The sequence below is a fragment of the Vitis riparia genome, chromosome 7 (assembly GCF_004353265.1).
Source record: "Vitis riparia cultivar Riparia Gloire de Montpellier isolate 1030 chromosome 7, EGFV_Vit.rip_1.0, whole genome shotgun sequence".
NCBI lineage: Eukaryota > Viridiplantae > Streptophyta > Magnoliopsida > Vitales > Vitaceae > Vitis > Vitis riparia.
In genome coordinates, this window is record NC_048437.1 from 9,192,847 (window position 1) to 9,319,362 (window position 126,516).

The following is a 126,516-nucleotide window of genomic DNA, read 5'->3' on the forward strand; positions in this document are numbered from 1 at the left end:
TGGTAAAATAACCTCAACAATTCACATGCAACATTCCAAAATTGGGTAAATTAAAAAAAAATTGCCCAACAACAATAGTGCATATTAGCGATATATATGCATATGATCAATTATAGTTGCAAGAATTTGAACAACAATTTTTTTTTATTACACTTTAAATTAATTATTTAACTAGTTTATGTGATTTAGACCAAGTAGGAGAGTATGCATGAAAAAGTTTCAATCTAGAGAGAGTGAGTACTACACTCCTATTCCATATATATTATCATAATTTCTGGTAAATTCTCAACATAAAATTATACCAAAAAATAATTTTAAGCTAATTAAATCACATAAATAAGTAATAATTATTTAATAAATATTTTTGACCCCCCAAAAATAAAATAATATATCTAGAAAAATAGATTACAAAAAAACGAGCGCACAGGAAAAAACGGGGCTCAAAACGGACACTGGATGAGGTTATACGCGCCTCACACGCTTGACCTGCGAGTGGGAAATGTGTGGCATATGTGACACGTGTGACATGTGCTGGAGGTCATCTTCAACCTCCAGCATTGGGTCTAAAATTCTGCAATACGGGTCAAATGACCCGGTTGCAACTCGGATTACAAACAATTGAAAAAAAAGTTTTTTTTTTTTTGATCGAGATCTTGAGGGCTTTAAAACTTTAGGTTGTTTCTAACAATTTTAGGACATTTAATCATAAAAAAAACAACTTAAAGATCTCCATAATTGATCAACAAAATTCGATTTTTCATACCTCCATAGCCAAGATTGAAAAACTCTATTTTAACACCTATTTCGGCCTCATTTTACATGTATTTTTACATTAGCAATATAAGAAGTCTCTTTACAACAATTAATTAAACAAAAAAAAAAAAAAAAAAACATCTCAATCTTGCTCAATTTTTTTTTTTAAATAAAATGAATTTTCTATAGTTCATACCCATATTTTCAAATTTTCAATTTTCACCAAATTGAGCCAAAAAAAATTGAAATTGATGCTACATATCAACTATAATATATGTAAACAACAAAATTTAAGAGTTTAATTTGAGTAAAACACAATAATTTGAACAAATAAAATTTTTCTTGAATCTTTAAACAAGAAAATTTTGAAAATTTAAAAATTTAATTACTCCCTATTTAAACAACGAAATTGCACATATGATATATCAATTTGAAGCTTGTGACAAGAGGAACAAAAAGCCTAAAGTTTCACAATCAAAAGAAACTATAAAAAAAACATGCACTTTCATGGATCACAAATTTGGCTCCGAAAAGAAAATAAAATAAGAAACTAAAAATTTTATTTTCGATTTCCAAATGTAGATCCTAAATCATGTAAGTTAGGCTCTAATACCGCATGTAAAAATATTTACATAATCACATGGATTAATCATACATGATTAAAGGATACTAACAATAAGAAATCACTATAAAGAACATACATGTTTGAGCCATGATAAAAAAACGTGATTGATTGTTGTAGTCAAGTCTTCCTCTCTATGATCTTGATAATAGCTATGGTGGCTCTATGGGAAAACAGAAAACCTTTTTTTATCTAGATTAGAGAGGGGACTTAGCATAACTCAAATTGGATTCTCATTGGGCCCTCCCATAATGGGCTTCAATGAGACCCATAGCTTACACTTGCCACTCAACTGAGCTTCTACTCAAAAAATGCAAAACTCAATCCAAAATGTGATCACTAGTTAATTGGGCTCATTGTAGAATAGACTATCCATTAACCTGTTTTTGTAAATACAAATTATTCAATTAATGTTAGCCCATATAAAAATTTTCCAACAGTTCGATGTTAAAAGGTTGAACTTTTTATAAATGTTTGACATTGTACTTCTTCTAAACTTTACATTGAGACATTTTTGCAGTCAATCAAAATTATTCTTCTAAACGCTTTTATCTGTCAGATAATTGAACATGTCTTGTTCATCCGACATTTCTATTGTGTCTGACCTTTTAGTTTCAAACATTTTCTCATTGTTCACATTTTCATATTCGAACTTCTCCAAAGTATTTAACTTTCCCACACCATGGAATCAATTTTTTTTTTTTCATTTTTATTACACTATTTCACGATTTCTCATTCTAAATAGTTTATAAATGTTTCTCTATCATTTTTACAATAGGTGATTGATAAAAAAAACTACATAAAGAATAACTCCTAAAAGATATTCATGTGGCATGTCATATGGAATCAAACAAAACGTATGGGTATATATATATATATATATATATATATATATATATATATAATTAGTTATCAAAATGCCTCAAATACTCTTTTGTTATTAAATGAGCAAAGAAGATAATTTATTAATTTTATCTTTGTGGTTGAGAAAAATAAGTTGAGGGAAAAAATTAAGTTGAGGGAAAAGAAGAAGAAGAAGAGTGTAGAGAGAATAATGGGAACAATATTTTAAGTATTTTTAAAATTTTAGGTAAATATATTAATAAGATATGGTTTTTAGTGGATGTGTAAATAAAGTGTGTGCAAAGATGGATTGAAATATAATTTCCCTTCTTTTTAACACCTTATTAAACTACCAATCAGCAAGCGGTGATTAGGTAAAAAGGAAAAATATTTTTAATTTTCTTATTTATTACTCATTTATTTAAAATGATGCTATTTCCTTTCAATTTGGTCACGTTTTCTTTATTATACATAATTTTTAAAATGATGTTTTTTAAATTAAATATTAAGGGTTTGTTTGGAAACATTTCAAAAACAATCGTCAAATTTTTGTTGAATAATTGTATTTAATCATTTTTTTTTATCAAACATGATTTTTAAATAAAAAATAAAAATTACTTCAAAAAATAGTTCACAAACACCCTTTAAGCTTCCTCATTCCATGACTTGAACCACCCATTGCTATTTTTCATCTATTAAAAAAAAGGGGGGGCTTTTCTAAAGAGTACGTATAAAAACCCATCAATACTTTGAAAATAAAAGGTGAGAAATTTGAAACAGAATTTTATTAAACTTGATTAATACCCCCAACAAACAATAATAATAATAATAATAATAATAATAAAATAAATCAAAAAATAAAAAATCTACATTTTAAGTGGATGAAATTTTGTCATCATTTCTTACTTTTGGCACTTCAATCTTACTTTTTTCATATTTAGTTTCATTTTCTTATTCCTTTTTCTGCATATTTATAAAATTATTTAATGACTTAAATTTCACCACTTTCAACAATTAAGATTACAAGTTCAATAGATACTAAACCGATACTCTAAAATTTTATGATTCTGCATACTTTATTTATATTTTTCGTACTCTGAAGATCTTTTCAATATTGTACCAAAAATAGTGAGATTAATAAGAAAACCTTCACACCAAAAAGAGCTATTTGATAGCATTTATGGGCTCTTTCTATTATTGATCCAACCTTGCAAACTATTCCGCCATGATATAGAGTTTGGGTTCAAAATAGTCCTTTTATCCGAACAAAGTTGAGTTTTGGTTGTTCAAAATGATCTCCTTCTCTTTCCTACTTTTACCTTTTATTTATTTATATTTTAAAATTGTACTAAATTTCCATACTAATTTAAAAAAATAAAAAAAATAAACAAAAAGGCTCGTTCAAATAATAGTTTCAAAATATGCCTAAAGTGAATGTATCTGGGTCGTGGGGTGCCATCACAAATTTTCTTTTCATAGCTTTCATAGAATGAATTGAAGGTTTTCATACTAGATCAAGCCATTCTTAGTGGATTTCATACCATCTATTTTCTATACAAGAAATGTGATTGTAATTGCAGAGCCAAAACAAAAATCTTTTACACTGCAATCTGCATATACATTAGATTTTTCTCTTCTACAACATTAATTTTTAAAAAGGAAAAAAAAAAAAGAAAAGCATCCATGTTATCTGCTTGTACGAAAGAATAATCCTTTTATGTGGAAGAGCTCCCAAGCAAGCATCATCTAAGAAGAAAATGAAGCTGGACTTCATCCAAAATGGCCATGCAAAACTCACTGTAATAAACACCCTTACCAGTTTGCTAAGCAGTGGGGTCAATCAGAAAAATCTCATAAGAGGGTCTAAAAATCGAGGCTTGTACCCTCCTCTATACTCTTCCTGGTTCATCTGAATTATCATCTTCCCTTTCACTGCCTAATTTGATGATGTCTTCAACGCGGATTTTTCCTTCTGTTGCAAGGAAAATCAAGAGCATCATTATTCATTAATCATGTTAAGAGTACAACAATAGCATGACCGAGATACAAAGATTTAAAAGGCTTTTGGAACCCACAAAAAATGAAATCATTCTGCTTTAGTTTGACAGAGCATTTGAAAGAGTTCATTTTGGTCCTCCCCTTAACTTTTTCCCATAATTAAGAGAGTAAAATGAGTCCATTTCATAGTTGGCAGTTGGCAATGAAATTTCTGGCTCTGACATAAAACGATGGCTCATTTTACTGTTTCCCTTTTTGTTAGAAAGGAATGTTTTGATTCCCTTGCTTGATGACAGAAGAATAATTGAATCACAAAGAAAATGAAGGAGGTTGGAGGATTGGTACCACAACTAAAATCCCAGAAAAGGATTTTAATTACTGTGAGATTATTTGAATTTTGCTGAGCAATGGAAGGAGCATGAGGATCAAGGCGGAAATCTGAAAATTAGTGGCTTACCTTTATCTTTGGAAAGGTTGCTGATAAGTTCTTGGATACCGTCCTTGCCCAAGGTGTCCTTGAGGTACATAGTTGCTGATGCTACCTCCTCGGGAGTGACTTTGCCATCATAATCTCTGCACATAGAAAAGACAAATGTTCTATTTGATGGATTTTTTCCATAAGATCATGAATAGCTTAAAAACAAGGCTTATGGTAGTGATAGATTCTTCCACTAAGAAGATATAGTGTAAAAATCATTCTTTTAATAAATTATACATTGTAAATATCATTCTTTTAATAAATTATACAACATAAACATCATATATTTGTTAAGAATGAATATCAGGAAATGAGACGAGAATGGATCAAGATAGGGTTGGGAAAATGCAGCCAACAAATATTTAACAGCTGGCATTATGTCCTAATACTATGATTTGTCACTAGAAGTTAAAACAGGCTGTTGCAAATACATCACTTGCAAAATATAATTCAAGATATTTCTTTAATGGGAAACAAACATCCTGTTTTTGCAAATAAAGTTAATAAAAATTTCAAAAAAACAATAAGGGTACATCAGCAGAGAATTACTCATGTGTGTTCCTATGCCATTTGTGCTTCAGGTACAAGAGTTTGACATATGATGCTCTACATTCAATGCCAGAAAATGTGATTCTGAGGTGGTTCTTCTTCTCAACCATATTTATTTAAAATATAATAGTAGAGCTAAAATATGTGGGACACTTGTCCCTATTTAGAGTTAGCATGTTGGACACTAATCCATGAGGCACCCCATGCCCGCCTATGGCTTACCCTTTCTGGACACAAAAAAATACCCCTTTTCCTTACTAAACTTAAAAACGTGCAAAAGAACCTACCAACAATGACCTCTCATGGAAGCACTTATAAAGTCATTCCTTACCTATGATTCTTCATGATTCTTCCATATGACATAGAGAACCACAAAGAATTCATGTACGTTCAAATTGCTAATTCACATAGATGCCTACAAGTTAAATGTGCCGCAGTGTCTCTATACTAGGACTTATCACAAAGAAATTCATGAATGCAATGCTAATGTCTGCCCATCCATAATGGTAGGAGAGGCAAATGAGAAAAGATGAAGAGAAAAAGGAGAAAAAGGCAAAGCCCATGCAGAACTCTCAACTTTTTCAAACTACAGTTGGGATGAAGAGTACTGGCAGCCAAAACCGTCTAATTCATTTTTCATTAATTCAACAATTTCAACTGTTAAAATACTATAGCAGCATCCAGAAGGTCAGTCTTCTGACAGGTGATAGAGGCAGTCAGAATAATGCACATAACCAAAAAAATAACTGGTAATTTTTTTGAGGCAAAGCAAAAAGAAAGGAAAAAAGGAAAAAGAACACAGAGATCATCATATTCTCTACTGAGGAAAAACAATAGAAATTACAAACCATATAGAAACTTTTCTTTTGATTCAATATAATACATATAAAGGTTTTCTGAGTTAATTGATGCTGAAAATATCAATACTTCCATACTTCTTCCACCATGTCCACTATGTTCTCCAATATCCATTGATGATAATCTTTGCCCTTTATTTATTTATTTTAAGTATTGGTTGCTGGGCTAACATTGCTCCCCATATTCAGCCTATCTCTAAAAACAGCTTTCTTAGGAAACAAATGTCAGTATAGAGGGGGTCCAAACAGGCAAAATCTCAAGCAAGCCAATAATTCAGATTATTGCAGTAGCAAAAGAAGTATCTTTTCCATGCTATTAAAACAACTTAAGACTTCAAGGTTTGCCACAATATTGGATGTTAGGAAGGAAATATCTAGCACCAAAAAGTTAGCTAATTCTACAGCTCTTTCCTGTTTAAAGGTTGCAGGTTTTATTATGTGGTTGATTTTATATTTGAGAACTATATTTTAAAAGTGCTTTTATTAAAAGTATGGATAATCTTGACATTGTTTAAAAAAATAAATAAAAAACTGTTTCACACATCATGAGGAAAAGCAGAGGTCTCTCTTTCTTTCCCAAACATAGATAAATCATGTTAAGAAAAGACCTACGTAGGAAGTTCTATCCAACACCTTAAAAATTGTTACTTTTAAACATTGCCTTTGGCATTTAAGAATCTCTATCGAACAGGACTTAAAAGTGACAACAAGACCTACCAAAGTAAGGTAATCCTGACAATATTGCAGCACAACTAGTAAGAACCCTATTTCCTAGAACAACTTGACATTATACACAAATGAGCTAAAATCCATTTGACTTTTATTGTGTTAGCTAAAAGAGAAGCAGAAGTGAGAGATCATGATGGAATCCTAGGTAAGTTAAATATACCATAACTCACACACACACATTTCCAAGAAGAAATTAGCATACCGGTCGAGTAACCGCCAACGGTCTCCAATTTTGGCATCTACATCATCAATTTCCTTTTCAAGCTTTTGGAGCATAGCATCAACCTAAAATGTGAAAGGACACAACAACCCATTTATTAACTCTCCATATTGGATTCATTACAATTCATGAGCCAGACAGATTAGAAAAATAGGTTGGATGACATCAAGGTATAATTGGAGATCATAGCAACTTGAGGCCCTTTCAAAAGCTACTTACCCTGTCAATGAGAGCAGAAGAAGCTTTGTCAGCAACAGCCATCTCAACAGCATGGTCACTGTCCTTCCTGGCAGCTCTATAAGCCTCCCTAGCCTCTTCTTCATCTTCTGTACCCTCTTTCTCAACCATGTGATTGTACAGCTCTATCTGCAAATACCATAGAAACAAACAAATGTAGTCTATGGTAGATATAAAGTGGAGAGTACAGCAATTAATTCTTAGTGTGGTTTTTTATTATATTGATTGTCTCCTATGTAGGACTCATCAAAAAATGGTTGCCACAGGATGACACAAATATAAGAACACTATTCTTCGTTAAGCAGTTCTTATAACTGACCAGGCAGGTATCTATTATGTATTAAGAAAATTGAAGACGAAGTGACGAGCATGGAAAAGCAGCTTCATGTACATGTGGTCAGAGGGAGAAAAAAAAAATGATAGCAAGCACTTCAGTGAATTATGCCTGTAATGAATATTTAATTTGTTTATCACATTGAAAATCACCTAGAACATGTTGAATGCTCTGTCCAGTGGTGGAGGCACAACAATATCGTGTCAATGGAATGATATACTAGCCAAAAGATGAATATGAAATATATAAAGGTAGAAGCTCAATGTGCACAAAATCCAAATATTTAAATGAATAAGGAGTCTCTATCATTCTTAAAGAAACAAAATAAAATTCAGCATACAGTAATATGCAGAGAAAAAGAACCTCCAAAAATAGAAACATTCTTTTAAGGCTGCAAACTTAAGGAGTAAAATTTCATAGTATTGATAAAGATATAGGTATAGCCATGATAAATCCGCACCTCCTTATTGACAAGTCTTAAGAACGCTTCACGCTCCCAGCTGACTGACTGAAAGAATTGGGAGAAAAAGCAAGTTAAGATTCTTACAGATGGCATCACCTCAAGCTTACAACACTTGACAAGTTCTGTAACAAGAGCTACATCCAATCCTTACTGATGCAGAAGCTAAAACAACCAACGCACGACTAAGCTCACAAATCTGCTGCTGTTTTTCCAAAGTTTTTGCTTCTGCCTGTTCTTGTGCTTCTCTTGCCGTTGGAATAGTCATCTCTTCCAAAGCCACATCCTTTTGGTTAACAGTGGATTCCTTTATCCGTGCCTGCACCTCTTCCTCTTTCTCTTCTTCTTCCTGTAAACGATTAATTTAGAAGCGGTTAATTGGATCAAAGCATTTAAGATAAAAAGAAACAAAAAGGCATCCACGAAAAAGTTTAAGTCGCTCCAATAGTTCTCAAGCACTTGTAATTACTAAAATGGAGAAGCATAATAATTTTTTCCTTTTTTTCCATTTTTTTTTTGGGATAAGTAAACTAGAAATACTAAAAGGCACTTAACAGAAAAGGGAGAGCAACCCTAGTATACAGAGAGTATATAGAGAGCGCCAAAAGGCAAAAACAGAGACAAAGAGAGACCCTTAAGCAGCCTAAGCCCTCCCAAGCAATCAAGAAAATCCAAGGAAATAAGCTTACATAATAGAAGCATAATAACTCTAATCCATTAAAAACAAGCAGCTTGACTTAGGGAAGCAGAAAACAAACTTAGAAGTCTCACCAGTCACCACAAGCTTATAGAATTTACATATCACATAAAAGAAAACTGCATTTGTCAGTTCACATTATATCAGGTAAAGATATCACACACAACTAAAGAAATGGATAGTGTTTGGCACTACAAAAGCATTGCATAAATTCTACATGGAAGGGATGAAGACATGGAATGCTAAAAGCATATAACCACTATTAACTTAGTAAAAGGCAGTGTATCAGAGATAAAGTTTTATGAAAAATACTGGTTACAATAGGGATTTCCTGCTATAGAAAACATTGCAAATACTGACTTGTGAAGTATTTCAAACAAGTTTTATTTTTAAATACACTAAGGAATCTTGTATGAGTGACTTAATTCATAAAATCTATTTCTTATTAATATGTAGGATGTAATGATAATAGCATTTCCTCAATGAGCATTAGTGGATGCACCAACAGAATGTGACAAGAAAGAACACAATGTATCAGTAAAGTGAAAACACCACACAAGCGTGTAAAACTGTAGAGTTACAGTAAAGAACTCCACAGTACTTAAGCATCACAAGGAGGCCCTTAACACAGAAAAGTGTTAATGGATCAGTTAAAAATACCTATAGTGTAGAGAAGTCAAAGGCTGATTGTTAGCTGATTTTCAAAATTAGGAAATTACTTATTTTTCCTATTTTTCCATATAGCTCCTTGACTGTAGGACAGATATTTTAAGAAGTTATTTTTTCTTTTTCTGTCATATAGAAAACCTTATATGATAGTATAGATTCAATATTCAAAATACAATAATGCGTATATTCAACTTCATGGTATTAGATCTTTAGGCTCTTTAATTCCCCGATTATTTCTTGGTTTCAACGAGTTTTGCAACTGTTAGCCTTCATTATTGACAACGAAGAATCGTTCTAATGAGGATGGGCATTAGTTTAATAGGAATTACATTAGGACTAGTATTTATTGGAGTAAAATTAAGAGTAGCTAATTAGGCTATAGGAGAATTAGAATTAGAGTCATTATGGGTTATTAGAATCCTAGTAAACTTTGGATTTTTTAGAGAAACCTATAAATAAGGCTAATTGATGTAAACCAAAATATTGATTGATGATTAATAATATTACATTTTCTTACATACTTTGTAATTTCCAATGGTAAGACTCCATTGATTTTCTTCTAGGTTAGACTTCTAGAAGGCCTTAGTACAACTCTTAAGGTTCTATCTCTTCTTCTTTCTTTATATTTTATTTTATTCCATTTTGCTACCATAAACTTTATCTCTTGTTCCTCTTCTTAAATCCTATAGGATAAAATCCCTAACACACCTATTTCATTGTAGGCAACCATCCTAGGGTTGACTTACATCAGTTTTGGTATCAAAGTTAAAAATTCTTGGCTTGAATGCCTATGCAATTAAGGAGCAAAGCAATTTATGCAAGCAGGAGTTCAAAAAATACTTCTAATAATCAAGATGCTGCTACAACACACTTAGAGGAAATTTTTGCCACATGAAAATCTCATCAAGATATTATAATACAACTAAGTAGCAAACTTGATGAAATCATGGAGTAATTAGAAAAAAGTCAAGAAAAACAACCAATTGAAGATGAAGTAACTGCAAGCCATTAATTCAGATAATTGCCCTGTAGATCATGTGAAGAACAAGGCAATTTTAGGATGGGAAATCAAAGAAAGGGCAAACTCTTTGAGCAAGATGACGATGTGACAAAAAAGGTAAGCCTTAAAGTTGTTGAATTTTATGGAAAATTAAATCCAACATTTTTTCTTGATTGGATGATGTCAATAAACAATTACTGTGATTGGTATGCTATGCCTAAAAATAGAAAAGTTTGTTTTGTAAAGGCAAAGTTGAAAGGAGCAGTACGTCTATGGTGACATAATATTAAGAATCAACTTTATAGAAGCGGACATATGAGACAAGATGAAGAAACACTTTCTCCTAGTTGACTATGAACAACTCAAGTGCACAAAATTGTTTTCTCTCAAACAAGGTACTGAGTTAGTTGAAGAATATATAGAAAGATTCCATGAATTGAGCATTCAAAATCAAGTGTGGGAAAGTGAGGCTCAACTTGTAGCCCGTTATAAAGCTAGATTCAAATGGAGATTCAACTTGAGATGATAGTTGCATGCACTTATATCATGGATGATGTTTATCAACTACCCCTTAAAATAGAAGAGGGGCTCAAATTGGGAGTACTTTCGCTAGGGCAATTCCATAGATTTCAATCTAGCCCTTGTGGATGATGTTTATCAACTAGCCCTTACAATAGAAGAGGGGCTCAAATTTTGGGCTTCCAGATGTCTAAGTTCACAAATTGGGAGTACTTTTTTCAATCAAACAATAAGCAAACCATTAAGCACAACAAATTTCCAAACTTTAACCAACTAAATGGTGAGGGCAGTAATCAACAGCTTCAAATGTGGTTAATAGAGATGCTAATAAGGGTAAAAATTCAATGAATATTGGATATAAAAAGGTAGGTGTGACTCCTTTATGCTTAAAGTATGGTGGGCATGATCATTATGTTGTTGTGTGCCTAAGCAAAGGTTTACACTTTTGTGTTGAAGAACCATAATCTAAATTAAAGAGTTATCCAAAGGAAGAAGAGACCTGTATTGAAAATGAACCCAATTACAAATGTGATTACTATGATGGTATGACAGAAGGTGATAGTCTTGTAGTATGACCTTTGTTAGTTGTCCCAAAGGTGAAAAGAGAAGAAGATTGGTGACATACTAGCATTTTCCATACATGTGTCTCTTGTTAAGGAAGGTTATATACTATGATCATTGATGGAAGTATCAATTTGAACATAGCTTTGCAAAAACTTGTTGAGAAGCTAAACCTTAAAACAAAGAAACATCCAAATCCATTCTAAGTAGCATGGATTAATGACACCTCCATTCTGGTAATTTCCCTTGCTCAGTCATATTTCTTTTTGGTAAGGACTTTGAAGAGTATGTATGGTGTGAGGTCTTACCAATAAAATTGAGTCATTTTTTGCTTGGAAGACCTTGACCTTTTTATAGAAGGGCTCAACATGATGGCTACAAAAATATATATCCTCCCATACACAATGGGCGTAAAGAGATCCTTCGTCCAATGAAAGAAGCTCCACCAGTTACGATGCCAAAGGAAGCATAACCAAGAAATGTGTTTACCATACTTCAATTTGAAAAGAAGAGCATGGAAACTAAAATTATTTTTGCTTTAATGACTTAAGAAATGGATGAATTTAAAAAGAAAGATAAATATCCAACAAGATTACATAATATCCTTGATAATTTTTCTGGCTTATGGTTAGTAGAATTACCTAATAAACTTCCTCCTATGCATAACAAATAACTTATGATGAGGATGAATCTCTAAGATATATATCAAGAAAGGGAATTATCATTAGTTGCAATTAATGTAGGATTAATATTACTTGGAATTAAATTAGGATTAGTATTTGTTAAAGTTAAATTATGATTAGCTAATTAAGTTATAAGAGAATTAGAATCAGTGTTAGAATGGGTTACTAGAATTCTAGTAGACTTTGGATTTCTTAGAAAAACCTATAAATAAGGCTAATCAATGTAAATCAAAGGTATTATGGTGCAGCGGAAGGTTTGTTTCAAAACGAAATAGAAAAACACTCAAGAACCAACACAAAGATCACAATAGGATCTAAAAATTAGAGAATAATTTTGAAAAATTATATTGAACTCCTCTCTAACAATTACAATGAGCCTTTAAATAATGTTTGTAATGCAAAAATAAAAGAAATAACCGAAATAGGAAACTAGAAATAGGAAACCAAGGTAATTGGAAACTAGGAAAACTAGGAAAGAAATAGAAAACTAATGATTAACCTACAATAGAAACTATTAATGTAGAAAATAGAAACTAATGATGTAGGAAATAGAAACTAATGATGTAGGAAACTAAAAATAGAAACTAATGGAAATAGGAACTAATCTAAAATAGAAACTAATGGAAATAGAAACTAATCTAAAATAGAAACTAATGATAATTGTGTGTTGCATCATATTGATTGATGTCAATAATATCACGTTCTTTTTTTTTTCCAAGTGTTGCAATCCTCAATGGTGAGACTTTATTTATCTTCTTCTAGGTAAGACTCCTAGAAGGCCTTAGTGAGACTCTAAGGTTTTTGTCTCTTTTTCTTCATATCTTCTTTCTCTACATTTTTTATTCTATTTTTCTCTACCATAAAAACTTTATCCCTTGTTCCTCTACTTAAACGTTAAAAAATGAAAACCCTAACCCACCTATTTGATTGTAGACAACCATCCTAAGGTTGTCCTCCATCAACTTACCACAAGCTTCTTGATAACCCATAATTATTTTGAGAACTATCAATTTGTTTCACAACATCGGAAAGTCTTTCGGAGTTTGGTACTTGCCTTATATGAAATTGAAGAAGTTCAAGAGATATTGAGATGCTATCTTATCGTGGTAAAGAGTTGACAAAGAAAAAAAGGTGTGGAAGGCATTGCTCAAGATTTCAATTGATCATGGAAAATCACGAAAACTCGAGGTCAAGTTTTTTTCCAACTCAGAGGGAATTGATGAGGATGGACATTAGCTTGAGTTGGAATTAAATTATAATTAGTATTTATTGGAGTAAAATTAGGAATAGCTAATTAAGTTATAGAAGAATTAGAATTAGAATCATAATGGGTTATTAGAATCCTAGTAGACCATGAATTTCTTATAAAAGGCTATAAATAAGACTAATTAATGTAAACCAAAATATTGATTGATGATTAATAATATTATATTTTTCTTACATATTTTGCAATTTTCAATGGTGAGACTTCAAAAAAGCCTTAGAGTAACTCTAAGGTTTTATCCCTTTTTCTCCTTATCTTTCTCTATATTTTGTTTTATTCCATTTTGCAGGCATAAACTTTATCCCTTATTTCTCTCCTTAAACCCTGAAAGATAAAATGCCTAGCCCACCTATTTCATTGTAGGTAACCATCCTAAGGTTGTCCTACATCACATTCTCATCACTTTTTTTTTTCTTTCTTTTTTTTTATACCATTCTATGTGGTCACAAATTACTTTTTGCTCAACACACCATATTGGAAACCTCTAAGTTAAACAATTAGGTTGTGACTTCTTAACAACCAATAGGCAAGTATTAAAATCTTCAAGTGTCCAACTAACTAAGTGGGAGGAATTATCTTGTTTAGTCATAACTAGGTACAACTTTCTTGAAAGGTAAAGGAAAGCTAAGTCATTTGATTGAACTAGGGCCTAGCCACGCTCCAATAAGTATTATGATTTTCAACTCTTCGTGTCTTAAAAGATTGTTTCTTAAGTTTTTGAGTCATTGACTTAGGCATTATTGACTATACGACAAATTCTTCACATCATTTCTCTACATATAGTCCATATCTCCAAAATAAAAAAAAAATTAAAATAGCTAATGGTACTTCAGCTACAATAGTTGGTTAGGGCACAATAAATTTATCACCATCTTTGTTCTTGAGCTCAATATTACATGTACCAAAGTTGTTAGTTCAATCTATCAAATTAGCAAAGATTTAAATTGCAGCGAAACATTTTTCCTTTCTTATTGTGTATTTAGGATTGAGTTATAGGAAACATGATTGCATGTTAAAGAACAAGAAGGGCTGCACCTTATTGAAGCTGTTAGTGGAAGTGGTGACAAACTACCACCCTCTTATCTTTTAGAAAAACTCTCATCCATAAATACCAAATTTGGCTACATCATCTCTGATTAGGACATCCACAATTTCTTTTATTAAGAAAAATGTTTCCTTTATTCAAGATTTCGATATCAATGTGTTCCATTGTGAGGTCTATGAATTGGCCAAACATCATAGGGCCTCATTTGCATTAAACAATAAAAAATTATCTCATCCATTTACTTTGATTCATGTAGATGTGTGGGATCCCTTCTTGTATTCCAAATGTTTCTAGATCTCAATAGTCTGTGTCTATCATTGATGATTGGACTAGGGTCACTTGGTTGTATTTGTTGAACAATAAATCTGATGTGAATAGTGTGCTTTCTATATTCCATAAAATGATTGATAACCAATTTGGGTTTCAAATTTAAAATGTAAGGTGACATTTTTCCAAGAAAAAAGCATCATTCATCAATCTTCTTGTAATGATATTCTCCACATCAAAATGGGGTTATAGAAAGGAAAAATAAGCATCTTTAAGAAGTTACAAGAGCCCTATTATTTCAAAATAATGAGCCTAAGTCTTATTGAGGGGAAACAGTTTTAATGACTACGTACCTAATAAACAAAACGCCTTCTAGAGTCTTGGATCATTGATCTCCATTGACTATTTTGTCGAAGTTTTTCCCTAATTTTGATGGTTTTGGTCAACTCCCTCCTTAAGTGTTTGATTTTCTCTCTTATGTTCATATTCATGCTCAAAACCGCAACAAACTTGACCGTAAAGCCCTTAAATGCACTTTTGTAGGATATTCTCTAAAAAAAAGGGGTTATAAATGCTATCACTCATCTTCCAAAAAGTTCTTCAGAACCATGGATGTCACTTTTGTGGAAAACCAACCATTTTATTCCAAGACTTATCTTTAGGGAGATCCTTTAACAGAAGACAAGCCATCATATTTTGTTTTTTAATCTTGAACTATCCATACCTTCCTTTGTCCCACATGTTGCAACTCTAAACCTTCAAACGGAAGCTAAGAGACTTAGTAGCCTTAGTATCATACCATTACAAGTCTATCAAGAGGAAAACAACAATAACTTGAACAAAAGCAAGTCTAAGAATCTGATCCTGTGATATGTACTAAATTATTTTTTTCTTGTAAATTGCTTTCTTCTCAGTATACTAAAAATGGGTTGGAAAATGTTGATGATTCTCATGATGAGACTATTTTTGAGGACCTAGATTTACCTATTGCCATTGGAAAGAAACTCGAAAGTGCACTCAACACCTATTTCCAATTTTATCTCATTTGATAAACTATCATATTCATATAAAGACTACCTTTGTCACCTAAATTCCATCAAAATTCCGAAAACAGTCCAAGGGCAATTAGGAATGAAAATTGGAGAAAATCAATGAGTGAGGAAATAAGAGCACTTTAGAAGAGTCAAACATAAGAAATTGTAGAACTTCTTAAGGGAAAAAGGTCAATTGGGTATAAAGGGTGTTCACTGTGAAATATGACACAAATGAGACTCTAGAGAGATATAAAGCTAGATTAGTAGGTAATAGTTATACACAAACCATGGAGTTGGTTATCTAGAAACTTTTGCCTCAATGGCAAAGTTGAATGTTGTTCATATCTTGTTTTCTTTGGCTATTAATATTGGTTATTACTTGTAATAATATGAAATTAAGAATTCATCTTTACATGGTAATTTGGAGGAGGAAGTCTATATAGAAGCTCTATTAGGATTTAATGAAAATTTCAATAATAATTGTGTATGCATGCTAAAAAAAAGCTCTATATGGACTCAAGCAATCTACCAAAGCATGCTTTGGTAGATTCATTAAGGCCATGGTGAGGATGAAGTATTGATAAAGTCGGGGAAATCATACTCTCTTTATTAACCACTTAACTTTAGGAAATGTAAATGACATAATTGTGACTAGAGATGATTTGGAAAAAATAGAATGACTTAAAAAATACCTAGCTATAGAGTTTGAAATAAAAAATCTTGGGAAACTGAAGTATATTTTAGGCAAAGAAGTGGCTCATTCAAAGAGTGGTATTTTTATATTACGACAAAAATATGTTTTTGATTTGCTGTGGAAAACTGAGATGCTAGGATTTAAGCCAATTGACACTACCATTGAACAAAATCATAAACTTGGAGATGCTAAGAAGGAGGCAATTGTAGACCAAGGTATGTATCAAAGGTTAGTTGGAAAAAATGATTTACTTATCCCATACTAGATTGAATATAGTCTAGGTTGTGCGTGTCATAAGTCAATTCATGCATTTACCATGAGAAAGTCTTCTTGAAGCAATATATAGAATTCTTCGATACTTGAAATTCACTTCGGAAAAGGGTATTCTATTTAAAAGGAGTATGAAGTTGAGATTGGAAGCATACATTGACTAAGCAAGATTAGTTGTAAATCGAAGGTCAACATCAAGATATTGTACATTCCTAGGAGGAAATGTGGTTACTTGGATAAGTAAGAACCAAGGAATTGTGCCTAGATCAATTGCAAAGTCAAAGTTTAGGCCATGGCATATGGAATATGTAAGCTTCTTTGGTTGAGGATTATTTTTAATAATCTTTAAGTTAAATGGAAAGGAAAAATGAAGTCATATTGTAACAATAAGTTAACTACTAATAATGCACACAATCTAACATGATCATACAAAGCATGTAGAAGTTAATAGACACTTCATCAAAGAGAAGTTGGATAGTGACTTGATTTGCACTCCCTATGTTTCAACGGAAGGACAACTGGTAGATATCTTGACTAAAGAACTTCTAAGTCAAACAGTCGAGATGGTCATGAGCAAGCTAAAAATGAACAATATCTATTCACTAGCTCGAGGAGTGTTGATGGATCAGTTAAGAATCCTTATAGGATAGAGAAGTCAAAGGCTGGTTGTTAGCTAAATTTCAAATTTAGGAAATTATTTATTTTTTCCTATTTTCTTCATGTAATTCTGATTCTTTGACTTTAAGACAAATATTTTAAGAATTTAGTTTTTTCCTTTTTTTTTCTTTTGTATATAGATGCCTATTAGATTGTACAAATTCATTATTTGAAATACAATACATACATGTATATGTATATATATATATATGTATATTCAACTTCAAAAATCAATTAGTAGAACATAGTCATAACGAACCTTAATCAATTCTTCTTGCATTTCTAGGAACTCCAACTTCCTCCTCCTTTCAGAAACAGAATCTTCGGATGGCAAAGTTGTCACCCCAACAGTATCCACAACCTCATCTGGCAAAGAGGATAAGGTAGCTTGAACAGCTTCCTCCGGCTTCATTTTTCCAGACACAGTGAAGGCTCTGGAAAGAATCAAAAGGTATTGGACCATAGAGTAAGAAGTTAGAAGTGGTCCCAAAAATAGATAGTTGAAACACATATGAACTGATTAAGCATCACATTACCTGGAAAGAATCAAAAGAGAGGATGGCACAGCGTGATTGAGAGACAAATCTAGCCAGTCTCGCAACTGCATATAAAATTAACAATTTAAATTCCTGGATTGAATTTTTCTTTACCTATGTGATAATGTCAATACCATAAAAACTTCAAAGTACAAAAGTTGTCTTTTCTTATAAAAGACAAGGAAATATTTTTTATTACTAGAAACACAAGAAAATTGAAATAGAAACATGTTAACCCCTATAAAAGGTTTAGTACCTAATGACTTAATTAAGTTTGAGAAATAAATTTGTAAGTAGAATTTGTAGAAGAATGTTGTTGTCAGCCCTCTAAAGAAATCATTACTACTTAAGTTTGAGAAAATAGATTTGTAGAAGAATGTTGTTGTCAGCCTTCTCAAGAAATCAATTATACTTTTATTTAGCTCCATTCAAAAGATAGTGATTTTTCACATAATTAGTGTCAAACAAAACGGGTTTTCTAGGCTAGACCATATCTGTAAAATCCTACAAAAAGACTAAGGTGGTGTTTAATAAAATTGAAAATTAAGTAATGAAAAACCTAGGGCTAAAATTATAAGTGCTGAATTGGTAAAAGTGAAAAACATTTGGTATTATCTTAGGCTTAAGTGTTGAATTCAATTTGACCATTTGATAATAGAAACAACTGAAGTCTGAAAATTATTCCTTTTGTACAAATGTAATCTTATACTTATTATATGATACCCTTTGACAATTTATGCATTGTACCCAATACCTCATGGAGATAAAAATATGTTGTTTAAGTGAAGTGGTTAAATCTTTATTTAATAATACAATGTTACCTGTTATTATTAAAAATATAAAAAAACATTGTCAGTTTTTATTCTACAGAAATGTAACGATTATATTTTAATCATCATTTACTTCAAGAAGTAGGTACAAGTATTTAAGAATTTTCTGGGTAGTTACCTTGCACTAAGCATTGGTATCAAACCTTCATCCGATACTCTCTTAATTTCAAGATTTTAATTGTACGAATAAAATTAATTAAATAAAGTTTTTAATTATAATTTTAGTTTCATTTTATATATAAAGACTATAATTTAAAAGAAGTTCAATTTTAATTTAAAGAAAGTCATTCTTCTCAATTTGGACGACATAGAAAATGAGAGAGAGAGAAAAAGTATTATGAAAAATTTTTAAAAATATTTTCCTTAAAAGGAAATAAGGAAAGGTTGAGAAAGCCGATTTGTTAACAATTTAATTTTATTTCTCCTCAATTTTTCATAAATAACTAACTAAAAGAAGTTTTATTCACTTTTTTCTTTTTAATTTCTTTTCTTCAAATTTTCTGATAATCTAATATAGTATTTTTTTTAAAGTAATATATAATAAGAAAACCACTAAAAATAAATTATAGAGTCAAATATTACTACATAAAAGAAAAATATCTTATATAACATAAATAGTTCATAATAAATAAAAATAATGTATTACTTAATTTATTTCATCACATTTTTTATGAAAATCATTTAAAGAATGTAATTGTAATTTTCAATTTTTTTCATTAACCCTTTGATGAAAAAATAGTTTTCATAAATGAAATAAGTAGAATTTATTTATTATATTAAATACCTAAAACAAAGGATTTTATTTTAAAAGAAATTCAATTTAAACATAAATCAATTAAAAATAGAGTTTGATTTAATATAATTCCCAACCAACAAAAATAGGGTTTTCTAGAATTTTATTTTTATTATTATTTATTTATTTATTTGATAACCAAGGAACCTCACCTTGGCAAGGTCCTTCGGTCCCAACCATGGTTAACAAACCCTAGGGTGATTGATTACGTCAACTATAGCTAGCACCAAGTAATCCAAGGGTTTAAAGAATGGAACCTGAGATAGTGCACCTCTTCTACACAGCTTGGCACTAGCCTTTATCATTGGGTTGTGGCCTGAGGAGCATTTTAGAATTTTAATTTTATTGCAAATTAAAAAACTTGATTTAAAAGAAGACACATTTCAGTATAAAATTATTAAGTAATAAAAGTCTTATTTAAAAAAAAAAGATAATATGGAATTAGAAAGTTGTAAGATTTTAAAATTTACACGGTATGTATATTCCCATAAGTGGTTAGTCAAATCCTTTTTACTAAACAAAAAAATGGTAAGGAGCGTGAAGGTACATGTGGAGAGGAAGACTTTCTGGGTTAGGGCAGAGGATGAGGTCGGAGGAATCTGGTGTTCGATAACAGAGCACAGCAGAGACTCTGTTTTTGTCTTAGGTTTTGAGAAGGAGGAGGTTAGTTGGTTGGTAGAACAGCTAACAAAGGCCAGTGAGATGAAGATTTGTATGGGACTCAATAGAAAATTTAGAGGAAAAACCAGAGCACATCTTCTGGAGGTTTGTTTCAATGTTCATGGCAGGTTTATAAGATTATCAGAGTTCGCCTCTAATAGGAAGTCAACCTTTCTGGTAATACCTGAGGGAGATAATGGCAGGGGATGGGAACTTTTAAAGTCTGCGTTGTACTCAATGTTGGTGGTCCCCTCTTCGAGTTTTGTTGAAAAGGGAAGGCAGAGCAGGGAAGGAAGGATATTGCACAAAAATGCGGGTCCCCTGCAACGGTCCTATGCGAAGGTTGTCAGAGACGAAGGTCCGAGGAAGGGCGGCCTCGTTCCAGTTGGGAGATGGGCGAGGGCTGTGGTGTGCGAATGTCAAGAAGGTGATGTCAATTGGACTGAGGCCGGCCGGGCCATGGCGAGAAGGCTAGGGCACAAAGGCGTGGTGACAATAGTCCCGTTTGCCAGAGGAAAAGGGTTGTTTTTTGTAGAAACCTTAGAGGAAGCTGTATCACTACACAATTCAAGGTCCATCAGGATTAAGGGCGGAATTACAGTCTCGTTGAGAAGATGGACGCCGAAGGAAAATTCAGAAGTAGAGGGGAGATTCAAGGAAGGTTGGATAGAGTTAAGGGGTTTACCATTCCATTTATGGTCTGAGGTTCACTTGAAGAAAATTATGGAGCAGTGGGGGACGGTGATAGAGATTGATTGGCGAACTCTGAAACTTTTTGATCTTAGCAAAGCAAGGGTGAAAGTGGTAATGAAAGAACGATCGGTTCTCCCGGCTTTGGTTGAGGTGGTAGACGGGGGTTGGGACTTCACTATTTCAGTCGCAGTAGCCGTGAAGAATGAAGGTCGGCAGGTTAGAGAGATGGGTGAGTCAACTCGGCAACCGGCTGAGACTCACATGGGGACAGGTGGCAGCAAGTGGGTAGAGGAAGGTAGTTCAACGGCTGATAAAGGGTCCTATCTTGGGGCAGTTGACAGAACGTTGGAGTGGAGAAGTGGGCAAAAGGCGGAGAACGCTCCTGGGAGGACACGTGGGAAGAACAAGACGTTAGTGGGATACAGCTGGTCCCAACCTCCATTGCAATCGGATTCAAAAATAGCTGAATCTGATGGGCCAAAGCAGGTTGGTGGGGCCAAAGCCCAGTCAAGCCTCCAGGATGGGTTTCGGGCCTCCAAAGTTAAGACTAGAGCCCATCTTTTTAGTAAGCCCAGCCTACGGTCTGAAATAGAAGTGGGCTGGAAAAAGGAAACCAAAGGGAAAGGCCCGTTTCAGGTGTTGGGCCAAGAAAAGGGAGACCATCAAGACAGGCCGTCGAAGGGCCCTTTTCACAGTGGTCACCTCTCTGCAAAGGGGAAGGAGAAGGTGGATCGCGAGGATCCTGTAGATCAACAGAGGGAATCCGCGATGAAACGCGGTTCAAGGAAGCTCTGGAATGCTCCGCTTCCATCAAGATCTGAATGTCGACAAGGGGCGCGAAGCCGAAGCGAGCCACTCACGACTGAGAGATCGACGCTTCTCAGTGATAATCTTCCAATGGAAGACGGCTTCGAAGTGGGAACACAGCTGGTTCAAGGATGTTCCGCGGAAGGACCGACGCCGACGAAGGAACACGCGGAGCAGAGAAATCTTCTTAGGGTTCCTTGTCTGTCAAAGGGGAAGGAGAAGACGCGCAATACTAATAAAGGAGGAGACGGAGCAGGTTTTAAGGGATTTGTGGGTTGTTCTCATAGTTCAGTCATGGATCACCCTTCTAATCCCGCATCCAGAGAAAAAGGGCTCAACTTTGAGGGGAACTGTGGAATGACGGAAATGGAAATTCTCGAGGTATCTTCTCACCTTTTTTCTCAGCCTTATCTGCCTTTTCACTCTCCCCTCTCCGGTGTAACTCCTCCACACCCGAGCTCTTCTGCCATCGATCTCTCCATTCCAGCTCTTCAAGCCCAGTTACCTACGAAAAACCGAGTGTTACCTGAATTTTTTTCAAAAAATGATGTCGCTGGGACCTCTAGTATTGGAAGTGTTGGCATCCCTAACCGTGATGTGGCGGTGCCCCAGTTGCCTAGATTGGATATGTTGTCTGAAAGCTGTGTCAAATCCAACCCTAGTTCGCATCTTGGGGCCCCTATTCTGGGCACAGCTAGCCAGGGAGACAATGAGTTCTCTCAGATGGGTGGGTTCCAAATTGAAGGTCTTTCCCCTAGCAAAATGGCTAAAGTATGTGAGGTCTTAAACTCCTTGGATATTAAAGTATATTCAAGGCGAAAGAACAGAGTCGCCATAGACAGTTGAGTTCTGTTGTCCTTGATAAGGTGCTATAGGGTCAGTGAGGTGGAGTTATGAAGATCATAAGTTGGAATATCAGGGGGTTAGGATCTAGGAAAAGAGAAGGGTGGTTAAGGATTTTTTGCGCCTTCAGAATCCAGATGTAGTGATGTTACAAGAAACAAAAAGAGAGGTGTGCGATAGAAGGTTTGTAGGAAGTGTCTGGTCGGTTAGGAATAAAGAGTGGGCTGCTCTCCCGGCGTGCGGGGCTTCAGGAGGGATTTTAATCATTTGGGACTCAAAGAAAATGAGCAGTGAGGATGTGGTAATTGGATCTTTTTCTGTCTCAGTCAAGTTCTTGTTGGATGGATGTGGTCCATTGTGGTTATCCGCTATTTATGGCCCAAACAGCCCCTTAATTAGGAAGGATTTTTGGGTGGAGCTATCAGACCTTTATGGCCTTACTTCTCCTTCATGGTGTGTGGGTGGTGATTTCAATGTTATAAGGAGAAGTTCAGAAAAGCTGGGTGGATCTAGATTCACTTCTAGCATGAGGGACTTTGATGGCTTTATAAGAGAGAGTGAATTACATGATCCCCCATTACGAAATGCCTCTTTTACTTGGTCAAATATGCAAGAGTCACCGGTGTGTAAGAGATTGGATCGGTTTCTCTATTCAAATGAGTGGGAGTTCTCATTTCCTCAAAGCCTTCAAGAAGTTCTCCCTAGATGGACATCAGATCATTGGCCGATTGTATTGGATACCAACCCTTTCAAGTGGGGTCCTACACCTTTTAGGTTTGAGAATATGTGGTTGCAACATCATAGCTTCAAAGAGAGCTTTAGCAGTTGGTGGAGAGAATTTGAAGGAAATGGTTGGGAAGGTCACAAGTTCATGAGGAAGCTACAATTTGTTAAGGCAAAATTGAAAGATTGGAATAAGAATACTTTTGGAATGCTTAAGGAAAGGAAGAAAACCATATTGGATGAAATAGCTATCATTGATGCCAATGAACAAGAAGGGACTTTCTCTTCTGATCTAGCTGTTCAAAGAGCTGTTAGAAAAGGGGAGCTAGAGGAAATAATAATGAGGGAAGAAATTCATTGGAGACAAAAAGCCAAGGTAAAATGGGTTAAAGACGGGGACTGCAACTCAAAGCTGTTCCACAAAGTGGCTAACGGGAGACGAAACAGGAACTTCATCAAATTATTGGAGAATGAAAGGGGTTTGGTGTTGGACAATTCCGAGAGCATCACAGAGGAGATACTACTTTATTTCAAAAAGCTATACTCGAGTCCTCCAGGTGAGTCGTGGAGTGTAGAGGGTATCGAGTGGTCCCCTATATCAGAAGAGAGCGCCTCTAGGTTGGATTCCCCTTTCTCCGAAGTAGAGATCTATAATGTCATCTTTCAGTTAGATAGGGATAAGGCGCCGGGGCCTGATGGTTTCACCATAGCAGTGTTTCAGGATTGTTGGGATGTGATCAAGGATGACTTAGTGAGGGTGTTTGCAGAGTTTCACAATAGCGGGATTATTAATCAAAACACCAATGCATCCTTCATAGTTCTGTTGCCCAAAAAGAGTCAGTCAAAGAAGATCTCGGATTTTAGACCTATCAGCCTGATCACTTGTCTCTATAGGTAATAGCAAAAGTCTTGTCAGGGCGTCTAAGAGGAGTACTACAGGAGACCATCCACTACACTCAAGGTGCTTTTGTTAAAGGGAGACAAATTCTGGATGCAGTTCTTATAGCCAATGAGATTGTGGATGAGAAAAGGCGATCAGGGGAGGAAGGAGTTGTATTCAAGATAGACTTCGAAAAGGCTTATGACCATGTCAAATGGGATTTTTTGATCATGTGTTGGAGAAGAAGGGATTTAGTCCTAAATGGAGGAAATGGATGAGAGGTTGTTTGTCGTCGGTCTCTTATGCTATTCTAGTGAATGGTAATGCTAAAGGGTGGGTCAAGGCATCTAGAGGTTTAAGGCAAGGCGACCCTTTATCCCTTTCCTGTTCACTATTGTTGCAGATGTGTTGAGTAGAATGTTGTTGAAAGCTGAAGAAAGAAGTTTGCTGGAGGGCTTTGGGTAGGTAGAAATAGGTGTAGGGTGTCTCATCTGCAATTCGCAGACGATACCATCTTCTTTGCTAACTCTAGTGAGGAAGAATTGCAAACTCTTAAGAGTTTATTGTTAGTATTTGGTCAAGTTTCTGGGCTTAAAGTCAATCTTGATAAGAGTAATCTATTTGGTATCAACCTGGATCAGGATCATCTTTCTAGGTTAGCATTGTTGCTTGATTGCAAGGCTTCAGATTGGCCTATACTTTATCTGGGTCTTCCTTTGGAGGGAATCCAACCGCTTGTGGTTTCTGGGACCCAGTGATTGAGAGAATTTCTAGGAGATTAGACGGGTGGCAAAAGGCTTACTTATCTTTCGGTGGTAGGATTACTCTCCTACACTCATGTCTTTCCCATATCCCTAGCTACTTTCTTTCTCTGTTTAAGATTCCTGCTTCAGTGGCTACAAAAATTGAGAGGATGCAAAGGAACTTTCTTTGGTCAGGGATTGGGGAAGGCAAAAAGACCATCTTGTTAGATGGGATGTTGTGTGTAAGCCGAGGGTAAAAGGGGGTTTGGGGATTGGGAAGATTCCTTTAAGGAATCGCGCTCTTTTAGGGAAATGGTTGTGGAGGTATCCTAGGAGAGTACAACTCTATGGCATCAGGTCATTCTTAGCATATACGGGACACACTCAAATGGTTGGGATGCCACACTTTAGTTAGGTGGTCACATCGTTGCCCTTGGAAGGCCATTGCACAAGTCTTTCAGGATTTTTCCAAGTATACTCGGTTGGTCGTAGGAAACGGGGAAAGAATTCGCTTTTGGGAAGATTTATGGTGGGGGACCAAATCTTCAAAGACCAATATCCAAGACTATTTAGAGTAGTAATGGATAAAAGTGTTCCCATATCTTCAATTCTTGGTTCGGATCGCCTTTCTCATGGAACTTTAACTTCCGTCGTAGTCTAACCGATTATGAGATAGAAGATCTAGAACGCCTCATGTGTTCTATTGATTGTATGAATTTATCCACCTCCGCTTCAGATGCGAGATCTTGGTCCTTATTGTCTTCAGGACTGTTTACAGTCAAGTCCTTCTTTACAGCCTTATCCCAATCATCTGATTCATCTCTTTTGATCCCTTATAAGTTTGTATGGAAGTCTCAAGTTCCCTTCAAAGTTAAGGCCTTTGTCTGGCTTGTGGCACACAAGAAGGTAAATACCAACGACTTGCTACAATTGAGGAGACCCCACAAAGCTCTTAGCCTGACATCTGTAAGTTGTGTATGGGCAAGGAGAATCTACAGATCACTTATTCCTTCATTGTTCTGTGACTTTGGGGCTGTGGCACAGACTTTTTCAGCTAGCCAAGATGGATTGGGTCCCTCCGAAAAGCATTTCAGACATGATGTTCATCAATTATAAAGGCTTTGGCAAATCCAAGAGAGGGTTGGTTTTGTGGCAAAATGCGTGCATAGCTTTAATTTGGGTTGTGTGGCGGGAAAGGAATGCTAGATATTCGAGGACAAAGCGAGGAATTCAGAGAATCTTTGGGACTCCATTCATTTCATCGCTTTGTTTTGGGCTTTTTGCTCAACGGGGTTTAAGGGCATTCCCCTTAACGTTTTACAACTAGATTGGCTAGCAGTGTGTAGGTCCAATGAGACGGTGTAGTGTCATGTTATCTTTTTGTGTTGTTTAGTTTTTTTTCTGGCGGGAGGATTTCTCATCCTCCTTATGTACTTTTTTATCTTATCAATATATTCATGTGTGGTTTCCTATAAAAAAAAAAAATCCTTTTTACTAAACAAATTCAGTGGTTTTTGGGTGATGTTTGGTTTTAAGTGGTTTAAAATTTATGTTATCAAACATACTTAAAAAATGGGACCTACCAATTTTCCACTTGTAAGTAGTTAGCTCTTTTATTAAACATCCCCTAAGATCATTAACTTGACTATAGAACTTCTTACAAAGACCTCCTAATTAAACATAACAATCCCAATCAAAATTTCTTTCATTTCTACCAAGAGATAGCTTTTACGTCTCCCTCAACCCTAAGTGTCAAAAACAACTATTGAAAAACTTTAAATTCTATTTATTAGAAACAAACAATTTATTACCATGGCATAAGTAAATACAAAGAATGATGAGAAATTCTTCCTTTAAGCACAACCACTACATAACTCGAATCAAAAGTGAGCAAAAGCTATCTACTCTAGATATTGATGGAAATGCATAACTCAAAGTGATAATAAATAAACTCAAAAGCTTGGGTAGCTGCCTAAGGAACCCAAAAGAGGGAGCGCCTAATTCTAGAGTAATATAAAAAATTTGCATAGCCATCTGTCAAACCTTAATGAACTTCTCTCCTTCTTATTTATCCACTATAAGATTACTGCAGAATCCTCCTCTACTAGAAGATTGGATAAACCCGTCAGCTTTAACAAACTTTAGACCTTGCAACAAGGTTAATATCTCTGCCTCAATGGCTAGATCGACCCCAACATTCCAAAAGAATGCTCTTACTAATGTTCCATGATGATCCAAAAGCGTTCCTCCTATCCCAACTATCCTAGGATACCTAAAGAGTATCCATCAAAATTCAACTTGACGCATTGGAGGAAACATCCATGTGGGGAGTCTCTCCTCAACTAACCTAGTAGATCTGCATACTAAGTTCCAGTCTAGAAAAGAGGAAAAGTGGATTAAGTCTCACATTGCCTCCAAAATACTCCATTTATTCTTAAAAATCCTCCCATTTCTCTCTTGCCATATAGTCCAAATTAACATGAGAGTAGCAACCTAAAGCTTCTTCCTTAATCAACATCATGCAGTCAAGGTACTTCACACAACCTTGTGCAGGCACTTCTTTCTTCCAAAACAGTCGATGCTTACATGATCAATCTTCCCAGGGCTGTTAACATGTTTGAACCAGCTTGACTCACTATGAGACAAGCCTGAATCCTGTCCTAAGGATTGCAAGCCAAGCCCAAATCCTGAGATAGGTTTATTAAGTATAGCAAGTATAACTTGTGGCAAAATGATCTGAGCTCCATCATATCTTTTGTGTCTTATACATGTTGGATATTTCTAGGTTTCTGGCGGATAAATTTCTGCAGCATCAATATACTTATAGCTTGTAGGTTCAGTGACTTAATAATCTGAAGAAGTGGTTGAGTTGACCATATTTGCAGTGATCTAAGCTGCAGCTTCTGTATAATCTTAGTAAGCCAAGCCCAAACCTCCAATAGGAATGATATCAAACCAAGCTGGTAGTCCTTACTGCATGTTATATGCACCCTGCAACCTTTCTTTTTTTTGGTAGGCAAATAAGAGTATGTATATTAATAAATATATAAAGGATGCCAAACTAAAGTGGCAAATAAGGTATGCCGGAAGTATGCAAGTGAGAAACAAAAAACCAGCTTTTTTTTTTTTTTTTTGATGGATAAACACAGTAGAGAGTATATTAATTAGAAAAAGGAAGCCGAGAAAGCAACCCAAGGCATACAAGAAGTATACAATAGGTGCCAAAAGGCAAAAAAGAGCAAAACAGGAGGAAAAACAAAAACCTCACCCGCCCTTACCTAGAGCCCAACCAATAAAAAAAGTCGATTAAAGATAAAGGGCAAACATCCATATACAACTTTGTCTAAGACTATAAACTACATACAAAAGAATACTTCAATCTATGAACTGAAAACTCTTCATTGTCAAATGCTATTCTATTTCTTTCTTTCCACACCGCCTAAAAAAGACATAAAGGAGCCAGCTTCCAAGCTTTTTGCACTTCTTGCCCACAAAGGACCCAAACCAACCAAGGAGAGTCTCCCTTACCGAACAAGGGAGAACCCAAGTCACCCCAAAGAGAGCGAATAATAACTCCCACAAAACTTTAGTCTTCGTGTAGTGAATTAAGATGTGATTAGTAGACTCTTCTTCGGCTAGACAAAAGAAACATCTATTGGCAAGGGACCAACCCCTCCTTTTGAGTTGATCCAAAGTTAAAACTTTCCCCTAAGAGGCTTCCCAAGCAAAAAAACCTACTCTTGAAGGAACAAAAGGGCTCCAAATTATTTTTCTTGGAAACTGGACTGTACTTCCCAATTCCTTAGCACTATAAAGAGACTTAACTGTGAAAAACCCATTTTCTGTCTTTTTCCAAATCACCCTATTCTCCAAATCTGCACTAACTCTAATTCCTTGTATTGTCAAGAGCAACTACTCCACCAAGACTACCTCCCAATCATTGAAAGCCCTAAAAAAACGAGGACTCCAACTCCCCTCCTCAATCGAAGAGTCCCACTCCTCTTTAGAAACCACCAAAGCAAACAAAGAGGGGAAAGAGTTGCACAAAGCCTCACCACCACACCAAGGGTCTAACCAAAATCTGATTCTACTTCCATTACCCACGGAATACCCAATGTAGTTGCTCAACCGAGAACCTTCCTTTCTAATCTCCTTCCACAACCCCACACCAAAACCCTTTCTACCTTCCCAAGTATACCACCCCCCTTCTTCCACTCCAAACTTCCTACTACTAACTTGATACCAAAGAGCCTCATTTTCTACTATAAAGCATCAACTCCATTCACCCAAAGAGCTCTATTAAGAGTAGAGAAACATTTTACCCCCAAACCCCTTTTACTTTTATCCGAGCAAACAACTAGCCGTTTAACAAGATGAATCTTCCTCTCCAAAGCTCCCCACCCAAAGGAAATCCCTTTGGATTTGCTCAAGTCTCAATCTAACCGATCTAGGCATACACAAAATTGACATATGGTAAATAGGCATGTTAGACAAAGTGCTTCGAATGAGAGTGAGTCTCTCTCCTTTAGAAATATATTGTCTTTTCCAAAGTGCTAATCTCCTCCAAAGCCTTTCCTCCACTCCATCCCACACTGCTACTAATTTATGAGGTGCACCCAGTGGCAGCCCTAAATATACAGACAAGAGCTTCCCCACCTTACACCCAAACTCAAGTGTCAGCACCTTTAGATTCTCCACCCTCCCCACTGAAATGATCTCACATTTATCCAGATTAATCCTTAAACTAGAAATGACTTCAAACCACATCAACACCCAGCTTAGGTGAGCCAATTGGTGGTCCTCAGAAGCATCATAGAAAATCAACTTTAAAAAGAAGAGCCCACCCATTCTATACAATCTAATAAAGAGGTTGGGCCTTCCTACTTGTCTCCTAGAACCCTGCAACCTTTTAACCAATAAAACAATCTGTGTGCACCTTGGAAGATAGAGGGTGATTGGATCCAATTTCTAAATTTTAACAACATCATTTGCATTTTCAAATTCATGGCTGTTGAAATAAGAACAAAAAATAACACCTTGTAACGACCATATATGCAGGAATATTGTGTGCAACTATAGTGATTGTACTAATTGACAATGAATACAATATTTGTTTCTGATTAAAAATAAAATAAAACTACAATGTCAACTATGTAGAGTGCAAGTTCTTCTATTAGTCAGTAGAAAGAAAAATATAAACTATAGGATTGAGCAAAAACCTGCTGCCGCATCTCTTCCACTGAAAGTAAACCAAGTAAGCCTCGATCTCTACAGGCTTGGCGAAGCTCTGCTTCTGAAAGGGACTCCACGCCCTCTGCTTGAATCATCCTGTCATCATTCTTGATCCTGAAAAAACCAAATAATTCAATGTTTTATTATGGGCAAATTCAAAACAATCATCTAAAAAACCTGCAGATTCCTTACTTCTTTTCAAGAAAGAAAGAAAGGGAACATAAACTTTTCTCGCATCCTTCAGCAGATAAAAGGCAACAAAATTCTTCAAGATGGTTAAAAAATCCCAACTTAAATGTGACTATTTCATCGAGGATGAGAGGGAGGAGCTTCAAGGTAGTTGGTTTCCTAATTTTTTAGGAGGTTTTTCATGGATTGGAAGTTGGCTTTTGGTGGAGAACTTACCAGAGCTGGTGGACACTATTATCATGGATGCTGGATTTGCACATAAGTTGGTATTGAGGATGTCAAAGATAAGGAAGTTTTGGGTCAAGTCCTATTTAAGCCTCTGATGTTACATGAGTCATGAATCTTCCTTGCTAAAGAAATTTGGATTCCAAGGGCACCCGGCAAGGTCAGTTTTTTTGGGTGGGAGGTGGCATGGGAAAAAGTTCTTACAATTGACCAACTTATGAAGAAGGTTGGAGTATGGTTAATTGGTGTTGCCTGCATAAACAAGATGAAGAATCAGTAGAGGGCATACCCATACCCATTCTAGAAGTGTTTCTACTTGCTGGGCTTTAGTATTTCCTTGTTTGGCATGTTATGGATTATTCCTCATTCAGAAAGAGAAGAGTTCTCATGTGCCATGGTTGTTTGGCTGGAGATGATCGCAAGCAGGTTTGAAGTTCGACCCCTTAATGTTAGTTTTGGAAATTTGGAGAGAGTACAAGAAGAAAATTTTTTGAAGGAGTGAAGAGGTTGATTGTTGGTGTAAAATATTTGCTTTTAAAGTCCTTGTTTCTTTGGTCTGGTAGCAAGATGGAATTTACTAACTTCTCTATACTGGAGTTTGTAAATAGCTAGGGACAAGTTAACAAAGAATTTTTTCTTCTCTCTTTTCTTTTAGACCTTCGCAAACCATGCATACCTTCTGTGTACTTGGGTTGTGTCTGCTTTTTTGTTAGGCACTCTTATTATTTTAATATTTATCTAATTTTCCTATTAAAAGAAAATAAAAATGAGACCATTAGAAAGCAATAATCCAAAAATTCACAAGTTATTCACCTATCCAAAAGGAGATGTTCCCCTAAGCCCCAATATGAGAACCAGTAATGAAAACAGTTGAGTGAGTTTAGAAGTAATAAAAGCCAAAGCTGACCCTTACAAGAATCACCCAAGCCTACAAAAGAAACAACCAACTGGAAAAGGAGAATAAATGCACCCTTGATGCCCAATTTCCATCCTAATTCCTTGAACCAGAAATAACCATATAATATGATACAACTCCTTAAAACCTCTATGAAGGTGCCATGATGCATTCAATTAGTTGGAGCCTCTTGTCGGCCCAAAATATGTCATATTAGAAAAATGAATTTTGAAATGCAATACAATAGAAACTCCTTCACTTAGGAGATCTGCTTTCTTAGCAAATTTGTATGATCAGAACATCTCTAGCCCCCACCTGACTGAAGTGAACAAGAATTTTCTGCTAGAAATCAGCGCGATTCCTTAATTATAGGGGTATGATTGATTGTTATTCTGTTACCATATATCTTCATAGTAATTAGTTGTTAATTAGTTAACTATTATTCATTATAGGATAGTTGTATTATAGATAGAAATAGTTGTAGAATCTTGGCCTGATTTGGTAACAACTCTATATATTGTATACTGTTAGCCCAAGGGTTCTCCTAATCATGTTTTGATGAACCATGGTTAAGTTACTAATTGATTTGAATTATAAAGAATTTCAGGTGTTAATATGGAAATTCATCAAAGGACCTAATAGATGCAAGATCAAAACTTTTGGAAGACATTTAATCATAAGAAACATATGTAAGATAAATGCATGAGTACACTTGGGATTTACACATCATTTCATGCATCTTTGAAAAACTCGATTATGCTTTAAAGTTACATTTCCATCAAAATCCGAGATCTATCAAATGAACCTTAGGCAAAACATTTCAAAATTGGCATATAATTTTACTTAAAGACCTTGCCTAAGTACTAGAAGCAAAAAGACTAGAAAAAGATATGTTTTTGGGCCACAAATGGTGAACCGGTCGAGACATTAGCCAATCCGGCTCAACCAGCTAGGGTACCGGTCGACCGGTTTTCCCCTTCCTGGTCGAGGTCTGATCAAGAGGTGCAAAAAACACTCTCTCTCTTCCAGTAACCTTTCTTTCCCGGTCGAGGGATTTGCCTTCCCGATCGAGGTCCGATCAAGGGTAACGATCACCTACCAAACATTAAATGTTCCAACAACTAGTATACCGATCGAGACTGCTTTTTGGTTCTTTTTGGTTCCCGAGGTTAGAAACCTATAAATAGAGAGTTCCACTTCATTTATGAGCAAGAAAACACCTGTATTTATTTGTTTACCTACTTGTTCTTGCCTTAAAAGCTCTCATTCTTTTCTTGGTGCATTAAATCTCCATTTGCATACTTTTTAGTGCACCTTTATGATTCATCCTAGCCTTGAGTTGTATTTAAGCTATTGTTGAGATAGGTTGAGAGATTCATACTTGTTAATTGAGTGTTAAAGCCTTCAAGTGAGTTAAAACTTGAAGAGATTGTGTAAGAACCCATTGGAGCCGAAATCCAAGTGTAAAGGTGATTAGAAGCTTGGTTGAAGCTTCAAGTTAGTGGAACCCTCAATAGATTAGGAGCTTGAGGAGAGTGGACGTAGGCAAAGAAATGTCGAACCACTATAAAATCTGAGTTTGATTTCTTTAACCTTATCTCTTTATATTTGCTTCTCTTGTGCTTAAATTTGTTGTGTTTAAAAAGAATTTTTTAAAAACTCAATTCACACCCCCCCCCCTCTTGGGTGTTTTTCTCTTTTAAGATTAGCCTTTATTTTCTCATATACAATTCTTATTCAAAGAATATATTGCGGGATTTGTTCTGACTAACATGGTATTAGAGACTTGTTTGACGGGAGGTTATGTGTTCGAACCTCACCGCATGTTTATTTCCCCACTTTGTTAAGTCCACATGTAAGCTCAAAATGAGGCTACCCATTAGGGAGGGTGTTGGAGTGTACATATACATTGTGGGCTCACATTAAGGCTTTTAGGAAAATTAGTTGTGTAAAATTCTCTTCGTCGAGTGAGCATATCTCCAAAGGCCCCACATAACACCTCATACCTTTCAAAAGAGCTAAAATAGTCAAATTCTATGGAAAAATCATTTGACTAATCCCAAAAAAACTATTATTCTCTTTTGATAGTTAAAAAATAAAATACGAGTACAGAGAAGGAAGAGATATCCTTCATGGTCCTGTGATCTCTGGAAACACCTCATACAATCATTTCTCTGGGACTGCCAAAATCCATCAAAGGTGAACTTTAGCACACCCAAAGGAGGTTGCTTCCAATCCTGCTGCAAATCCAGCCTCCTACAACTATTACTGAGGACCTTCTATGAAAATCTGCAACCACCCCCCACCACCACAAAAACTAATTTGAAGGAGACAAGCCAAGGATATTAAAGAAGCAAGAAATAATATACTGTATATATCGATTACTTGAGAAACAGTAAAGCAAACATTTTACTTGGAGTGGAAAAGATATAACATACCATTGAAGTCTTTTCCGAAGCATATAACGCAAATACGCATCAGTTCCATATGGGCTGATACCCATATACTTGCACATATTTACCAACCGAGGCCTGTATTTAACAACCCAAGTAGGTAGTTTTTTTCAAAAAGAGCAAACAAAAAGAAAAATATATATATATATTGTGGGGGAAGCGGAGGAAGAAGAAGAAGAAAGGAATTAGGTCACTTAGTGAGCAAGATAGCCACAAAACTACATGATGAAAATAAATTGCAAATAGTGAAGCAGTAAAAGCAACATCAACCTTTCTTTCAGGTAAGCAGATAAAAGAATGGAATGCTGTAAAGGGTTTAAACCCAAATGCACAGGATGAGTAAAAGCAACACAAACCTGCTGATATTATCCAGAGTAAGCTCATCATTGAACAACTTGGCAAAGCCTAAAATTTCATCATTAGAAACACCAGCACCCGTTCTAACCTGTTTGAATGGCTAATAAATATCAAACTGCAGAGAATCCTAAACAAGGGGAATAATGAAACACAAGGTAGTTCTTTCTTGTTAGGAATAAGAAAAATTACATACCTTGTTCATAAATTGATCAAGATCTTCTGCCGTTTTCTTAATTTCACCACTGTGTGAGTTCTGAACTTCCTTTGCCATTTCTTTTACTGTATCCTGAAGAAACTTGGCATATTCTATTCTTGCATTTAGCTTCCTTTTCAGTGCTTCCTACACATTGAGCATCTGAATTAAGTACCAAAAACTCTGCTTGAGAAATATGACTCTGCAAAAGAGAATTCTGCTAAAAGATGTTTCCCACTTAACTTTAACAGAACCTTCCAATTATGAAAAAGTGAATTGTGCTAAAAGACGTTGCACAAAAGAGATTTGACTCATAACCGATAGACTAAACAAAAAATGGATCACAGAATTATAGAAACATTCCAAAAGCATAATTGTTTTAACTCTATTAAGACCATAAGCTTTCAGCATATAAAAAATCCAAGCTTTGATCTCCCAATTGTAATCGGTGGTCATTACTTAAAAACAGCATTCCAAAAGGACTTTTGAAATTTAACCATCCTACTCTAGTTCCATGTATGATACCCTCTTTGATCTCCCTTGTATTATCAATGATTGACCAAATAACAAAAGCAGACACTTTTTGGTATATCTAACAACCTGTCACTTCTAGCAGCTTTACTAGAGTTACATTCAGATACTGCATTCTGGTCCTATCCATCCTAAAATCTCATTATAAAGCTGCCCTTCACAGTTCTAACTTATAATCAAACCCTATTCCGGTTCATCAACTAGTAAACCATCTGGATATGCCTGCTAAGTTCATTGATAATTAATGAAAAAAGATAAGAGGCTCAGTCACAAACATTGATATAATCCAACCATAATTTGGAGTTGGCTTGTCACTGTCAATTAATTTTTTTTTTTTGATACGTAAACACAAATATATTAGCAAAGGCAATACGCCGCAAGGTACACAGGGAGTATACGAGGCGACGACGGCCTCACAACAAAGGACCAAAAAACAAACAAAAAACCCACCAGCCCTCAACTGGAGGCTATCCACTCCAGGAAACCTATAAGGGAGCGGGACTCCGCACCATTATACAACTTTGCCCACCCCCACAAATTACAAACAAAAGAATATTTAATTTTCTGTATAGCAAGCTCCCCCCCCCCCCCCCCCTAAATGCTAATCTATTCCTTTCTTTCCACACCGTCCAAAAAATAAATAACGGTATGGATCTCCAAATTCTCTTCCTCTTTTTGCCCACAAAAGAACCCTTCCAGCTGATAATCACCTCCTTTACAGTTTCTGGAAAGACCCACTGGGCTCCAAACAGGCTAAGAACCATCCCCCACAACCCTCCAGCCACTGTACACTGAATAAGAAGATGATTTACATTTTCCTCCTCACTACCACAAAGGTAACACCGGTTAGGCATCTGCCATCCTCTCTTTTGAAGCCTATCAATAGTGAGAACCCTCCCCCAAGTAGCTTCCCATGCAAAAAACGCTAACTTGGAAGGAACATTCTCCACCCAAACTCCTTTTTTGGGAAACATAGGGGTGCTATGGCTGGTCACCAGCCCATACGCATCCTTGACTTCATACTTCCCATTTTTTCCCCCCTTCCATACGGCCAAGTCTTCCTCCAAGGATATTCTTTGACTCCTCAAGATTTGTAGCAATTCGTCAACCAGGGTCAGCTCCCAATCATTGAACCTTCTAATAAACCTAAGGTTCCAGCCTCCTTGGCCAGCAGACTGGTCCCATAACTCCCCCACAGTGGCACTTTTTTGTGCAGCCACATTAAAGAGATTAGGGAATCTCCTGGCCAGCCCCACCTCCCCACACCAAGTGTCCTTCCAAAAACTGATTTTGGTGCCTTTTCCAACCTTAAAAACCATATTGTTCCAACACCAATCAGCTTCTTTCATAATCTCCTTCCATAGCCCAACACCAAAAGCCCCATTTGCTTTTTTAGTTCTCCACCCAAATTCCTCTTGCCCGTACTTTGCCACAAGAACACGTTTCCACATCTCCTCCTTGGCATGAGCAAACCTCCATACCCATTTTCCAAGGAGGGCTTTGTTCAAGAAGACTAGTTTCCTCAAGCCAAGCCCCCCCTTCTCTTTGCTCACGCACACCCTCTCCCAACTGACAAGGTGAGCTTTCCTCTCCAAACTTCCCCCTCCCCACAAGAAGTCTCTTTGCAATTTTTCTAGTCTTCTCGCCACTATCTTAGGCATACGGAATAGGGACAGCTGGTATAATGGCATGCTAGCCAGTGTACTCTTTATGAGGGTGATTCTACCACCCTTAGAGAGGTATTGCCGCTTCCAAAGGGCTAGTTTCCACCTCATCCGTTCTTCCACCCCATCCCACACGTAGCTAGCTTTATTTGGCGCACCCAGGGGCAGCCCCAGATAGGTTGAAGGCAGCTGCCCTACCTTGCATCCCAATTCCACAGCCATCTCCAGGATCTCCTCCACCTCCCCCACCGGAATAATTTCGCTTTTAGTCAAGTTAATCCTCAGCCCTGAAGCAGCTTCAAACCAGCATAGAGTCCAACTCAAACAGGTCATATCTTCCTTCTTAGCCTCACAAAAAACAATGGCATCATCCGCAAAGAGGAGGTGAGAGATGCTAACAGCCTGCCCCCTACCCCTCTGGATTCTACATCCAGTGATGCAGCCCCCTTCCACAGCCCTTCGAATCAGAACACTCAGCACCTCCATTCCCATGATAAACAAATATGGAGATAAGGGGTCGCCTTGCCGAAGTCCCTTAGAGCTAGGGAAGAAACCAGCTGGCTCCCCATTTACTAAAACTGAGAACTTGGCCGTCGATATGCAGCTCCATATCCACTCCCTCCACTTAGTCCCAAAGCCCATTTTCTCCATTACCCTCATCAAAAACTGCCAATTGACGCTATCGTATGCCTTTTCAATGTCTAGTTTGCAGATTAAGCCCTTCTTTCCTTCTTTTTTCCATGAGTCAATCACCTCATTTGCGATTAGAGACGCGTCCAAAATCTGCCTTCCCCTTACAAACGCATTCTGGTCATAGGAAATCACTCTATCCATCACCTTTTTAACCCTATTGGCCAACACCTTAGCCAATAGTTTGTATAATCCGCCCAAAAGACTGATCGGCCTGAAGTCCCCCAGCTCCTCCGCTCCTCCTTTTTTGGGAATCAGCACCAAGAACGTGGCATTGAGGCTCTTGAGAAAGGTTTTATGTTCATGGAATTCCTTGAACATCTCCATCACCTCCTCCTTCACAAACTCCCAGCTGAATTGCCAAAAAGCTCCTGTAAAGCCATCCGGACCTGGAGCCTTGTCCCCATTCATGTCCATTAGAGCCGAGTGGACTTCCTCTTCCATGAATGGCAGCTCCAAGATGTCCGCCTCTTGTTGGCTAATCTGATTCAGATTTAAACCCCCTATATCTGCCTTCCACTCCGAGTCTTCCGTTAATAACCGATGAAAGGCGTCTAATATCCCGGTCCTAATTGCATTCTCCTCTGACAGCCAGGCCCCCCTGATTTTAACTCTTTCCATGATATTCCTTCTTCGGTGCGCGTTTGCCATTCTATGAAAATACCCGTATTTTTGTCCCCTTCTCTTAGCCACAGCTCCCTAGATAGCTGCCGCCAGTGAGTCTCTTCCAGCTTGACCCACTTAGCATATCCTTCTTTTGCTTCTTTCTTTCTAGAAAATTCCTCCTCTGACAACCTCCTCTCACTTTCCACTTGGTCCCAATAGTCCACTTGCTGCAAGGCAGCCAGTTTATTGCTCTCCACATTCCCAAACACCTCCTTGTTCCAAATTTTTAGATTTTGTTTAATTCCCTTCAGCTTTGTTGCCAATTTATAGCTAGCCCTACCACTAACCGACATCCCCTGCCACCAACTCCTCAAAAGCTCTTTAAAGCCTTCCACTTTTAGCCACATGTTCTCGAACCTGAAAGGTGAGGGGCCTCTTCTTTTGCCACCCCCCTCAATTGTAATTGGAAAGTGGTCTGATGTAGGCCGAGATAACCTCTTCTGAGTCACAATGCTGAACTGGTCAAGCCAACTGGAAGATACCAGAAATCTGTCAAGCCTTGCCCAGGCTTGATTATGAAGCCCCCCACTCCACGTGAAAATTCCCCCTTGAAGGGGAAGATCAATGAGCTCGAGGTCATCCATAACCTGAGCAAACCTCCTCATAACTGAGGTCACCCTCCCTTGCCTGCTTCTTTCTCCTTGCGCGAGAATAGCATTAAAGTCACCCCCAACACACCATGGATCACCCCAAAGACCTCTCACTGCTCCGAGCTCATTCCAGAAGCACTCCCTATCCTCTTTGTTGAAGGGGCCATACACACCCGTGAACACCCATATTGCCCCATTTTCCACAGTTCTAAATTTACAAGAAACTGAGAAAATGCCCTCCTCCCACTCCAACAAATCTAAAGACCTTTTGTCCCAACAAACCAAAACACCTCCAGCTGCACCAGCAGCTTCAATAGATCTCCAGTCTAAGAATCTCCCCACCCCTAAGCTTTTCGCCACCCCATCAGTCATTAACTGAATTTTTGTCTCCTGGATACACACCAAATCCACCCTCTGTTTTCTAATTACAGACTTAATAATCCTTCTTTTATTGACGTCATTTGCACCCCTCACATTCCAGCTCATCAGCTTGAGGTTCATTAACCCAACAGCAATTGGCCCCCTCTCTCTTTCATGAAATTATTCTTCTTTTCCTTCCCCTTGAATTTGACTGAGCATTCTAGCCTTTTGAGCTCCCTCTCAAATTTTGTTTTCTCCAATAGTCCCTTGCTGTGTATCCTTTCCCGTCTTTTCCTTATTTTAGACAAGAAATCCAGAATCTCCCTCTCCAGTCCCTCTATTGAAAATCCCAACAGCTTGCTAAACTTAGCCAAGCTGCTTTCTTCCCAATTAGTCTCCTTCTCACTCCTTAGGACCTGGGATCCAGACACGGCTGGAATCCAATCCGGGTTTTGGACTTCTAAAGCATCGCCATTACTCGCAACTAAGTCCCAACAGCCCTCTCTTCGCACTGGCTCCCCCCCTGAAGCTGCATCTTCTATATAGTTTTTTTGCTGGCGGCTCACCCTTAAATCCCCAGAAAGGTCGCAATACTCCCTCGCCAGAGTCTGACCAAAAAGAGAAGAAGAAGAAGGAGAGGAATCCCCAACCCTAAGATTTAAAGAGGACCCATACCTGAGAGCTTCCTCCACGATCTCTCTCTCTGCCATGGAACACAGGGGAGCCGGCATCTGCGTTCCATAGATCTCCTTCTCGCGACACTTAATAAAATCCCATTCCATTTTTAGACCCAAATCTTCTTCATGGCCTATGCCCATGAACTTAGCTTGCCTTTGGCCCAGAAGGCCCCCAGCCGAAACAGCAGGCCCGTGAGGCAAGAGTTCCATTCCATCGGGGGCTTGGACCTCAGCCGGCCCACACTCTAACCCACCTGCTTCCATTCCATCCCCTTTTGACAGAGATGGGCCTTGGAACACTGGCCCGCAGTCCCGCTTCAAGCCCACGAGGCCAAGCCCCGATCCAGAGGAGCTTGACCCATCACCCGCTGGACCAGAGCTCTGTCGGGCCACCCGCCCGACTTGGGCCCATTTTTCAAATACTTCCCCCCCCTCCACTCCCACCTGCTCTCCCGTCACTTCCTCTGACCGGCGCTGCTCCTTGGTTCCAGCGCCCAGCTTCTCTCCCACGCACCATCCCGCGCGTGGATAGCCATCACCCCTGACCTCCCCTTTCTGCCGTCTAGCATCCTCACGCCCATCCCCCTGTTTTCTCCTTAATGCCGGCAGAATCTCCCACCACAGGGATACAACGTACATCTCCCCTTCCACCCCAATCTCCAACGAACTCGGCAAGAAACCTCCGTTCATCTTTACCTTAATCCTTGCCCATTCCAAATCCTCTTTCCTTTCCGTTTGAGGATCAATTCCTACGAAACCGCCGCATTCGTCCCCCACTTTCCTCAGAATCGACGGCACCCACAACGAGATTGGAAGCCCCAGGATCCTTACCCACGCATCTTTCCTCTCTTCATCCTCTGCAACGCATCCAAAACTCGGGCTCCACATCTCCAAGCCCAAATGGAATCCTCCCACTGATCTCTCCCCCGCGGCAAGGACCCACTTAGCTTCTTCCACCTTCTCAAATTCCAGCAAAGCACAGCCCTTTCCCAATCTGGCCAGCCCTAGCTTTCCTTTCAATCTCCACGCTCTTGCCGCTGTCCACCCCAACCTCGTTAGATCTTCTTCTTCGCAAGTCGAATTAGGGTTCCATTTACCTATCAGACATTGCTTCAGTCTGTTCACGTTGCTCCGTATATCCTCCTCCTTCAGCTCTACTCTAGCCCTTGCGGAATCCTTTAACCCAGAGCCCCTGGCCACCTCTGCGTATGACCTACCTGACTCCCCTGGCCCTTGTTCCACTGCCTTTTCCCCGCGCCGAAATCCAGCCCACAAGAGGGACTCCACCAAAGACACCCATCCTCCCTTTTCCCCTCTCCCTTTTGGAATACAAATCCCAAATCTCCTCTTTTCCTGATCCGTCACCCCTAGGCGGATGAAGCTCCCGGCCCTGTTAGTCTCTCTTACCAAGGAGTAGACCCTCCCTTTTTCCTTCCAACCTTTCTCCCATTTGCCATCTTTGCCGTCCTTCAAGCACTGGGTCAGCCCTTCCATGAGTAGACCCACACTCGCCGGCCCTAGCCGTACCCAAGAAATTACCCCTCCCTTGCTCTCCGAGATAATGGCAAAGCTCTTACCATTCTTCTCCTCAGTTACTACTTCAAACTCCTTTGATTCCACCACGAAGCTATTTCTCTTCCTCTTCCCTCGATTCTCCGCCCTGCTTTCCCCTTCTCCCCCTTCGCTCACAGGATCGCCCTCGATCTCTCTCATTTTTCTCCTATAAATCAAAATATTACAATTCTCCCCGTCACTGTCAATTAATCAAACCAATTTTGTCTCCATCACATGTGCCCTTGATCATGTACATATGTAAGTTAAGAGGTTCAATCACTTTAGAGGCAACCCACCACAATATCTCTTTAGAGGCTCAATCCACTTATTTCTAAGTCAATTAAAATCATGTAAGGTCCATTTTTCTTCTTATTTCTGAGCATTTCCATTAACCAAGTAACTAGCTTCGATGCTAATCTCCTTAGATAAAAACCAAATTGGTTTTCTGATCCACTTGTCTCATGCCTTAGGCTTTCCTTGACTATTCTCTCCGTATCTTCATACCACCACCCAATAGTTATGCTCCACATTTCTTGCAAATTTGAACAGCTAATTTGCTATTATATGTATCAGAATTTTTTTTTTCTCCACCTGTTTGGCTCTGAAAAATAAGTCAGGCAATCACACAACCCTGTTAAACATTTCCAAAGCTTAATAGAAAAAATCTTGTGATAATTTACAAAAGGAAGGCAATAATTCCTATATGAAATCATAAATTTCTTAACAAATCTGAATCTTCTAAATACATTGACAACTTTGAAAAAGCTAGAAATCTAATTATAATTTATTTTTCACTTAAAAGAATTTATTATAAAAAACAAGGAAAGTAAGTTTTAACTACTCCAAAAGATAATTGAATATGCTGCAGGTAAATAAAGGGAGAAATAATTTATATTCCCAAACTCTATAGAACTTAGGGGGTTAGAAACCCCTCCAAAGGAAACCAGTTGCTCACTTAGCTAATTGCGGAAACCAAAAGAAAGGACATCCCAAATCTCTAGTAACATCAATATTTTGGTGAAGCCATCTATTGAACTTTCACAAATATCTTTCCAATATGGAAATCTATGAGATCACATTAGCTAAACCCCCCTCTGCGAGATAAGAGAGGCAAAATTTAATCTTACACAACTAACTGACCATACTTACAAAAGGGAACATGACTATCACAAGTATTACCTGTTCTTTCATCTTGTCCTGGAAGGTTGATGGCAACATGTTTGGAAACAATTTCAGGAATACTGGCAGCAAAAACTCCATGAATGGAACTATAATAAAAACTGCAAAAGGAACTAGCCTGAAAATATCAGCTGTAGTTCGCGTAAGTTGTTGCCTCTCCCTCCTAGAAAGACTCTTCCCACCAGCAAGTTTCAACAATAACCTCAAGCTTATCCTAACATCAGCCCAGAGTAGTTTTGTACCCAGCCAATAGTGTTGCATTGTAGATTTAAATTCATCTTTCCAATGGCTAAGCTTCTTAGCCCAGTCCTCCCTGAATGAAAGAACAGAATATAAAGAATGTTACAGAGGAGTTTCTTTATTCCAACATAACAAGATGACAACGTTAAAAATAGAAAGGAAAAAAGGCACAAAAACAAACTTAACCTGCTCATAGAAGCAACAGCTCTTAAAGCAGGACCAATCCCCAAAAGCATAGCCCATACTCTCTTTATTACATATTTAACACCCATTTGGGATTCTTGCAACTGCTTAGCTTTTGCTTTGGCTTTCACTGTACTTAAACCTTCAACGGCTTGGTCACATTCCTCCGGTGAGGCTTCCTTTTTTGGTTTAGCAACCTGTTCTTCGTTTTCATTATTACCACCATCCAATTTTGGTTGTCCTGCCGTCAATGTGGAAATATAGCGTATATATTGTGACACACACCCAGTTCCCGGAAGCGAAATAAAATCCGTTCTTCTAATTCCACAGCCCAGAGTTGAAATCCCACAAATGTTATGCCTAAGGACTCCTAAAGATGAAAAGCTTGATAATTCCTCTTTGGATAAAGAAAGAAAATACCCTTTCCTTCTTGGATCAGTATTTGATTGTGGGATGCTAGTAGCCCAGATGAAACCCCGTGATTCATTAGGCTGAGATGATGCCCCATGCTCAAAACTTGAAAAACCTCTAACTGAGCAAGTGGGAAAATTCAGAGAATTGAAGAGATACCTCTTCCTTTGCAATATTGCTCTTGAAGCCATTGTAAAAATTTTCTCCTCCTGTAAGGACAGCTACAATGACATGTCTCAAGCAGACACTTAACCTAGCCAATCTGCACATGATGATAGGATCTCTCATCAAACCAAGCTACAGGAAATAATAAAAACTACCCAAAGCTATGATAATGACATGTTCCCACCATTCATCTTTTCATCCAAAAGCATATGCTTGGAAAAATCTAACTGTAACTATCATATGCAATTAGTTTCTAACGTTTCTTTAAAAACCATTTACTGAAAACAAACAAAAGATTGCCAGAAAGATAAAAGTGGCATCTGAGTCTATACCCATATAAATATTTTTTTGCCATTTAAATCATAAATCCAACAGTTTCTATTTTGAAACTGCCCCAACAAACACATAGGACATGTTTGAACTCACCGCCTAGAAATTGCATTCCTCAATTTTGCTTTATCTGTATCATAAATGATGTCACTGCAAAAATTGGCCACGATCGTTACAATTCACCAACAATAACAAAATACAAAATGGTTAGTGTCATTACATGAAATACAAAAACTAATCCCACACTAGCGACCATTATTACTGCATCCTGCTCTAGATTATGTGTTTCTACCTTTCAGTGCTATATATAATATGATGATCACCATCCACTAGAATGGAAATATTCATATACGCCCGCTTGTTTTCTCTCTTTCTTTCTTTACCCCATGTTTGTTTCGCGGCAAAAAATGATTAAAACAAAAATAAAATGCTCAAGATTGCCTCAAGATATGAACCCATTCTTTATCATATTTCCTTTCTTTCCCTCTTTGATTCCAATAACAAAACATAGCATGACTACACCAGAAATACAGATTGAAGGACCCTCCATTTGGTTGCAAAGAAAATCAAGAAACCAGAAATGAAAAGAAAAAAATAACCGATACCCATGATTTATATTACCAGAGTCTAAATTCCCAGAACATGAAAGCCCAATTTCCCAATCAGATGGTCGCATACCCATTTCAGCTAAGGAACATGTTCTAATTATTATTATTATTATTATTATTATTATTCATTTCCCCGCGTTTTCCTATAAACCAAACATAAATCCACAAACATTCAGAACAAAAACTTCAATTATCAAAAGAAAAAAACAAAAAAAGGGCAAGTAATGAGGAAAAAGCAAATGTTAAAATTTAAAACAATCACCTCAGAAGTGAGTATCCATTTGTTGAAGACAAAGAGAAAAGGCGAAGAAGATGACAATTATAGAATCAACGATGAAATATACGAATAGAGAGAGAGAGAGAGAGAGAGAGAGAGAGACAGCTAAAGAGCGGAGCGGGAGGAGGTTGGAATGGCCGAGTCGTCGCACTAACAGAAGGCTGAATCAGACAGCACGATCAGAAGATCCTGTGTCTTTCCTTACACTATTATTATCATTATAATATTTTTATTACTATTATTATAAAAAAAAATATTATTATTATTATTTTTTTTTATATTATAATAATTATTTATTTTTCTATTCTATTTACAGAAATTTCATTTTTTTTAGTTTAATTTTATTATTCATTTTTGCTTAAAATTATATTTGAGTTGGAAAACAAATAATCTACCATTAGACTAATTGCTATACTTTTTCCAAATAGGTTATGTTTAATTGTTGGAAAGTAAAAATATATATATAAAAAAAGTCTAATATAATTAAAATTTGTAACAAACTTATATATTTTAGATTATTTAATTTTTATTTAAATGACTTAAATAAGTTAAATGAGTTTAAAATAACATATAACTATTATTATCATTATAATATTTTTATTACTATTATTATAAAAAATAATAATAATAATATTATTATTATTATATTATAATAATTATTTATTTTTCTATTCTATTTACAGAAATTTCATTTTTTTTAGTTTAATTTTATTATTCATTTTTGCTTAAAATTATATTTGAGTTGGAAAACAAATAATCTACCATTAGACTAATTGCTATACTTTTTCCAAATAGGTTATGTTTAATTGTTGGAAAGTAAAAATATATATATAAAAAAAAGTCTAATATAATTAAAATTTGTAACAAACTTATATATTTTAGATTATTTAATTTTTATTTAAATGACTTAAATAAGTTAAATGAGTTTAAAATAACATATAACTATTATTATCATTATAATATTTTTATTACTATTATTATAAAAAATAATAATAATAATAATAATATTATTATTATTATTATATAATAATTATTTATTTTTCTATTCTATTTACAGAAATTTCATTTTTTTTTAGTTTAATTTTATTATTCATTTTTGCTTAAAATTATATTTGAGTTTGGAAAACAAATAATCTACCATTAGACTAATTGCTATACTTTTTCCAAATAGGTTATGTTTAATTGTTGGAAAGTAAAAATATATATATAAAAAAAAGTATAATATAATTAAAATTTGTAACAAACTTATATATTTTAGATTATTTAATTTTTATTTAAATGACTTAAATAAGTTAAATGAGTTTAAAATAACATATAAAATTCAGTTATTAATATTAAATCTATTTTTTATTTTTTCATTTTTCATTTCTTTTTAATTTTTCTCTATTTTCTTTTTTACTTATTAATGTTAATCTTTATTTTTATTAAATCTTTAACATATTAAATTGTATCACTTTTCATGTAAAATTTCATACGTTCACATAAAATAACATATGAAATTTGAAAAGTAAGAAAAAGAAAAATCATATAAATAGAAGATTGGATAAATAATACTGGTGTAAATAATTTTGTTTTAAAAACTAATTCCAAGTGTTTCCAACCAAATATAGGAATATTAAGATTAATTTACTATCACAATTCAACTCAAGGCAATATATTATTAATCAATCATAATTATGACAAAAAAAAATTAATGTGAAAAACATTTATGAGGTGAAAAACCACTGTCTTTCTCGGTTAGACTAAACAACCCATGAAGATGATGAAATAAGGGAAAGTGAGATTTCAATGAATCAAACTTTCTCATGGTCAAAAGGATAAGCGAGATTTGAATGAATCATGAACTTTCTTATAGTCACTTCAAGTTAATTTATAATTAATCTCATTCACTACTCAATCTCTTCATTTTAAATCTTCATATAGACAACTTTTGTTAAGATTAGAATACCTTAATCATATTTTTTGAAAGCGACAATAAATCAATACAAAAAGTTAAAGTACAATAACATTTATAGTGGTTTACTTTCAATGTGAGAGTTACGTCCAATTGTAGTTGTTATAGATTTTTGTTATAATAAAAAGAAAGTACAACAAAATTCCAAAATGCCTCATTTTCTAGGTTTTTCTTTGTGTATTTTCTTTCTCTTATATATATATATATATATCTCTCTCTCTCTCTCTCAAGTTGGTCACCCTAAACATAATATAAATAAGGTAATCGAATTGTATGTGTAAAAACCCTAATATAATTAGGCTCCACACATCTTAACAATCTCCCACTTTGAGGCTAATCCATCATCAACTGTCTTTACCTGTAGTGGTTACAACTTTTCAATCATTAGCTGAGTCCAATTGAAGTTGCGCACTACTTTAGTTTCTCAATTGTAACGGTCTTTGTCAACATGTCAGTTAGATTCTAATTTCCCTTAATCTTCTTGAGTGTTAAAACTTTATCTTTTAACGATGATCTTATGAAGTAATACTAAACCTGTATGTGCTTTGTCCTAACATGATAAATAGGATTATTTGTCAAATGAATGACACTTTGATTGTCACAACATAACACAACACTTTGCTTATGCTCATGACCAAATTATTCTAAGAAAGAGAAAAACAATAACTGCATCATTTCTTTGCTAGCCTCTGTTACTATACTATAAGGCCTTATTTGGACCGATTTTTAAGAAGCAAAGACAATTTTTTAATTAAATTAATAAAAACTTTTGTGCATATTTTATTATTATTTTTTTAATTTATGGTTAAAAAGTGGGCTAATATAAAAGCCAAGAAAAAAAGTTATTTCTAATATAAATTCTATTTTGATTTAAGCATTTTTTTTTGGGCTTGTTAGGCTTTTAAATTAATGACTTGTGCATCTCCCATAATTGAAGAGGACATTTCATAAATCTTCTAAATGAGAATTGTCTGTATAGATTATTTTATAATTGAGCTTTATTTTGCCCATAAAAAGTATACCCCACGTATTAATTAAATTACGTTTAACAAATTCTAAGCTCTTAGAACATTATTTTTCTACTATCATTTGGATGAGTTAGAGGGTTAATTAGTGTCAAACCCATCTATCAATATGTCCAAACTATGTCAAACCCAAGTTAAGTTTGAATCGAGAATTTCAAACTTGCTTCAAATTTGTGGGCAACTCGAATTCTCACTAATTATCATTGTTTTCTCGTGGTTACTAAATAAAATAATTATTCTAAAGTCTATATCATATAAACCATATTATAAAATAAAGGATGAAAACCAAAATGTCTCAAATCCATCCATTAGATACTAGTTTAGCATATACGATGAGCCAAAATTCAAATTTCCACATTTTAAATAAATCACAGTTTAAGATAATTAAAAGCAAAAAATGTTAGAATTTATTCCTTATATTTTAAATAAAATAACATATAATATAATTTTAAAAATAAATAAATAAATAATATGCCATTTGGGGTTTCAATGGTTGCTCAAACTTTCAATCCGTGCCAATCTTAATATTCTGACCCAACCCTGAATTGAACAAATATTGTAACCTTACTTTGGTAATTGCAGTCACATGATTTTTTATGTCCACTTTGAAAAGTATGATTTGTTTCAAAACAGGTCAAAGTGTACTCAATCTTGAAGAATTATTGCATGAATTTAACCTTAAAGAATTATTGTATGAAAACTAAGGTACATGTTACATTGAGCAAATTTGGAATAATATTAGGGCTTAAATTGAAAATAAAAATAAAAATTAATGGGTAAAAGAAGAAGAAGAAGAAGAAAGACGACAACTTAGGGAGAAAAAACTCAAGAATTAGGAGGCCTTCTCTTGTTATTTTAATACAACGGTGATCCAACAGACATCACTTTCACCGACCAAAACGGCGTCGTTTAATGGGTGCAAAACACGTGAGTGTACTGCGTACCTTGAGCCACCTTTCATTGCTGGAGAACCAGTTTGGGGAGTGGGTGAACTGAGTGGAAATGGCGGCTGTGGCAGCGTACCCAAATGGCTTCACCACTCTCAACCATGATGCTCTGAGAGTTGAATTGAATGGAGGGTCTTTGGGTTTTGGTGGGACATTGCGACAGGTGAGGCCAAAATCAGTGACGAGGTTTGAGGTGAAGAGACAGCTCCAGGTCTGTGCTTCCGCTGAGAAAGCAGTGTCTGCTCCTCCCATTCAACGCTCCAAGTAGGTTCCAACTTGCTTATATGTGAATGTTTTCATGTGGGTTTATTTTCGTCTGTTGTTTTTGAAATGGATTCTGCAGATTTGAAAGTGCCTTATGTGTACATGATTTCTGGGATCCAGTGGGTGTTCTCTCTTGTACGGCATGTGGTTGGAAGCCTGGAAGATGTTATTTTTCTTATTTTGGTTGTTATTATAAGAAAAAAGTACATTAAAAAAAATTTATATATGCCTTTTCCTTTATTTATTATTTTTTGTTTTTGTAAATTGTGTGAAGCTTGATGGTCTTTGGATAAGAATGCCAGCCATCTTCATTATTTTGATTCAATTAATTTTCTCTTTGGGATGTCTGTATAAGGTGGTTGTTGAACAGTGCTATTTAGCTACAAGGTTACAGCAACTAGAAACGTGGGTTTGTGTTTCGATGAATTGATTAGTTGTAAAGTGGGGATGATGGTTTCAGAACAAGGGAAAAAATTTGGAAGGGTGCGCGGTAGTTGATGGGTTACTCTGAAATGCTATCTTAGGAACTGCCTCTCTTTGTATCCTTCTCATTGATGCTAACTATAGGCTCCCAACTGTATCATAACAAAAAATATCAAAATAGTTGATTTTGTGTGGCGAAAAGAAACATATCTTCCCTTTTTCACACACTATATTGTTGTAAGATTTATGCTAGTATGTGACTAGAGTGTAGATTTCCACTTTTCAGGCATTCAAATAGGTGCTTGGGCTTTGAGAGTAAGTGGAATGAGGAAATGAGTAAGGATCATTTTTTAAGACACCTATAGGCTAATTGCTGGAGAGTATCTCAAATGTTTGATTTGGTTCTTTGCTAGTTGTAACTTGGAATAAGGCTTTCAGCATCATGTTCCTGTGGTTCTGGATCAGGAAGTGGTCTAATTCTTCTGCTTTTATTTATGCCATCAGTTCCCACATTGAGATCCATTGCTGTATTTTTTTTTTTTTATGGTTTTCTAACCGCATCTGATTCAGTAGATTAAGAGAATCGGTTCTCCAAGTGATATGGCAGTTCTTCTTCTTCTTTTTTTTGTTCAGAGATATTTCAAAATACACATTAGAGATTCAAGAGGGGTTGGCACAAGTTCTTTTCAGTTGCCAAAATAAATCTTCCTTTGAACTACAATTGCACTGTATTTTGTATGTTTGTTCATTTAATAATTATTTGTTCAATAGTTTTATTTGATAAGCCTACCCTTACTAATATCATGTGGGTTTATCTGGTTTGGAGATGAATTATTAATTTACAATCCATGTTACTTTACCAAATAATATGGGTATAGTATAGGATGTTTAAGCTGATGATCCAGCTGTCCTTCAATTATCTTTCATCTTTGCCTTTCAATGGGCCTTGGGAGGGGATATACGGAGTAAGCTGTCCGTCTCTTACCATTCACCTTCTATTGTAGACTTAGAACTATTCGTTGCATGCATGTGATAATCTTTTGCATTATTGCAGAACATATGGTTGTAATTTGGCAAGTGTTCCAGAATGCTACTTGTAAAACCTTTTTCTTTTTTCCCTTTTAGTATGCATCTCTATGATATTTAACCTCATTGTAAATTATATTCATTTGACTTTCAGGGTGAAACGCCACACGATTTCAGTATTTGTTGGGGATGAGAGTGGAATTATAAACCGAATTGCAGGGGTTTTTGCTAGGAGGGGGTACAACATTGAGTCCCTTGCTGTTGGCTTAAATGAGGACAAGGCTCTCTTTACTATAGTTGTCTCTGGAACTGAAACAGTTTTGCGACAAGTTGTGGAGCAGCTTAACAAGCTTGTGAATGTTTTGAAGGTTCACTTGACCTCTTTTGGTTTTGAAATTTATTTTCAAATATCTTAGTTTTTATAATGACTCTGGCACTGCTGCAGGGATATGTTAGCACAATAGTTTTTTACATGCATCATTATAAGTAGTTGTGCACTTTGGAACTGTTAATTTCCAAAGTTCAAGCGACAGTTAGTATAGATTATCGTTCAAACATATCAGGAGTAGAAGACATGAAATTTCATTTGAGATCTGGGGCTGTCCATTGATGTGAATAAAGTATTCTGAAATGATACTAAGATACTAGCAATAATCGATCGAACAACAAGAATGCACCAAAAGTAAACTCTTTTGGAAGAAGCAAGAGCTGGCTCAAGCAAAAAACTGGTCTAATACTTCCATTAAGACTCTAAAATCATAGATCATATTAAAAAAAAAATTGATGGTTTTCTTCTCAATATTTTTATAGACCCATTAAAACAAAGTATGTGGAGTTTATGGAGTCCATGAACTATTCCCTATACCACATTCAAAGTGTGTTACACATCAGGCATGAGAAGTCAAGTGAGAAGATTGAGGCCCTCTAAAGGTAGATGCTTCTCAGTCCTTTTCTGCAGCTGAGATCAGGAGTGGTGGGCATAGATTCCCCTTGAGAAATATGGGGGCCACAGGCTCCCTCAAACTGGCTTTTTTCATATTGACAGATGTTTGGGAAAAGATTTTGACCTTTGATGAGCTTAGGAGAAGAGATATTCTCACTGCTGGTGCTTGAGGAAATCGGAGACAGACAGTGACTTGCTGATTCACTGTTAGCTAGCTTGCAGCTTATGGTTGATGATTATCTCCCTGGCTGGAGTAAGGAAGGTGTTGCAAAATGTTGAACTACCAATTTTACTAAAAGGAAATTTAGGTTCAATACATATCATGCTTCCTTAACACCTTCCCTCACATGGAGAGACAGATAGACAAACATAATTTGGATTCATATCCAATAAACAAATAGGGGAAATGCAAATTGCAGAGAGGGGGGTCGAACCCAAGACCTCCCGCCAAACCAAGCTTTGGTACCATGTTGAATTACCAATTTTCCTAAAAGCTTAAGCTTGCAGGATTTTGGTTCAATATGCATATCATGCTTCCTTAACATAGAAGAGGTTTGAAGACTTGCTTTTAATTATTAGCGTGGCAGATTTGCAAGGAGTGAGAGAAAGTATGGATAACTCCAAGCATTTGGAGACAGAAATGAAAGAATTGGTTATTGAGGTCCCACTGGGAGCTCAAAGAGATTGTCCTTTTCTCATTCATAAGTGAAATGTGGAGTCTAATAGGTGTCATATTTTTTTTTTTTAATCAAAATAATAGAGGTCATAGTTGGTCCTCATTGGACATGACAGACAATTTGGGTTCTCCCAGATAGTGGTGGTTTCTTCCTAGCTCATGTCATTCATGCTTTGGTTTGTGATTTTCGTTCCTGTTGGATATAATTTGTATGCCTCCCTTGTGCTAGTGTTGTTTCACCTTGGCATTCTCTTATTCCATTTCCCATTGCAAAAAAAATAAAAATAAAAATAAAAAACGAAGGAAGAAGAAGAAGAGAAAAAAAAAAGAAAAGAAAAAGAACAGACATGCATGCATATACCGTGCTGTACTTTTCCAAAATGCATGTATCTCCACCTAGTTTTTAGTGGAGTACCATTTTTTTTGTTTGGTTTGGTGCCATAGGCTTTTGTTTCATTTTAGTTTTATCTAATGTATAGGTGAAAGATCTCTCAAGGGAGCCACAGGTAGAGCGTGAATTGATGCTCATAAAACTTAATGCAGATCCAAGTAAACGGGCAGAGGTAATTCAAAATGATTTATTTTGTTTTCTTTTATTGAAGTTTAGATCATCCAACACATGGACCAATGCAGCACATGATGGATGAATTACTCTGACCTGAAAAAGGAAACTGTTTCACCAAATAGTTCTTGGTTAATAAGGCATTGCTATATGCATAGCAGTTCAGAAATCATGCTTCTGTGCAAAAATGACATAAAAAGAGTGGGAAGAAGCAGTTTTTTATGTAGTGTTTATAAATTTATATGGTGTGGATTCAAAATTTCAGTCTTCATCTTGATCCCTTTTTACCCAAAGATGCTTCATCGCTTTCATCATTTTTTTTAATTCAAATTTATCATTTTAAGTTTAGATTTTGTTTGTTCTCCAAGACTTCAAATTTTGAGTATGTACAAGAAAATAATTTAACCTTCCCTGAGAAATGAGCATTTGTTGGTAAACTGTTTTGTTTAACATGTAATTTATGATTATTTAGCCTTCTAGAAAAGGCTGAATGGTCAGATAACCAGAAAAGAATCTGCTCCTGCAGTAGCATAGTCCAAGTATTTTCATCTTAGATCTGTAAAGCTTCTCTCACCTTTTTGGATGGCTGTTGCTAAGCATTATATGCATAGTATTACGTATCTCACTGGGTGTAGAGTTCTCTTCTCATTTACTATTTTTTTTTTTTTTTTGATAGTCTCTCTTCTGGTTTACAATTATTTCTTACTTGGCATAAGTATCTAATTTTTTTTTTTTTGTGCTTATATTTCAGATCATGTGGTTAGTAGACATCTTCAGAGCAAAAATTGTTGACATTTCAGAACATTCATTGACCATTGAGGTGACTGCTATGAGATCCTTTTCATTGGCTGGTTCCATGTTTTAAGTATTGTATCACATGGGCTATCATATAACTTTAATCTATGTTTAATGTAAACATACACATGGATGCTAGTGACAGTTCAGTTGTTTTATTATTATTGTTTATTATTATTATTATTAATTAGAAATAAAAAATTTATTATCATGGATTAAGTGAATACAAAGACGAATGAGAACTCTTTCCCCCAATCACAACCACTACATAACTTTGAGCAAAGGCGAGTAAAAACTATCTACTTTAGATATTGATGGAAATGCACATCTAAAAGTGGTTACAAATATGAACAAAAGCTTAAAGGGTAGAAAACCCCCTACAAAAGAGATAATCTGTTTGGCTCCTTCTTTTGCTAACATATCTGTCATATGGTTAGCTGCCTAACAAAGAGTAATATAAAAAATTTGATGCAGCCATCCATCAAACCTTCACGAGTTTCTCTCCTTATTTACCCAAGATTGGACTCAGGTTTTGTTCCCACACAAGTCAGATCAAGCAGCTACCTGCTTTTCACCAAAGGAGCCCTCTGTATTGGCCCTATCAATATGATTGAAGGCCATCACCTCAATACAAGGCCTTTTGACAGCAGGATTTGAGTATGAGAGCAGTAGGAAATTATACACTGAAAATGCATAAATTCTATAACCTTTTATAAAAGGTTTTGTTTTTGATAGATAATTCTAATGAAACTTGACCAACCATGGAGCTGAAATAACTCATTCAGGACTCTTTTCTCAATCTTCTTGAGCATAACCTCATTTGAAGTACTCAATTGAGGTTTGGATTACCTGGAGCTAGAGAAGAGGCAATTTAGGGAAAAATAAGTTAGAAAATTGGAGCAAAGAACATAACAAAAACAATTCTAAAAGATTTGACCTGATATTACATAAACAATGTTGCATTGGTTTAGGTGTGAGTTTTAGCTGTTTGTGTCTAGGTATTGAATGCTTCATGCCTACAAATTTTAGGATATGGAGACTTAGCTAAAAGTGACTCAATATGAAAACTTGGATACTGAAAAAAAAAAAAAGGAAAGAAGAAGAAGAAGAAGTAGAAAAATCAACTAGAAATCAATCAAAAGCAAAGATATCCTCGATCTTTTCTCTTTTATACCTATATTTTCTTTCTTATGCCTAAATATTCTTATAGAAGTTCATTTTCCAACAAACTCTCTCTTTTGTCAATCTAACTATTTGCTAAAGAAGTGGAATGTTAAAAACATATTAATTAAAGTCAAATTGCCATATCTAAAGTAAAGTAGGAGTATTGGGCATAGATGTCATGCCCAAACTTGTATGGTGTTGTCTTGACATGGGTACATCAAGGAAGTTGAAGACTTTAGGTATCATGGCAGATAAATATGATTTGACACATTTCAAAATCCAAAAGAATTTTGGATCCTAACTCTAGTCTAACCAAACAAACAAAATAAAGGGGGCTAATTTGGCCTTAAACAACTTTGGGTTGGGAAAAGATATAACATGGATAAAAAAAAAACATGTTCACCTCATGAGCCTTAAAACTAGGTTTCTTGGAATATGTGAATGATTGGGGTTTAGCGTACATCCTTATATGCACATATGTACCAGTACTTTGTGCAACTTGTGTCGTTTTGACTTCTAAGGGATGGATTGCCAGCTTAACCCAACCTAAAGAAAAGACCTACATTCCCTATAATTTGGTTGAATTCTAAAGCCCCATGTCCTTTGATTATGTGCATATGGACTATTGGTTCTTCATGTGCTTTTGTATTTTATGTCTGAGATCTTAATTGCATATAAAATGTTGTGTCAACAGAAGCTTTAATGTAAACATGTTAGTTTAATAATACAAAGATGAAATAATTCACACAAAGGTACATGAAGTTTTAACGTGGTTCAGTGAACCATGCCTACAATTCACGAATGAGAGAGAATCATTTCACTATAGATAATTGTTTAGAGGACAAAAACTAGATACAACTATTGGGTCAAAACATCCTATGTTTCCCCATTCCTTGTATCTACACTTTGAACCACAAGCCTTTTTGCTCCACTTGGTATCTCTCATTTGTCTTCACATCTCTATCCACCATGTATAGTCTTTGCAAGCCCACATCCATCTCTTTCCCATTTCCTCTCATGTCCTAGAATATTTATAGAGATATTCCTCATAACTTTCCTTATTTCATAAAGAAATTGAATATTAGAATGATATATGAATATAAAATATTCTATAAAATATTTTTTACAAAAAGAAATGTATACCAATTATGAGACACTTCCCAACACAAAAAGATGTGCTTTTCTGTTTGGGTTGATCCATGCTTCATTTGTAGGTTTAGAGTCTTTTATGTGTCCCTACATTGAAAATATTTTTGATGAATAAAATCCCTTTAAATCTACTAAAATTTGAATTTTTAGACTACTACCATTTTTTTTGGTCAGTTCATGCTCTTATAGGTCAGTGTATTTCCATGTGGATGACTCAGGTTACTGGAGATCCTGGAAAAATGGTTGCTGTGCAGAGAAATTTAAGCAAGTTTGGAATTAAAGAACTTGCCAGAACTGGAAAGGTATGATATTTTACTTGAAATGCTCACTATTTGTTCTAAAACATAATAATGCTTTTATTAATAAAAAATAATACAGAAATGAACAAGCTATACATAAATATGCTGTATTAGGGGAGAGTTTTAGTGATCTTCAAGCTGTTAAGAGCAGAGACTACCAAAAACATCCACGTTTTTTTTTTAATAGGTAAATTTTGTCCCAATTGGAACTTGAATTTGGAACCTCCCACAAATCCTTCCCAACCCTTTATCACTTCAGCCAGGCCTTAATGGCTCCACAAACATGCACATGTTGAACTGTGTTGCCTAGTTTCTGTACCCTATATGAATAAACAGGGTGGGATTGTCAAAATCCAATCTTGTCCCAGACCCAATGAAGGCTGGAAAGTTGGAATCCTGTCCCATTCTCTACTTGATGATAATACATTGCCTGATTAATACTGGATTTCCCAAGAAAAAAAAAACTAGTTTTGTAAATAACCTCATTTTATTTCCTTTCTCGATATATCCTCTATTAGTATGTAAACTTCAAGTATTTAATGAGGATTTGTTGATAACATCAAGTATGTGCCTCATGTTCTAGATTGCTCTGAGAAGGGAAAAGATGGGAGAGACAGCTCCCTTTTGGAGATTTTCTGCAGCTTCGTATCCAGATCTTGAAGAGACAATTCCTGTTAATGCTCTTGTCAGGAATGTGAAGAGACCACTTAATGGCAATCCCAGCACATCCCCAGGGGTATGGTTTTTGTTTCATTCTACAAGTGAATGCATAGTTTTTCTTCTTCTTCTTCTTCTTCTTCTTCTTCTTTTTCTCCTTTCCTTTTCAATTTTGTTTTTAAATGGAGCAAAAATATTATTAAAGAAAAGGAAAGGAAAAAGACAAACAGAAGAGCCATAAACAGGGCCCCTAAGCAGCCCATCATTATCACAAGCATCAAAATAGAACTGCTAGAACAAAAATCAATGAAGCATACATGTTCCTGTAAAAAATTTCTCTAGTCAAAGCCTATCTTGGGCAAGAGTGTCTGTTTCTTGATTGGCCTTTATCCTGCACATCCCTCTTCCACTTGCAAAGTTTGGATAAGATCTTTGATCTCCCTCATGAATTGCAACCAAGGGCCAAAGCCACTTGCCTCACCCTAGAAATAATAACTGTAGAATCCCCTCTCCACTGAAGAAATCTCTAAGCTCAACTTTCAAGCATCTCTCAACCCTTTCTAACAGTGCTATGGTTTCTACTTCGATGACACACACCTATCTTGCTGGCTTGGATAGGATAAAGATGATATTTCTTGCCATGTCCCTAAAAATTCTACATATTCCAGGTTGATCCAGATTCCCCAAATAACGATTATCTAGTTTTGTTTATTAAATTTTAAATTTTAAATTTTTTTTAAATAAATAATTTAATTATTTTCATATCTTTTGGGTTGAGAGGAGGTTCCAAGTCTTTAGTAGAAGACCCAATAAAATATAGGATCCATGGAGCAATGTAGTCTATGCCAACAAAGAAAACAAATGCTTCTGTAAGGCATTGGGCATAGGACAGTGAAGAATCAGACAATGAATGCTTTTACCATTTTTCCAGGTCAAACACCACCTATCAAGGGCTAAAGACTTATCTTTTGCCTTCTTTTTGGAGGCTTTCATTATTTTTAATCAGAGACAAATCAATTCATTGATATGAATTTTTAAGTACAAATTATGGAAGAGAGATCTTTTCAAAATATGCAGGACTTATCCAAAAAGGAAATATAAACTTTTAAAATAGAAGCAAGAGGACAGGTATATATCACAAGGATATAACATGAGCTTGTACAGTTAGCGCAACTTTGCACTCCTCAGGGGGGTAAAAAAAATCCCCCATAAAACAGGCCTGAATGCTTGGCTCCTCTTTTTGCTACAAGATCAGTGATATCTTTAGCTGAACGAGGATATACCAAGGGAAATGACAACCCAAGTCATAAACAACATCTAGAATTTGACAGAGCCACCCATCATGCTCAAAGGCCCTTTCTCGGATTTAGTCACCAAAGATATCAAAATGGCATAGTCCCCTTCCATCTGTAAGAAAGATAAAAGAATTAAATTCTCTACCTTGATGGCAAAACCCTCTCCTTCTGGTTTTGAAAATATTCTCACCACTGAACCACTATGGTCTCTTATCACCTCTCCAGTTGACCTGGGTTACCTAAATAATAATGCTTCAACCATTATTATTAACCTTTTTATGGAAACCAGCCATGAGAATGCTTTTTAGGGGACTTTGGCTTCCCAAACTCCAATATCCATCTCTAGGCTGGATGACTATTCTTTCTCATGGAAGCCTGAAAGCAAATCAAGAAGCCGATAGGCTGCCTAATAGAGAAATCTCTTCTGCATTGGACTTCGTAAGAGACCGTCTTCCTCCTAAAGACCAGTATTGTATGACCTTGGTATAGGGGCCCTGTTATAGGGTTTTTTGCATGCTGTTAATATTGCCCTGTTCTTTCCCCTTCTTACCTTTTTATTTCTTTGTACATTCTAAACAGCGTTTTGACCTGATAAAAAGATGGAATGAGTTTTGAGGGAGTGGTCTCCCAGGAAAGATCTTATAGGTGAACTCTAGGCTTACCAATAATGAATAAGATTGAAAAGGGAAAAGTTTGAATACTCTTGGGAGATTTCTGAAGGTAGAGATGATGTACTCCTTGAAACTCATTAGCATCCATGAAGACCATATACTCTGTTGGCAGTTAGATGCCCCTGCAAGGTTTGCCCTCTGGAAAACCTCCCCCAGCAATTGACAGTAAGAACTTCCCTCAAGTACGCATTTCCTAATTGCACACCCACCCCCTGTTTGGTCCGGATCATGGTATCTCATCCATGTCTCTTCTTTTTCTTGTTTATATTCAGAATAAGAAATTCCTCTGGAAGTCTATTAGAAGGTATCTCGGTGTATGGTGGGTACCATTTCCCCACATGCAAATATTGAACAGGTTTATCAATTCAGAAAATGTTGGATGAGTATCTTTTGCATCATCAACAGACCAAAATCTATTATCAACTCTATGATACAAATTTTTATAGGCAACTTTATGATACAAATTATTCATCTTTTAGGAAGTTAAAGTATGCTCTATCAATAGCTTGGTGATTTTAATCAAATGGCTTCCCAGAAGTGGCAATTGTATGAATTGACTTTTAGCTTTTGATTAATAGTTGAATTCTTTGGAGATGCAAAATGCTAGTTTTTGTAGAATGGTCATTACTCTAATCTCTTTTTTAGAAGAAACAAAACTAATTCATTTTTATTTAAGTAGAAAGGTCAAGAAGAATGAGACATCCTTCTATAGTGTAGGAAATCTGATAAAAAAACGAGAAGAAGAGCTCCACAAAGAGAAATATTTCAAGCTCACATTTGAGGAAGAAACAATAACACATGGTTCTTCTCTTATGATGTGATGTGCTTGTAGCCGTTATTTAAAATTTCCATGGAAATTGATATTTTTCAGGATTATTTTGGTCAATGTTCACTACTTATAAGAGAAGAACAAAAGGGCTGCAGTTGAAAATGTGCAGGTGAAAACATGGCTATTTTATGAGAGGTTATATATATCAGTGTGCATATACCGACCAGAGTGTCTACTCAACTTGGTCTAAGTGACACTTCAGATTTCTCATCAAAGATCAAAGTGATGTTCTATGTATTTTTACTTGTATTAAATTATAATGTTTCTGCCTGATTAGGATGAAAGGAGACAGAAAAATTGGCAAGTATTTCAAGAACTAAGTAAAATTCAAGAATGAAATTGAGTTTGGTGAAAGGAAGCATATCCAAGAATTTCAAGAACTAAGAAAAATTCAAGAATGAAATTAAGTTTGATGAAAGCAAGCATATGAGAAAGATGTGTTGATTTATGGTTGTGATATTCACCATTTGGAGTATTTTTGGACTTTGCAAGATTATTCAGGAATAGTTCCTAATAACATCCATTCCTGGTGAGACTTTTCAATCATATTTTAAGATTTCTTTTCTTAAACAGTTTTGCACAGCTCAACCTTTAGTTGCAAGTTAGCAACATCATAATTTTGCAAACCCAAATTCAGATTACAAAATTATTTCCTTCTGTTAGCGATTGGAAGATTTTATTGGTTTTTTTTTTGTTGTTCTTTTCCTTCTTTTGATATCTTCTAGAGTGCTTAAGCAGCTGTCCATGTACCAGCATTTTTTTTTCTTTGGTAACTGATGGGTCCTTCCTTTTGATCTTTTTGATAAAATTAATCATTTACCAAAAACATATGCTTTTAATCGATGTACCTTTCTCTGGATCTCAAAATCAATAATCAATGATTGGAAGATGTTCATTCAAATACTCTACTGTGTGATTCAGTAAGTGGTGAACTGGCTCTGCCATGACCAATTATGCAAAAGAAAAATGTTCATCTGTAGGATGCATGTCCAGCCAAATTGTGCTGATTTATGTGTTTGAAGTTCTTTGCCAAAGGTTAACTTAACAGAGCTATGCTAGTGAGAGCAGATGGTCTTATTTTGATACATCCTTCTCATTTGACACTGTTCCTCTCTCTTTACTAAATCTATACCATGATTATAGTATATTCTTTTGTGATCTTTGTTTATCTTGTATAAATTTTTCTCCAAATAATCAGCTATTTTGAATTGACCATTGATAAATGTTAGTTTGTTAATGAAGGGTGATGTTTATCCAGTGGAGCCTTTCAACTACTTTTCTGTTAATCCAGTTCTTGATCCTCACTGGGGTGCTCTGAATGATGAAGATGTAAGATATCTATTTGCTACTGAGGATTCCTCTACATTTTACTTTATCTGTTTCTTACCATGTTCAACTCATACTTAGCCAAACACTGTACAGAAGTGAGGTAACCTTGACAGACCTTAGCGAGCATTCAATCTAGTCATTGAGTATTTAGAATAAGAACAAAAAAAACCTTTTTTTTTCATAGATACTGCCTGAGATAGATATAAAATTTTTAAAAGAAACCTCCTTTATCAGTTCCACATTTGGAAGTGAGTTTTTCATTTGAAAGCTTAAGCCATCCTCATCAATATCAACATGTTTTATTGTTTTCTCAATTTGAAAAATTCAGTCAAGTGGGCTTCGATCACACACTTTATCTATGCTAGTGAACGATACCCCTGGCGTTCTCAACATAGTTACTGGGGTTATCTCTCGAAGAAGTTATAACATTCAGGTTGGTTTTGATTTGTGCTTGTTTCTTTGTTCTTTCTGATTCTCATGAGATACTGATTTGAGGGTCATCTTAATTTCATGCTCTCAGAGTCTAGCTGTGGGACCTGCTGAAATGGAGGGGCGTTCTCGTATTACAACTGTTGTTCCTGGAACTGATGAGTCAATCAGTAAATTGGTTCAGCAACTTCAGAAGTTAATAGATCTCCACGAGGTGAGAGTTACCAAATTTTCAGCATTGAGACAAGAAATTAAGGGCCTTCCAGGAAACCTATCGATCCCTTGGAAGAATCCAATCAGGGAATGCAAAACTTGCAACTTCTTACAATTTTCCTGATTCAAGTTCTCTGTTGCTATTCAAAACAATCCATGGTTCTTAAAATACCTTTACTTCTCATTTCTGTCCATTACTTTGTTTGGCTCATTCTTCTTTTATATGGCTCCTTCTAAATTTTTTGTTGGAAAATTTTTCGCTCAACTTATTTTATGTTGAAAGTTGAAACAAACGCAGTCATGAGGGAAAAACTGGATATCATTTGGTACTTGTTTTTCCACAATGCCTAACTTCTCAAAAAAATACAATGGTGATTTGTTCAGGTTCACGATATTACCCACATGCCATTTGCAGAACGAGAGTTGATGTTGATAAAGATTGCTGTAAACACTGCTGCTAGGAGGGATGTTCTTGATATTGCTAGCATTTTTCGGGCCAAAGCTGTTGATGTGTCTGATCACACAATTACCCTAGAGGTGAAAATGGTTTACCCAAATGTCTCTTGTTGGTCTAGCAGTATCTCTTTATTTCTTGTATTCACCTTCCTGAATTCTATAAGCAGTTCTGGGCACTGCATCACTCAATTGGCCTCCTTGTTCTTCTAGTTCCAAACAAGAATTGGTCTAGTTTTCAATGGTAATTTATCCTATACTAGGGTTGAGGTTTGGCGAGGACCCTTCATTTTTTTGATAGGGAAGAAGAATTTATTAATTAAGACACCTAACAAAAAAGGGAATGCCAAAAGGTGAAGAAGATAAAAAAATACAACTACAAGCACCAGCAGATCACACCACGCCCAACAAGGACCCTTCATCTTTACTAATAAATAAACAAAAGTAAAACCAGAATAATACTTAGGTTTATAGAAGCCTTACTTAGAAAGCCTAGAATGTTCAAGTGGATTACAATTATCCTAGATTGCTAGAGAACTGGCGAGATACCATATTGCATTTCAGAAGTTAACACGAAATGAGGAAGCTAATAGGCAGGCGAAGGAGAGGGTTACTTCCTCGGATGACTTCATGAGAGGCTTCTCTATTCCCTGAGAGTACTCTCCCAGGCTTGTTTTGCATGGATTCTTCTGTTTTCTGTTTTTCTTTCTCCCTTTTTTTGCTTTGGAGGATCATTGTCCTTTCTTAACAAAATATTTGTTTGCTATGAGAAACATATATCTTCTTTGTCTCAATGATCTTGTAATAAAAGGGTTTCAAGAAGACGTATGAGCCCAAGAATTTGAGTATACCACGGCCAATATCACTATGGCTAACATCTTTAGTCGTTCTTTATCGATTTAATCAAAATCAAACTACTTCTAGGCTTTTTATGCTCATTCTTGCTTCCTAAGTATGAAAATTTCAGCTGACTGTCTACTGGTATCAACATAGTTTGTGTTAGGAGTTTAACCAGATTATGATGTAAAAATAGTACAAAATTATAGTTTGCACAAATACTTTCCTGGTGCTACCTGATTTATAGGAGCTCCAAAGTATTGTAATGCTAGTGATTACCTGTATTTTTCTGGAAATTATTCAATGCTAGTGATTACCTGTATTTTTCTGGTGTTTTCACTATCCCTGCAATCTTGCCTTCATTTTTCCTCCCAGTTTCACTAGCACTTAAAGCTATTTGCGTTTATTCCAGCTCACAGGAGATTTAAACAAGATGGTTGCACTGCAGAGGTTATTGGAGCCCTATGGGATTTGTGAGGTCAGTCTCCACAATTTTAGTTCTTCACTTCGTGTTAACATTTAGTTATTTTACTGAGTCCCATTAAATTTTGCATATTAACCTCTGTTTATAGGGTAGAGAATATATTTGATCCTCTTACAGTTTAGAGTTAACGTGATCTGACTCCCTTCACCAATTTGTAGAAAGCACCTTCACTGTTATGTTTCATTTTGTGTTTCCATGTCTTCAAATTTTGAACTGGAAGTCATGCTTAAATTTGCTAACATTCTTCAAATTACTACTTCAATGCATGGATAAACACTATATTTTTTGGGACTTGACCAGCCAATTAAAAATACTGTTCTATGGTATCCCCATTTGTTGACAGGATAAGAACTCAATTTATATGGGATCCATTTTTTGTGTTAAACCCAAAATGAACCAACCCCAATAAAATAAATAAAAGATTTGAAGAATTAAAAAAATATTAACAAAGTAATTATATAAATAGTTATGCTTAATAACCTGCTGAATCCAACTACCTGAGTATTGAACCCGTTCCATAATTGATTATGATTGGCTACCTGGTTCACTCAGTCAAGCTCAAAAGATGAGTTGGGTTTGGTGTTTTGGGCATTGGATCAGATTCTACAGTTGTAACCATGTCATAGCCTAGGCGGTTTTGCAGTTTTTCTAGATGTGGAAAGTTTCTAAATCAAATGGCTTAAACTTTGACCTCATCCTTTTTTCTAAACCTTTTGATGGACAATCTCCTAGGGTAGGGATGGTCCATTTTGTGCTGGGTCTGGCACCAGCAATTCAATGTCTGTTGCCATGTCTCCTTTTCAAAACCCATTCCCCTTGCTCAGGGTACATGGATAGGATTCAAGCGTTTGTAATTAAGCTTTTGTTCTCATCTATTAGATTACTCTATGCTGCATCTAAAATTTATAATCTGACTAGGCTGCAATTGATATGGAAGATATCAATACCAGCTGCATATCATACCTAGTAATTTTTTAGTTATGTATTTACCAGGCTTCACTTTTTGTCTTCATTTCTCTGTGAATGAGAGTTTTCTTCTGTTTCTTGAAGGTGGCACGCACTGGGAGGGTGGCATTGGTGCGGGAGTCAGGGGTGGATTCAACATATCTCCGTGGATATGCTCTTCCTCTGTAACCCTGAAGATCCTGAACAGCTTGTTCTGGGGGATTATCTGAAGTAGGTCATGTTTTTCTTTAATTGTTCAGCCTCTTTTCCATTTTTTTTTGCATTGGACAAGGAAAAGAATTGAAGCCAAACTCAGTTTCTTATGTTTGTGTTAGGTTCCTCAAGAAGGGATCAGTGTTAATTTACTCAAATAGAGACCACAGTCGCCAAAACTGGAAAACATGTTTTACTTGAATCATCCACTTACTGCTAACGGTCTAAATGTTGTCCAAACCACTCTCTGTTAGATCTGTAATATTTGAAATGTGTGCTAAATGAACCGATGTATAACTATCAGCCTTCACAATTCAAATAGGCTGCCTTCCTGTCTGTCTATGGCCCCAGATTAGTAGATATTGGGTCCATATCTGGAAGACAGGAAGGGAAGATGAGCAGCTATGGTACTTTGTTTCTCGTTTGATTAAATGGTAGCCATCAGGATTGTAGGTGGGTAACAGCAACTATGTTTCTCAGTGGGGCTGGTTCTTATCTCAAGTCACTGACTCTCTAAATGAAGCATGGCCTTTGCTCCATAGGAGGTTTGTCTAATTGGCTGCTTTTCCTGGCTGTGGTGTTAAGAAGTGATGACACTAGTCTTATTTAATCAGCTTGGAGCAATTTAAGTTTAGCGACAGTGAAGCAAAGAGCTAATAAGGTGAATACTGTATTCACCGGATTCAGTCTTTTGTCTTGTTACAAGCCTGTTGTTGAAAGAACTGATTGTTACCAGAAACAACCAAGGACCAAAAGATACAAGGGCATACACGTTGTATCCAATTCTGTGAAATGGAAACTACGACCAGAAAAATCGGTTTAGAGATGACTCCTGGTAACCGCATTCACAAGCTCTGTTCACTAGCTGTTGTGAGAAGATGTAGTGGAACAACTAAGCTGAGCACCTGGGCAACAGCAATTTGCTGGAATATTGACAGAATGGCTTTTTGATGGGCTGGACAACCCACCGATGACCAGCAGGATGAAGATGGACGTAGCAATTTAAGTGACAGCTATTTCTTTTTTCCCTTCTTTTTCGCACCTGGAAAGTGAGGGAGAAAAGGAGTTTGACCTTCCCCACACTTCATAAAACAGTCTTATTCAGACCTTACAAATAACTAGAAACAAATGATGGTTTGAAGAGGTCTTATGAGATGAGAACAATATCTCAGCATTACAGCAAGTAATATATACAATTGGTGGTTTGAAGAGAGTCTAAAACAAATGATTGGAGCACTACCACATATTTTACATATGTGCATGTACCCATCACTGCAACAAGGATTCTATACTAGGGATCTCATATGGCATCAAACTACTAAACTTCATGCTTAAAATTACCTGCATCTTTCAGGGGACCTCCTTTGTTTCTCGAGCCACAATAAGCTCATCTGGGAGATCAGCATCGGCAGTGTTGGAAGGCACAAAAATCTCATCATCAGTTGTGAAATGGTATCTCTCACCAATTGCTCTGAGGAGCTGGTAAACTTCAAACATTGTTGGTCTTTCTTTTGGAGTCTCTGAGACACACTTGCAGGCAACTCTAAGAAACTGCATGAGCTCACCATCAAAACCTTTCCCAAGCAAAGACTTGTCAATGGCAGTTTGGAGAGGGGAATTACTTGATAGATCAGTGATCCACTCCACCAAACTTCCCTTGAAGCCATCGGGGGCATTGGAAACATGGGTTGGTCTCTCACCAGTAATCAGCTCAAGAAGAACAGTACCAAAACTATAAACATCCCCCTTGGGCGTGGCAACCAGTGTTCGTAGATACTCAGGAGCCACATAACCCAAATCTCCAAACTCTCCATTGACAAAAGTACTCAAATGAGTGTCGACAGGGTTCATGAGCCTTGCAAGCCCGAAATCAGATAATTTGGGTTCAAAATTCTCATCCAGCAATATGCATTTAGAGCTTATATTTCTATGGATAATTCGAGGATTGCAGCTATGATGGAGCCAAGCCAAACCTTTAGCCGTCCCAATCGCAATTCTAAGCCTCAGGGGCCATTCCATGCCCTTGGCCTCAGGTTCCAATGGATGCAGTTGATCATATAGGTTCCCATTTTCCATGTATTTATACACCAAAAGCCTCTCCTTCTTGGCCATGCAAAAGCCCATCAATGGAACTAAGTTACGGTGTTTCACAGTCCCCAGAGTGTTCATCTCAGACACAAATTCTTTCTCTGAGCGTTGCGAGTCCTGCAACCTCTTAACCATGAGTGAACAACCATCAGGAAGCACTGCCTTGTACACTGATCCTGTTCTTCCATCTCCAATGATGTTATTTTTGTTGAAGTTGTTAGTGGCTTTCATGAGATCACTCAATCTCATCTTTGAAATTGACTTCTCAAACATTGAAACCTGAGAATAGCAACATCTTCTCTTGTTAGCAACTTCCTAGTTAATTTTAAACTATGAATCTATAAAGCTAAATAACTATGACAAGAACAGAAAGAAAAACTCCTTAATTATAGAAAACAAGAACCATGAATTTTCTATTGAAGATAGGCTATATTAGAAAAACTTGCCTTCAAGCCTTTCAGTCCTTTTATGCTCTTTGTCCATTTGTTACCATCAGGATCATCTTCCTTCTTCTTCTTCTTTATAACCACGCCACGTGAGATGTAGTACAAAATGATGACCACAACAATACCTGTTATGGTCACCCCTCCAACTGCTGCACCAGCAATAATTCCAATACGGGACTTCTTTGGAGAAGCCTGGCAAAGATCGAAAAAAGGTTTCCCACAGAGTCCTGGATTGTTTGCATAGTCCTCACGTGTGGTACTGTTAATGTTTGGGATCTGCCCTGTCAAGAGATTGTTGGCAACACTAAACGTTTTGAGCCTATTGAGCTGGCTGAGTTGCAGGGGAATGGTCCCTGTTAACCGGTTATTATCAAGTTTAAGTACATTCAGATATGAACAATTTGCAAGACTTGGGGGAATGTCGCCAGCAAAACTGTTGGATGAGAGTTCGAGGGTTGTAACAAATTTGAGTAACTCTGATATATCAGAAGGGATGGAGCCTGACAGCTTGTTGTTAGAAAGATCTAACCCTGTCAAGCTTGAGCAGTTGCGAATCCCACGAGGGAACTGGCCTTTGAGACCCATGTCAGAGAGGCGGATATTAAGAACTCTGTTTTCATCTGGGTGCCAACAATCGATCCCCGCAAACTTACAGATGAATCCCTCAGTATTATTGTTGAAATTCCAGGAAAAGTTCAAATAGTTATTAGGGTCTTGAAGAGAATTCTTTATAGTCTTCAAGCAATAGATATCAGTCTCAGTAGCATAGCAAACATTACTATAACTCAACAACACCACCCAGATCAAGCTGTGGGCAACAACCACAAGATATTTGCTAGTCAAGGCCATGTGCCCCCCACTAAAAACACCCAAAATAATTGACAAAATTGAGGGGTTTCCAGCAACTTAGGTAGCCATTACTTGTAAAATTGGAGCACAGCACTAGAGAATCAGTTGACAAAAACCTATCCCTAATCACATGAAACCAGAAAAAGGAAGTCAAATTCAGCTCATAAAACACCCAGGTTGAAAAGAAGATCCACAGAAAACACAGAACTAGAGAATCAGTTCACATACACCAAACCCTAATTACACAAGACCAGAAAAGGAAGTCAAGTTGAGCTGAGAAACCACCCAGGTGAAGACAATTGAAGAGAAAACTAACAGACAACAGCGCAAAAACCCCAACCTCAACCCCAGAATACCTTACAATTCAATATCCCACACACTAGCTGAAAAATTAAACCCAGGAAAAATCCAAAAACCCCAGTTCAATTTTGTCAGTTACACACAAAATGAAGGAAAGATTAAGACATAACCAGATAGAACAAAAAAAGAAAAAGAAAGAAAGAAAGAAACATACATATAACAGATGATGTAGAGAAGAACTGACCTGAAACTCTGATGGGTGTGTGAGATGGGTGAAGAAAAATAAGGAACCCAAGCCCTAAAAATGGGGGAAAGACCAAGCCAAACTCCCCCAGCAGAAAGAGGAAAGAGAGGAGGAGAAGGAGTAGAAGACTGAAAGAATCAACAAGGAAACATCGTGGGTGTGGTTTTTGTCAAGGATAAAGACTGGTTTGTGATGACTTTCTTTTTTAACTTTCCTAACCACCACCCATTTCCTCCATTAGTCCATTCCCAAAAGTCTCCCAAGTCTTCCCCTTTGAAAATTCAAACCTCTCCACCACTTCCTGTCACTCTCCATCCACTGTTTCCTAATATTAAAAAATCTTAGCATTATCGATTTTTAAATTAACAATACTTCTCTTCAACAGCAGGATTTCATATTTTTCATACTCAATAAATCTCCTAAGAGTTGGGATACTAAAAGCTCCATCCATCCATCTTTCTTTCTTTCTTTCGCTCTGCCTTTCACCATTCTTTTCCTTTTTAAGTTATCCCCACCAATAATAATCATACCTAACCTGAAGAATATAGAAAATAGATTGACAGTATTATCCTTTGCATTAGTGCATTATGGTATTATCTCCATGAAAAATTGATTGATTTTTTTTTTTCAAAATTAAGTTATCTAATAAAATATTGTTCATAAAAAAATAATTTCAAAAACTAATATTTGAAAAATATTTTTCACAATATTATCGGACAAGTTCTTTAGAATATATTTGGGAACTGTTTTTTGTTTTTTAAGAATATATTTGAATGATTTAAAAAAAAAAAAGAACAAAAAAAAAAAAAAAAGTAGTAGTATATTCCAAAGAACAATTCTCTATAGGGGTATTGGAGAGAGTTGCTGAAGCATTAATGCAGTGTTTGAGGGGGTATAAGATTGATTTGATTGTGTCAGAGGACAAGAATAACAAAAAATAAAATAAAAATGGCAGTCAAACATGAAAGATCATATTCTGCTGACTCTCCAACTCTGTTCCTCCGATTCATATTACACGGTTACGCTTCCATTTTGTGGAACTTGAAGTGTGGGTTGGGTTGGGTTGTGAATAAAGCTGGACCAATAAGATTTACAATCATCACCCCCTCAAACTCAGCCCATCAACTCTCTGCTTTGACCCTCTAATTCTTTATCTCAAATGGAAGGGCAATCTACCATCAGATGGGAAAATTCTTAGAAGCTACCAAATTTATATCTAACTTAAAATCTGAATGACTGAAATATAGAGTTAAATATAAACTGTTGAACATGTCAATTGGGTATAAAGAAATGAAACAAAGGTATAAAAAGAAAAATAAAAAATAAAAAATAAAAATGGTACAAGTACAAAGAAACAAATCACAGGTACAAAACAAGAAGATGATTGTCAATGAACAATGAGATATTGTATTTTTTTTTTAATTTTTTTTCATGTGGCACTTTCTAATTAACGCCCATTATTGAAAATTTACAAACAGAAGAGCCAATTTCTTATACATGTACAAAATCTTATTCAACTTGTCACCATCTCTATATGAATTTCAACAATATTTAACTTGCATCCCAACAAAATAATCTTACTATGAAGCAGGACAGATGGGTGTTTACTAACATTGTGATTTTAGAAAATTCAAAAGGTTATTTGATTAAAAAGGATGAAATTATTATTATTTGTAAACTAATCTTCTCATATTTAAACTTAAATTTTAACTAATTTTTTTAAAAATTACCCTAACTTTTTTTTTTTTTTGTTAAAAATAATATTCTCTTTTAAAACTTACATGTAAATAATCAAAATGTTGAAGAGAATTTATGCCAAAAATAAGTTATTTTTCAAGTTCAAACATGGGAAGAGTTAGATTTGCAAATTCGGGATAATTTCATGTCTTTTAATCGATTAATCCAAATTTGAATAAGAGAAGATGGTGCCATTTCCGAGCCCTCAGCTATGTCTTCAACACAGACCAGCAAGCCTTCCTCTTAAGAATTTGTCATCAGAAAAAACATAGAGGTGGATGGCTTTAGTGGGTACATTCATATGCAAAGAAATGTACTTAATAGTAAATGAGGTTTGGAGACCAACTGGCTTAAAGCTTCAGATAATTCATGCTTCTCTTTATGGTTGAAGGCTGCAACATATCTGAACTTGATTATCAACAGACCAATCTGCAGATTGATGAAGTAGGTAGCTTCATATTAAGGTTGAATTAGAAGATTCAATATACAAGAATAGAGCAATTAGGCATTTGCCTTTTCATTAGTGCTGGCACTTCCAACTACATAACAACCCATCATCTTTGCAAATTGGCCAACAATTTGGCCAACACCCCCTGCTGCTGAACATACATTCACTGCCTCCCCTTCCCCTTGGGAAAAACCAGCATATGCAGAAAACCCTGTCACGCCTAAAATGAAAAGAATTAGAATGCTGATACAAACATGTGAAGAATAATACCAAGTCCTAATATATATGTATATTGGCACTTGATAACTTAATCTGATCAAGTTGGGTCTGTATCCTCTGTTTTAACTTGAGAATATGCCCAAATGATATGCAAGTCCTAACAAAAATGGTCTGGATGGGTTGTGAGAGAAGTAAATAAAGGGGGGAAATGAAATCTAGAAGCTTGAAAATATACCTAGGATGCCTGCATGTATTTGATTTTAGTTCAGCCTTGAGGGTTGAGGCTCACAGTGAATTCTTCCCACCCAGTTATTCCCCAACCAAAGCCACCTTGCTTGAAGTCTGGATGCTGTGAACCTTAGATATACTATATCCAGTGAGAACCAAGCAAACAAAAGAAAAAAAATGTCCAAAAAGTCGGTCAGTCTCCTTTGGGTACCCACTCACATACTCTTTCAACACAATCTACTTGTTGGCCACCATCTCTTCTTCCCTCATTTTCAAGGTGATGTATATCTCTACACATGGCTAGATTGAGGTTGAGTTTAGGAAAATTATGACCTTATATATGGTTAACAATCTAGCAAGTCTTAAATCTTGGCACCTAGTATTAGTCTTGATATTGTTGGAGAAAGAACTCTAGCTATATGTCTGAGTCCTCATAGTGATCTGAATGGATTTCAGGAGACTTGAGAGGAAGAACATGCCTTCAAGGGTTTGGAATCTCCAATTGATATGCCTGCACAAGAGAAAAACAAGACTGTTTTTCACGTAATTATTGTTTATCTATATGATGATATATCATAAAAGTTGAGAAGGTGAAGATTTAAATCTCAATTTATAATGATAAAGTCGGGTGGGAAGGTGGCAGCCAACTGGCTAGCACAGACCGTGACCAGTTTTCAATTGGCTTGGTTTCATATACTCTCTGCCGTCTTCATTTCTTTAATCATGAAATGGACTCTGTTGGTATTGTAAAAAGCATATGGAATCAACCCAGAATCTCTTGTTGAAATAGATTGATTCTTGTGAACCCAACAAAAGTGCCTTCCAGTACAAAAAGAATTGCCACCACAGGTTGAGATGAGGACACCTCATCAACTTTCCTTGACAATTATATACTTTATTGTGAAGGGTATGGTTTATGTTGAAGATATGGCTTAGGGCTTAGAAATGACTTTATCCAGTGATATCTCATTTTGATTAGGAGAAGTCCTGAAATTATATATGTAATAAGCTTCTCTTAACTATGTAAATGTTGTACAACCATGAAACCAGTACCACTCAAAGTTATATTGAGAAATTAAAATCTCAACTTCCAGTTGTTGTTGTTGTTGTTTTTTTTTTTTTTTTTTTCCGAATTTGATTCAAATTATATAGTACTTGGAATTGTCTCTGATACCATGAATAACTAACCCAGTGGTTCAATATGGATCTCTGTTTATACTTATTTTTAGACCAGAACAATGTATTTTGAGTTCTCAACAGAAATCTCAACCAACCTTGGTTACAGAGACAAGCTAGATTTTCCGTAACTTCCTTGCCAAAATTTGCCCTCCAATTGAATCTTCAGAAAGCTTTAAGTTTGCTTCAACTGGACAGTCCAAGGGTTACACGAGAAAATCATTCAGGCGCTACACAGATGACCTGCTTGCCAACATTTTTCCCAGAAAATAGCCCAACAAAGGCAGCTGGAGCACTCTCCAAGCCCTGGTTCATGTCTTCAATATAAACAATCTTCCCTTGCTTGTAGTAACTGGAGACATCTTCCACGAAACGTGGGAATAGGTGCAAGTAATCACTCTGCAGGAAACCCTTCATGGTGATGCGCTTTGTTATGAGAGCGTACATGTTGTGAATTCCTTGGGGATTGGAAAGGCTAGTCTGAGACACCATCCCACAAATGGCAATCCTCCCATGGATTCTCATGTTGAGAAGCGCTGCATCTAGCATATCACCTCCCACATTATCAAAGAAGATGTCGATTCCCTTTGGAAAGTACCTGCAGAACCAACCATGTTAGTGCAATCAGTCTGACACAAAGATTGGAAAGCAATACTAATATTGATGTAGATACAGATAGACTAGTCAAAGGCATCCATTGCAACTAAATAAAATGTTAGTTCTCCTTAATAACATAGGCTATGATAAATCTGACGCAGAGAGTCCTACTTGAAGTGGATAATATTCTTCAATGAACCTGAGATTGCAGACCCATGAGCCAGTCTGAATTTCCAAAGTCAAGTGTGCCAAAAAGGTTTAGTTATAATACTGGTTAACCGTTTCTGAAACTTGAATGGACAAATGAACTAAGAGATTTAGCTTCTTGTTCTATAATATCCACATTTGCCCTTTCCAATGGAGTACTCAAAAGCCCCAGTAAAGTAAGAACCTTCAATTTCATTCTAAACTAGGAATCTTGCCTCAAACTCAAGTACATAACAGACATCCTCTGCACATGGATATCCACAAGAGGTTTTTTAGACTTACAGGCAGCTTCTGAGACAAATAAAATCAATAGAACCCTATGATTGATCCTTCAGCGAAAAACAGCCCACTGAAGCATTGATTGGAAAATAGGATGTTCAGTAGCAACCATTTGGGAATTCACACCTGCTTATTTTGAGAATCTTAGTTTTTCATTGAAGCAGCATGCCATACAATTATCATCCTCAAAGCTCATTACTGACCTTTTCAAAGCTGCATCCAGATTTGGCTCTTCTTTGTAATTAAAAGCTTCATCGAATCCAAGCTTATTCTTCAGAAGGTCAACCTAGTCAAGTTTATTTCCCTTTTATCAGTACTGATACTAACAATAAATCCATTAAGTACTCTTCACATGGTAATAATTAACCATTTCATCTCAAATAAAATATGTTAGTGTTGTTTCTAAAGAAAAAGATGATTTGTAAAATCTAGTAGGAAGAAACTCACTTTTTGGCTTGACCCAGCACTTCCAACTACATAGCAGCCATGTAATTTAGCAAGTTGGCCAACAAGCTGACCAACAGCTCCAGAAGCTGCAGAGACCAAAACTGTTTCCCCTTTTTGGGGGGAACAAACCTCATAAAATCCAGCATAAGCAGTAAAACCAGGCATACCTGCAAGAATAATAATTCTACTTCAGCAAGTATTTCAGAAAACCAAAGAATGGATTATTGAAACACTACATCTATAACCATAACACACTGAATTTGTTGTTGGATCAAGAGGAACACAAAGTTACATGCTAAACATACATTTACTTGGGTAAGAAATAGAAGTAGTTGTTGAATGCATCGTAAAACAAGCTAATAAATTGTTATTTAGGCCAATATACTAGTTGGTTCAAAGTCAATTTTTGTGTCATTTCTCCAAGACGTTGATAGAAAACAATGAAATGCTTAAAATATTAAATAAATCAAATGTAAGTTGTGTTCAGGAATCCAATTATTTGTATTTGCCACAGTAGAACTGATGTAACTGTTGGAATAGAAACGTGTTTTGAGAATATAAAGTTCTAGTTAGGGGAAAGATTTTCTGTTGTCAACATGGTCCACCATGGACTCTTTAATAAGTAGAATCATTCAAACTGAGAACAATTTTATTTCTGGACATATTACATACTCCAAACACTCATTTAACATATCATTGAAAGCAGGGGCACCGAATTGGGACCTTCCTTCAATCCAGTAAGTACTCATTTTCCAATTCAATATGATAAATGAAATTACAAACACATCCTAACGTTAATTACATTAGCATATTGCTTCAGTAAGATGAGCGCTTTAGGCATTATAGGATCCTAGCACCTTGGCTGCTTTTTCAGCTAGAACTAGAGAGTTTTGCAAGGGTTTTCTCCGATGTTAACATAAAAACAAAATGTATTAAGAGGGAGTGGGGATTGAATGGGAACTCTGACTGGAAAGGATCCCATATATTTGTGAAAAAAATACTCAAAACTGTTTCCATCTCATGTCAGCACCCCACCACCCAGAAAAGAAAAGAAAAGTATACAGATATCTTATAGAGGATTCAAATATGGAGTTTGGGAGAGACAATTAGTGTGGTCTACAGTTGAAATTAATTGGAGAAACCCAATTTAGTATACAAAGATCTAATTAGGGCTGTGCTCAATATCTGAGAATCCAAATGTAAGATTCCAGTTATTGCCGACTATTGGATTGGGAATAATATTGTATGTTTAGGAAATAGTAATAAATGGAGCTTTAGGTAGTTATGAAATATGACAAGAAGAAAAATAACCCAATTGATTCAAATGACACAAGAACCATTCTACAATACACAATTTCAGCACAAATAAGAACAGCATACAAGAAGACCCGCTGTAACACTAGCCGAATTCAGCAGAAACAATAAAGCTATTTTGAAGTAGATGGATAGAAAAATTGCATACCAAGAAGACCCACATGAAAAGAAAGAGGGATATCATCTTGATGTTGAATTTTTCTCAATTGCTGGGCTCTGTAAATCAAGCTGTACTCCTCCCAACCAGTTACCCCAGCTATTAAATCACCAGGCTTGAAATTGGGGTTGTCAGAGTCCACAACTCTGGACACTCCAAACCCTTCGATGACCTTTAGCATCAACATACCCAAATTATCAAAAAGGGGAAGAAAAACACTAATAAAAGAATGATAAAATGGGGGTAGGGGAAAGTTACATACAGAGCCAGGAGTGAATGGAGGCAAATAGGAATCATGAAAGTCTCTCATGCGGCCTCTCATGTAAGGATCACAAGACAGGTAAAGATTCTTGACTAAGAAAGCTCCAGACCCTTTTGGTACCTTGAGCTTGATTTTGTTGGCATGCCTCAGTTCCAAATCAGTCTCTTTGGGAATCTGGTCAGTGTAATTTTTCAAAATGATCTGCTTGTTGCCGACCTCTGTCTGCTCCATCGATTGGGATTCTGGGATAATGGGATAATGGGAATGGAAATGGAGTATTACCTCTTCTCAACTCTCAAACTCTGAAACTCTTGAAAATCAGCATACCATTTTTCTACTTCCTATCCTGGCGCCATCTAACCCCCTTACCTTACCTACCCCTTTCCCTCTATACCTAACTCGTTTGGAAAAAAAAATTCTTAAAATATGATAAGTTATAAAACTACTGAGAAATTACGACACTTTTTGCGAGTTTGAAAGGTGTTTGCACCTTTCACATTTTTCATATCAACGAAACATGTTAAAAAAAAATAAAAAATTAAATTTACGATGTATTTTATAATTTTATAAAATTAAATTTATATTAAAGGTGTCGTTTCTTTAATTTTTTTTATTAGTCATATACATTAAAAAAATAATTTGAATTTATACTAAAAAAATATATATTTTTTACAATACCATAAAACTAAATTTATATCAAAGGTGTCTCTTAAAAAAATAATTTTCATAATTTTCACTTCAGTCACACAGTAAAAAATTTTGAATTTACATTGAAGGTATTTTTATAATTCCACAAAATTGAATTTATACTAAATATGTCTTTTAAAGAAATATTTTCCACAATTTTTATATTAGTCACGTATCAAAAAAATTAAATTTATTTTAAAAGTATCTCTTGAAGGAAAATCTTTAAATATAAATTTAATTTTATAAAATTGTGGAATGTGTATTTTGAAAAGACCTTTTTAATATAAATTTAATTATTTTAATGAATGATTGATACAAGAATTGTTGAAGGTGTCTCTTAAAGAGATACCTTTAATATAAATTTAATTTTATAAAATTATAGAAAATGTTTCTTAAGAAGACTTCTTTAATATAAATTCAATTTTTTTACTATGAAACTGATATAAAAATTATGAAAAGTGTATTTTAAAAGATATTTTTAATATTAATTCGATTTTGTAGAATTGTGAAATGTATTATACCTTTAATGTAAATTCATTTTTTTTTTTAATGTGTATTACTGATATAAAAATGATGGAATGTGTCTTTTCAAAAGATACTTTTCAAATGGCAAAAAGTGTCGCGGATTTGAAAACATTTTTCAATTATCAAAAATCCCCCGTTATGCTACCAATACTGCCATCAATGGGCTGCCGTTGTATTAATAATCCACACACCCCTACCCACAAAAACTAAGTTGAAGTTTCTGAATTGATTTTGAATGGCTGCTTCTGGCTAACTTCCAATGAATTATGTGTTAACCCTTCTCAGAATATTAAAAAAAGTTGAAAAAAGAAACCCATCAAGTAGCAAGTCTTAAGTCACTGAAAGTTGATAGAACTAAATCTTAGAAAATCCTACACGACCCATTTAAGTTCACAATGAAATAACCACGATTTCCCACTTTGCAGAAAAATATCCATACACTCACATTTTTAGATATGGCAATTGCCCAATATACAGTGTGAGACTCCTGAGGTCATGAGGGGCATTTTGTCTCCTTCCCAATATTTGGGGGTTTTAAGGACCCTTTACTTTGACGATCCATAATATGGAAAATGTGAATCCTATTCCCATTACAAACAACTATTTGGCTGGACCAAACCATAGGCCTTTCCCTTTGCATTGCTACAAGATGCTTGAGCCACTTGATCCTCATTTGTGTAAGTTAGTTTTACATCTTCTAGTCTTAGGGATGTACATGGATTTGCAGCACTGCAATCAAATTTTACTGCAACCTTTGTGGCTGATGTTCCTCGAATTCCCTTGTATGTCACGTCACTCACTTTTACCCCTGATTCCTGTTTAATTAAAGAAAAATAGTAATTAATTTAAGACCCAGTACTAATACATGTTCATAAGTATTAATAATAGAGTAGAAAACGTTACATTTTTTCATGGAGTAATTACCTGAGAAGGGCAACCTTGATTATGGGGACAGTAGTTCTGGTCTATGACGATGGGGCTTTGGACATTGTCCATGGTGACTCCTTCAAAATGGACCCCCTTGACGAATCCTGTGCTGGCCCTGGCCCAACTCTTAATCCTCAACCCATTTTGGGTACCTGTAAAAGCTGCATTTTTAACTGTCACATTTTGGACCCCTTCTTCTTCCAAATCCTTGGCCAGGCTTCCTATGCTGCAATCGCCCATATACCAACGCCACAACACAAAAACACTACTTCTCAGCGTTCCCTCAACTGGATATATACCAATCAAATGAAGGTGTGGGATGAGAGTACATATATATCTCACCTGATGCCGTGACCTGGACCGCATTCGATGCCTTCCATCCACAAGTTCTTGGTGCCTGGACCGATTGATATGCAGTCATCACCAGTTCTGATGGTGGAGCGGATAATGGCGATGTTGGTTGAACGCTGGACGTGAATGCCGTCTGTGTTTGGGCTGTTTCCGGATGCTATGATGTTGACTCCTTGAAGGCGCACATTGCTGCAGCCATTTATGACAATGTGGAACATCTGACTGTTTAATGATAACATTCTCTTTATCATAATGTTGTTGGAGTTGGTAAAGCTCAGAGTCTGGACACAAACAACAGATTCTTTTAAGCTTGTTTCAGCTCAAATTTTGGAAGATAAGAATAGCTTAAATATATATTGAGCAACTCGTGAAATATTTAGAAGAATTGTTTTAGTACCGTGGCTCCGCTTGGGCAATGTTGGTTTCCTGCAGCTTTGCAAGCCCACAAGGCAGGTCCTTTGGCATCAAAAGCCCCTCCCAAGATAGAAACGCCACTAACTCCTTCAAAGCTGAGCCAATTGTTAGCTTTTCCGAGAATGCGGTAGTCAGCTGGAGCCACCAGGGTTCCATTAATGAGAATTGTGATGCGGGCGCTTGTACAATATCGGCCTGAAAACACAACAGGGTGAAGCAAATAGCGTCCTTTTGGTACAAATATGATGGAGGAAGCCGTGGAGGCACATGCTGCAGCCCAAGCATTGAGGAATGCTTTGGTGGAGTCCCTTAGGCCATCGGGTTTAGCTCCAAAACTCTTGACATCGTAAACTTGAGTAGCAGATGAAGAAGGGTTTAAAATGATGATGATGAGGATGAAGAAAAGTAAAAGAAAATAACTTATGTCCAACAGCCTCCCCATGTTTGTGTGTTTGTGGGGTGTGGGATCAGGAAGGAGTCGATGATCAATAAGAGGTGATGATTGGGGGTGGTGAAGAGAAAAGTTGAATAGAAGGTGATGGGGAAAAGTTGATAAGGAGTAGGGTATTTATACAACAGCACTACACAAGGGTTGGTTTGAAGAATACATGAATTTGGAGAGTAGTGGGGTTGAAGAAAGATATATGTACATGAAATTCAAAGAAAGCAGCTTGGGCAACTCATCTGGCTTCTGTTTTGATGACAATTTCAGCAAAACGAATTCATAGAGTAGCAGACAGTTTAAGAATGTTGAGGGGTTTTTTTGTAGCCAGAAGAATTCGAATTACAAGTCAAATGTTGAGGGATTGGCTGATACTTTCAGTTGCTTATTTTGAAGAACATTGAGAGGGTAAGGACTGTATGCCCGTTAACGTATAAGTATATATTAATTGAATCAAACATATAGATATATATTCCTACAATTAATTGCCTTGAATAGCAAGGACTCTGGTAGCTGCTTATATTATATAACGGGAAGATAGAGATTGCGAGGCGGTGTCCAGCGACTGATGATTGGAGGGGTGGGCTAACTTTGAAGATACAACATCATTACTACACTCAAACCCCATATCAAAGTTGATGCGTGTACTTGCGTTTTCACCATATGTACGCTTTAGGTTAAAAAGGATCCGTATTCTTTCGTCCGTACAATCACTCCGCAGAAGAAAATTCAAGCGCATTGCTTCAGATGGAGAATAATCCAGGCTGCTCTCTCTAATTAATTCAATATGTATATATAGTTTAAGAACACCCAGCCCCTCCAAATATGTACCCCATATAGAGTTTTATTCCGGACCCAATTTGGAAGGATATCTATTTAGAATATAGATTGCAGTGTAGGCATGTTTATTTAGGTTATGTTTGATTCCTGGAAAATACTAAGTAAAGAAAAAAAATGTAAAGAAAAATGATTTTTCATGTTTGGTTGTCCTATAAAAAATATCAAAGAAATTCAAATATAATTAAAACTAATTAAAAACTTATATATTTTTAAATTATTTAATCTTTATATTGATGAGTTAAAATAAGTAAAATGAGTTTGAAGTAATAAAAAAAATAATTTATCAACTTTTAATCTATTTTTTTATTTTCCTTCACTTTTTTGTTCATTCTACTTTTCCTTTGTATTTTTTTTCTCTTGCATTTCCTTCAAATTTTTTGGGAACCAAACATAACCTTAAAATACATGCTTGAATCAATTGGTTAAAAGACATAAAATAATGATCTTCAAATCTGTGAATATGACTCCTCTAGTGTTTTTATTTGAACACTAATCCATTTTTGACATAAATGTGCTTTACCATTTACACATAAATTTTAAAGGAAATGGTTATGTGAAAAAGAAAAATAGGCTAGAAAATAAAGGGTTAAATTTCCAATTTTTGGTTTTCAATCAACCTTTTAATTAAATAACTTTATATATTTCCACATGCCCATTTTTGTAATTAATAGTGATCATCTATTCTTTGGTTCTACCATGCAGTTGTATTGAGGGTTTCTACCAACAATGAGTTGTAATCCCATTTTATTTGAACCTAAGAAAGATTGAAAATGAGTATGGTTTTATATCCACGAACTCACCAAGAAAGTTTGGTATCTTAATGTTAGCTTTTTGCCACTAGGACTATAGTATATTCCAAAGGTTGGGTTGTAGTATGGTCATAAAGACCATCAGGACATATTATTAGTTATTTAATGTGGACAACAATGCTTGCATGCCCCCTCATGACATTTTCAAGCTTTACCATAGAAGTGAAGTTGTGATCAAGGTCCACAATAATATATCTAGCTTCCTTGTCATATGGTTACTATAGCCGCCATCCATATATCTGTTAGTATCATAATCCCATTTTTGTCTAAATTGTGGAGTAAATATGCTTTTAAATGCAATATTTTGTTAGTGATCCTTTCAAGGCCTTGGCTTGTCAAATGGGTCTGAATTTCATATTTCCTCGTGTGAAAAGAAGTATAAATATCTCCATATACCATAGCCTTGCAAATGAGTACTGAATTCTCATTTTCTCAACTAACATTTCAACCTATTTATTATTCAATCTCAAGTAAGTTAATTAGTACATACAATTAAGAACCTTCATTTTTCTTTTTCCTTTTTTTGTGAAAAAAAAAACAAAAACAGCCCTTACTCTGATCTTTACTATAAATTTTGCTATGAAAGTATAATTTTGTCCATCCATAATTAAAATAAAACGAAGAGAAAATTAATTAATGTTAATTCTATTTATATTCCCATTTTCATAATTAGAAACAACTATTTGGTTGGACCAAGCCATATGCCTTTCCATTTGCATATCTACAAAAGGATTGAGCCACTCTCTCATCATTTACATAAGATAGTTTCACATCTTCTAGTCTTAGAAATGTGCATGGATCCGTAGCACTACAATGGAATTTGATTGCAACCTCAGTCGCCGATGTCCCTTCAATTTCCTTGTATGTCACATTACTCACTTTTACGCCCGACTCCTATTATATAACATCACAAAAACACACATTAATCAAAACCACCCATTTATATTAAGCATTAGATTAAAGATTGCAAATATTTTCGTATGTACCTGAGAAGGGCAATCTTCATCACCAGGACAGTAGTTTTGGTCTATAACAATGGGATATTGGACATTGTCCATGATGGCTCCTCTGAAATGGACCCCATTAACGAATCCTTTGCTGGGCCTGGGCCAACTCTTAATCCTAAGCCCATTTTGAGTACCTGTAAAAACTGCCCTCCTAACCGTCACATTTTCCACCCCTTCTTCTTCCATGTCCTTGGCTAGGCTTCCTATGCTGCAATCACCCATTATCCCGACACCACAACAGAAAAAGACTCTTTCTCAGCATTTCCCTCGACCGGATAAACGCATTCAAACCAAGGGTGTAGGGTAAGAGTGTGAGAGCGTGAAAGTTTCTGACCTAATGCCGTGACCAGGACCGCATTTCACACGTTCTATCCACAGGTTACGGGTGCCTGGACCGATTGATATGCAGTCATCACCAGTTCTGATGATGGAGCGGACAATGGCGATGTTGGCCGATAACTGGACGTGAATGCCGTCTGTGTTTGGGCTGCTTTCGGGTGCTTTGATGCTGATTCCTTGAAGGCGCACATTGTTGCAGCCATTTATGACAATGTGGAACATCTGACTGTTTACTGATAGCACTCCCTTTATCATAATGTTGTTGGAGTTGGTAAAACTGAGGGTCTGCCCTCAGACAAAAATTTTTTTTAAACTTGTTTCAGCTCAATGTTTTGATATAGATTGGCTTAAGTTTTGAACAACAGAAACAGAAAACGTTAAGGAATTGATTTAGGACGTACCGTGGCCCCACTGGGGCAATGCTGTTGGTTTCCGGCAGCTTTGCAAGCCCACAAGGCATGTCCTCTGGCGTCCAGGGCCCCTCCCAAGATGGAAACGCCACTAACTCCTTCAAAGCTGAACCAACTGTCCGCTTTCCCGAGAATGCGGTAGTCAGATGGAGCCACCAGGGTGCCTTTAATGAGAATGATGATACGGGTTCTTGTGCATTGGCCTGCAAACACAGCAGGGCGAAGCAAATAGCGTCCTCTTGGTACAAATATGATGGAGGTGGTGGAAGCGATGGAGGCACATGCTGCAGCCCATGCATCAGTGAATGCTTTGGTGGAGTCCGTTAGGCCATCGCCTTTAGCTCCAAAACTAATGACATTGTAAACATTAGTAGCGGATGAAGGGTGTAAGATGAAGAAGACGAAGGTGAAGAAGAAAGAGAGAAAGAAACTTATGTGCAAGGGCTTCCCCATGTTTGTGTTTTGTAAGGGTGTATGTGTGGGATGAGGAGAGTTGAGAGTTGAATAAGAGGTGATGATTGGGAGAATATGCATGTGTATAGGAGCGTGTTGTAAGGTGAAGAAGAGAAGCGTTGAATAGGAGGTGAAGAGGAGAAGTCGATAAGGACGGGGTATTTATAGGATGAAAATGGTAGTTTGGAGAGTTCTGTGGGGCTTGAAGAATGACGTAAATAAGTGAAGCCCAATAAAGAAATCAGATAGGTAAAATAAATGATCAAGCTTATCCCTCAGAAGGCAATGTGTTACATGCACGAAGTAATAATTAAATAAAAAAGACTCAGATTTTGCTGTGATTGGACCATTATTGTGATCCTACGTGGAGTCCACGAGTGCACCAACACTTAAAGAAAGCACAGATTGATAAAGGAAGGTAGGAATGTCTCAATTCCTGCAGCTTTGCAAGTCCACAAGGCCGGTCTCTTGGCGTCAAGAGCCCCTCCCAAGATGGAAATGCCATAAACTCCTTCAAAGCTGATCCAATTGTTAGATTTTCAGAAGAATGTGATTGCAGATGGAACCACTCCAGGGTTCCATTAATGGGAATTGTGCTATGGGTAGGTGCTTCTTCACTAGCATGAAAACAGAGCAGGGTGAAGCAAACAGCTTCCTTGACAAAAATAACGGTGGTGAAAGCACATGCCGCAGCCCATGCATTGAGGAACACTTGGGTGGAGTTGGTTCGACCGTCAAGTTTAGCTCCCAAAGTACTCTTATGGCATTGTAAACTTGAGTAGCAGATGATGATGAGTCAAGAGAAGTAGAAGAAGATAACTTCCCCATGTTTGTGTTTTTGTGGGTGTGTGCATGTGATCAGGTGAGAGAAGCATTAGGAATTGAACAAAAGTTGATGATCGGGTTTACATATGTGCGTTGAATAAGAGGTGATGGGGAAAGTTTGACGAGGATATATAGGGTATATATAGGATGTATGGGATGAAGAAGTAAATGAAATTCAAAGAAAGTTGCCAGGGTGGCTCATCTGGCTTCTGTGTTAATTGAGTACAATTCAAGCACAAGTCCATTGGGTAGAAACTAGTTTAAGATGGTGGAAGGGCTTGTTTGGAAGTCAAATGTGTAGAATAATACATGCATGCAATCAAGGGTTTGGCAGACGACTTCTTCCAGGAGATGAAAATATTGTAAGAAATATGAGCGGGTAAACACTGGCCGTTAACGTTGTATTCAATCAATCAAATAAAACACCCCTTCCTCTCCTTTGGAATGGTGGGCTATCTTGGAAGTCACAACATCATCACTACACTCAAACCACGTAAAAGGCTATATGTACTAGTCTCTGTTTTGAAAATATATATGCTCTTCAGTCAAAAGGATATATGTGTGTTTCTTCAGTCCTTACTCCTTACTTCACTTATTAAATCCAGGCACATACATGTGCATCTCAAATGATTTGATTCACACAGAGAATAAGTCTTAAGATTTTTAACTAAAATTCAACTAAGCTACTAGGAGAATGATATATTCGCCTATTTGTTCAGCTGCAAGGTTGGTCACCTTGCTTCTACATGGCATGATTTTCCCCTAGGGGGATAGATCTAGTCATATGTGGGGAAGATGACACAGGAGAAGTGTCTCGTTATATGATCCAATAGCTAGTTCAAAATCAAAAGGAGTTCCAACTTCCAACTTCAACTCTTTATTTGAAATATGTGAGATGCAGGGGAGGCAGAAACTACTTTAGTCGGGGTATTTTAGGGGTAAATCTGGTACTGGGATAGTGAAAATTCCTATGCAAACTATGTCACATTGAGGGTCTCTGGAGCCAAGATTCAAACACATTTTACGGGACTTCATTTAGAGTAAACAGTCCAACAGTCCAACAGTCCAGTGCTACTCCTAGAACTGGAGAAGAATTACTTGTTGGGTATATTGCAGTACAACTTAGTGATCTGACTGAGCACTGGCAGAGGCTTTTGAGAAAGAGGTTGACCGGTAGATTATGTGAACAGAGGATTGTTTTCTAACCTTGTATCCCTCGTCTTTCTTCTTTGGTGGCGAGATTGTATTTTCCTTCTTATCTAATTAACTCCTTTATTTTCTTGCTATCTCAATGCTAGAAGGGGATGGGCAGATTAACCTTTATCAAGAGCCTTTCAATCTTTATTTGGAATTCCCCAGAAAATGAAGAAAATTAAACTAGAAAAGATCCAGAGAGAAATCAATTAGAGGGAAAAAAAGATGCATACTGTGAAACAGTGTACAAGGATAAATGCTCACTGACAGTCTAAACTACAAAGAGCCTGATACACCTTCGCGGTATTTTCATGGGAAAGTTTGTTTTCCTCCTTTTCTTTTCCTCATACACCCCTCCGAGTGAACATAGAGGAAGCCCCTTTTTGTTAAGAGGCTTTTAATCAGAGTTGAATTGTCTATACATGTCTAATTCAATGAATTGATTAAACTATGGAGACATGATTCGTTTTGATTGTAGACACACCTGACCGTAAAAGATATGCTGTTTCATACAGACAATTCATCTCAAACTATGATATCATCCATCTCCTTTTATCTACTCACTTCGACTTCAAATTCACTTTTAATTCCATTTCCCTGGATTACTTTCCAATTCATCTTCTTGTTCAGGTACATAAACAGCCTGTTTCATTTGCCATCAATTGCTCAGATATTTGAAGCTGGAGAGAGAAATCTAAGCCATGTAAAAAAAATTAAGATTGAAGACATATTGGGAAGATTGATATTGAAATCCATATTACTCACAGATTGATATACCATTTATAATAAGTAGAAGAAGCCTACTGCAAAAGTTTTGCTTCCTCCATGCTTTCATAGTGCTCAATCTAAGATATACTCATAATTTTAATGAACAAATGGCTTTGAGTTTTAAATAAAAGAACACAAATGGGGGGGAAGAATCTTATAACACTCCACCCCGCTGCTTCACTTTTTCTATACACCTCTGCACTAACAAATAGTCACAGAAAATTACAAGTTGGACTCAAAAACTTAAAAACCTGATATTGTTTAAAGAATAGACACCCATACCTAACAAAAATGTTGTGGGGAGCAAACTCAACTTGTTGCAAGTTTACATTGGGAACCAGCTCCACAGCTATTTACAACAAGATGCTTGTCTGGGAGAGGTCTGTCTGAACAGATGGACTGCATCACAGTCATTGTTTCATCTTCCTTGTTGACCTACTCACGGATTGATGTGCAGACAGAATCATTGCTGCCCTAAGGACTGTGCATATTCCGCAGGTGAGCAACCACATCAGAGGAACCACTTAGGCGCTGAATATCAGATCGGTGAAGGACAGTTCCTTGTGCTTGCCTAGAGGAGTTAGATTTTGAATCAATAGGTAATTTCTTAGCCGCAATGCAGTACCGCACTCTGATGCGGTGATTTCTTGTCTCAGTGGTGAACTTGCCACGAATCTTAACTACCAATATAACTTCCTTGTCTCTAGAGTCTTCACACCACCAATTTTGTGCGATGCCATCAACAAATTCTTCTAGGGTTTGGAATTCCTCATGATGAACCGCCACCTCTGTAACATGATCTGGTTTGATGATGGCAGATGCTGGATTGACCTGGTTGAAATGGAAGGCCTGTTAATCAGCCAATTTTGACTCTAAAAGAGCAGTATAAGATCCAACTTCTCACCATTGGAGTAGATGAGGTTGCTACAATTACTAGGAACAACATACCATAATAATATGAAAGTACAGTAACGATTCGAGTTTGCTAGATGAAAAATGTTAAAAAGGAAGCAGCTTGTTCCAATTGGTTTAACATAAATTTATGATAGTGGGGCTTTTGGGCATTCAGGAATTCTTGTGTTTTGAAAGATTAACACAATTATACTTCACAAAATATGTGCCTGCACACTTTTATCTTCCACATCCCTGTGAACTCTAATTGCTTGAAACTTTTGTAAGAAACACTCCACTAAATCTAACTCTCAATCATTAAAGGCCCTAGAGAAAAGAGGGGTCCATCCACCCCCTTCTCCTTCAGGGTTCCAAACATCCGTCACCCAAGCTTTCCTTAGACGAAGGGGTAAATAAGGAAGGGAAGGATTCACAAAGTGGCTCATCTCCACACCACTTGTCCATCCAAAATCTCACTCTCTGCCCATTGCCCACTTAGAAGGCCAACCTGTCACTCAAATAGTTTCACTCCTTCCTAATAGCTTTCCACAACCCCACACCAAACCTCTCACTCACCTCGCCAGAATGCGACCCCCCATCATCTTCACCATACTTTTGACTGATGACATGCTTCCAAAGGACCTCCCTTTCATTGGCATACCACCAACTCCACTTGCATAAGAGAGTTCTATTCATCAGAGAGAGATTTCTCACACCCAAACCACCTTTCCTTTTCACCAAACAAACCGCTTTCCACCTTACAAGATGTGGCTTCTGCACAAGAGCCCCATCACCAATGAAGCATATAGAGATTTAATTGAGAAAATACCGCTCTTGGTTTACATCCAATTCATCTTATCCTCCCCATTGCTTCTAATTGGGATCACATACAAATTCCTTATAAATTCATCCACTCTTCTAAGCTCCCACTCATTAAGTTGTCTTAAAAAGCGAGGAAGTTTTTGCCACCTAGTCTAGGTTAAACAGGGCAAAAGCTTCAGGCTTGCTGGCTTCACTATGGGGTTTTGGCAGCTTTGATGGGATTTTGTAAAACACAAGATGATGAGCCTTTTCATGGATCCTATGATCCTTCAAGAGAAGCTTGAATGCCACCTTGTTTGTCTTGATTCCTTAGAAAGATGGAGCAGAGGATTTGACAAACTTTAGACCCATATGCTTATTAGGGAGGTTGTACAAGCTTTTGGTAAAAGTCTTGGCTAATAGACTAGAAAAAGTGGTGAGAAAGGTGGTATCCATCTGGCAGCATGCCTTTGTGGAGGGTAGGATGCAATCCTCATCTCAAATGAAGTCATAGAATAAAGGATAAAAAAACTCCAACAGTGAGGTCATGTAAGTTTGACATTGTGAAGGCATGTGATCAAGTCAATTGAGATTTCTTGATTACAATCATGGAAAAGACAGGATTTGAGCAAAAGTAGGTTAGATGGATCAAGTAGTGCATTTCATCGACAAAATTCTATGTTTATGGGACAGCTTCTGGTTTTTTTCCAGAGTTCCAAGGGATTGAGGTAGGGAGACCCTCTTTCACCTTAATTATTCATTTTGGCTATGGGGGCGCTAAGTCAAATTTTGATGAGGGCTAGGGAAGAGGACTTCATTTAGCATTTCAAGGTGGGCAGAAAACAAGAGGGCTTAAGTTTTGTCCCACTTTTTGTTTGCTACTGACACCTTAATATTCTATGATGCTAATCAAGAGCAATTGGAATACCTAAGTTGGATTTTCATGTGGTTTGAGGTAAGATTGGGTTTGAAAATCAACTTGGAGAAAAGTGAATTAGTTTCAATCAGGAAGTTGCTAATGTGGAGGAAATTGCTTAGGTATTGGGCTGCATGGTGAGGAAACTTCCCTCTACATACTTGTGGTTACATCATAGCTTAGTGTTTGAAGATCTACATAACCCTCGATTATGTGTTATTTAACTAATCCAAAAATGGATTAATTAACAAAATTTTGATCAATCATGGAAAATATATTAATAACTAAGTGGGAGGGCGCCAAGGTACATATGATGTATACAATAAGCGCTAAAAGGCAAACAAAAGAAGAGAGAAGGACAAAAACCGAGATTCCTCTCCTTACTTGGAGTAAAGCCAATGAACAAAGTCCATCATGGATAATGAATGATCAACAATATGAACTCTAGCCCATTCCAAATAAGTACTCATGAAAATAAATTTGATTGTTTTGTTCAACTGTTCAACGTCTTCAAACTCCTATTTCTTTTTTTTTTCCATAGAGTTCAAAACACATACAAGGGGCCAATCCTCCAAGCCTTTTTCCATTTATTCTTACAAAAGGCTTATGCCAACTGAGGAGGGCTCCTTTAACTATAGAATGCAGCACCCAAACCACTCCAAACAACAACAAAAAATTAGCTACCACAAAATACTTGTCTTAGGGCAATGAAGGAGGATGTGGTCTTCTATACCATCATGTTCTCCTCTTCCATTCTCTTTCCAAAATTAACCCTAATTTTTAATATATATATATATATATATATATATATATATATATATATATATATATAAACTTTATTAGTACTATTTATGACTATTAATCAAAACTTAATCCTTTTTTATTTTAAAGAAAATTTTGAATTTATTCTATAATCAACGTTATAAAAATATTAATATTTAAAATAATTTCTATTTTAAAATAACGGTATCTTTTTAATAAAAATAAGTGAGTTTAAAAATATTTTTCAATTAAAGCATTAATAAATTAAAACACACCAAAAAAACAAAAAGAAAAAAAAATTATTGTTTGGCCTTTAGGAGCCAAACCACTCCGAAACCAAAAAATGAAAGTTCTACATACTCCTTCAGAAGCATAGATACAACAATCTTTCTCATCTCATAATGTTTTATCAAGTAGACAAATATGCATTAAGTGCCAACGGTAGCCATTGAGTCAATGTTAAGCATCCTAACCATACAAATAAGATCAAAAAAGGCGTGGCTAGGACAAGGATGGCCAAGATAAGGAAGCCTAGTCATGCGTCTTACTAACAGTAAGCCACTTGTTTACCATTTTGCTTATGAACAAATATGGCCATGTCCACTCGTCCCTTTGCCTACTAATGATACAAGAAGGGTTACTTTAGACCCAAACCTATGATTGCTTCCACTCAAAGCGACTAAGAGGGTGTTTGATAAAAATTAATACTTATTACTTAATAACTTAAATTAACTTTAAGTTAAATTATTTTTAAGTTGTCAACTTAAAACTTATTACTTTTGAGACTATTTGAGATTTACCTTCCAAGTGAGTAACTATAAGACTGTTGATAAGAAATACCCATTTTTTCTCATATTAGTCTGAAAATAGTAAACAAGCTAAGGGTTAGACCCTTGATATGGACCATGTAGCACTAAGGGTCTCATGGGTGAGCACCTAGCACCCATGGAGGAAACCCTAAAAAAAGAGACAAGGTGGTGGAGGATTTGTGGCATCAGGCTACAGCACTTAGGCAAGTGCAAGGAGCCGCGTACAGGCCACACGCATGGGCCACATGCACCGGCCGCACACACAATAGGTTGCCCTCATGGGGCACACACACAAGTAACAAGAGGGTTTCTAGGAATTTATGGATTTTCCTAATTTTTTAATAAATCCATTATTCCTCCTCAAGCATTGGTGATGTTTCCTCCAGAAACTTCTAAAACAATTTGAAATGTTCTTTACGGGAGGAGGCTAGGTGACTCAAGGTGAGGCATGGTGACATGGGCGTGGCCACACCAAGGGGCATCGATGCAAGACTTTCGACACAAGTAAGGTACATGAGACAAGCCTTGTTAGTACCCACACATAGGCTCCGCGAAATGTGGTGGTGTGCAACCCATAGCCATAATGGCACGAGGTGTGTAGACTCCCCTCCCAACGGTGCCACAAGGCCACAAGGCCGCAATGCCTTATGCGGGGTCGCTTGAAGAGCCATGAGCACAATGTCATGGTCTATTGCTTGGATGCGGCATGAGGATACAGTAGCAACGAAGTCGGCTCAAGACATGATGCAGGATGCCACGCACAAGGGCGCAACGCCTTGTGCACAAATGAGGAGTCACAGGCACAATGCCATGACTCGTTACTGTACCAAGAGAGAGTGAGATGTGGCATGGTGCCATTGTGGGCTTCAGACCTAAGCAAGGGGTGGTAGTGACCCTTGCCAAAGCATGCAACCATGGGTAAGGAGTCAAGGTGTGATGCAACTCATGTGCGTAATGACATGGGGAGTGGGCATAGAGACGGTTGTCTCGGCATGGATGAGACTCAAACGTGTAGAACAAGAAGATGGCTTGGCACGCACATGAGTTGCTTATATAGGCACACACAGCAGCAACACGTAGAGATGAACTCAAAATGAGATTACAAGTTGAGTATGAATAGGAGTCGTATTCCTATTGTAATTGTAATTGTAGTCTAAGTAGGACTTTGAGTCCAAGTAGGAGTGATTGGTGCAACGGCCTATCAGGAAGAGTCCTAATAGAACTAGGATGTACTCCTAGTCTAACAAGGAGTGGGTGACGGCCACTCTATAAAAGGAGGACAAGAAAGCCTCCTAGAAGAGGAGAGATCTAAAGAGCATGAACTCACCAGTGTTATTGTGGGAGCCTTGCTAAAGGTTGTGTCTTGTATTCTTATTTAGTAAAGTAATAAAATACAAGTTGGGGGTGGTGCCCTGTAATCTCATTGGGGTTTTGTATGTTTCCTTATTCTAATCTCGGGTGGCTTTTGCAAGGCTAGCTTAGAGGGGTGTCTAAGCGTTGCACAGACACGAAAAATTACATAGTAGATTTCGTTCATGTGACACTAAGTATGCGAAGTACAAATCACAAAGAATGAATCTCAAAATATTGAAACTACAGATGGACCTCTAAACCAACTAAATTTGATTGAGTTAGCTCAAGCCCTTTATTGTAAACTGGTTAAATTCATATTTAGGTTTAAGTCATATCACCACAAATCCAACACAGCTTCTTAAAATATACTTAAAATGATTTTAATGCTTTTAAATATTTAAATAATTAGGCCATATGGTTTTGCTCAGGCTAAACCCTACCAATGGATTAGGTTTGGGGTTTTAGATTGGCCATGAACACATCAATTTTTAGGTTAGGCTAGTATATTAACTAACTTCAAACCAGCTAAAAGCCCAATAGGTATGACAAAGACAATATTTAGATGTATTTGAGAAACTGGGAAATTACCTCAAGCCATCGTGGAAAGCCAAAGGAACCCCTTGGTTGATGATCAGATGCTAGTCCACCCTCCTTAATGGTGGACTGACCTTCACAAATTATTTCAAATAGAGCCTCATATTTCCCTGATTTATTAGTAATCCGCAAAATAGATGTGTCCTGATTCTGAAGGATTATGTTGTTTGTACTAACAATAGTGTCTGGAATCTTGCACAGTTCTTCAAGCATATGCCTGATCCTCTTATTGGATCCAATAATTTCTCCAAACTCCTGTCTTCTGACTGACTCGTCTACTCGAGCAATATCAACACTAAACATGCAACGAACAGGCTTATGATCACTGTCTGTCACATCCATGCAAGCTTCGTACCTAGTTCAAAAGAAGATATCAAAGTCTTAAAAGGGGGGAAAAAAAATAGGAGTGTGAAGGCTTCAATATATATCTATATATATATATAGAGAGAGAGAGAGAGAGAGAGGAGAAAGGGTTTCAAATAACTCTATAAGCATAAAAGTTGGTACTTATTACACCACAGCAGAAATAATACAGGGGAAGCTTGTTTCATTGGACCAACATGCGACCCCACTTGTTTTCTCCTATTGCCCATGCACCCAACAGAGTTCAACAGCCCCTCAATCGTCATCTCCCTTGTTTCTCATTAAACATCAGTCACAAGGAGAGTGTCGATCAATCACGTGGCTATCAATCTTCAGTCAAGGCGAGATTTGGGGTGCATGACATGCATGGAAGAAATGATCCCAACATGGTGGCTTTCATCAAATACATAATAACAGATGCACATATGCATATATATATGATATGCATGGTACCATGTCAGCACCCATGTTTGTATGGTAACTTACTGTAAAATTGAAGAGACTACAGGACACTCTAAATTGCATTCAGCTACAGCAGCTGAGCGGCTATCACGATATAAAATCCTGTCACACCAAGCTGGAATGCGCTTCTTTTCACCAGAATCATATCCTAGCAAACAGGTTACACAAGATTAGAGTCAAATGCTTATGGAGGGGACCCTGAGAAGTTAAAACACCAATAAGGATCAGTAATGCCTGCCCTTCCCTTTGTATGAGCTTCTATGGAACGGAGAATTACTCCTTTTTTAATTGGCATAAACAGGAGAATTGCTTGACTGAGCCACAAACAATATGACAAAAGGAATAACCAAATAATCATAACAGATAGGACGCATCTAGTTCATGATCACGTAACCAATACATGATCAAGAAACAGATACAATTCAGAGCAAAAGCTACCTGCTAAACCAGCTTGGTGCCTTTCAAACTTGTATGTGGGAGGAAATCTAATGACTGCTTCACGCATTCCTTGGAAGACATTCCCAGCTTCCATTTCTGCTCGAAGTTGATCCCTTTCTTTAAGCCAATCAAAACATCTTTGAGAAACAAAATCCCTTGCTTCATCATAAGATATGCCATCAAGCCGATAATTAAAATCACCAAGGAATACAACCATGTCTGCCTCAGACAATTCAGGAGTCCCTTCTACTGACTGAGAAATAGATATCAGTATTTTTCTAACTTAACCAAAAGAATTGAATTCTTCAATAGAATAATTGAAAGATCCAAACAGATGCAATACAATTTTATGTACATACGTTTGCACTTCGCAGCATTTGTACAGCAGATGAAACACCAGCTGCAACAGAAAGGAGCAATGGCAAGCTAGAACTATAAAGAAGCCAATATAAACACATTAAGCAAGCAAGCGAGCAAGACAAGAACAGGTACAACATCATACCAGTTGTAGCATTAAAAGGGTTAGATGGCCGGCTAAAGATCATAGTTCGATATACATGATCAAAGTCCGCATTACGACGATTGACTGCCTCTAAATGTGCAGCAAAGTGACAGTTTACAAAACACATTATCCGATTATACACTCTCATTCTCAAACCAACAGCTCCCTGATAAGCCAAACTTTAGCTATGTCAATCATAAAAGAACAAAATATAGCAAGCAACAAAAGGAAAATACAATTATGAACCGAACCACTTTCTAAGTGCCAAAATATCTTTGTGTGCTTGGCCATGTGTCCCTCTGTGGGTGCGGGTGCACATGCAAATAAAGGCAGACCATCTAGAGAATAATGGAGATCTTTTGGAATCCATCACATTGCAACAATTAGTTCTGAACCCAAAGATTTCCATCATTTACTTTAGTAGACAGATGAAAACTTGTTTATGAAATGGACAGCATACCTTATTACCGATTGCACGCCCAAATCCACACGGAACTGCTGCAGCATCAACATCTCCAACATGAGCTCTGATATTATTTCTAACCCTGAAACATAATTCTTTTTAAGTATCAGTGCTAAGTCACCAATTAGGAATAAAACCTAATAAGACCAAGAATGTAGATGACTTGGCCCAAAAAGAGAATGGAAAACCAAATTGATCATGAAGGGTTATTTGGAGACACCATAGACATTAAATCAGGTCATTGTGCTATATATATATATATATATAATTAGATAGCAATTTTGATGTAGCTTAGAAGCCCGAATCTAAATCACCATGAATTAAAATTCCTTAGTGTCTCCATCAAAAACATAGAAATGTTCCCATGGTTTATCAAGCAAAATAAAAAAACCAAAACTAATTGTATTTCAAGTGTTTCCACATCTTCAGATTTTTAATTTTCCAAAAGCTATTATTAAATTTTTATAGAAATTCTAGGAAAACATCAAAAGCTCGAGGAACTAAACCATGGTTTTTTATTTCAATTTTCATATACTATCAATTGGACAATGATGTATTGATTCACTAGCCAGTCTATGATACTTAAAAAGTAAGTGTAAACCTTCTCTATGAATTCAGCATATAAATTGCAGAATACTTTTCAAAAATTCTGTTGTTTTTGCTTATAAAAATATTACGAAAATAAAATATAAAAAAAAATCTGGTATTTGTTGAAAGGGCCTTCTTCAATTTGACAATATATAATTATGATACAAATGATCTAACAAATCCATACCAAAGTCATGTTTCTAAAAGTTTGTGGGAAAAAGAGAAAAGAAAGCATTTCTTAAAAATTATAAAAGCAACATCTATAACAATAAGGAGCTCTAAAGCAAGAAGACTTCTATATTGGTCCTAACGATTATGTGTGTTGTATTATATATGAATTATTGTTAGACCAGCCAAAGACATTTTACATACTCATTAACATATTCTAATGTCAAAAATAATTTTGTGCATTGGAACATTCCGGACAAACTTAGGACATACCAATACACTCGTGTACTGCAAGGTTCAAAACATCTTTCAAAGAAGAAAAACTAAAAGGCTTGTTATATAAACATAGAAGAATAAGCCATTTAAAAAAGAAACTTCTTTTTTAAAAAAAAAAAAAAAAGCAAATAAATAAAAGAAGCATAAGCAAGGGCTTCTTGTAAATTATAAAATTTGTAATATTGTTCATTTTATAAAAAAGGAAAAAAAAAAAAAAGTTTGAAGGGCTTTAATTGGTCAAACACTTTACTTCCCAATTTGGCAAGAGCGAGTATGGTTTGTTTAGATAATAAATGTGAGATGAGAAGAGATGAAGAGAGTATAAACTCAAAGATAGAATATTATGAGTTTTGGGGGTGAATGGAAAATATATATGTTGATACACATTGATATGAAATGTTTTCTCATTTGAAGTAAAATAAGAACATATAAGTGCACAAGAGAGTAAAATAGAAAATATAGATAGATCGATACTAAATAAGGAAAGAGCTGAGGAAGAAGAAGCATTGAGAGACCAATAACCAGGTTCATCAACCCAAATATGAATAGTGGCCAAAAGCTTCTTTACTAGATCATAGTAATCTCTTTTGATAAACAATAGATCTTGGCGATCTATAATTAAATTGTAGATGTTTATTTTTTCTTGATAACCAAGGAAATTTCCATGGCCGAGCCCTTCGGACTCTCCATAGGGACCCAAACCTCGGGGTGCTAACTAAACCCATCACAACCAGCACCGCATAATACAGGGTATTCAAGCAGCAACAATAATTGAACCCAGGACCATGCGCCTCTGCCACACAGCCTAGCATTCGCCTTAAATTGTTGGTTATCCATTCAAACTTCTAAAACTTTAAAGATTTTCAAACCTCTAACACTTTGTCATTTTTGTTTTGTTTCCCAACTTCTCTTTTTCTAGTAACCAAACACACAGCAAACACTAAACCATGAAAACAAATAGCCTCATCTACATGCTATCAAGAGCATCAATAACCCACATCAAATACAAATTAAAGCAAAGTGAACTAGAAATTCATTACAATGTCCATGAACCCCCTTAATTGGCTTCACTTCAAATTAGAAAAGAAGAATCCAAACTTTGGGCTCCCTTTTTTCCTCATTTATAAATTATCTTCTGCTTTTACCTATCAAAAAAAGAAAATAAGAATCTAAACCTTACTAACAAGCGTCCCTTGACCAATACTCACCATACAGCAATGAGTAATCCTGCCAGCTGCCTAGATCCAACACGTTCAAATATTGACCCTTCATCCAAAGTTCTCCCTATCATATCCAGCCACCACTGCCCAACAGCACTCCCCTCAAGTCCTACCTACAATTAAGAGAAGAATAAACAACAAAACTGATTAATAACAGAAAAGTAAAGAAATTGAAGGTCAACCTAAGTTCAGCCTATAACCAAGTAAAATGGCAACAAATAGTATATTACCACAATGTGCCTGAACCACCTGTTTTCAAAATAAGAATATCCCTTGGTACATGCAAAGGATTTCCATTGGTTTTTTTTATAGGAGATAAATTTAATTCACCAAATAAAAACAATCGAAATGAAATTCACAAAATTTGAAATCTTTGATGCTCTATAAAGTATAAAGCATGATAATCACTCACAATGTTAAGGGATAGCAACATAGATAATGCCCCATGTCACCTCCTGTTAAAGCATGTGAATCTTTAAGGTGGCATAACACCAACTAAGTTTATGGCAATGTGGGATGGGGTGGAGAAGAGGTTTCACAAAAAGATAGCTATGTGGAGAAGACAGTATATCACTAAACGTGGGAGGCTTACCCTACTCTAGAGCATTTTATCTAGTATATATATCCATTTTATGTCTTTATTTTACATTTCAAAGACAATCGGATTAAAGTTGGAGCAAATTCAAAAGGATTTCCTTTGGGGGAGGATGGGCCCTTGAGCGGAAACCACATTTTGTAAGGTGGGTTATCATTTGTTCAAACAAAAGTAAGGGTGGCTTTAGGGTTAGGAATCTCTTGATGCCTAACAAAGCCCTTCTTTGTAAATAAAGTTGGTGTTATGCTAAGGATAGGAAGCTTTATGGAAGCAAGTTATAAGTGGCAAGTATAAGGTAGAAGAAGGAGGGTGGCGCTCTAAGAAAATGAGAGAAAAATATGGGGTAAGGTTATAGAAAGTCATTAAAATGGATTGGGATCTTTTGGCTAGTAGAGTTGCTTTCTAAGTTAGTAATGGATGAAGGGTGAGATTTTGGAAAGACGAGTGGTGTGATTACAAACCATTGGGTACTACCTCCCATTCTCTATTTGCTATTGTTGCTTCAAAGGAGGCATCAGTGCCAAATGTTTGGAACCTATCGAATGATGGGGTTTGTTAGGCCCCTCACTTGTCTAGGCTCCTAAATGATTGGGAGGTGGAAATTATGGAGCGCTTCCTTATGAGATTGCAAGGGAGGAGGGTGTGTGGGGAAAAGGAAGATAAGGTGATTTGGAAAAGGTCAAAAAATGGTAAGTTTTCTATTAAAGTCCTTTACTCGGCTTTGGAGCCAAGAAGTACAACTTTTTTTTTTCAATAGGTGTAATTTGGAATTCTTGGATGCTGCCAAAGGTAGACTTATTTGCTTGGGAGGCTACTTCGGAACAGGTTTTAACCTTGGATCATTCAAAGAGGAGAGGGTGATCTTTGGCAAACAGATGTTTCCTTTGTCATTTATAGGAAGAATCCATTAATCACATCCTTATCCATTATGTCAAGACAAGGGTTTTATGGCATTTACAATTTTCCCTGTTTAGCATGTATTGGGTGCTTCCCTCATTCGTGGGTATTAGGATGGCATGACTCTTTCGTGTGTAAAAAACAGAAAAAGGCATGGCAAACTGATCTCTTATAATGCTGAGAAAAAGTGGTTTCTGTTGGCAAAAGAGGCTTGGGGGGAATGGAAAGATTTGACGTGGAAAGAAAGGCTTTTCAGGTTAAGTTTGAAGGCATCAATGGGGGAATGTGGATTTCAATAACAGAGAGAAGCCGAGGTTATGCTGTTTCATTAGGCTTTGGTGAGGAGGAGATGGATTGGTTGGTGGAACATTTGAAGAAAGCTGTGGAGTTGGAGGCTTCCAGGGGTTTTACTCGGAAGATGAGGGGCAAAACGAGGACGCATTTGATGGAGATTTGCATCAATGGTAGAGGGAGATTTATGAAAATTACAGAAATTGTTGCAAAAAGAAACCTCTAGTGCTAATTGTTCCTGAGGGAGTTAAAGGCAATGGGTGGGAAACCCTTAGGAAGGCGAATTCTAGAGTCCAAGATGTGTCTGATCAGGCTGTAAGAGCCTCGAAGGAGAAGGATAATGAGTCTCAGGTGAGCAAAGGAATGTACAGAGAAGGGCGGTCCTATGCAGATGTGGTTGCAGAGGAAGGACATAGAAACGGAGCTTCGGTGCCAGTTGGAAAATGGGCAAGAGCTGTAATTTGTGAGAGTAAAGGAAAAATACTTGATTGGTTTGATGTAGGGAAAGGTATTGCGAGGATGATGGGCACGAAAGGGATGGTGTCGGTAACTCCCATTTCCGAATACAAGGGGTGCTTTTTTGTGAATTCTGCAAGGAGAGCTATGTGGTTTCAAGACCAAGGGAGTTTAACAGTGAGAGGAGGGGTTGTTGAGTTGAGGAGATGGTCGCCAAAAGAAAACTCGGTTGTTGGTGGAAAGTTTAGAAGGGGTTGGTTAGAACTGAGAGGCCTTCCTTTCCATCTATGGGATGAGTTTCAGTTGAGGTACATTTTGCAGAAATGGGGGAGGGTAACGAAGGTGGCAAAGGAAACTTTGAAGCTCGTAGACTTGTCGAAGGTAAAGATGTGGGTGGAGATGAATCCAAATGTCGTGCTACTAGCGTTGCTAGAGGTGGAAGATGGAGCCTGGTCATTTACGGTTGCAGTTTTCGTCATCGGAGAAGCTGAAGAAGACGCTCTTCTCAAGCCAGAGTCAAATCGCAGCAAGGACGAAGTAACGTCAGCGGAAGGTTGCGTCTATCAGAGGCCAAAGAACGTTGAAGGGCTACGAGCTACTGCTAGGGATAATGAGTACCACGGATGGAGGCCTCGTCATCGCTCTCGTGCTCAGTCTTTAGCTTCAAATTCAGCTACTAAAGTGGAGAAAGGAAGGGGGAAGAGCTGTTTAGGCCCAACGGTGGGAAGTGTTGACGGGCAACAAAACCAAAAGCCGTTTTGAAAGGTTGTTTTGCTAGGGCCCATTTTGAGGAGAAGAACATTGGGCCTTTTGCGGGTCCAGTCCACGAAACTGAAGCAGGGTCTTCTAATGATGGCCCAGCAACGCCTTCGTCTTCAAAGCTCCAGCGATCAGGAACCTCTGCAAAGGAGGTGTTGCCGAAAGCACATTCTCAAGAGTCAGCAAAGCTAAAAGGCAACTCAGTTACTGCAAGACGCAAGGCGAGGAGTTGGCCGCCGAGCCTAAAGGTGACGTCTTTTGCTCCAAAGCGCAACCTAGATGGGGATGGCGCACCGGAAGCAAATCGAGGCTTTATTTGGGGTAGATCAGTATTCAAGAAGGGCGTCCTTTCTCCTGTTTCAGAAAAATCTCGACACTTCACATGGGGGACAGAGGGAGACGAAGGGATCTCACCTTGCAACTGGGTAAAAAAGGTACGTCCTCCTTCCTTAGCTATCTCTGAGAAGGGTCTTCCTTTGGTTAGGGCTTTTAATCCAAATATTCTTTCCGAATCCTCTGTTTCTTCGGTTCTTCCTTCTCGATGTCAGGCTTTTTCTCCGATTCCATTGGAATCAAGCCTTGTCTCTCAGCGTAGTCCCTTTCCGAAATTTGCTGTTGTTGAGCCCAGTCGTCATGTTGGCATGTCCAGTTCTGAAGGAGTGGAGTTTCCCCTAGAAACCTCTAACCGAAATTCTGAAGACTGTCCTTTATCTAAGGATGCTCTAAGTAGCCCAGAGAAGCTTTGTGTCTCAGGGAAGGCTCCGTCCCCAAACCCAGAACCTCCCATCCTCCCGTTGGAAGGTTTTGAAGTTGAGGGACTCACGCCTGGAAATATGGTCAAGGTTCAGTCGGTTTTGGAGAGTTTGAGGATCAGAATTGTCAGAGAAAATGGAAAAGGTGCGGAAGAAGAAAACCAGAGTAATTCTTTTGCGAACAAGGTTTATTTTAGAAGGAAAAGGAGAAATGCTTCTGGAAACCGAGGAGAGGATTAGGTTTGGATGCTGGTTGTATTGGGTTATTTTTGGTTTATATGAAGATTTTAAGCTGGAATACGAGAGGATTAGGATCCAAGAAGAAAAGGAGGACTGTCAGAAGGTTTTTAAGTACTCAAAATCCAGATATTGTGATGCTTCAGGAAACAAAGAGGGAAACTTGGGACAGGAGGTTTATGAGCAGTGTTTGGAAAGGCAAGAGTTTGGAGTGGGCTGCTCTTCCAGCCTGTGGGGCCTCAGGGGGAATTGTGATTTTGTGGGATTCTAGTAAGTTCGAGTGTACAGAGAAGGTGTTAGGATCCTTTTCTGTAACTGTGAAGTTTAACTCGGGTGAGGAAGGATCTTTTTGGTTAACTTCAGTGTATGGCCCGATTAATCCGTTGTGGAGGAAGGACTTTTGGTTGGAGCTTCAAGACCTATATGGTCTAACATCCCCAAGGTGGTGTGTAGGAGGGGATTTTAATGTTATTAGGAGGATATCTGAGAAATTGGGTGGGACCAGATTAACTTTCAACATGAGGTGTTTTGATGAGTTTATAAGGGAGAGTGGCTTGCTTGGGGTCTAAGGAATGCGGCTTTTACATGGTCAAATATGCAAGTTGATCCTATTTGTAAGAGATTGGATAGGTTCTTGTTTTCTTCTGAGTGGGATACCTTTTTCTCTCAAAGTTTTCAAGAGGCGCTTCCTAGATGGACCTCTGACCATAGCCCTATTTGTTTGGAAACAAATCCTTTAAAGTGGGGTCCGACTCCTTTTAGGTTTGAGAATATGTGGTTGCTCCATCTAGAGTTTAAGGAGAAGTTTAGAGTTTGGTGGCAAGAATGTACGAGTGAAGGGTGGGAAGGTCATAAGTTTATGAGGAAATTAAAGTTTGTTAAGTCAAAGTTGAAAGAATGGAATATAATGGCCTTTGGTGATTTAAAAGAGAGAAAAAAGCTCATTCTGACGGACTTAGGTAGAATTGATCTAATTGAACAAGAAGGGAATTTGAATCTTGATCTGGTGTTAGAAAGGACCTTAAGAAGAAGGGAGTTAGAGGATGTGTTATTAAAGGAAGAGGTTCAATGGAGACAAAAATCTAGGGTTAAGTGGATTAAAGAAGGGGATTGTAACTCTAAATTCTTTCATAGAGTGGCCACAGGAAGGAGAAGTAGGAAGTTCATTAAGTCTCTGATTTCTGAGAGAGGGGAGACTTTGAACAGCATTGAGGTTATTTCTGAGGAGATTGTTAATTTCTTTGGGAATCTTTATTCCAATCCGGTAGGTGAGTCTTGGAGGATTGAAGGAATAGACTGGGTCCCTATTTCTAGAGAGAGTGGAGTTTGGCTGGATAGGCCTTTTACTGAAGAGGAGGTTCGCATGGCAGTTTTCCAATTAAATAAGGAAAAGGCCCCTGGTCCTGATGGTTTTACTATTGCAGTTTATCAAGAGTGTTGGGATGTGATAAAAAAGGATCTTATGAGGGTGTTTTTTGAGTTCCACACCAATGGGGTAATAAACCAAAGTACAAATGCGACCTTCATTTCTTTGGTGCCTAAGAGAAGTCAATCTTTTAAAATCTCAGATTATAGACCTATTAGCTTGGTTACAAGTTTGTATAAGATAATTGCTAAGGTCTTATCAGGGCGTTTACGCAAAGTTCTTCATGAAACAATATCTGGTTCTCAAGGAGCCTTTGTTGAAGGGAGACACATTCTAGATGCTGTGTTGATAGCCAATGAAGTGGTGGATGAGAAAAGAAGGTCAGGGGAGGAAGGAATTGTTTTCAAAATCGATTTTGAGAAGGCCTATGATCATGTGGATTGGGGCTTCTTAGATCATGTGCTTCAAAGGAAGGGGTTCAGCCAGAAATGGAGATCGTGGATAAGGGGTTGTTTGTCTTCTTCTAGTTTTGCAATCCTAGTTAATGGGAATGCAAAGGGTTGGGTTAAGGCTTCTAGAGGTTTGAGACAAGGAGACCCTCTCTCTCCTTTCCTTTTTACTTTAGTGGCAGATGTTCTAAGTAGATTGTTGTTTAGAGCAGAGGAAACTGGGATTACTGAGGGTTTTTCTGTGGGGAGGGATAAGACAAGAGTGTCTTTGTTACAGTTTGCAGATGACACTATCTTTTTCTCTAAAGCCTCTTTGGAACATCTTCAAAACCTCAAGATTATCCTTTTGGTTTTCGGGCAAGTTTCTGGTTTAAAAATCAACTTAGAGAAAAGCACCATGGTTGGTATTAACACTAGGCAAGAGCTATTGTCTAGTCTGGCTTCGGTTTTTGATTGCAAAGTGTCTGAGTGGCCTTTATCTTATTTAGGTCTTCCTTTGGGAGGGAACCCAAAGACAATAGGCTTTTAGGACCCAGTGGTTGAGAGAATTTCGAGAAGGTTGGATGGTTGGAAAAAGGCCTATTTGTCTTTGGGAGGGAGGATTACTTTAATTCAGTCGTGTTTGTCTCACATCCCTAGTTACTTCCTCTCCCTATTTAAAATCCCAGCTTCAATTGCTTCAAAGATTGAGAAGATGCAAAGGAATTTTCTGTGGTCTGGGGCAGGGGAAGGGAAGAAAGATCATCTTGTCAGATGGGAGGTTGTTAGCAGACCAAAGGAGTTGGGAGGTTTGGGTTTTGGGAAGATTTCTTTGAGAAATATTGCTCTCTTAGGGAAATGGCTTTGGAGGTTCCCTAGAGAAAGGAGTGGTCTTTGGCATAAGGTTATAGCGAGTATATATGGGACACATCCTAATGGATGGGACGCGCTAACATGGTGGTTAGATGGTCACACAGATGTCCTTGGAAGGCTATTGCTCAAGTTTTCCAGGAATTTTCCCCTTTTGTTTGCCTAGTGGTGGGCAATGGGGAGAGAATTCGCTTTTGGGAAGATCTTTGGTGGGGTAACCAATCTTTGTGCTCGCAATTTGCTGATCTTTATAGAGTTATTTCTGTGAAAAACCTCACTGTTTCAAATGTCCTTGGCAATTCCTTTCCATTGGCTTGGAATTTAAATTTTCGCCGCAATCTAACCGACTCAGAAATTGATCTCCTTCAGAGATTAATGTCCTCCCTCAGTTCAGTGTGTTTCTTTCCTTCTTTGGCTGATTATAGAGCGTGGTCTTTGTCTTCATCAGGCTTGTTTTCAGTGAAATCTTTTTTCTTGGCCTTGTCAAAAGTCTCTAATCCTATTTTGTTCCTTCCGGCCAAGTTTTTGTGGAGTTCAAAAGCCCCTTCAAAGGTTAAGGCCCTCGCTTGGTTAGTAGCTCATGGGAAGGTGAACACCAATGACAAGTTGCAGTTGAGAAGACCTTACAAGTCCCTCTGTCCTCAATGGTGCATTCTTTGCAAAGGAAATGGAGAGTCGATTGATCACCTTTTTCCTCATTGTCCTGTTACCATTGGACTCTGGAACAAGTTGTTCAAGCTAGCTGGGCTGGTCTGGGTCCCTCCAAGGAGGTTTGTGGAAATGTTGGTTATTGCTTTTAAAGGCTTGGGGAACTCCTTAAGAGGCAAGACTCTTTGGCAAGTTGCTTGCCTTACTTTGGTTTGGATAGTGTGGCAAGAGCGAAACAATAGGATTTTTGAGGATAAGGGGAGATCGGAAGAGACGTTATGGGATTTGATTTTGTTCTATTCCTCTCTTTGGGCTTCTTGTTCTGCAGCTTTTAGAGGAATTCCTTTACATGTGTTACAACTCAACTGGAGTGAGGTTTGCGCTTCAAAAGTTTGAGTTTGGGGGGGTTTCTCTTTGTTTTTAGCTAATGTTGGGGGTTTTTATGTTGTTCAGATTGTGTAGGAAGGACCTCTCATCCTTCTAGTGGTTTCTTTTGTTACTTTTTTCTTTCTTTCTCATGTATCTTTCCTTCTATTAATATATTTCTCTTCGTTTCTGATCAAAAAAAAAAAAAAAAACTGATCTCTTATGCTTATTCTAGATAATTTAGAATGAAAGAAACAATAAATCGTTTGAAAATGAAGAGTATTTTGTTCAATGGGTAAAACACTCTTTTCTCTATAATCTTTTTTGATAACCGTGGGTGTCCGGGCCAGCTTTTCTCTATAATCTTTAGCCTTGGTCTAAGTTATTTTTAGGTTTTGAAGGAATTGAACCTAAGAATTCACCAATTATGAGTTGGGCACTTTAACCATTCAACCATGGATGCTTAGCGGGGATCCTAGTACATGGTGAATAACCAAATTCCAATTCCTCCATCTATAGTAGATTTTGTTGATTAGTTGGGCTCTTATTGGGGGAGGGGGTGTTGCTTTTTGTTGTCCCTTTATTCTTTTGGAGGCGTCTTTAGGCTTTCATTGTATACTTCCTCTATATTTTGGAGCACGCTATTGGCATTTCTTGTTTATAATATTCTCTTGAAGAAAAAAAAATTCTTTGTTTTCTTCTCTAATAATATTTCTCCATTTTGCATGAAAATAAATTTTTTTTTTTTTAAAAAAAAAAAAAGGCAAGTACACTTCACTCATACTAAGAGGCCATAAGTCCCTTTAAACATTAGCTAAGATCAACCCTCAAATTTGAGATAGATTCATGACAGCCAGTTTGCAATGCACATACATTCCCATGAAGAAGCATTAGACCATTCAAGAATTAAGAGCTTCACCCCAAAAGGATGAATTAGAGCATCTAGGTTATGAGAAAAACAATCTAGGTGCCTATTAACGTTTTAAATTGTCCACCAACCACCTTTGAAAGGGACTATGAAGTCTATTCAACCAACATGACACCTATTGTTGCATTTCCTAGGTATCCTATTGTTCAGTTTCCTTGGTGTCTTCAAGGTGTTGTTGAGAAACCACCACATGCCCAGGAGCGCAGCTGAAGTTGGTTGTCCAGCAAGGTTTAGAAGAGGTAGGTCATGTAAGGCTGCAACTTGGAAGGGTCCAACCCGCCCAACTTGTGCCTAACCCCAATGTTCAAGTTGACATAGGCATCGTCCAACCTATGCCCAACCCAATGTTCAAGTTGACACAGGCATCGTCCAACCCAATGTTCAAGTTGACACATGCAAGGCTTGAATAGGTTAGAGTTGGGCTTAGGTTAGAAAAATACCAAGCCAAAAATATTAGGGTTGGTATGTTTGAAGGTCCGGCTAAAAACCCGAACCTGAACATTATTTATTTATGTTTAACTACATTATTTATTGTTTTATTAAAATATAAAATAAAATAAAAACATAAAAATGATGGGAAACAACTTCAAATTTTATTAATTTTAAATTATATTACAGTAATTATTTTATCATTTTTCTTTAATTGTTAAAGTATCTAGTTGAAGTCTAAGTTTATGAATAATTACCCATATTAAATTAGTAAATAATTATTTAATCTATAACTTTCAGATATCTAGTTTTTAATCTCTTATTTCATAATATGATTTATACTTTATAGGATTTAAAATAATTGTTTTGTTTGATAACCAATAACAACCCATGGTAACCCGAATTCTCCACAGGCTTGGCTTGAGGGTTGGGATTGGTGAGGGTTGGACATATTGAAATGCGGGTTTGACATGGATTAACCTTCTAACTCATCCAAATTGCAGTCTTAAGATCATGTAAATGGTAATGTGTTCAAGATTTTGGCCAAAGCCTAATGGAGAGAGAGACAAGAGGATTGGAAAAAAAGACAATCACTCCCCAAGAAGATCTCCCAAGTAGAGAATATTTTGGAGAAAAATCAAAGAGTGACCTTCAAATTTTTGAAATTTTAGGTTCCATTTTGTTATGTAACCCTTGCCCTATTTATAAGGGATTTCAAGATGAGAGTCACCTAAGGTATAAAAACATCAGCAAATCATGGCACCATATATGCGGTCAATTCTCAACAATCTTTTCATGGTAATTAGTTTGATCTAGTGACCTTCTTGGCAAGAAACGTTGTGACAACAATGTTTCTCCCATGAATGGCCAAAATGGCCTTGCTAGCATTTGGACCATTCTTGACTCGCTAAATCTCCAAATTTAACTACAAACCAAAACCCTTGGACCATCGCATTTATTTATACTAGAGCACAATGAACCACCAATAAGGTACACCAGGAACATACTCTGCTCTTTAAGTCATAGTCTTAACTCAACAAGCATGAAGCTTTTGGTAACTACGCTACTAGGCACCTCTGAGGGAAACATAGAAACACCCTTAACATAGGACATATCCTTAGGCAATCGCCTCTTGGAAGGAGTGGAGGAAGTAGTATAGGCACCCTTAGGGTAAGAGGCTAAGTGGAGTCAACATATGAATGTGGAAATGTTGCTTTGCATCTCAACAAATTAGAGTGACCCCCTTTCATCAAACCTTACTAGGTGAATTATTCCACCCTAAGATCAATTGTAGAGCTCCTTCAGCATCCATCACATGCAAGAATTGAAATCTTATAAGGATCCAATGAGCTTGGATCAAGGGAAAGATTGATTTTGCGAGATAGAAGCTTGGTGGATCTTTCTCAAAGTTATCTAGGAAGCTAAATTTGCTCAGGTGCAAAGGAATCTAGGGAAGAGGAATGCTATGAAAGGGGAACGTCAAGTGAGAACCCCTCAAGGGTTGTTTCTCTATACAATTGGCCAACTTGCAAATTAGCAAAGTTCAGCAAATTTTTAAGGATGTCGGTGGAGGGGTTCAAGATGTAAATTCTAAGCCTTATTAGAAAATGGAATCTAAAAAAGGAAATAGAAAGAGAAAAAAAAAAGGTGATCAACAACAACATCAAAGACTGAGAGGGAGATTTGGAAGTTGGAGTGCTTAATTAACTATAATGGGAAAGCGGGACAAAAGAAGGGTGATGGGCCTACATATTGGACTTAGTACTAGTGAGGCAATGAAGTTAAGGATTTTGTCTTGGAATGTTAGAGGGGCAAATGATCTAGGAAAGTGCAAGATTCAATCGGTTGATATTGTTTGTTCACAAGAAACAAAAATACACCATATGTCACCCCAATTAGTGAGGAGTCTAAGGGTGGGCAGATTTCTAGAGTGGGGGGTGGTGGAAGCAAGGGGGACAACTAGGGGTGTTGTTGTGTTTTGGGACAACATGGTGCATGAGTTAATTGGGATGGAGGTGGGAATCTTCTATATTTCCTATCAGTTCAAATATTGCAAAGATAATTTTGTTTAGGTATTTACTAGTGTGTATGGCCCAACCATGGGAGCAAAAGGAAAAATTATGGGTATAGTTGGGAAACATAAAAGAGTTATGGGATGATCATTGATGTGTGTTTATGCGTTTGTGTGTGTACTAGTGGGGGACTTCAATCTTGTGAGATTCCCCAAGTGAAAGGAGAAATTCCAAAAGATTGTTAACAAGGAGCTTTTCAAATATTATAAAGGACCCAAGGGTTGAGACAGAGAGATCCCTCATAAATCAAGGGTTCCATTTGCTTGGTGTGGTGGTTTAAACAATCAACGTGCTTCAAGGTCAAATCATTTCTTAGTTTCCCAAGGCTAGGAAGACCACTTCAATGATTTGCTTCAAAGAGTTCTACCAAGGCTTGTGTTGAATCATATTCACATTTCTTAGTTTCCCAAGGCTAGGAAGACCACTTCAATGATTTGCTTCAAAGAGTTCTACCAAGGCTTGTGTTGAATCATATTCACATTTTGTTTGGTGTGAGGAGAGGCAAAACCTTTTTAGGTTCGAAAATAAGTGGTTGAATGCAAAGGGTTTCACAGACTTTGTAAAAGAAAATAGTAGATGTGTTACAAGGTAAGGGGCTCTTTCGACCACATTATGGCTTATAAGTTGAAAGCCCTGAAAAATGATCTAAAGATATGGAATAAGGATGTTTTTGCAAATGTCTTTGTTAGAAAAGCAAGGGCCCTAGAGCAAATCGGTTTAGAGAGTGCAAAGGAGAGGAAAGGGGTTCTATCTGAGACTAGAAAAGAGGCCTTGGATGATTACAATAAGGTGGGCCATGATGAAAGAATCTTGTTAGAGATAGAAATCTAGAGAACTATGGTTGAAAAAATGGGATAGAAATACTAGCTTTTTCCATAAGATGGCAAATGGATAAAGGAGAATCTCATGACCAAAATTAAGGTGAATGATGTGTGGCTAATAAAGGAGTTAGACAATAAGGAAGGAGTGTCCAATGCCTATAACTACTTTCTTAGTCAAGGGATTTGCATCCTAGCATTGAAGGCTTGTCTTTTAAATTTCTGGAAAGCATCAAGTCAAGGAATCTTGAGGACCCTTTTTCCAAAGAGAAGCCCTTCATGGCTTTGTCCAGTTTGTGTGAGGATAAAGCCCTTGGGTCAGATGGCTTCTCTTTGGCCTTTTAGCACCATTGTTGGGCATTTATGAAACATGAAGCGATGGGGATTCTTTAAAGAGTTCTATAAGTAAGGTAGTTTCAAAAAAAGTCTTAATGCTACATTTATAGTGTTAATCCCTAAAAATCATCTACTTGGTGGGAGGCTTGTATAAGATTCTAGAAAAGTAACTAGCTAATAGAATCACGAAGGTTTGGGAAAGGTTGTGTTTAAATCTCAACATGCCTTTGTAGAAAGGAGGCATATTTTGGATGTTGTTCTCATTGCAAGCAAGGTTGTAGATTCTAGACTACAAAACTCATCTAGTGATGTTCTCTGCAAGTTTGATATCGAAAAGTGATGTAAGATGGACAAAAGTCCAATGTCCCACGTGGATTAATTACTAACATTGGTTGGACCTTTTATGTGAAACTACCTTTATCTCCTATTAGCTTAGGCTCGTAAGAGTGCACGTGGTCCCATATCATTTGGTATCGGAGTGAGATTTGGCCTGGTTCACCCTATGCTCTCTAACGTGGACATCAACAATTGAGTGGGGATATTTAACAAAAGATGGACGGAAGTTCGATGTCTCACATTGGCTGATTACTAACGTTGGTTAGGTCTTATATGTGAAGCTACCTCTACCTCACATTAGCCTAGGCTTTTGAGAGTATATGTGGTCCTGCGGCAAAAAAACCTATGATGGGTTTTGGCCAAAAGCAGATAAAATAACGCATTTCAACAATCAAATTCTCAGTTCTTGTTAATGGAATCCCTTCTAACTTTTTTCAAAACTCAAGGGGCTTAAGACACAAAGACCATCTCTCTTGCTACTTGTTTGTTTTGGATATAAGACACTCTCATCTTCTATGAGAATCAATTTAAGTTGGATTTTAAGGTGGTTTGAAGCAATATCTAGGATAAGAATCAATTTGGAAAAAAAAAAAAAAGCTAAATCTAATCAGAGGAGTCTCAAATGTGGAGGAGTTAGAGTTAGGCTCTCAGATCGGGGTGTTGCCCACTACATATTTAGATCTTCCATTAGGAGCACCTTTTAAAACCACCTTAATGTGGGATCTAGTGGAAGAAAGATTCCAAAGGAGACTTGTATTAAGGAAAGGACAATATCTATCAAAGAGAGGGAGATTAACCTTAGTCAAGTGCACTTTGTCAAGCCTGCCAATTTATTATGTCTCTGTTTTCCATTCCTAGAAAAGTAAGTCTGAGGCTAGAGAAGATTCAGAAAGATTTTCCATAAGGGGCACATCAGATAACAAGCCCAGTCTTGTTAACTGGTCAATCATAAGCACAAAGAAGAAAGGTGGTAGTCTTGGCATCAAAATTTGGCTACTCTCAACAAGACCCTGATTGGTAAATAGACTTGGAGGTTTGCAACGGAAAGGAAAGCTTCTTAGACAAGGATTATTGTAGGGAAGTTAAAGAGGAAGAAGAAGGGAGGTGAAGTTTTGGTGAGGGAAGAGATAAACATCATGTGAGTCTATGGAAAGCAATTAGAAAAGGTTGGGATGTTGTCAAAAGAAGATCTTGCTTTATTGTGAGAAATGGAAGAAGGGTTAAGTTTTGAAAGGATAGGTAGAGAGGATAGTCAACCTTGACTGTTTCTTTCCATCTCTTTTTGCTATAGATTTCACAAAGGATGCTTGGGTATCGGATAAGTGGTAGCAATCAGGGAGGTTGTTGGAGGCCTTGTTTTGTAAGACAATTACACGGTTGAGAGCTTGAAGGCATGGAGGACTTCTTCTTAAGATTGCAATAAGAGGTTGTAAGAAGGAATTATGTAGATAAGGTGATCTGGTTGGGATCAAGAGTGGCACATTTTAAGTAAAATTCATGTATTCCTTTTTAATGTCGAGGAGATATGACCCATTTCGAACTCACCAAGGCAGCCTAGTTGGTCAAGACAAACATTGGGAAGTGTGGTCTTAGTAAGTGGCATATGGTCTTGGGTTCAAATCCTGCCACTGATGATACCCTGAATTTACCCAATATTAGTTGTTGCAGGATGGTCAGCACCCCAAGGTTTGGGTTCCCATGGAGAGTCCTAACAGTTTGGCCATGAAAGGTTCCTTGGTTAATAAAAAAAAATTATATATATATATATATATGACCCATTTCCAAAAGACATTATATGGAGCCCTTGGTACCAACAAAAGTAGGTTGTTTCACCTAGGAGGCAGTTTGGGGTAGGATTCTCACCACAAATCAAATGAAAAAGAGGGGTTGGATCTTAGTGAACAAATGCACTCTTAAGTAAAAATGAGGAAGAATCAACGGATCATCCATTGCTTTATTGTACCAAAACAGGAATCTTACGGCAGCTAGTCTTCTCTTTATTGGGGTAGAATGGATAATGCTAGATTCCGTTAGAGGGACCCCTCATAAGTCGGTAGGGGAACTTTGTGGGGAAGAGAAGAAAAAAAAGCCAAATAGACTGCCCCTTCATGCATATTTTGGATTGTCTAGAAGGAGAGAAACAGAAGGTGCTTCAATGGCCAAATAGACAATTACCTGTGTACTTTGGTGCGCTTTTTGATAGGCATTGTTGATATATTTATTTGCTTACTTACCAAAAAAATAAAGTTTGGATCAAGGGACAGGCATCAGCAGTAGTTACCATTATGTCCTAGTATTGGGCAAGAGACCCAAAGTCATGACTATAAGAACCACATGAAGATGGAGTTATCAATAGCACTTATCAGCAACTATTCCAGTAGTTTGATCAAGAGGATATAACCTCAGTTGTGCAATTGCCACTGATCCTGCATGGCAGAATGGACATATGGCACATTTCTACAAATCTAAGTTTCAGCATAAAATTGAATTTGAGCACTTTTTTGTACAGCAAAAGTTTGTTTCCAACCAAAACAGTTAGAGAGGTTCATGATTTTATGCAAGCATTGATCATGTATTTCACTTATTACAGATTTACAGATTATACATTCATCAATGAATATTTTGAATCTTTATGACTTAGTATGCATCAAATTTTGTATCCAAAAGTTGTATTGACCTCCAGAATATTCTCTAAAACTTACTTGCTTTAAAAATTAGCAACACCATGAAGATAGTGTCAATTTCATGGTTGTTTGTGTCTGAAGGATCCCTTCTACACTTGAATGTCATTGTCATGTAAGGATGTTTACACAACATGGACTTCCAACAACATAATCCATTGAACACCATGCAACAAATAACAGTTCTACGTATTTTCAGTGTGAGCATGAGAAGTTGTTTTGTTAGTTTTTCTGAAATTTATAAGGTCACTTGGGCAACAAAAAAATTGAGAATGTGAAGGTACTTTCTGTCAATAAGAAAAATAACCTCAAATTTGTAAAGAAATTCAGACTAAGAAAGTCAGAAAACCTTACAGTTTCTTTTGCGGCAGACATTGCAAGAAAACCAGCACCCATTTCCACTTCTTGCAGCCCGACAACAATGATGCCAACATCTGAGGCTGCAGAACCTAGCCAGGATATAAGTGAATCATGGGAAGCTCTTCCTTGTCCTACATTCCATGTACCAGCTAATATTTTCAAATTTTCTAGCCTTGTATATAAGAATTCTTTGCCAGCCAATTCTGAACTCAATATGCTGTCAAGAGGTCCAGGAGATGTGGTGTTCCAGCCACGTATACCACCATCATTAGCTAAGGTGAAAACATAACCAGCACCACTAGTCATATTTATCACAGGACTGTCATGAGCTATCCATCCTCCAAGCAGATTACCCTCTAGATCCAATACCTGGACTGTGCCACTAACATAACCTACCCATATTCGTGATCCAAATGTACAAAAACATTGAACAGCAAAAGAATGGTAATGAAAATCTTGTAAACGATTGCCATTTCCATCCCATTGCACAAGTAAGCCACTTGTACACCCAGTCCAAATCATACCATCTATTGTCATGACCAAAGCTTCAGTTCTCCGACTATCATCTCCAAAGGCCCCCTTTGCCGCAACTCGACGGACAGCATCAGCTGCTCCCATTATAGCATTACGTGAGCGTTGGAGAAAACTAAAGGAAGCCTGAAGCTTATCCTTCTTCGAACTCGAAACAAACTTCATCTTCCATTCCTCATCAAATGCAGGATCCTGCACTGGTGATATGTCCACTCGATTCTCCATCTGACCATCAACATTGAACACTTTGAGCAACTCCCTTGTACGAGCATCCCTACATTAACAATTGTTATGAGAATTCAGATAAGTGTGATTAAATAGAAGATACAGCACATAGAAATGCATTTTTATCAAGGCAAAAGCAACCTATTAAGCAAACACTAACAGTACTTCAAATGTCATTAGAAATGCCTTCGTGCAAGTACTAAATTTCATATTAGTCTTTCATTCTGGTCTGACCAACAAGAACTCAATTGGGAATGGCGTCAAATTCTGGAAAAACAGCATTAAACAAAAATTCTCTAGATCCAAAATAAGCCTACTAAACCATGTGGTATGCAGGAGGCTTATACACCTACAATCTTGGATGACACTATTATTTTCACCTGAATGAAAATATTGACATGAATTGAGACGTACCATCTCAAAATGCTTAATTACAACTAAAAAAATGGAAAAAACAAGTAGTTAAGCATCAAAAGTTATCCAATCACATGCAATATGATAACATATACACCATTACATATTTATTTATTAAATTTCTAAAGAACCTAAATATTGAATCCACAAAATAAATTCCTCATAAAATTCCATAGTAAAAGTATGAAATTATAATGCTATAAACATCTAGAAATGTTATATTACAACATAAAGTAGAAAATTCACATATCTAGAATGACATGAAATTTAATTTCTTGTTTCCAAGGTTATTTAAACATCCAACCTCTAATGTGCACCAAAATTCACCAAGAAGCTTTGTAGAAACTATAGCTTTCACAAATTGCATGAACTTTGGAAATCCTCTAATTTTTATTGCCAGTGGTGGAATCCAAAAATTTTCATGTGAAATCTAATTTCTTGTGGGTTATTTAAAATATAGAGACATGTCTTTTTTTTTTTTCTTTTTTTAAAATCAAATTTTATATATATGCATTAGATAAACACATTCTGCAGTGATTTTGCAAAAACAACTCAACAATAAAACTGTGGATGTAATAAATAATATATGGATTGGACAGAAAATGTAAAAATAACACAACAAAATAAGTTTTGGACCATTCTAAACAGATCAAAGCAATAGTTCGAAAGATAAAAGTTTAGATATACATCTTTGTACAATTTCCTCGATAGAAAAATCAGTTCCTAAAAAATAAATTTGCCAATGCAACGATGGAACACTAAACTTTCAAAAGTATAAATCCAGAGTGAAACATACCACAAGGCAAATGATTGATACCCTGCACTCCAGACTTTCGCTCTACAATTGTCAGATATCATATACTTTACATCCGAAGCTAAAATGTTACAGACCCCATTCACAGTTACTTGGCTCCTAAGGTCAATGAATGACCTCTCTACTAATAAAGCAGCCATATGTCTTTCTTCCATCGTTAGAGAAAAAACTTTTTCAATTGTTTCCCATGGCCACATCTTAATAACACCGCCCTCAGATCCCGACCATAAATCCCCTGGATCAACGTAAAATAGAGTCAAGAAAACAGTGCAGAAAGAAATTAGTGCAAACAAGAGAAGCCGCAATTTGATATACAAGAAAGTTAGATTCTTGGCCAAGTATACCTATCAAAAAAAAGATTCTTAGCCAAATATCTCCCTTATTACCTTCTTTATAGGATAGTTAATAGAAGCATGTTGCCTTTAAGGGATGATTATAATAGCATTCTCTGCCAGAACAGTTCTCAGGCAAGTCCTAGTTTGTTTGTAGGAACCAACCAAATAGAACAAATTCCAAACTCAGTAACGGGACAAATTTGATCCACATTGCCCTATAGTTGAGAAATACTAGGTTGTACCATTTCTTCTCTCCCCCATATTTTCTATCTTAGGTAAAGAGGCTTTGGATATAATCCAGCTAAATAAGAAGGCTGTCAGTAAACCAGTTGTATATTGTTTGGAGCACTTCTTGACAGCAATGCTCACCCATTAAGTGCCCATAACATGCACCAGATGTCCACTAGTTACCTTATTCAGTAAGAAAACCTAGTTAGCTGAAAGAACATGTATTGTGTAGTATCTATAGTTGTTTCTTTTCATCCAATCTCATCAACTGAATAGGAATTTTGAAATGCAATAGAAGTAGAAAGGAGATCATTAAAAGAAATGCACATCAAAAAAAGTTTGAGGAAGAGAGCTTTTAGGGAATATTTTGATGTACCCTGAGAATTGAAAGGCCACATTCTGATTTCATGTAGCGTCTTCTCAGCATCCAAAACAACACCATTCAGGAGAATGGGAGCTATACTTAAAATGGATGATCCTCAATCAATTTGAGGTTTTATTGAAAAGATAATATCTCAAAATATACATGATTAATGCCCACCATTTTCTGTAATGCTGGACATTCAAGATTATGAATTTCTACCTTTAAAAGCTACATAAAATGACATGAAGACATTCAATTTGCAGGGCACTTCACTTCTAAATGCATGCTTATGAGAATCTATAAGTGCAGTTATAAACATGCTATGATGAAAACTTAATGTATTCCCTCCATGTATTTGAAAGCGAAAAAAAAAAAAAAAAAATCAGGCCAAAAGACAAATCAGGAAGTGGACAAAGATGAAAAACAACCAGCAGCTGTCCAAACTCTTGAATACAGCAATGAAGAAAATCTCCAACAAATTACAGAAGGCAGTTCAAATCTTGACAAAACTATGTTCCATGTTTCCATTGCATTAGATAATGAAGTCAGCAATCAATAGTTGGTTGAATTTTGATGTACCAAGAGACCTATGAACTCGTGATTGACAGGCATGAAACATGACAACAAAACTGCCAGTCGCTGTACCCTGGTTTTAAATTTTTGGTATTTTACATGTTTTTTGATAAGTAAGCAAGAATAAGATATATGTTAATAAAAGGAGTTAACACCAAGGTACATAGGTTGTCCATAAAGGGAAATCAAAAGTGCCTCCTCCCTCCTCTAGATCCCACCCAATCTACGAAATCGATTAAGGCATTGATCTTTCTGCTACATACATGCTAACCCATAACAATAAACTTTTAACAAAGGAGCTCTTCAATGATTGAACCGATTGCACCGCATTTTCAAAGGATCTTTAGTTTCTTTCTTTCCACAAAGTCAAAAAAAGTACACCGGGGAGGCTCTCCAGACCTTCTTACACTTTCTTCCAATGAAGAAGTCATGCCCACTTAAGAGAGTCTCTCTAGCCAAAAAATGAAGGACCCAAATGATTATTTTCATGTTAATTAAGCCTTTCTACTTGACCTAGGACAGACACTATGAAAAAACAAAATTCTAACCACAACACCAAACAGAACAATCTTATTAATTTTCCTTCCTTGATTTGTCTTTAGCTGAGACAACAACTTGGCCACACATCCTGAAGGTACAGGTTTTCCTTCCCCACTTGCCTCTGGCAGACAACAGAAATCAGACCACAAAGTGGACATATATCTTGAAGGGTCTCATACATACATTTAGGGGTGTCATAACCTAAGCCAAGTATTTTAATTGTCTCAGGGGAGGACAAGAGAGATGAATTGAGCTTGGCTTGAGCCAGGGACATGTTGGGCATTTCTGTCCAACCTTGGCTTATTTGGCCATCTCATTTCAAGAACTGTTTAGAGAGAAGTGGTGGTTTTGAAAGATTGGAAGTGGATTGGATAAAGTTCAAATATTTTTTATCTTTTAACTAAAAGGTACAGAAAGGAAGTGATTGATACATCAGCCATCTGCAACATGCTGCAATCACAGATTTTTCATCTCTTGCCCTCCTCTAATGAACTGTAGAAAAAGGGAAGACCCAGTGGAGTTGATTGTTGATCAAGCCCAGCTCATTTAAATGTCAAGCCTAGATTCAGTATGAAGTCTGCTCAATTTGATTGCTTAAAAATCATGAATGCCAACCTATTCTGAAACTCCAATACTCGGTTTCTCTTACTCAGTTTTCTTGACAATCAAAAGAGAGCATTACGTGATTTTGGACTCCATCAATCATGTCCAAGACTCACCCTTAGTTAGACCTAAGAGATTGAAAGAAAATTGAGTGAATGCGCAAAATGCTGATAACTAAATCATGTACGATTAAATTAGTGTATGATGGTATTCCATACTATCACTGCTGAGTTTGAGAAATCATTTATTCTTTGTTCAATTGCCCAAAATTTGTAGGAGAAGAAGAATATAACTCCGGAATCTTTCAAGGGTCCTAGCTTTGTGCTTGCCAAGAAATTACAAGCTATGAAAATCGACATAAAGAAGTGGAATAAAGAGGTGCTTGGTAATGATTCAGCTAGAAAGGATGCTGCTTTAGAGCAGATAAACTACTGGGATAATGTAGAAAGGCTAAGACCCCTCTCTAAAGAGGATAGGAGAAGTCAAAGGTCAACAAAAGATGAGTATAGTCATTTAGCCATCCTAGAAGAGACCTCTTGGAGGCAGAAATCAAGGGCCCTCTAGCTGAAGAAAGGGGATAATAACACCAGGTTTTTTCATCGCATGGCTAATGAAAGGAGAAGAGGAAATTTTATCAGCAGCCTTACTGTTAAGGGGATTCGCTTGGAAAAAGAGGAGCTTAAAGAGGTGATTGGCTCCTACTACAAAGCTATGTTTGAAGAACCCCAAGCGAGAAGACCTGTTGTGGCTTCAAAGTTATTGATGAGAATTGACACCATGGATTATGAGGGATTGGAGGGCCCGTTTTTAGAAGAGGAGGTGACCAAAGCAATGTCAGAATTGGGGGATGATAAGGCGCCAGGGCCGGATGGATTCTCGTTGGCCTTTTGGAAGTTTTGCTGGTCTATAGTAAGTGGGGAAGTGATGCAGGTATTAGAGGAATTCCATTTGCATAATGTCGTAGTTAGCAGCCTGAACGCAAATTTTTTAGTACTCATCCCGAATAAGGGAGGGGCAGGTGACATACAAGATTTCAGGTCAATTAGTCTTGTGGGGAGTCTCTACAAAATTCTTGCAAAAGTCCTAGCTAATAGCTAATAGTAGTTAGCTAATAGGTGATTGGCAAAATGGTATTGAACAGCCAAAATGCATTTCTGGGAGGTAGACAAATTTTGGATGTAGCCTTGGTAACAAATGAGGTGATTGACTCGTGGAAATGAAGGTCTAATGCGAGGCTGGTCTGCAAGCTGGACATAGAAAAAGCTTATGACAATGTAAACTGGAAATTTCTTATTTCGGTTTTAGAGAAGATGGGTTTTGGCCCCAAATGGAGATAGTGGATCCTCTATTGCATTTCTACTATAAGAATGGTTGTTTTATTTAATGGCACTCCCAAAAAAAAATTCTCAATAAATAAGGGGCTAAGGCAAGGGGACCCACTCTCACCTTACCTGTTCGTTTTGATTATGGAAGCATTCAGCAGATTAATTGCTAAGGCTAAGGAGGGAGATTTTATTAGGGTTGTTAAGATAGAAGGTAGAGGGGGAGAAGGGGTTCAAGTTTCTCACTTATTATTCACAGACAATACTCTCCTCTTTTGCGAGGATGATGAAGATCAACTAAAATATTGGAAGTGGATTGTCACTTGTTTCAAGTTGGTTTCAAGACTCAAGATAAATTTGCAAAAAAGTGAAACCATTCCAGTAGGGGGCATGGAGGATGTGGACAAAGTCGTTGTCCTATTCGGGTGCAATGTGGGTAGATTTCCTACTTCTTATCTACATTTACCCCTTGGAGCCCCTCATAGATCAATTGGTGTTTGGGATATAATAGAGGAGAGATTCAAGAGGAAATTGGCTGCATGGAAAAAACAGTACCTATCCAAAGGAGGAAGACTCGTCCTTATTAAGAGTACTCTCTCAAGCCTCCCGATCTATTTTACGTCGCTCTTTGTAATCCCTGAGAAAGTGAGAACCAAGTTAGAGAGAATTCAAAGGAACTTTTGTGGAGGGATACGGAAGAGAGGAGGAAGTTTCACTTGGTAAATTGGGTGGAGGTTTGTAAGGATAAGAAACATGGAGGATTGGGGCTAAGGCACTTGGAGGGCCTTAATCAAGCCTTGTTAGGCAAATGGTTATGGAGATTCTCCCTTAAGAGAGAAAGTCTTTGGAGAAAAGTCATTCTTGGAAATTTTGGAGAGGTGGAGGGGGGTTAGATCACAAGAGAGGTGAGGAATTGTTACAGGCTAAGTCTTTGGAAATACATTAAAAAAGACTACGAAAAGTTCACTTTTATAACCAACATCCGCATTGAAAATGGTAAACGCACAAGATTTTGGTGGGATAGTTGGGTTGGGGAGATTAAGTTGAAGGATGTTTACCCAACTCTTTTCAGGTTGTCTTCCCACAAGGATGCAATAGTGGTAGACTTATGGGGAAAGGGAGGGGGTGGAGGTGGACATTGGGAGGTTTCTTTTGGGAGACCATTCCAAGATTGGGAGTTAAAGGAGGTGTCTCGGTCTTTGGAACACACCACTTCTTCAAAAGTGCAAGAAGGGGAGGACACTTTAATTTGGAAAAATGATGGGAAGGGAAAGTATAGAAGATTGCTCTCTAAGGGTTAAGAACAATCTTTTATTTCTAGCTAAAGAGGTTTGGGGATCAAGTGGTCCTCTCAAAACTCATTTTTTTGCTTAGGAAGCAGTGTGGGGGAAGATATTAACTGTAGATATGTTGATGAAGAGAGGATGACCATTGGTTAATAGATGTATTCTTTGTAAAGATAGTGAAGAGTCGGCTAACATATTTTGATTCATTGTGATGGGCCAAGATAGCTTTGAACCTTGTTGTTAACAACTTTTGGGTTGGTTTGGGTGTTCCTGGTTTCAGTGAAAAATCTTCTCCTATAATTGAAATTCAAGGGACTAGGGAAGAAGAAAAGAACAATTTGGCGGTTGGCTCCGATTTGCTTATTTTGGTGTATTTGGGAAGAGCGCAACTGAAGGATTTTCAAAGATGATGAATTATTGGACCAAAGGCTGAGGGTTCTCTTTTTCAGATCCTTTGTGGAGTGGTCCAAATAGTTGCTGGATTTGAAGATCCCCTCTCATCTGAATTTGTTGGACTCTCTTTATTGTGGCTAGTCTTGCTATTTTCTAGGTTTCTTCTTTCTTTCTGGTGCTGGGTTGTTTTCTTTGTGTATACCGCCTGTACGTTGCGTGCGCGCCCTCTTGCTTTTGTCTATCAAAAAAAAAATCTCTCACCGGTCCCTCAAATACTCAGCTTAGCAAATCTGAAACTCCAAGGTTTTGTTCTTTCTCCTTCGATTTGCACCAACCAAAATGCAAAAGGGTGTTGATTACTTAATTCAGCTTCCAAATCATTCTAAATTTGGGGGGCTTCCTTTCATTTCTCTATAACTTTCCTGCCACTCAAACAGTGAATTTTGGGAACTTGGAACTCACCATAAGACGTCATAACGAGTGAAAGAACTGGAGTACGATGAGCCTGCCAAGCCAGACATTCTGTAAAAGGAGCATCACCCAAACGCTGATCCATCTTCCAAGCTCGGACCTTGCCGTCCTTGTGCCCACTCCACACCACCCTATTCGCCTCATCCACAACCAAACAGATCGCAGCCGGGGTCTGCACCGATTCACAAAACGGGGCCGTTTCCTCATCCCCGCTCCTCGTCACTCCCCCAGCTCCACACGCTGATCCATACAAATCCGCGAAATTCCAAACCCTAACTCCGCATTCTTGGCCCGCCCACAACTGCGACTCCGTGCACACAACACTCCTCAGAAAACACCCAATCTGCGTTTCCCTCAGCGGGTGCGGCCTCACCTCCAGACTCGGCGGCCGACCTGGATGCACGGAGGCATGAACAGGGACCTTGAACATTCCGGTGCCGCCGCCCTTACCTACAAATTCGGGGAGAGCGCGAGTCCTATCGTGGTCGGGAGAGGAGAGCTTGCGCTCCAGGAACTGGATCATGTAGTCGAGACGTCTTCCGGCGTTCTCGACGCCCTCGGAGATGGATGGGGCTGCGGCGGAGGAGGAGGGGCAGAAGTCATCGTCGGAGGAGGAGTCGTAGAAGCGGTCGAAGAATTTGGGGGTGCGATTGCTGCCGTCGTCGGAACTGTAGGAAGGGTGGAGATTGAGAGATGGGAAAACGTCGTCTTTTTGAGTGGGGTATTTGTCCATGGAGTTCTATTGGGTTGAAGCTGAAGCTGAAGCTGAAGCTGATGGAAACAGCAGGGGGAGAGGATATAGGAAGAGAGACGAGAGAAAGGAAATTATTAGCGGTCCAAACGAGGTGTGGGGCGGAGGCTTTGGGTGTGTGTTGGCAGTTGGAGAGAGGAGAAGCGGTGGCGTTGAAACTCACTTGAAAGGGCTTTTGTCACTTGAAAGACGTGCTGCTCGTTTCCACCATCTCTCTATAAAAGTAATAATAACTCAAAAAAAAAAAAAGAGAGAGTTAGACTTTCCTTTTTAATAACGATTGATCAAAATAAATTTCTAAATAAATGAGCCATTCGTACCCTATCAATACTATGACCAAAACATGTGATCTATCAATCTTATTTTAACATCAACCAAATAATCCTAACTAAAGTATTCATAACATAATTTTTAATCTCATTCCATATATACCATGCCTTTCTCATCGAATTCTATTTCTCAAAATACTATGATATTAAATATGTACCATATTAAACTCCAAATGATATTCATATCCGTAATCAAATTCTAATCATCAAAAAAATAAATACAAAGATATAAAAAATTAAATCTAAATACAAATAAATAAACTTTATGTTATTATACATGTTACATGATCATCTTTATCAGTCACGTATAATCATATTTTATGTTAATCGATCAGATTACAACATTAATTTAAGATATTATAAATCGGATGATGACACGTATACCATCTATGTCTTATTATTCTATATTTCATGTATATTTTAATTAAAATAAATTATTCAAAATCAAATTTGATAGATTTAGATTCAAGTTTTTCGTCGACTAATATAATGAATGCATGACTTCTCAATTTTCATACAAAAGAAGAAGCTTTTTCCAAAATTGAGCAATAGAAGCGTAAAGCTTAAGGGAGAATGCAAGGGAGTGTGGATTTTGTCTCTCAAAGCGAAGGGGCCATCATTTTTTTAATATGATGAAATCAAAGAAAAAGGTAAAATAGTGAAAAGGTTTAAGCTTCTAGAATACAAGAAAACCGAAAGTCAAAAATAGCATCATTCGATGCCAAGTCAACATGTCGTGGAGCTGCAACCCTCCTCCACGTCATATGCCCATTCAACCTATTTTTTTATTCTACTATGATTGGTCAAAGATAAGGAATTCGTAGGTAAAAAGTAGGCATATGAGTAACAATAAAAATATCATATCGAAAAGAAGGTTTGAAGTATTACTATTTTCTTCCGCAATATCTTATAAAATTTTAAATATAATATAAAGATAAATTCAATAATTTTTATTTACTATAAAACCAACAGATAATATAAAATTTATATTATTTTATTTTAAAAAATAATTTAATATATTTATTATTTATTAAATAATTTTGATATTTTAAATAATTTTTTAATTTGTGTTTATATGAAAGAATTATTTGGCATCCATGTTTCCATAAAATCTCATCACTCAAAAGTCAATCGATGCTAACATTTTCATCATTGGGTATAGCTTTCGGCCCAGTATGCCCTTTGGGCCCAGAGTTTCCTTTACCTTCCTTACAACTAAGGCCCAAATATTTACTAAAAATAAATCCATATGTTGTTATTTTTTCAACAATTATTCTTTTATTATCCGCTAATTTTGATTTTTCAAGTCTTGTTGTGTAAATGGATTAAGCTGCCAATGGTTAAAAAAATAATTTGAAAATTTGGTGTAATGAAATTAAGTGATGTAAAAAGTTAAACAGACTTTTGGGCTAGATCAGCCATGGATGATCCGATCTTAGCCCATTTTTTTGGCCCAATGTCAAAGGTTGGCGTGTTTCTTGATTCGTTAACTGGACTAGATAATTTTTTTTTTAATTAAATATGAATTATAAGATGATTAATGGAAATGGGGAACTTGTCCGCCCGGGGACTCTTGATTATTGACCTACCTAGTCTAAGTTAGGGAATGTCACAAAGATGGAATAAAAAATTACAAGTTGAGATGAAAAAGGGAAATTGTGGGGTCGTTAGGAAAAACTTTGATCAAATTGACTTGATCCGTCTGTGTTTGAAGCCAACCAAACCAAACCGAATTGATCATCCAATTGGTTTGGTTCTAAGGGATTGGTTTGGGCTTAATTTTATGCTTCAATTTGGGCCTCAACTCATTGGTTTTTAAGTTGATTTTTAAGATGGATAAAAAAGTTTGAAACCCCCTCCAAAAAACCCTAAAGAGAAGCTAATCAAATTATATACTAAAAAAACAAAAATTAAATCCCTTTAAACTCTTATTAAAGTTGACTCGTTTGTAAATAAAAAAAAAAATGGTTGGATAATGTTTTTTTTTTTTTTTGCTTGTAAAAACTCTAAAAAGAAAGTTTATCGAATGAAAAAACAAATAAAGAAAAGTAATGGACCCCATATTTTGCTTGATGGCAAAACTTGTTTTTTATTTATTTATCTGGTGAAATTTTGATTTTTTTTTTTTAAACAAAAGACTTGGAGTCACCACTTATTATTATTTTTTTTTTAAAAAGGGAAAAATAAAATAAGAAATAAAAACCTCAAGTGTGACTCCTGAAGGAAAACAGGTCCGTGAAAAACCAAAGTCGGGTCCGAGGGTCAGATTACTTATTAGGAAGGTACAGTAGTGAGCCGTGGGACCCCTCTAGGGTCTATAATAAGTCTGTACTAAATAAAACGAAACAAGTGTGACAATTGATAAGAAAATCAATGGATACCAGTGAAATGATAAAATAATAAAACAAATCATGTATGAGAATAAGCAAAGTAGAAGCGAGAGTGTACCTTGACAGCAAGTAATAGTGCACTATCATAAAAACAAGGTTAGTTCAAGTATAAAATTATCACATGCATATCAAAGAACAATACAAAAATCAAGTAATATTCATTAAGCATAATGGTCGACGATTAGAAAAGAAAAACTCATATGTAGGGCTTCCACCAAAGCCCATTTGATTTTGCATGAATTAATCCCATAAATTTCATTATTTTGAAATTATGAAAATTACTTTCATGTTTATTAAAAATCAAGGAAAATGGAAAATTATTTTAAAATCAAATAAAATTTGTGAAAATGCTTACCTGAAAAAATATAGCAAATTTATTAAAAATTAGATAAAATTCTACTAAAGGAAGAAAAGTAGTAGAACTAAAGAATATTTGAAAATTGAAGTGAAATTAAAATTATTTGAAAGAAAACTAGAGTTTTGAAAATTGGAGTATCGGAAATTACATTTAAAAAAATTGGAATTTTGGAAATTAAATTTGAAAGAAATTGAAATTTTGAAAATTATTTGAAAATTGTAGTTTTGAAAGTTAAATTTAAGAATTGGAGTTTTAGAAATTAAATTTAAAAGAAATTAAATTTAAAAGAAATTAGAATTTTGAAAATTATTTGAGAATTGGAGTTTTGAAAGTTAAATTTAAGAATTGGAGTTTTGGAAATTAAATTTGAAAGAAATTGAAATTTTGAAAATTATTTGAGAATTTGAAGTTTTGAAAATTAGATTTAGAAGTTTAAGTTTAGAGTTTTTAGAATTAAATTTGGAGATTAAAAATTTGGAAAATTAAACTTTGATATATATATATATAAATTAAAATGGAAATGTGGGTTGCACATGTATGAAAGATAGTTAGAAGATATTTAAGTGGGGGAAATAGTGAGAGAAAAAAAATTAAATAAATAATGGGTTGGTGGTGGAATCAAGAGGTTATCAAACTCAAAGTCTTATTCATGGCCCACTTTCCCATATTTGATCAAGAACCCATGCAGCATTACTATGTGTCATCTCATAGCCTAGCTCAATTTCCCATATTTGATCAAGAACCCATGCAGTACTACTATGTGCCACCTCATAGCGTAGCTCAGCCATCCTAGAGTACAAGAGGAACGCCTTCCCCACATCACCTTTTAGGTATGACTTCAGTGCCCATCTAGATAAATATAGAGCAATGACATGATTATCAAATATCCAACTCAAAAATAGTATATGCATCAGTTGGTTACAAGAGAAACCAAAACGGGGCCAAAACGGATCAAGTTTGTGAACAGTCAATTCTAGCAAAACAATCGAGTGGCCCTTGATGTCCACACCAATCAACAAATCAAATCTAAAAAAAACAACATAAAAGACACAGAGATTACTGTAACCTTATATGGAGATCTTCCTCGAACTGTCTTGTTCATGCTTTGTTTTTCTTTTCCAGCTTCTTTCTCTGCAAAACCTTTTTTTTTTCCCTCAAAGGCCCCTCACCCCCTCATATCTTCCTCTCTCAAGCTATCCTTATCGATCTCTTTGAAAAGCTCACCCCTCACCCATTCCATCACTCCCTATCTCATTATCTGTCATCCCTCCAAAACCCATCCTATCTCAACCACCACCATGGCGAGGTGGTGGTGTGTTATTGGCCATGCGTCCCATGCATGTGGCTTAAAAGGAAACTGACCCCCCAGTGTAAACCATGCTGTCAGCAAAGTGCTCAAAAAATAATTAAAAATAAATAAAATTAGGCCAAAATGAGGGTCTACAATTACATATGTGAACTGGACTCTCAATCTTATTTCCATCACTCTAACAAACTCATCAAATCTAAACTTTCATATTCGGTAAACTTAACAATTATAAAAATAAAAGTTAATTTCATTCATATCTCACGAGATTTAATACAAGCACATTAAGTTACCATTTATTTCAAATTTTTTGAGTTAACACCCTATAAATTTATCTTTAAATAATAAATTTTGTCTAACAATTTACACCGCATAAATATTATTCATTTTAGGTTCAAATGAATCCTTTCGGGGCTAAATATCTCTATACAATTAAAATGATATAACGTTAGGAAATTTATTTCCAATCTGATCGGGGATATGAGATACGGTTTTGAGAAAACACCTTTAATATGGTTTTGGGCGGCATTTGGTAGATTAGGCTGTAGGCCCAAAAAGTCTACTTATTCTCATTGCACAAATAGACATTTTGGGGTAAGAATAATGGGCCAGTGGACCGTACAAATGCAAAGCCGAAAGGGGCAGTATTCAACGCAAAGGTCGGGTCCATTTGGTCCATATTTTTCAAACCAAGCTGTCTTCTCCCACTTACATAGCTACTTCTTTTGTCTAACAAGCAATACATTTTTTTTTTTTGACACTTTAGAGTTGAGAGAACCTCTATTGATCAAAATTTTAAGAATAAAAATAATAAATTGTGGACTTTGTAACGGCAAGTTCCATTAAAGTTAACGGATATTGGTCACCCGTCACCAATTTTTCCAAGTGGTTGAACCGCCGTACAATCTATATGAAATCTGCAGCGTCACCGGACCGTGTCCTCGCTACGAGATATGATTTTTAATGCTCTCGTGACTTGCGTGATTACCATTATTATTTTTTTTTTATCCGTTTTTTTCTGCTACGAGATATGATTTTTAACGTTCTCGTCACTCATGCCTTCAACTTTTTTTTTTTTTTTTTTTTTGTCTTGAATTAATACATGCCGTAAAAAACGCATCTACTATTTTTTTTATTCAAAAGATATAATGAATTATTTTGAGTAAAAATATTATTAATTATATTTTTTAAATGATAAATTATTTAAAGTTATTATGCTACATTTGATTTATAGAATATGATAATATATATATATATATATATATATATATATATATATATATATATATTATAAGATATTATATTTCATAAAAAATATATATCTTATAATATAATTTTTAATAAGATATAATATCCTTTTATATTAAACATAATCGATATTGAATATAGTATATCCATAGTTATATATTATGTTATGTTTTATTTAGTTTGTAAACTTATTAAAAAATAAAATAAAATATATGTATATTATCTTTTAATATTTGAAATAAAAATTATATTATATTTCAATATTTATATTTTAAAATATATATATATATATATATATAATTTATCTTATATTTAATATTATTCATGATTAAAATATTTAAATTTTATAAATAATTTTTTTATATTATGTTATTAAATATATAAAATAATTTGTATATGTATATATTAAATACTACATATATTAATATTATTTTATAATATATTAATATTATTTTATAATATATTTTAGTTTTTTAAATCATAAATTTAATTTTATAATATAAAAAGTAAAAAATTGATAAAAAAAATAAATTTATGATGCATGAGATATGTATATCTTATGTCTTAATTTTTAATCAATATATTTTATATGAAAATATGTACAAAACAAAATAAA

General features: G+C 36.6%; 7 protein-coding genes and 1 long non-coding RNA gene across 17 annotated transcripts; 1 reads left to right on the plus strand and 7 right to left on the minus strand.

The window, feature by feature from the left end:
- Window positions 1-3,671: 3,671 nt before the first annotated feature.
- LOC117918372 (mitochondrial proton/calcium exchanger protein-like) lies at window positions 3,672-44,779 on the minus strand. 3 transcript variants are annotated; one of them, XM_034834971.1, is made up of 16 exons: window positions 44,603-44,779; window positions 43,829-43,882; window positions 42,830-43,499; window positions 42,404-42,716; window positions 34,493-34,639; window positions 34,299-34,387; window positions 33,928-34,020; window positions 30,168-30,294; window positions 17,994-18,041; window positions 17,700-17,891; window positions 8,235-8,429; window positions 8,081-8,128; window positions 7,269-7,415; window positions 7,032-7,114; window positions 4,674-4,789; window positions 3,672-4,190 (listed from the first exon to the last, which is right to left on the minus strand). In XM_034834971.1, exons 3-16 carry the CDS (start codon window positions 43,426-43,428, stop codon window positions 4,108-4,110), a joined length of 2,280 nt encoding a protein of 759 aa, XP_034690862.1. In that variant the 5' UTR covers window positions 43,429-43,499; window positions 43,829-43,882; window positions 44,603-44,779; the 3' UTR covers window positions 3,672-4,107. The 3 variants fall into 3 exon arrangements, with proteins under 3 accessions (XP_034690862.1, XP_034690859.1, XP_034690861.1); XM_034834968.1 differs by having other exon boundaries at window positions 17,700-17,874; window positions 17,977-18,041; XM_034834970.1 differs by lacking the exon at window positions 43,829-43,882 and having other exon boundaries at window positions 17,700-17,874; window positions 17,977-18,041.
- Window positions 44,780-48,554: 3,775 nt separating this feature from the next.
- LOC117917456 (acetolactate synthase small subunit 2, chloroplastic) lies at window positions 48,555-64,678 on the plus strand. Of its 3 annotated transcripts, none has more exons than XM_034833745.1 (13): window positions 48,555-48,807; window positions 50,411-50,624; window positions 52,355-52,438; window positions 53,189-53,257; window positions 55,764-55,847; window positions 56,428-56,580; window positions 60,539-60,625; window positions 60,954-61,058; window positions 61,146-61,268; window positions 61,652-61,804; window positions 62,970-63,035; window positions 64,092-64,217; window positions 64,303-64,678. In XM_034833745.1, exons 1-12 carry the CDS (start codon window positions 48,599-48,601, stop codon window positions 64,173-64,175), a joined length of 1,431 nt encoding a protein of 476 aa, XP_034689636.1. In that variant the 5' UTR covers window positions 48,555-48,598; the 3' UTR covers window positions 64,176-64,217; window positions 64,303-64,678. The 3 variants fall into 3 exon arrangements, with proteins under 3 accessions (XP_034689636.1, XP_034689635.1, XP_034689634.1); XM_034833744.1 differs by having other exon boundaries at window positions 64,322-64,678; XM_034833743.1 differs by having other exon boundaries at window positions 64,092-64,678.
- A 575-nt stretch (window positions 64,679-65,253) lies between these two features.
- Window positions 65,254-68,368, minus strand: LOC117917455 (probably inactive leucine-rich repeat receptor-like protein kinase At5g48380). Its single transcript, XM_034833742.1, has 3 exons — window positions 68,127-68,368; window positions 66,734-67,704; window positions 65,254-66,566 (listed from the first exon to the last, which is right to left on the minus strand). The coding sequence occupies exons 2-3, from the start codon at window positions 67,580-67,582 to the stop codon at window positions 65,550-65,552; spliced, it is 1,866 nt and encodes a 621-aa protein (XP_034689633.1). The 5' UTR covers window positions 67,583-67,704; window positions 68,127-68,368; the 3' UTR covers window positions 65,254-65,549.
- A 1,931-nt stretch (window positions 68,369-70,299) lies between these two features.
- On the minus strand, window positions 70,300-71,277 carry LOC117919142. Its single transcript, XR_004652039.1, has 2 exons — window positions 70,766-71,277; window positions 70,300-70,531 (listed from the first exon to the last, which is right to left on the minus strand). It is a non-coding gene; the product is annotated as an uncharacterized LOC117919142 (long non-coding RNA).
- A 649-nt stretch (window positions 71,278-71,926) lies between these two features.
- Window positions 71,927-75,553, minus strand: LOC117917270 (2-alkenal reductase (NADP(+)-dependent)). The gene is made up of 5 exons (XM_034833492.1): window positions 75,198-75,553; window positions 74,927-75,107; window positions 73,465-73,631; window positions 73,221-73,303; window positions 71,927-72,532 (listed from the first exon to the last, which is right to left on the minus strand). The coding sequence occupies exons 1-5, from the start codon at window positions 75,426-75,428 to the stop codon at window positions 72,154-72,156; spliced, it is 1,041 nt and encodes a 346-aa protein (XP_034689383.1). The 5' UTR covers window positions 75,429-75,553; the 3' UTR covers window positions 71,927-72,153.
- A 1,241-nt stretch (window positions 75,554-76,794) lies between these two features.
- LOC117919065 (polygalacturonase-like) lies at window positions 76,795-78,610 on the minus strand. The gene is made up of 4 exons (XM_034836108.1): window positions 78,085-78,610; window positions 77,679-77,968; window positions 77,334-77,562; window positions 76,795-77,224 (listed from the first exon to the last, which is right to left on the minus strand). Exons 1-4 carry the CDS (start codon window positions 78,541-78,543, stop codon window positions 77,000-77,002), a joined length of 1,203 nt encoding a protein of 400 aa, XP_034691999.1. The 5' UTR covers window positions 78,544-78,610; the 3' UTR covers window positions 76,795-76,999.
- Window positions 78,611-80,799: 2,189 nt separating this feature from the next.
- LOC117917507 (polygalacturonase-like) lies at window positions 80,800-85,541 on the minus strand (the record flags this gene model as incomplete). The annotated part of the gene is made up of 5 exons (XM_034833802.1): window positions 80,800-81,086; window positions 81,179-81,407; window positions 81,534-81,823; window positions 81,940-82,297; window positions 85,471-85,541. Coding segments are annotated over 5 exons (1,173 nt in total), but the record flags the coding sequence as incomplete, so codon positions are not given.
- LOC117918747 (type II inositol polyphosphate 5-phosphatase 15) lies at window positions 84,664-120,435 on the minus strand. 6 transcript variants are annotated; one of them, XR_004651935.1, is made up of 11 exons: window positions 119,510-120,435; window positions 113,386-113,638; window positions 111,414-112,224; window positions 95,783-95,907; window positions 93,540-93,624; window positions 92,937-93,245; window positions 92,578-92,830; window positions 92,164-92,287; window positions 91,309-91,669; window positions 85,471-86,019; window positions 84,664-85,063 (listed from the first exon to the last, which is right to left on the minus strand). XR_004651935.1 is itself a non-coding variant. In XM_034835617.1 (11 exons), the coding sequence occupies exons 1-11, from the start codon at window positions 120,249-120,251 to the stop codon at window positions 85,663-85,665; spliced, it is 3,318 nt and encodes a 1,105-aa protein (XP_034691508.1). In that variant the 5' UTR covers window positions 120,252-120,434; the 3' UTR covers window positions 85,222-85,662. The 6 variants fall into 6 exon arrangements, 3 of the variants coding, with proteins under 3 accessions (XP_034691508.1, XP_034691509.1, XP_034691507.1); XR_004651934.1 differs by having other exon boundaries at window positions 84,664-85,100; XR_004651933.1 differs by lacking the exon at window positions 84,664-85,063 and adding an exon at window positions 85,222-85,384.
- Window positions 120,436-126,516: the final 6,081 nt, after the last annotated feature.

Excerpts from the sequence above, each read along its gene's own strand:
- LOC117918372 (XM_034834970.1), bottom strand. The coding sequence starts at position 43,428 with ATGGCTTCAAGAGCAATATTGCAAAGGAAGAGGTATCTCTTCAATTCT. Across the intron at positions 30,295-33,927 it reads CTTCGGAAAAGACTTCAATG|GATCAAGAATGATGACAGGA; the intron begins GTATGTTATATC and ends TGGTTTTTTCAG. Across the intron at positions 4,790-7,031 it reads CGTTGGCGGTTACTCGACCG|AGATTATGATGGCAAAGTCA; the intron begins GTATGCTAATTT and ends TTCTATGTGCAG.
- LOC117917456 (XM_034833743.1), top strand. The coding sequence starts at position 48,599 with ATGGCGGCTGTGGCAGCGTACCCAAATGGCTTCACCACTCTCAACCAT. Across the intron at positions 55,848-56,427 it reads AACTTGCCAGAACTGGAAAG|ATTGCTCTGAGAAGGGAAAA; the intron begins GTATGATATTTT and ends CTCATGTTCTAG. Across the intron at positions 63,036-64,091 it reads AGCCCTATGGGATTTGTGAG|GTGGCACGCACTGGGAGGGT; the intron begins GTCAGTCTCCAC and ends TGTTTCTTGAAG.
- LOC117917455 (XM_034833742.1), bottom strand. The coding sequence starts at position 67,582 with ATGGCCTTGACTAGCAAATATCTTGTGGTTGTTGCCCACAGCTTGATC. Across the intron at positions 66,567-66,733 it reads AAGGACTGAAAGGCTTGAAG|GTTTCAATGTTTGAGAAGTC; the intron begins GCAAGTTTTTCT and ends TGCTATTCTCAG.
- LOC117917270 (XM_034833492.1), bottom strand. The coding sequence starts at position 75,428 with ATGGAGCAGACAGAGGTCGGCAACAAGCAGATCATTTTGAAAAATTAC. Across the intron at positions 75,108-75,197 it reads CTCCATTCACTCCTGGCTCT|GTCATCGAAGGGTTTGGAGT; the intron begins GTATGTAACTTT and ends TTGATGCTAAAG. Across the intron at positions 72,533-73,220 it reads CTGGATGCAGCTTTGAAAAG|GTACTTTCCAAAGGGAATCG; the intron begins GTCAGTAATGAG and ends TTGGTTCTGCAG.
- LOC117919065 (XM_034836108.1), bottom strand. The coding sequence starts at position 78,543 with ATGGGGAGGCTGTTGGACATAAGTTATTTTCTTTTACTTTTCTTCATC. Across the intron at positions 77,563-77,678 it reads GGTCCAGGTCACGGCATCAG|CATAGGAAGCCTGGCCAAGG; the intron begins GTGAGATATATA and ends GGGCGATTGCAG. Across the intron at positions 77,225-77,333 it reads ATCAAGGTTGCCCTTCTCAG|GAATCAGGGGTAAAAGTGAG; the intron begins GTAATTACTCCA and ends TTAATTAAACAG.
- LOC117918747 (XM_034835616.1), bottom strand. The coding sequence starts at position 120,251 with ATGGACAAATACCCCACTCAAAAAGACGACGTTTTCCCATCTCTCAAT. Across the intron at positions 92,831-92,936 it reads AAATGCTGCGAAGTGCAAAC|TCAGTAGAAGGGACTCCTGA; the intron begins GTATGTACATAA and ends TCTATTTCTCAG. Across the intron at positions 86,020-91,308 it reads GCTTTCCACGATGGCTTGAG|GTCAATCCAGCATCTGCCAT; the intron begins GTAATTTCCCAG and ends CATTTCAACCAG.